Genomic DNA, 141,442 nt, shown 5'->3' on the forward strand with positions numbered 1-141,442 from the left:
GAACCCAGCGGGAGGGCAGCGAGAGGCTCCCAACTACGCTTCTCCTGGCTTTGTGAAGCTGCTCTCCCAGTCCCTGCCCTGGTTTAAATTTCACATGCCTGTCTCAGAGCTGCCTAGAGCTGCCGAGACCCAGCCTTAGCTCACAGATATGGAGGGTTTTGATGGAGCTACTACACCAGTTTACTCCATCTGAGGATTTGGCTCCAGACAACTTTTGGTATTCCTGCCACCTCTGCTGCATCCGGTGCTGCAACTGAAAAAAACCCCACACAGCTCTGCCATCTGCTCCCCCACCCTCCTTCACGCCCCACATGCCCCTGTCTGACATATGAACCAGGCACAAGTTTTGAGGTTTGTTTTTTAAGACCTGCATTGACTCCAAGATTCCTGGGCACCCAATCCTGCTTTGACTGACAGCCATTGACTGCAGCTGGAGCAGGGTTTTGATTTCACAAACAGCACTTTCCCTCAGCTTGGACACAAGGTCCCCAGACTCCTGGTTACCTGTCTTATCTATCTCAGTCTTGGGGGCTGCGACTGCATGGGGTCACAAAGACATATTGGGGGGCATGACTTCCTCCCGTTCTTTATGGCTGGATGGGACGGGATAAGGAATTTTATGGAAGGGAAGTCTTGTAACTCTTTTCTGATGTCACCTGAGTCCATGGTATAGAAACAGTTGAGAACCACTGATTCATAATCATCTCTTACTGGCATTTATCCTGTGTCCAAATTTCTGTAATCTGGGACAGCGGGTGAGGCTCCTGGTTTAGATTTCTCACTCGTGACATGAGTTTCATTTGTCTCAGGCTACAGTATCCCCTGGCATTCCTTTGGTGGAGGGATATCAAAATCCTTGGGGATGAATGAACTTCCTTGTGACTAGGGAGCTCCTTTGGCCTAATTTCAAAACCAAGCAGATACTGTGGGCATATAGGTTCGGTTTGATCACAAACTTTATCAGGCTCACATCCTACTTAAGCTAGACAATGAGAAAAGGAGAAGGGAGGAAAAAAACAGAGCAGAGAATGGGCAGAGTGAGAAACAAATATGGGGAAGGCTGGGGTGGGGTGGGGGTGTGTGTGCAGAAAAGGGCAAGAGAAAAATACCAATGACTCAATCAGTGCAGCACCTCTGTGGCAGGCATTGCTCCTATGCATTGGGTGTCAGAATGTGTCCTGAATAGATAGCACAGGTTACTCCTTAGCTAGCAAAACAAGTTGGTTGGGTTTTTAAATTGAATCATGCTTTAAAGATCCCTGGGTTTAAATTACAGGGGAAGGGTTCATGAACTCAACACAGCTATGCCAAAGCCAGCAGCACAGGTCAACAAGCACTGCCTCTGTTTGTAAAGTTTGGTTATGACCTTGAAATAGTTTCAGGTGTAAACTCCACATATATCACAATCAGCCTCTGGAAGGGGAGAGACTAGGGCCAGCTTCTGATATACTGATGTAACTGACATCAGAATCTGGCCCATAAAAGCTCAGGGGTCAGATCCTCAATTGGTGTAAATTGGCACCACACCATTGAAGTTTATGGAGCGAGGCTGAGTTGCACATGCTGTCAATCTGGCCCATGGACGGAAGGTCCTTCAGTTGATCTCCCTGCCAGCACAGGATTGTTCTCAATGTTTTGTTCAGACCTATTTTAAATTCCTCCAGAGAGGAAACTTTTCCCACTTCTCTTAGGAGACTGATGCTTAGAGGTGACGGTGAGCTGGCAGCTGGCAGGGCATTCTCCATGAGGCCCCCAGGGGCTCTGGAATTCCCTCCCATCCCTAGTCCAAAAGACTGGTCAAGGGCAAGGCCCATTTGATTCAGCTGGCCTTTGCAGAGAGGCAGGGGATCAAGGCTAGGCCATGGAGGTGTTGGTGTTTGATTGGATGCCCCTGGCTGGTGGAAGGAGTGAGCAGATGTTTGCCATCCTGGTCTCCTAGTTTCAAATGATCAGCAAGGTGCTCCGAGCTGAACTTGGGAGTTTTGTATTTGTCCTGACTGGAGACAAGATCAATCATTAGGACAATAATGCACCTCAGTTGCATGGGCCCTCCCCCCTGTGCCCAGACAGGGATGAAATTCCACCAACTCCAGGGGAGTTCGGCCTGATTTACACCCGTGGGAAAGGAGAACCAGGCCCCTCATAGCCCATTCCTCTCCCTAGTGCCATGCCCAATGCCTGTGCTGGGTCTGACTCTCAGTTCCTCAAAGGTCCCTTTACACCGTTCTGGAAAGTGGTGCTAAAGGGGGTGAAAATGTGCTACCATTCCTCCCTCAGTGCTAGTCTCTACTCCCACTCTACATGGCTTTGGCGCCCATTTTAACTGTACATGCCCCGTTGGTAGGGTGACCAGAGGGCAAGTGTGAAAATCGGGACAGGGCTGGGGGGTAATACCTGCCTATATAAGAAAAAAAAAATTGGGACTGTCCCTATAAAATGGGGACATCTGGTCACTCTACCCGTTGAGGCCCATAACCTCTGGGCAGTTCCCTGTTTGGCTGCAGGCTCATCACCGGTATCCCCGCACGGGGAGAGGATTAAGATGTAGCAAGATCCAGGCACGATTCCGGAGAGCTCCTGAAAATTAAACAAGATCCGGGCTAGGCTGGCAGAAGGATGCTCCAGGGAGAGCTGGCGGGCCTGGAGAAGCTGCGGGCGCTGGGCAGGTCTTGGTGGAGAGGGACGCAGCCTTGGCACCAGGAGAGGGGGCTCTCGGCCAGGACACAAAAGGCGAGGGCGAAGCGGCGAGCGCAGGAGAAGGCAGGGATCCGAGGAGGGCTGAACTCTGTCTTCGGCCGAGGGAGCCAGGCTGCAGGGCGGTCGAGTCAGACGGGCAGATAGACGAGGAGAGAGCGGAGCTGTGACACCCTGCGCAGGGACTGGGAGCCGCGTCTGGGCGCCGGGCTGCCAGGCAGGGGTCCCCGGCCCGGGGGAGCAACGGGAGAAGCCGAGCTGTTCCAGAGCCGCCAGCCCCTTGCGGGGTCCCGCATGGCCCGGCTGTGAGGGGCTGCCCGGGGGAGGGAGTCCAGGGCGATGCTGCGCCTGCTGGAAGCCGAGCTGCTCTTCGCTTCCCTGCTCTCCGGCCCCTTCCCGCCGCTCTCCGGGGATCGGAAGAGGTGAGATGCGGGGCGCTTGGGGCTGCGGGGCGAGGGCCGGCGGGCCGGGCGCAGAGGCAAGCCCAGGGCTGCCGCTGGGGAGCAGAGAGCCCCCTGGCTGGGGTGTGTGGGGCGGGTCGGGGGCGCAGTGCGGGAACCGCACGCCCCAGCGCAGCCGAGCCTGCTCCTTGCTCTGCCCTGCGAACACCCCCGCAGTTCTGCGCTCCGGCCCGCCTGGGGAGCTCGAACGGCTCCTTCCCGTAAGGAGCGTGACGGGCCGGGCGCAGCTTCTCGGCCACTAGCCGGCACCTCCCGCCTTGCCCCCGCGCCAGTTCCCGGCACCCCAGCGCGCCCCAGCGCCAGGAGCAGGTCACTGGCGATCCCGACGGGACTCTGCTTACACAGGTCTCTGGTGACTGGCACCTGCCACTTGTCCTCAGAGCCACTGAGCTCCTGGGGCTGAGCCAACACCTGCTATTCCAGTCCTGGGCTTCCCCACCCCAGCTCCGCCAGTGCCCCCCAGTCCTCACCTGCAGCCCCCTGCTATTCCAGTCCTGGGTTCCCCCCCAGCTCCGCCAGTGCCCCCCAGTCCTCACCTGCAGCCCCCTGCTATTCCAGTCCTGGGTTCCCCCCCAGCTCCGCCAGTGCCCCCCAGTCCTCACCTGCAGCCCCCTGCTATTCCAGTCCTGGGTTCCCCACCAGCTCCGCCAGTGCCCCCCAGTCCTCACCTGCAGCCCCCCTGCTATTCCAGTCCTGGGCTCCCCCCCAGCTCTGCCAGTGCCCCCCAGTCCTCACCTGCAGCCCCCTGCTATTCCAGTCCTGGGCTTCCCCCCAGCTCCGCCAGTGCCCCCCAGTCCTCACCTGCAGCCCCCTGCTATTCCAGTCCTGGGCTCCCCCCAGCTCTGCCAGTGCCCCCCAGTCCTCACCTGCAGCCCCCTGCTATTCCAGTCCTGGGCTCCCCCCCAGCTCTGCCAGTGCCCCCCAGTCCTCACCTGCAGCCCCCTGCTATTCCAGTCCTGGGCTTTCCCCCCCCCCAGCTCTGCCAGTGCCCCCCAGTCCTCACCTGCAGCCCCCTGCTATTCCAGTCCTGGGCTCCCGCCCAGCTCTGCCAGTGCCCCCCAGTCCTCACCTGCAGCCCCCCTGCTATTCCAGTCCTGGGCTTCCCCACCCCAGCTCCGCCAGTGCCCCCCAGTCCTCACCTGCAGCCCCCTGCTATTCCAGTCCTTGGCTCCCCCGCAGCCCTGCCAGTGCCCCCCAGTCCTCACCTGCAGCCCCCTGCTATTCCAGTCCCAGACCCCCCCCCAGCTCTGCCAGTGCCCCCCAGTCCTCACCTGCAGCCCCCTGCTATTCCAGTCCTGGGTCCTATTGCAGCTCTTTCACTGTAGGTCAATGCTTTGTGTGGTTTTGTTTAAAGGTGCATTTAGTGCTGGGCTGACAATAGCCCTGTAGATGACAGTCCTCTGTGGATTTGTCTATAGGGCAGGCAGGCACAGCATGGGCCCTGGCAGCAAGAGCTTCCCTACCTCTTGAGTGAGGAGAGAAGAAAGAGTTCAGTCTCCATTGTGCATTCAGTCCCTAGCCTCTCTTCTGGGAGGGCCACCAAGGGGTTGCCAATTAGCGTTAATTGCATTTGGCAGTTGTGCCCTAGGAACTGGACCCATTTTGCATATGCCACTGAGCAGCCCTCAGCTGGTAAATGACTTTCAGTGCTTGCAACCTGGGCCAGCGCTGAACTAATGATCTGGCAGCGAAGGGATCCAGTCCCTGTTACTAATCCCCAGAGCCCCTCTGCAGCTCAGAGCTCCGAGCCCCTATGCAGCTCAGTCTGGCCCTACAGCATCAGAGTGCAGCACGGACTGACAATTGTGCCAAGGATGAGGTGTTTGGTTGCTTTGTAATGTGGACAAATGGGGGACTGGACTAAACTGAGCTCAGCGGGGCCCCATTGCGCTAAGGGCTGTACAGAGGTGTCTGAAGACAGCCCTTGCCCCAAAGAGTTTATCATCAAAAGCTACTGCAGCCTCCAGTGTCTGGATTACCACATGCCTTTGCCCATCCCGGGGAGGAAAAACCCCGGGGCCATGTGGTTCTTGTCCCCCTGAAGGCGTGCTTGGAACAGGCTTTGCACACAAACACCTTTACTTACCTCTTCAGCATTTGTAACTGAGGTCAGGGAGCTGAATTCCAGCCTGGTTTAAGAGGGACTAACTCTAGTGACCCCACTGACACTGCATCTGCTTCCATCAGGTCTGGATCTGACCCCATGGGAATTCTGAGGGAGGAAGGACTTCAGGTTTGGGCTCTGATTCTCTTCTCACTTACAGGAGGGTAAATCAGGCATAACTCCCTTACAGTCAGTGGGGTTACACCAGTGTCAACCTGGGGATAAGAGCGAGGCCCCAAATCAGACACATCTGTTTTGTTAACATGTTCGGTGCTGCAGAACGAGAGAGAGAGAGAGAGAGAGAGAAAGATCCCACTCATCTGCAAGACACACAGACAGCCAGCCTGTCTGAGCAGAATGATTTATAGCTAAGGACATAAACACCAAAGTATTTGCTAAGGGCCAGATCCTCCCTTGGCGTAAACAGACACACTCACTCTGTCGACTTCAGTGGATCTATGCCAACATACAGCAGCTGAGGCGCCGACCCTCCATCCCTTGCGGCACGTTTTGTGGAGCCTCCAAGTAAATTGTTTTTCCTGGAGTTGCACAATGGACTAACTGGAAGCAATGACACATCTCCTTATGCCTGTCAAAAAAATATCTGCAAAAGATGTTTCAGACACGCCAGTTGTGTTGATGGGGCCAGTGCTGCCAAACCTCCTACCCGCAGCAGCACAACAACTTCCTCTCCTCCCCATGACACATGAACACTCCGCCTTACCCAGCTCCCAAACCACCGCATGGCGTGAGTCGGTGTGGTTTTCCGGGCCACTCTTAGACCCCCCTCAGGGTTGTCACTGCTGCAGCTGGCTCAGATGTTACCAAGGAGTCCAGCCAGAGGGTTTAACAGTTGCCTGGAGGGGGAACTTAGTGACTTTCATAATGGCAGGACAAAATGGGTTGGATGGAGTTTAGAGAGCGTTTCAAGGAGGTTCCTGTGAGTTGCGGAGGAAGCATCACAGCAATGGAGTGATGCCAGGATGACTTTGACCCAGTGCAGCATTGCCAACTCTCGCAATATTGGAGGTTTTGTTTAAAGCCCTAGTTCCGATGAAAATCTCAGCTTTTGTTTTAAAAAAGTAAGATTGTAGCCCAGGAAAGTTTGAAAACGTGACTTGAGGGCACCCCCCGCCCCAGGCTGATAAACCAGAAGGCAGATAGAAAGAACCCCATATTTATTACTTTAAAAAAACTCTTATGATATTTAAGCCTCTCATGAATTTTGGGGGATGGACTCCTGCTTGTTTAACATTTGGGGCTGGCAACACCACCAGTGCATCTCTCTCTCGCTCTCTCACACACACACACCCACCCACACACACACCCTTCCTTTGAAACTCATGAGCACTCTTAGTCAAAGACAAGTTACCTTTCCCGCCCTGCTCCTAGACACAATCCATATACTGGGGAATCAAAACTCCCCCCTACCCTGGGAGTTAGGTTTTATTAACCAAAAAACTAACAAGATACCATAAAGAACAGCCACCACCTTCTCCCCAGGCTTGGCAGTTCTAATAATAGCAATAATTCACTTTGATTGTTCACTAGCTAGTGTAGCAACATCTTCATGGGCTGGTGATCACTAGCTATAACCAGCATGATGTTAGCTAGAGCTCACTCACTATCAAAGGCAGGCATGTGACTAGATCACCAGACAAAGCAGGTACGATACCACCTAGGGCTAGAAGATCACTAAGCACTGAAGGGATGCCGTTAGCTAGGGCTAGAAGACTCTAGCTAGAGCGCTAGAATGTAGCTTCCCAGTCCGAGCAGCATGTTGCTAGCAGATCATGTCAGGTCACTATGGGTAAGGGTAAGATTATGTCACAAAGGTCACAGATTCTGTGTCTTTCAGAGACCTCGGTGACATTTTCCACCAGCCCTGGGGTGGAGGGCCAGAGCTGTCAGCCAGCAGGGACCCTAGAGTTCTGAGCTGCCGTGGGTGGCAATGGCACCCTGGAGCTCCCAGCCCCCCCAGGCACCGCAGCCCCCACAGCGCTGAACTGCCATGGGCTGTGGGGGGCCTCAGCAACTCCCAGCTGCCCAGGTGGCAGGTGCTGGACCACCCCCACCCTTCTGCAGTGGAGCTTGGGCTCTCATCCCCCCTGCTCCTCCACTCAGGCTTCAGTCCTCCCCCTGTCAGCTCCATTTGTCACAGTTATTTTTAGTAAAAGTCAGGGACAGGTCACAGGCTTCCATTAATTTTTGTTTATTGTTCATGACCTGTCCCTGACTTTTACTAAAAATAACCTTGACAAAACCTTAACCTTAACTATGAGCTAATAGCAAGGTAAAGGCAGGCATGCCACTGGCTAGGAGCCCTTGCCAAGAGCAGCGTATTGTTATGAACTGGGTGAAACCTTATCATGCGTTGGGTTAAAAACTCATTGAGGTTGGTAGGTGTGAACTCATCCTTCTGTTAACATAACTGTAAACATAAATGCCACCTAAGACAAAGGTGTGTGTGAACCCGCCCAGGCACTTCTGGGCTGAGTATTGCTTGGGGTAGGTTTGTATGGGTGTGCGAGAGATCACACTGATATTGAGGACACACCCAAGAACAGAGAGGAAAAAAACAAGAAAGCCTAGGTCTGGTCTGCACTACAGAGTTAAGTTGACGTAAGCTGCCCTATGATGACCTAACTCTAAGTGTCTACACTACAACGTTGCTCCCGCTGATGTAAGTCGCCCACTACACCCACCTAATCACTCCACCTCCGCAAGAGGCATAGTGCTTAGGTCGATGCAGTTAGGGCACCAAAATTTGACTAGCCTCTCAGGTCTAGGGTTACCATTCGTCCGGATTCCCCCGGACATGTCTGGCTTTTTGAGCTAAAAATAGCGTCGGGGGGAATTTGTAAATGTCCGGACTTCCCCCCCATGCAGAGCACGCGCGGCTAACAGTGCAGCTGGCCGGATGGTGCCACTTACATGGGGCTCCGACAGCCAGAGAGAGCTCCTCCTCCTCCCCCCTGCAGCAGAAATCACTCCCTCCCTCCCTCCCTGCATTCGCAGATCGGCTCCGGAAGTCTGGAGCTCCTCCCCCACTGCTGCCCAGCCTGCCGGGACGAGCGGCTCAGGCAGTTCCTGAGCAAGTTCACAGAGACGTTAGGCGAAGGCCAACAACAAGGGGGCCAGGGGATCGGAGAAGGGGAAGGGAGGTTTTGGAGGGGACAGTCAAGAGACGGGGGGGGTCGGGAGTTCGGGGGGGCTTTCTGGGGGTGTGGATAAGGTTTTGGGTAGTCAGGTTACAGGTAGGGGGTAGGGTCCTGGTGGGCATTTGGGGGGGGTCTTAGGAGGGGGCAGTTAGGGGACAAGGAACAGGGAAGCTTAGGTAGGGGGTGGGGTTCTGGAGGGCAGTTAGGAGCAGGGGTCCCAGGAGGGGGCAGTCAGGGGACAAGGAGCGGGGGGGGAGGGTTGAGGTTCTGAGGGGGGAAGTGGGAGGAGCAGGGGCGGGGCTAGGGCAGGATGGGGCGGGGCTAGGGCAGGACAGGGGCGGGGCTCCTCCCGTCCTCTTTTTTGCTTGCTGAAATATGGTAACCCTACTCAGGTCACAAGTATCCAAGGGCACTTGCTTGTGATGTGGTCTGTTTGGAGGGACAGTTAATTCTGACAAATACAACCTTAAGGCCCTCATGTCACTCCAGACCCGAGACCAGTGAGCAAAAGCCACCAAACCATGTCTACTGACTGGTGCTTATGACGCTCAGGTGGGACAGGCTGAGGTGGCTTTAGGAACCAAGGCAGCCTGTGATCCAATATGGAAGGAACAAACTAGACTTAAACTCCTCCTTCATCTTTCCTGCAGCGAATCTTGTCCCGAGAATAAAATCCTGACCGTGGAATATTCCTGCACAGGAGCAGGCGGGACACCGGCCACATGCTTACGGTAAGTCATGTGCCCATCTGGAAACTCAGGATGGGAAAGGGGAGGCATATGTAGCACCCCAAGGATTTTGAAATTGGGGGGCATCTAGAAGGCTTTGTCTTTCCTATAATGAGGATAAACAAACAGGTCACAGCTCTCAGGATAGAACGACTGTGACAGAGTGTAATCTAATGGTTAAATCCGGGGAAACAGGAGCCAGGATGCTTGGTTTCTATTTCTGGTTCTTCCACTCTCGCACCAAGGGCAAGTCCCTTCTGCTCTCTGTGCCTCAGTTCCCATAGCTGTACAATGGGGATAATAACTGCACCACAAGGGGTCTGATCCTGCATAGTCACAACGCCCAGGCAGAGCCCCAGCTGGTGTAAATCAGCGTTGCTCAAGGACTCCAGTAGAGCTATGCTGAGGGGTCCAGCCCACTGACTGTGGAGAGTGTGAATGTGTGAGGAATGCAGGATCAGGGACTTCATGAGGGCGTTCCGGGGCTTAATGAGTTAATATTTGTAAAGTGCTTTGAGACTCTCAGATAAAACACTCACAGTATTATTGTTATTACCCAGAGCTTCTCCAGTGAAACCCTCCTGGGCATGAGTCTCTCTCTTCCCCAGTCAGGGCTTCGTGCACTGAGGTGCCGTGTGTGATCTATAGCCCTATTGAGATCACTAATCCTGTACCAGAAACAGGAGGTCTGAAGTGTCCAAACCCAAACCATATGTCTCTCCGAGGCAGCTCAGCTGAGCACCAGATGTGGCCAGCTTCCCTCGGACCGGCGTCATCTCCAGTTGAAAACGGTCTGAGGAGAGCAGTGCTTGGCAGCCTTCAGTCATTGCAAAGGCATTTTTTAAGGCAGACACTCCAGCATTTTTTCTGCATCGCCAAGGGAATTCCTGAGCCTTTGGAGACTGGAGAAATAGTGCAGTGTGGAGTGTTGGGAGAGAGCTGAATACACCCAGCCACTCGCTGAAAGAGAGATTGCAGACGCACATGGCAACTCTGTGCCCATTGCACTGAATCCTTGGGTCTCTCTTTGGCTATGTCCACTCTTATGGTGGCGTGTTGAGTACCAACGTGCCGCAGTGAAAGGCAGGCTGCATCCCACTTGTCACTGCAGTGTGTGACTACACGTCACAGTGAAAGGCTCTGGAAGGGGTGGGAGGCAGCAGGACATTGCACTGCTACAAACAGCAGTGTAGACGGGAGTCACTGCTTGGGTGGGCAGAGAGCCATGTAGGGTATGTACCCTGGGGGATTCAGGCGTGTAGGGCACTCCACCCCCCTAAGTCGTGCCACACCATCTACATGCTATAGACACCCATGGGTGTGCAGTGTCCGTACTCTACACGCCACCCTAGACGTACCTTTTCATAGAATCATAGAATCATAGAATATCAGAGTTGGAAGGGACCTCAAGAGGTCATCTAGTCCAACCCCCTGCTCAAAGCAGGACCAATTCCCAGCTAAATCATCCCAGCCAGGGCTTTGTCAAGCCGGGCCTTAAAAACCTCCAAGGAAGGAGACTCCACCACCTCCCTAGGTAACGCATTCCAGTGTTTCACCACCCTCCTAGTGAAATAGTTTTTCCTGATATCCAACCTGGACCTCCCCCACTGCAACTTGAGACCATTGCTCCTTGTTCTGTCATCTGCCACCACTGAGAACAGCCGAGCTCCATCCTCTTTGGAACCCCCCTTCAGGTAGTTGAAGGCTGCTATCAAATCCCCCCTCATTCTTCTCTTCTGGAGACTAAACAATCCCAGTTCTCTCAGCCTCTCCTCATAAGTCATGTGCTCCAGACCCCTAATCATTTTTGTTGCCCTCCGCTGGACTCTTTCCAATTTTTCCACATCCTTCTTGTAGTGTGGGGACCAAAACTGGACACAGTATTCCAGATGAGGCCTCACCAATGTCGAATAAAGGGGAACGATCACGTTCCTCGATCTGCTGGCAATGCCCCTACTTATACAGCCCAAAATGCCGTTAGCCTTCTTGGCAACAAGAGCACACTGTTGACTCATATCCAGCTTCTCGTCCACTGTGACCCCTAGGTCCTTTTCAGCAGAACTGCTACCTAGCCATTCGGTCCCTAGTCTGTAGCAGTGCATGGGATTCTTCCGTCCTAAGTGCAGGACTCTGCACTTGTCCTTGTTGAGCCTCATCAGTTTTTTTTCTGCCCAATCCTCTAATTTGTCTAGGTCCCTCTGTATCCGATCCCTACCCTCTAGTGTATCTACCACGCCTCCTAGTTTAGTGTCATCTGCAAACTTGCTGAGAGTGCAGTCCACACCATCCTCCAGATCATTAATAAAGATATTAAACAAAACCGGCCCCAGGACCGACCCTTGGGGCACTCCACTTGAAACCAGCTGCCAACTAGACATGGAGCCATTGATCACTACCCGTTGAGCCCGACGATCTAGCCAGCTTTCTATCCACCTTACAGTCCATTCATCCAGCCCATACTTCTTTAACTTGGTGGCAAGAATACTGTGGGAAACAGTATCAAAAGCTTTGCTAAAGTCAAGAAATAAGACATCCACTGCTTTCCCCTCATCCACAGAGCCAGTTATCTCATCATAGAAGGCAATTAGGTTAGTCAGGCACGACTTCCCCTTCGTGAATCCATGCTGACTGTTCCTGATCACTTTCCTGTCCTCTAAATGTTTCATAATTGATTCCTTGAGGACCTGCTCCATGATTTTTCCAGGGACTGAGGTGAGGCTGACTGGCCTGTAGTTCCCCGGATCCTCCTTCTTCCCTTTTTTAAAGATGGGCACTACATTAGCCTTTTTCCAGTCATCTGGGACCTCCCCCGATCGCCATGAGTTTTCAAAAATAATGGCTAATGGCTCTGCAATCTCACCCGCCAACTCCTTTAGCACCCTCGGATGCAGCGCATCCGGCCCCATGGACTTGTGCACGTCCAGTTTTTCTAAATAGTCCCGAACCACTTCTTTCTCCACAGAGGGTTGGTCACCTTCTCCCCATGCTGTACTGCCCAGTGCAGCAATCTGGGAGCTGACCTTGTGCGTGAAGACAGAGGCAAAAAAATCATTGAGTACATTAGCTTTTTCCACATCCTCGGTCACTAGGTTGCCTCCCTCATTCAGTAAGGGGCCCACACTTTCCTTGATTTTCTTCTTGTTGCTAACATACCTGAAGAAACCCTTCTTGTTACTCTTAACATCTCTTGCTAACTGCAACTCCAAGTGTGATTTGGCCTTCCTGATTTCACTCCTGCACGCCTGAGCAATATTTTTATACTCCTCCCTGGTCATTTGTCCAATCTTCCACTCCTTATAAGCCTCTTTTTTGCGTTTAAGATCAGCAAGGATTTCACTGTTTAGCCAAGCTGGTCGCCTGCCATATTTACTATTCTTTCTACACATCGGGATGGTTTGTTCCTGCAACCTCAATAAGGATTCTTTAAAATACAGCCAGCTCTCCTGGACCCCTTTGCCCTTCATGTTATTCTCCCAGGGGATCCTGCCCATCTGTTCCCTGAGGGAGTCAAAGTCTGCTTTTCTGAAGTCCAGGGTCCGTATTCTGCTGCTCTCCTTTCTTCCTTGTGTCAGGATCCTGAACTCGACCATCTCATGGTCACTGCCTCCCAGGTTCCCATCCACTTTTGCTTCCCCTACTAGTTCTTCCCTGTTTGTGAGCAGCAGGTCAAGAAAAGCTTTGCCCCTAGTTGGTTCCTCCAGCACTTGCACCAGGAAATTGTCCCCTACACTTTCCAAAAATTTCCTGGATTGCCTGTGCACCGCTGTATTGCTCTCCCAGCAGATATCAGGGTGATTAAAGTCTCCCATGAGAACCAGGGCCTGTGATCTAGCAACTTCTGCTAGTTGCCAGAAGAAAGCCTCGTCCACCTCATCCCCCTGGTCTGGTGGTCTATAGCAGACTCCAACCACGACATCACCCTTGTTGCTCACACTTCTCAACTTTATCCAGAGACTCTCAGGTTTTTCTGCAGTATCATACCGGAGCTCTGAGCAGTCATACTCCTCTCTTACATACAACGCAACTCCCCCACCTTTTCTGCCCTGCCTGTCCTTCCTGAACAGTTTATATCCATCCATGACAGTACTCCAGTCATGTGAGTTATCCCACCAAGTCTCTGTTATTCCAATCACATCATAGTTCCCTGACTGTGCCAGGACTTCCAGTTCTCCCTGCTTGTTTCCCAGGCTTCTTGCATTTGTGTATAGGCACTTAAGATAACTCAACAATCGTCCCTCTTTCTCAGCATGAGACAGGAGTCCTCCCCTGTTGCGCTCTCCTGCTTGTGCTTCCTCCCAGGATCCCATTTCCCCACTTACCTCAGGGCTTTGGTCTCCTTCCCCCGGTGAACCTAGTTTAAAGCCCTCCTCACTAGGTTAGCCAGCCTGCTGGCGAAGATGCTCTTCCCTCTCTTCGTTAGGTGGAGCCCGTCTCTGCCTAGCACTCCTTCTTGGAACACCATCCCATGGTCGAAGAATCCAAAGCCTTCTCTCCGACACCACCTGCGTAGCCATTCGTTGACTTCCACGATTCGACGGTCTCTACCCCAGCCTTTTCCTTGCACAGGGAGGATGGACGAGAACACCACTTGAGCCTCAAACTCCTTTATCCTTCTTCCCAGAGCCACGTAGTCTGCAGTGATCCGCTCAAGGTCATTCTTGGCAGTATCATTGGTGCCCACGTGGAGAAGCAGGAAGGGGTAGCGATCCGAGGGCTTGATGAGTCTCGGCAGTCTCTCCGTCACATCGTGTATCCTAGCTCCAGGCAAGCAGCAGACCTCTCGGTTTTCCCGGTCAGGGCGGCAGATAGATGACTCAGTCCCCCTGAGGAGGGAGTCCCCGACCACCACCACCCTCCTCCTCCTCTTGGGAGTGGTGGTCGTGGAACCCCCATCCCTAGGACAGTGCATCTTTTGCGTTCCAATCGGTGGAGTCTCCTTCTGCTCCCTTCCCTCAGATGGGCCATCTAGTCCACTCTCCGCATTAGCACCTGTAGAGAGAACATGGAAACGATTGCTCACCTGTATCTCCATTGCTGGTGCATGGACGCTCCTCTTTCTTCTTCTGGAGGTCACATGCTGCCAAACCTCCTCACAATCCTTCTGTCCCTGCTGTGCCTGCTCTGAATCTTCAGAACATTGTGGCCGTAGAAGCATCTCCTGACGTCTGTCCAGGAAATCTTCATTTTCCCTTATGCAACGCAGAGTCGATACTTGTTTCTCCAGCCCTCGAACCTTCTCCTCCAATATGGAGACCAGCTTGCACTTTGTGCAGACAAAGTCGCTTCTGTCCTGCGGAAGAAAGACAAACATGGCACAACCTGTGCAGGTTACAACAGCTGATCGCTCACCTTCCATATCACCGTCCTCTTAAGAGCTTCCTCAACTGTTGCAGGAACTACTCGGAGAAACCTGCAGATGAAAGCCTCAGTGCGCTCTCCCCACGCGAACTCCCAGGCAAACTCCCGCTGTTTGATCCAGCAGATTTGTAGTCGCGCCGCCCCTGCAATACGCTAGGTGCTGTCCACACACACACATATAGAGAGTATATTCAAAGGCATCTGAGTGGTTTAGGAGCCTACGTCCCATTTCAAAAGTGACTTAGTGCCAGATTTTAAAAGGTATTTAGGTGTCTAACTCCCACTGAAATCAATGAGAGTTCAGAGCTTAAATACCCTTGAGGACCTGGGCTTTAGTACTTTGAGTTTTAATGAAAGTTAGCGACACTCTGGGCTTGTCTACGCCGCAGTAGCGGCTCAGTATAGACACAATCTACACTGATGGGAGGGGTACTGCCACCGGCATAGGTAATCCACCTCCGTGGTTGCCAGGTCGATGGAAGAATTCTTCCATTGACCTAATGCTGCCTGCACCGGAGTGAAAAAACACCCCCCTGAGCGCAGCAAGCTACAGCGCTGTAAAGCACCAGTGTAAACAGTCCCCCAGCGCTGGGAGCCGTGCTCCAAGCACTGTAAACTAATCCCCTCGGGGAGGTGGAGTACCTGCGGAGCTGGAAGAGCGCTGTGACCACACTCGCACTTCAAGGTGCTGCCGCGGGAGCGCTCCCGCAGCAGCGCTTTGGAGTTTTGAGTGAAGCCAAGCCCTTAGGCTCTTAAATCACATGTGTAAATGTGACTTGGCCACTAGGTCATGCAGAGCTGGCCGACACTGGGAACTGACATCAGCACAGCTGCATCTCTCAGGGGTGTAAAAAGCCACAATGCCGAGCAACATAGTTAAGCTGATGTAACCACTGGTGCAGACAGTGCTGGGTCAATGGAAGTTGAACTAGCTACTGCCTCTCGTGGGGTGTGTGAATTAAGCAGCGGTTCTCAAACTGTGGGTCGGGACCCCAAAGTGGGTCACGGCCCCATTTTAATGGGGTTGCCAGGGCTGGTGTTTAGACTTGCTGGGGCCCGGGGCTGAAGCCCGAGCCCTGCTGCCTGGGGCCAAAGCTGAAGCAAAGGCTTCAGCCCTGGGGAGTGGGGCTCGGTCTTTGGCTTCAGCTCCGGGCAGCAGGGCTCAGGTTACAGGCCCCCCGCCCAGGGCTTCAGCCCTTGGGCTTGGGCTTTGGACCCCCTACCCAGGGTGGCAGGGCTCCAGTGGGCTCAGGCTTGAGTCCCCCTTCCTGGGGTCGTGGAGTCATTTTTGTTGTCATAAGGGGGTTGCGGTGCAATGAAGTTTGAGAATCCCTGAACTCCAGGGACAGGAGAACCCTTCCGGTCGCTGCAGTGAGTGTCTACATGGAAACATGACTGGGGCAGCGCAGCCAGGAAGATGTTACCCCCTGCTTTAGTTAAACTGCAAGTTATTGGGCTCAGTGTAGGAATCACTAAGTCAATTGCTATACTCTGTGCCGTGTAGGTCAGAGAACATATCCAAACAGTCCCTTTCGGCCTTACAAAAACTTGTATAAAGCTGTATCCGAGGCTGCGTTAGGGAAGGGGATAGCAGATACAGTCAAAATTATTATATTTCAGATCAATAAATGAAATCAATAACTACCATCCCCAAGTAGCCCTGTGCCAACATCGCTAATGTTATCCAGAGGAAGAAGCAGCATGTTTGGGACACCCCACAATGATGGGTGGGGCAAAGGAGAGGGGGAGGAGTCAAAGAGGACCCCAAGGCCTGAGTGTCAGAGGGGTTGGGGGTGTGATCAGTAAGGATAGAGGAAACGGGGAAGGTTAGGGAGGGAAGATGGGGCGATCAGTTCAGTCTCAGCAGAGGGCGAGATGCGGATTGGATGGAGAGAGGCAGGTCAGGAGAGGGGAGGTAGAGTTATGAGTCACTGGCATAAAGACAGTGGCTGAAGCCATGTGAGTGGTTGAGATCCCCCAGAGGCAACGGGTAAAGAGAGAAGAGGAGGACAGATCCTTGTGGGACACCCAGGCTGAGGGAGGAGAAGACCCCACTCCGTGAGCCACTGAAGGAATGTGAAGTAAGAGGAGAGGAGAGAAGCACAAACACTGAGTGATTATGTGGAGAGGTTCAGATGCCTGTTGTGACTAACTAGCCCCCTTGCAGGAGGAGAGGCTGAGAAGTTACTATTGCAAAGCACAAGGGTGGAACTGGAGTGGGATAGAGTCGCCTCTCCCAATCCAGTGTTCTGATCTTGGCGGGCAGCCCCCGGAATGGACAATGTCTTGCTACCTAGTCTGTTGGGCAGACCCCTGAGGTTTCTGCATGCTGTCACCAGGGCTGGAGCGGAAATTGGAAGCAAGCAACCCCCCCCCACCGCCTTCCCTGTCACTGACTGGATGAACCTTTGCCCAAGTTGCCTGCTGAGTCAGCGATGATTACAGGGCTGGCTGGGAGCAGGGCCAAATACCTTGCAGGGCCCTGCCGAGCCGAGCTTCCCCTGAACTCTTTCATTACTGCAGCAGCTGGGCTCCAGCATTTTAATTAGTGAAATTGTGCAGAGACACAGAGGGGGAGCGAGGGTGGGGGGGTTATTCCAGTGGGCATTTGCTGCTTCTCTCAGCAGTGGCTTCAGAGTCACAGGCAGGGCTGGGCTTGGCTGGGGCTCCCCCCGAACGCTGATTCGGGGCATGCTGAATCAGCATAGCCCCCCCCCCCCCCCCCCAGTTGACATGCATCACATATTCTCGCAGTCCCCTCTTCAGCTCCAGCTTGAAGGCTGGCCTCAGCACCCTTGATGCTGCAATCTGGAAGAGCTGCTGGGCCAGGTCCTTGGCACCCACCCTGCAGTACCCGGCGTAGCTGGGAGCAAGCAGCTGGAGCAGGATTTTTCTGCCAGTCCAGTCCCCAACTCAAGACAGCCTCACAGTTGGGTAGGGTTACCATACGTCCGTTTTTTCCCGGACATGTCTGGCTTTCCGGCAATCAAACCCCCGTCCGGGGGGAATTGCCAAAAAGCCGAACATGTCCGGGAAAATGCCGGCCGGGCACTTCCCCTCCCGCGGCTGCTCTGCTCCTTCCCTGACTCTTCGGCTCTGTTTAAGAGCCGAGCTGCCCGAGCGCTATGGGCTTCAGGCAGCCCCCTTGCCTCCGGACCCCAGCCACCGGCTGGGCACTTCCCCTCCCGGGCTCCGGCGGTGCAGGGTCCGGAGGCATGGGGGCTGCCCGAAGCTGGTAGCGCTCGGGCAGCTCAGCTCTTAAACAGAGCCGAAGAGTCGGGAGGAGCAGAGCCGCCTCGGCCGGAGGCTCTGCTCCTCCCCGACTCTTCGGCTCTGTTTAAGAGCCAAGCGCTACGGGCTTTAGGCAGCTCCCATGCCTCCAGACCCTGTGCCGCCGGAGCCTGGGAAGGGAAGTGCCCGGCCAGGGGCGCAGGGTCCGGAGGCATAGGGACTGCCCGAAGCCCAAGCGCTACTGGCTTCACGGTTTGCCGGGCAGCCTCCAGACCCTGCGCCCCCAACTGGGCGCTTCCCCTCACGGGCTCCAGCTGTGCTGGGGAAGCGCTGGCCGGGGGCGCAGGGTCTGGGGGTTGCCCGGCAAACCGTGAAGCCGGTAGCGTTCGGGCAGCCCTTTTCACGTGGCTGGGAGTGGGAGGGAGGAAGGGGCGGGGTTGGGGCAGGGAAGGGGCAGAGTTGGGGCGGGGCTGAGGGTGGGAAATGGGCAGGGCCAGGGCCCTGTGGAGGATCCTCTTTTTTTATTTGTTAAATATGGTAACCCTACAGTTGGTCCAAGGTGAGCTCAGGCAGTGACTGCATTGCTGGTGCACAGCAGCTCAGGCCTTGGTCCCAGGGCCGGCTCTAGGCACCAGCAAAGCAAGCAGGTGCTTGGGGCAGCAAATTTGCAGGGGCACAAGAATCCAGCATGGGAGCTGAGAACCAACAGGGGGCCCTGGGAGCTGTAGTTCCTTGGTTAGCTCCCTGCCTATAGAGCCAGCCCTGGAGCAGGGAAAGAACTACATTTCGCAGCATTCCCTCGGCCGCAATTAACAAGAAAGGGAGTGGAAAGGAGTGAAGAACTGAAACCTCACGCTACAGCTTGCTGTAAATGGTAGGAAAAGAGCCAGCTCTAGGTTTTTTGCCACCCCCGCACCTCAGCCCTGGGCTCCCCCCGCATCCCTGTGTTGCCCCAGCCCTGGACTCTCCCCTGCCCACACCCCCTGCTGCCCTAGCCCTGGGTTCTCCCCCCACCTGCATCTTCTGCCATCCCAGCCCTTGCCCCCTCCTGCCATCCCAGCCCTGGGCTCTTCTCCCCCTCCCCCCCCCCCCCCGCACTCCCTGCTGCCCCTGCTCTGGCCCCCACCTGCACCTCCTGCTGCCCCAGCCTGGGCTCTTCCCCAAAGAAAGAATTGGGTGGACTAAATGGACATTGCACTTCTCTATCTGAAGCCTAGCAAGGCAGGTACGTGGATCCCACTAGAATTTAAAATGAAAAGTAAGGGAGGGGAGGCTCTACTAAACTGGGCAGCTTTAGATACAGTACCAGGCACGTAGGAGGATTTACACTTCTGAGCCATGGATGCAGAAATTGACTTTTCTTTTCCAGATTTAGCTAATATTCAGAAAGGGAATCCAGCACCTGCCTTCCAGATTTGAACACCCTCAAAATTAAGGAGTGCTCAAGCTCAGTTTGGGCGGCTGTTACTTCATTTCTCCCAAATCAAATATACTGATCCACTGTAACTTGCTGTAGAAAAAGTAGAATAAATTGAGCAAGAAATGCTTCCCAGTGGAATTGCTATTTTCAACAGCCATTGCCTTTTTTTTATTATTATTATTAAGTTTTAGTTTTATTTTTTTAAAAGGAAGACAGTGATATTGCATTGGCAAATTCCCCATAGAAACAAAGAGTGGAACAAAAGAATAATAAAGGCACCTCAACTTTTCCTCATTTATGTAGGACAGTCTTATAATATGCATCCAGATAGCCTTCAATCACACAAGCTGAATATTGTTCCGCTTTACTGCAGTTCTGTAACCATATGGGAACCAATCCTGTCTGTGTTCTGTGCACATCGAAAATTCCTGCTGAATGACCCACCCTGGGAGCGAGTTACCAGTGACCCAGGGCTGGGGCCGCAGGAGGGTGCAGTGGGGGGGAGAGGTGGGCAGCCAAAATTTTTTTTGCTTGCGGCAGCAAAAAACCTAGAGCCGGTCCTGCTCGGTCCTTCTACCCAGGAGCGCCGCCAGCTTTTCTGCCGCCCTAGGCAGCGGAAGGTCCTGCCCCGAAATGCCGCCCCCCACAGAGGCGGCGGAAGGTCCCGCCGCCAAAATACTGCCGCGGTTGTCGCCCCCCAAATTGTAGTGCCCTAGGCGACCGCCTAGGTCGCCTAATGGGTTGCTCCAGCCCTGCTTCTACCCCAGCCACACCCCTGTGCTGGGGTGGCAGGAGGGGTTAGCATAGAGCTGGCTATACTGACTCTTGTCCACACAGCGATTTCCCCTGTGCCAGGAAAATCTCCAGGTAAGTGGCGAAACAGGCCTGGAGCCTGCTTTGTGCCACCAGACTGGTGCCAAGCTGGCTCAGTGGGGACTAAGATCTGGTCTTAAGCTAGGGCCTGATCCTGAGAAGAGCTAAGCATCCACATCTCCCATTGGCACGTCTCCAGGTCAGACCCTTTCTTCTTAGCCTCCCAACTTTGCTCCACCAATAGCTCCCAGCCCTGCTTTAGAAAGACTATTCCTCTCCTGGAGCCAGAGGGCACTTCAGCCTCCACGTTCAAGTGAGTGATGGGAGGCCTTGGTCCAGAGGGTTTAGCCAGGAGTCTCTTCACAGCTGGATTGTGCACGTAGCTGAGAAGGGGGTCAGGTGAAGGGTGAGCTCCGCTGGCTCTAGCTGCTCCCTAACACTATCCCCAAAAGAAAGGCCTTGAGCATCCTCCCCTTCAGTTCAGGCAAAAAGTGGGGCGGGGATTGGAATCTAGCCCAAATGCAGCCAACGTCCCTTCTCAATCCCATAGCACGTCCATATGCATTACGCACCGATGCAGTAGAGCAGGGGTGGGCAAACTTTTTGGCCCGAGGGCCACATCGGGTTTCGGAAGTTATATGGCGGGCCGGTTAGGGGAGCCTGTGACTCCACAAACAGCCAGACGTAGCCCAGCCCTGGCCCTGCCCCCATCCGCCCCCCCACTTCTTGCCCCCTGATGTCCCCCCAGACTCCTGCCCCATCCAACCCCCCTGTTCCCTGACAGCCCCCCCGGGACCCCTGCCCCATCCACCCTCTCCCTGTTCCCTGTCCCCTGACAGCCCCCTGCCCCCCATCCAACCCCCCGCTCCTTCCTGACTGCCCGCCTGGAACCCGTGCCCCAACCACCACCCCAAACTCCCCTGCTCTCTATCCAACCCCCCCTGCTCCGTGCCCCCTTACCGTGCTGCCTGGAGCACCGGTGACTGGTGGAGCTACAGCTGTGGCACCCAGCTGGAGCCAGCTACGCCACCGCGCAGCACAGAGCACCAGGTCAGGCCCCGGCTCTGCAGCTGCACTGCCCAGGAGCTTGCAGTCCCGCCACCCAGAGCATTGTGCCGGCGGCACAGTGAGCTGAGGCTGTGGGGAAGGGGGAACAGCGGGGGCAAGCCTCCCAGGCCAGGAGCTCAGGGGCCGGGCAGGAGGGTCCTGTGGGCCGGATGTGGCCCACGGGCTGTAGTTTGCCCACCTCTGCTCTAGAGTTTCCATAGTCATGGTGGTCTCTGTGCCCAGCTGAAACAACTTCTTCGCTCCTCCTGGCAGAGTCAGCTGACCCCAGCCCAGATCTCAGTACAGCACCCAAAGGAGGAGGAGGAGGGGTAGGGAGGTTGTGGCAGAGGGCAACTTAGCTAGGCAGCACCGTGCAGCCTCAGCTGCAGAACAGCCTTACTGAGATCGGACCTTGCCGCGCGATTACAGAATGGGTGGAGGAGGGGAATGCAATGGATCTCCCCTCCCTAGTTTGGTGTGATGCAGTGTGATGATATCCTAGGCAAGACTGTCCCAAGCAAGACAGTGAGAACTTCCAGAGTCATCACTGGGGTAGTCACAGTGTGAGCGTCGTGTGATGCTTTCATCCCAGAGGACAATGTTTGAAAAGGACCCATCCCAATTCTAGGCAGAAAGTATAGCTCCAGCGAGGGGGAAGTACCAAATGACTGAGTCCAAAGGCAGAAAGTTATGGTTGGCTGGTGATCTGGGCTGGCCTGCACTAGCAAATTAGCTTGGTCCAGCTCCATCACTCAGGGGTGGGAAAATCCCTAAGTCCCCACGTAGACAGCACTAGGTTGACGGAAGAATTCTTCTTCCATCAGCCTAGCTACTGCCTCTTAGGGGGCGTCTACACTGAAGTGCTACAGTGGTGCTGCTGGAGCTGTAGCGTTTCAAGTGTAGATACGCCCTAGGTATGGAGCAAAGGGTGAGCTCTGGCACACATTCGTGCTGGGTGCTGTTTCATTTAGCCTTCCAATGACCAACCTGGAGAGGGCAACACGCTCTATTTGCAGCTGATTCTGAACTGGGGGTGGGGGGTAAACAATGAAGGCCAAATTCCATTCTCAGTGTGGACCCACGGTGCTGGGGGTGGAGAAAGAAGGAGCTGAGAAGGCCACTCAAAGCCCAGCTTTATGGACCTCTGTGCTTGGTAGCACACAGATGGGATCTGGAGAGAGGTCTGCTCCAGTCCTCCCTCTCACACCAGCTGGGAGGGGGCACCATGGCTGCAGCACCCATTCTTGAGGGGAGGCTCCATATTCCCCTCGCTCGGGGTGCTGGGCAGTAGATTTACACTGAAGCATTCCCAGTGACGTCAATCAGGTTGCCCCCCAGTGTGACAGCAAAATTCTTTTGCCTGGCAGAGAATGCAGAAGAATGATCCTGTAGTTAAGACACTAGATTTGGACTGAGGGTTCCTAGCTCTGCCACAAGACTCCCTGTGTGACTCTGGTTCCGTCACTTAGCCTCACTGTGCCTCAGTTTCCCCAGCTGTAAAGTGAGGCTAATCATGCTGCCCTATCTTTGAAGTGTACTGTGAGGCTAACAGCGCAAACATTCAGGAGGTGCCTAGAGATTTGGGGGATGAGGGCTGTATCCTAGACAGACAGGCAAGCAGATCAGGAGCTCACACAATGCTATCTGCGTAAATGAGACCACACTGTAATAGGGGGATGGGGTTTAGAGAGCGGAAAGGCTGTGGAAGGCCAGGGTGTATCAACAGATAAACGCTGGGTGAAGCGCCCCTCTCTGGCCTGCACAGCTGCTCTCAGGAACTTGGCCTCTGTGTGAAGAACAGAACGCCAGAGTCCAGGTCTGCCGAGAGGAGAATCTTTGGGCAGGAACTCGGGGGAGCGACTGGGCCAGTGAGGAGAGACGTTCAGGGCCCAGGCTGTGGAGGCACAAAGGGTTAAAGCCATGTGTAGGCACCAGTGCCAGACCTCGAGGTGCATTGTGAGGCTGGGGGGACTGGAAGGTCATTTTAATTAAAGTGTCTCCACAGAGGGTTTGAGAAAACAAACCACAGGCTCCTCCCTGCCCCCGACTCTGTGGGAACACGGCTTTTGCTTTTAATTGAATTATGTCACAGACATCTCCACTCTGCTGGGCTGGACCCTGCCTGGAGTGACGCACCACAGCTCGGCAGTAGCAGCCCAGGCAGGGCAAGGACCCGGCTCAGCAGGAGGCACAGAGAACTTAAAGCCAGAGCAGGGGGCGGGGCAGGGCAGGGGGTTGGTATTGGGCAGTGGATTGTTTCATCTACAGGCTGCTAGCACTAATCCAGACCGGGCTGATAAATAGCAGTGGGACCGGTCCAGAGGTCCCCAGCCAGCAGTCTCATTTTGACCCTTTCACCGGCACTCTGGTTTTCATTCCATGTTCCCCAGGAATGAGTTGATTTCTGAAATCTGTGGCCACACCCTTCCCCCAGTGGGCTCTGCACATCTGCCCAGAATTCAGATCGGCTGGCAATGCCGCCACCACCAGCATACCCCTCACCCGGACTGAGCCTGCGCAGCCCAGCAGCTAGGGTAGTGTCACTGACACGGATGCTGGATCACTGCCTCCCCAGAGATGGTCTGTCTATTTCCTGCCCCTTTCCGCATTCTGCTAGATGGGCACACGAACACACAGCTCCCGAGGGGCTGCCGGCATCGCCTCCGCCCTACCAGGCTCTCGCCCGCCCCATGGTACACCAGGGGTGGGAGAGCGGGGTGCTAAGGGGATGGGTGTATAAGAACAGGATCTCCTGCCTCTTCAGCTGGGTCCCCTCTCCAATGCAGGATGAATTTCAGCAGCATTTGCCAAGTGTCTCCCCCCAAGGACTCGGCCCTGAAGCTGCAACCCCTGCCCCACGAGCTGCTTTGCCGAGCTCTCTGCCGCTGACCCATCAGCCAGCCGTCCCTCCCCCCATTCCATCACCCCGCACAAGAGGGAAACTGTTTCCCCCAGCCCACTCCCCCTGATGGCAAGAAGGACTAGACTTGCCCCTCCCCCTGTTGACTAGTAGGGTAGGTGCGGCCAATTCAGCAAACAGACCAAGCATCAGATCCACAAGAAGTCAATGGACAGTGTCCCAGGAAGGTCCTCAAAAGGCAGTGTGGTTCTCAGCCACGGGTACACTCACCCCTGGGGGTGCGCAGAGGTCGTCCAGGGGGTACATCTAGAGATTTGCCTAGCTTTACAACAGGCTACAGAAAAAGCACTAGCAAAGTCAGTGCAAACTAAAATGTCATACAGACAATGACTTGTTTATACTGCTCTAGATACTGTACACTGAAATGTAAGTACAATATTTATATTCCAATCAATTTATTTTGTAATTATATGGTAAAAATGAGAACAGAAGCCATTTTTCAGTGATCATGTGCTGTGAGACTTGTATTTTTATGTCTGATTTTGTAAGCAAGTGGTTTTTAAGTGAGGTGAAACTTGGGGGTACGCAAGACAAATCAGACTCCTGAGAGGGGAACAGTAATCTGGAAAGGCTAAGAGCCATTGCTCAAAGGCATTTCAGCTCCTAACTTCCAATGGCACCTAAATACCTTTGAGGCCCAAGTGACTAGAGAGCAGTGCCTGTTGGGCCTTGTGACGGGGCACGCCCTGCTCCTGTTCTCTTTGCTCCGCACACGCACAGACCTTCTCTTGTGTAGATACCACGGTGCAGCTTACGCGCAGTGTTTCACCTCATCACCTTCTCCAACTTGTGCAGGCACAGGATTTACAATGGCCTCTGGTTTTACTAGCCCTCCTCCAAAGGTGGGGGGGGGCGAAGAGGTGACTCCACCAGAGAACTCCCTTTTGTCAGGCCCGGCTTGGCTCAGCTCACTGCCATCACCCTCCATGTACTTCCTTCCCCTGCGCTTTTATCCAGTTTCCTTATTAATGAGCTAATTAGCTCATTAGCTACTCCAGCCCCAATCTAAGCTGGTAATCAGCCTCCCCGCCAGGCCCAATTGGTTAACCAGTGACTGGAGGGCTCTTTCAGTTGCTGATTCCCAGCACTCTGTACTAGACAGCATCCCCAGGGTCAGAGAACGTCCCTGAGTCACAGAGTTGGAATGCGCGGTCCTTATTCACCACTCTGGCCCTGTGTGACTCGTCCTGGAGTGCTCAGGGTCTGGGGAGGGACACACTTTTAAAATGCTTGAGAGAGAAATTCAGCAGGCAGTGCAGTCTACTGGTTAGGGCGCTGGACAAAGAGACTTGGGTTCTGTTCCAGGCCCTGCCACTGGTCCGCGGGGTGACCTTGGGGAGTAGGGTGACCAGATGTCCCGATTTTATAGGGACAGTCCCAATTTTGGGGTCTTTTTCTTATATAGGCTCCTATTACCCCCACCCCCTGTCCTGATTTTTCACACTTGCTTTCTGGTCATCCTATCGGTGAGTCGCTTCCCCTCTCTGCATGTCTGTTTCTTCTCCCCTCCTTTGTCTGTCTTGTTTATTTTGACTGGCAGCTCTTTGAGGCAGTGATCTCTGGTGCTGCCTGCGTGGCCAGCACCTCTTGGCACCATTACAACAGCAATCATAATGGTGCACATGTTGACCAGTGCCGGCGCTTCCACTAGGTGACCCTAGGCGGTCGCCTAGGGCAGCAGGATTTGGGGGGCGGCATATTGCCGTTCTCAGCGGAAATTCGGCGGTGTGGGATCCTTCCGCTCCGGGTCTTCGGCAGAAATTTGGTGGCGGGTCCTTCAGTTGCTCCGGGACCCGCCGCCGAAGTGCCCCAAAGATGCGGAGTGGAAGGACCCTGGGCGCCAAATGCTCTGAGGAGGAGCGCTGTCGCCTAGGGCGGCAAAAACCCTGTCGCCGCTCCTGGTGTTGACTAGTTCTCTCCTGAAGCGCATCTCATAGACGCAGAGATTTTAAGGCCAGAAGGGACCATCATGATCATCTAGTCTGACCTTCCGTCACGTAACAGGCCACAGAGCCTCACCCACCCACTCCTGTAATAGGCCCCTAATCTCTGAGTTACTGACATCCTCAAATCATGGTTTAAAGACTTCAAGTTACAGAGAATCCACCATCTCCTCCATGCTACCAGTTGAGTGCGTCTGCTTCTGGGGTGCTACAAGGCTTCTCCCTTCCACTGAACCTTTCCCCTGCAGTTCCCCAGTGCTTGCAGCTGCCTCAGATTTCATCAGCCCCCTTTGTCCCACTGTAGTTCATGCCACTGCCGCGGAGGCAGATGCCAGGAACGTCTCTAACAGCCCCCCCCTTGCGGATTAAAGTGGCTTTACGAAACATATTTCAGCGAAATCCCCTTGCTTTTTCTGTCACGTTCCCTGTTATTGCTGTGGTTCTGCAGCCCGGATGGTTTGCATGGAGCTTATGCCCTCATAAAACTCATCTCCAACTGCTGCTGCTCCCCAGGCCTGCAGCTAGATTAGCTTCCCTATGTCCCTGAGACAAATGGCAGCCCTCACCCCTTTGCACTGACTGGCACTTCCTGCCTGGGGGCAGGGAAGACTGGGTTTGCAAGATGATTGCAGTAGGAGTTGCACTGGGAACCTTCTCAGGATCAGACCCTTAGACAGCAGACAGGCTGCTGGTACATTGGTGACTCATGATTAGCTGATTGCAGTATCAGCAGGTTTGTTTGGTGGTTTTTGGGGGTGGGGCATGGGATCCAGTGCTAACTGGTTCCAGAGCCAGCGATTTAACTGGGCACCTTGCTAGTCTAACTGGTTTCTGCACCAGCTGATGGAGCTAGGCAAGGATCATTCCCTGCTTCTCTGTTCAGCATTTTTAAAGTGCCCATCACCATAGAACAGAGGCACAAAGGGCCAAATTCATCCTGGCACTGGAGGGGCGCTCAGCACACAGACCCGGAGGGGGTGGTGGGGAAAGGTGGTAAGGTGCCTCCCCTGTACTGAAGTTGCTAGGGGGTCAGTTTGGCTCTGGCCCAGGGCAGATCAGCCCCAAGACCTGCCCTCACTTGTGTCTGGCCTCTAAGGACCATTGCAACGGCTGGGAATAGCCTGTGCACAGGAATACGCTGGCCATGACCCCTCTCTCCAACATGCCCTGGTACCAGAGACTCACGTCGGGGAATGGCCTAGACACCCTCCCCCCCACACCACCCGCTATGGACTCTGCCAGGATTTCCCCGATATAGGGGGAATTCCCCAGAGCAGCAAATCCAGCTGGTTTAAGGACCCTGGCACAGGGTGGTCTGGACTCTTATCCCCCCTGCATGGGGATTCAATTGACTTTCTTAACCAGACTCTCCCATCCTCGTTCTGTTCCCAGGGACGCATCTCCCCACTTCCCGTCTGGAGCACTAAGCTGACATTGGCTGGTGGTCTCTGCTCTACTTCCCTGCTCTCTCCCTAGAGGGCCGGGATCGCTCTGTCTCGTCTCTGAGCCCCGGCTCCACAGCAGTTCCCAGACAGTAGCAGCTGCCTCTGTGCCAATCTGTTCCCACGAGGTCACCGCTGCCCTGCTTCTAGCATCAGACAGAGGAAACTTACATACCCCTGGGCTCTCTCTCTCTCATTAGAAGCATCCACCCGCCATGCAGAGGTGGTGGTGATGGATGTACTTCCCACTTCCCCTGCCACTGATCTCCCATTCCCTTTCACCCAGCCCTGTGAAATAGACATCAGGAGAGAAATTGCATTGGGGGTGATGCTACTGCCTGTAGCAGCAAGGGAAACAAACCTCCAAGCTGGGATTTTTTCTTTCACAGGTATTAGCCAGCACATCAGCCCAAATGAATAAGGCCTACCAAAGTGGGTGGTGCAGAGGAAAGCAAAGCAAAGGAGTTATGTGGGGCAGGGGCAGGGGGGTGCGGAGTGAAGATCTAAGATACTCCAGGACAAGCCTCTGCTAGACCGGGCTAAATAAGTGGGGGGGAGTTGAAATTGTTGTTAGTCTCCAGCATCAAGGCCCCCCTCTTTCAGAGCCAGGTAGCCTAAGTCTGACCTAACTCCCGCTGGCTTTACAGCAGTGCGGTGCCATTGACTTCCCTGGAACCAAGTTTACATGCAGACGAGTGGGAGCAGAACGCAGCCCAGTGTTTGGCTAGCTGCAGACTCAGGCAGGCAGCACCACACCCCCAAAAGGTTTTCTCTGCAAGCAGAGGGGCGGGAAACTTTGTTTTAAACTAAAGCTTAAATAATGGAGGGAAGGAGCCAAGTGAGAGGGTGGCTGACTGTCCTCCCTCCTCTAAAGCGGTAAATGGGGGGTATGGAGTGGGTAGCAGAGAGATGGGAGATCTAGGCCCTCTGCTCACATATCCTGGCCAGTTCTCCCTTTGTGCAGCCCTAGAGAGTGAAGCAGGCCCAGAAGCTGGACAGCCATTGCTCCCCAGCCCCCACCTGAGGGGCAGGAAGGCAGAACATGCAGCAGGAGCTAGTGTTGTTTCAGGCTCTGGGGGTGTTGCTCCCCCTATCTCCTCCCCCTCCCATGCCTGGTTTAGTTTGCTTTAGATCTCAAAGCACTTTACCAAGATGGGAGGTGTTATCCCCCTTTTAAAGACTGGGAAACTGAGGCACAGAGAGGGGAAGGGGCTTTTGCATAAGGTTACAGAATGAGTCAGTGGCAGAGCCAGGAATAGCGGAACCCAAAAGGCCTGGCTCTCGGGCCTGTGCTCTAACCCCTGGCACAGACTGCCTCCGACTGCAATGGCCCCACTTCTGTACTCCCACATGCCCCCTCTGCCCCCTGCTCTTTCACCAGCTGCTTTACGTCCTTTGTCACTGTCAGAGTCCCACTTCAGCCCCCAGCAGTTCTGTGACCTGGCTAGGAGAGGGGATCCAGTAACTTTACCCAGCATGGGGCAGAAGATTCATGGTGAGGCTAATTAAGCTTAGAAAGGAAAATGTGACGCACGGCAACAGGGGCAGATATGGGTGTAAAACAAACAAACCAGAGATATGAGCAAAGCTGCCCTCTGATGAAAGAAAAGTGAAAGGCGTGAGACAGGGCCTCCCCAGCACCCCACTCCAGCAAGAAAACAAACTGCTCAGATACAGCCTGAGGAAGAGGTTGGCAGCTCCAAGCCAAAATGCCTTTCTCCAGGGAAATCACACCTGGGAGCAGGAAAGTGACGTCTCTCCCTGGTGGGCAGCACAGGAAGCTAAACACACTGCAGTCCCAGTCTCTCCCAGCAGGAGGTGCTGCAGAGAATGGCATAGCAGCTAACCCAGCTATTCTCTCAATGGGAAAGGCTACATAAAACAGAGGCCAATGATCATGTACATGATGCTCTGACTGGTCTGGGGAGTGCAGTGCTGAGAACCAAGCAGGAAAGGGAGGGCAGGTCGGTGGAGAGTGCTAATGCTAGAGAGCTGAATGCTGGGCAGCTCTCTGCAGCCCCTGCTCTGGTCTCCATCACCAGCTCTGGTTGGCACAGCCTGCCACCTGCCCAAATCCCAGAGCAGGACACGGCATAGAGCCCTGCAACCTGACCCAAAGGCAACAGGACCCAGCTACAAGTGTCAGGTCCGCACCAGGTGGGACAACAACCAGACTCTTTCAAGGCCAGGCTGGCTCGCGTCCTCCTGCCCATGGGGTCAGTGTGGCAGTGCCGACTGGTCAGGGTGAGATGGGTCAAAACAATACAATTGAAGCATTTTGACTTTATCAAAATGTTTCGTGTTGATAAAGGTCTAAATGAAACATTTCTACCTTATCGAAACAGCATTTCAATCATTTCCCCTTGAAAATTCACCAAAAATGAGACAGTCCCAGGAAACATTTTGATTTAGTCAAATCAGCTTTTGCCAAACAGGGACAGACGTTCCCACAGAAGCTTTTCTACTGGCTCTAGTTTTAGCGCTGGCTCCGTTCTTGGCTCCCTCTCTCCTGGGGCTGAACACTTCTTCCGGCGCAGAGAGCAGAGTTAAAAGCAGGCGGCCTCGTTCCAAACCTTGCCGGCGTGTAGTCCGTCAGGACGCCACTCCACACAGACGTGTCTCATGTTGACAGCCTGCCCCAGCTTTAATGAAAGCACCGAGGGCGGTGGACAGATTTCGCTTCTCAGCACATGGCTTCTGTAGACATCAACATTAAATTCGGCTAGAGCCTGGGGTACCATCCGCTCTTGCTTATTCTCCAGCTAACCCATTCTTCCCCTGGGGAAGCAGTGCCCCATCACTAAAAGGCCCAGTCTTCAGAGAAATTAGCTTCTTCAGAGCAGCACGCTTGTGGCAGGTCAGACTCCAGCTTCAACGCCCTGCCAGTGCTGGGAACCCATCTTTGCTCCCCATAGTGCCCTGTTACACTCAATGCCATTGTGTTCTTGTTCGCCCGTCCCTTCTAGGGCTTGAGACATGGCTTCAGGAGACTAGGGGCTCAGTCTGCAGTGGAAGGTTTTTAAACTGTCAGTGAATCCCTTATTGCTGCATAACAACCAACCGCTGAGCGCATGGGAAGGGGAGTCGGACTCCTGGGTTCTTATTCTTGACTCTGCGACTGATCGCCTGCGTGACTATAGGCAGGTCACGTCACTGCTCCAATCCTCGTTTCCTAGGGGGCTGGGGCCATGGGATCAGAGCCAGCAGAGGCCCAGACTCACAGTGGGTCAACAGCCTTTCTTGGGAGCCTCACAATGCCAGAAGTAACATGGAGGGTGGCCTCAGTGGAGACCCAGATTTGGAGAAGTGTGCCGGGCCAGTCAGAGAGGGCAGAGACACAGCAGGGGAGGGGCAGGGAGAGAGAGATGGTAGATGTCCCGCTGGCTCCTCCTCCATGCTGTTTTTATTAACTAGAGTGCAGCAGAGCTAAGGGGACAGCATACATCAGAGGTGGCTTCCAGCATGCTCCATTTCCTGGTTCCAGCACAATTGCCAGGGCAGGGTCAGCTGGGTGGCTTGAAAGAAAGGGCAGTGCTTTGGGCCCTGGCTGATCCCGCCTCTCGCACCCCTTCAACAAGGCCTCTGCTGAGGCCAGTCAGCAGATTCCACCCTCCGGGTTTTGCTTCAAACACAGAGATTGGTAGATACAAGAGACACCGTGGTGGTGCTGCCCCCTTGTGGTACAGTGTGTGACTGCCACCCTCTTTGGGGGTACAAAGGGGAGGGAACAATCAGTCCAGCTATGAATACATTTGGAAAGGTCCCGAAAAAAAAATCCTATGCACGGGCTCCTCAGAAACAGCTGTGGTGCAGGTATCCAACAAAGTGATCCGATGTCATCCTCAGGCTCCAGCGTCAGCAAAAGTCAAGGCGGGAGAAAGATGAAGGCACAGGGGACAAGTGGGCCCAATGCTTGTAAAGCACTTCAGGGCTGAAGCTGTTCTGTAACTACTAGAGAAGTAGCATGGTCCAGTGGATAATGCACTGGTTTGGGACTCAGGAGATCTGGGTTCTAATTCCAGCTCTGGCACTGACTTTGTCCCCTTTGTCTGGCTTGTCTATTTGGATTGTAAATTCTTTGTGTCTCAGTGCCTAGCACAACGGGGCCCTGATCTCAGTTGCTGGGGTACAGATAATAAGCAATGTAAGGAATTCTAGATTATAATCTCACAGAGATGTAAATGATAGAATCAGGCCCAAATCCTAGAGTCCACATTTCAGGCTTGTAAATTGCAGTGCCTGAATGAGGTCCTCAGCATTCAGCCAAGACCCTAAAACGGCTGATGCATGGCCCTGAGTCATTCCTTTCATTGGCACGTCTCCATTGATTTCAGCAATGTGACACTGGCCTCATGCCGGAGCGATGCAGTGGGGAATCTGGCCCTGCTTGTTTCTGGGAGGTCTCCCAATTGCTTGTGACAGAAGCGAACTGCTTTTGGGCTGACGTTTGTTAGTCTCACGTTGATTCTGAAGCTGGCAAGTGGCCCACAATGCGGCCTCCAGTGCTCACGTTACATTTTCAAACAAGCCCCTCTGTGTTTTCTCCCAGGCTGCCCCTCACGTGCGGGAGGAGCTCCTCGTAAACATCAGCAAAGCCACCTCAGCCTCCTTCCAGTCTCTCCTCAAACCTAGGGTTACCATATTTTGAGCCTCCAAAAGGAGGACATTCCACGGGGCCCCGCCCCCGCCCCCCCTCCCCAACTCCGCCCCCTCCCCTGCTTCCTGCGAACATTTGATTCGCAGGAAGCCTGAAGCAGGTAAGGGGAGTGTGGGGGGAGGAGGCGCGGCCCAGTCTGGCCCCCCCGGCGTCTCCAGCCTGGGTCGGCTCGGGCCCTCAGGTGCCGGCCCCGGCCGAGCACCCCCGGCCCGCCCAGCACTGCCGGTCCCCGGCCGGGCCCCCAGCCGAACACCCCCGGCCCGCTCAGCGGCCCTCGGCCCCGCCGGCGCTCGGCCCCGCCGGCCCCCGGCGCTCGGCACCGCCGGCGCTCGGCACCGCCGACCGCCAGCCCTCGGCGCCCCCGGCACCACCGACCGCCAGCCCTCGGCGCCCCCGGCCCTTGGCGCCCCCGGCACCGCCGACCGCCGGCCCGGCACCGCTGGCCCTCGGCGCTCCCGGTCCCCGGCACCGCCGACCGCCGGCCCTCGGCACCGCCGACCGCCGGCCCTCGGCGCCCCCGGCCCCCGGCACCGCCGACCCTCGGCGCCCCCGGCCCGGCACCGCCAGCCCCCAGCCCAGCCCCCGGCCCAGCACCGCCGGCCCCGCATGTCCCGATTTTCCCGGACATGTCCGGCTTTTTGGGATTTTCCCCCAGACGGGGATTTGGAGCCCAAAAAGCCGGACATGTCCGGGAAAATCCGGACGTATGGTAACCCTACTCAAACCGCTCCTCTGCCACAAGGCCTACAAAAAACTGCTGGTGTGCAGAGGCCACTGCCCGGCATGAAGGTCAAGAGCATCTCAATGTTCCCTTGTGCTCACCCATCTGTCTGTGTCCATCCGTTGTCTCTTGTCTTGTACTTAGATTGGCAGCTCCTGTCTGTTCTGTGTCTGTACAGTGCCTAGCACAACGCGGCCCTGGGCCATGACTAGAGCTCCTAGGTGGTACAATTAAATAAATAATAGTCTGATTCTCTCTCTCCCCCAGGAGGAAGTGCTGTGAGGGCTATAGGTTTGTGATGGGCCAGTGTATCCCAGAAAGTAAGTATAAGAAGGAGCTTTCTCCCATTCTGCTCACTCTGTCCACACTTATTCTCAGGTGGCACTAAAGCCAAAGATCATGTCAGACAAAAGCCAGGATGATACCATCCACCTGGAAAGACTCTGGGAGACTTTGCTGCATGATTTGGGCAGCCTTCTCCACTGCCTGCTCCAAGGGTGAAAGCTCTTAAGATGTTGGCTCATGACAGGGCTGCTTCTTGCACCACGTGATGGCAGTTCTCTGTTTTCACACATCACAACTTCAGCACCGAGCATATGGTATTTCAGCAGACGAGGTGCTCTGCATTCTGCTTTGTGTTGGATGGGAAAGGGTCCATCAGTTGCATTGTGGAGGTGGGTCCAGGTCACAAAGTTCTGATCCAGAACGTCCCAAGAGTTCAGGGATGTTTGGAACCGGGTTTGCTCCAGGCTCATCTCTAGTCTCTGTTGAACGTGGGACCCTCTCGCTAGACACCTGGGGTGCTGCTAGACAGAGGGTGGGGATGGGGCAGCTCTGACGCAGTTAGGTTGGGAGGCTTGGGAGAGGAATTGGGTCACCTGCCAGTTAGAGCTGGGGGGAGGGTTTGGCAGCTGGGAGAGGGAGGTGAGGAGGATGCCTAGTGGAAGGAAGAGATTGGGTTGAGGATGCTAGTTACTGGGGAGTGCCCAGCCATGAATTACTTACACATGCAGAGGACACATGGGACCGGATCCTCCACTGGTGTAAATCTGCATCTTTACAGGGAAGTCAGAGCTGTGCTGAAGATTTGGCCCAGGGCAAGGCACTGTCATGTGGGGCGGGGGGGGGTCACTTTTAATTGCAAGGCTGCACTGGCTGCGGTCCAACCCACCGTGCTTGACCCCCAGCACGGCTCCATCTGCCCCTCTTTGCAGGCGTGGACGTGTGCGCCGACTTCCCGTGCGAGCAGCAATGCACGGACAACTTCGGTCGCGTCCTGTGCACTTGCTTCCCTGGCTATCGGTTCGACAGAGAGCGCCACAAGACTCACCTGCACCCTTACTGCCTGGGTGAGTGCCCCCAAGGGTACCTGCCCTTAGCCTGGGTTGGTGGCAATGGCCTGGCTCCGGAATAGCTCCTGTGTGATAAATGGACTCACGCGACATCTTTCCGTGGCCTGGGGTCGGTTGGAGGACTCTGTTGCAGGAGAGGCTACACCAGACAACAGCTATCCCTAGGCTCCAGCGTTCAATGTAGGTGTCTAGGGAAAGGTTCCCAGAGACCCACCTCAGGGTTGCCATCGCCAAGGGATGTGTGTACCTCCTAGCCTGGCCTGCAGGATCATATGGATCTCCCTTCTGCTGAGCCCATTTCCCTGACGAGGCCTCTGTGGCCCCTGGTGCTCCCCTGGCTGAGCTGTGGCTGACATTTCTCTGTGTTCAACCCCAGACATCGATGAGTGTGTGGAAAGCGGAGGTGCCGTCTGCGACCAGCTGTGTACGAACACCCCGGGCAGCTACCGGTGCCATTGCCAGCGTGGCTATTACATAGCATCTGACGGGACAACCTGCCTGAAATCCAGCAACGGTGAGTCCGTGAACCAGGAAAGGGATCGTGTCCAAGCACTGTCCGACCCTGGGGCCACGCCAGCCCTGGCTCAAGCAGATGTAGCTCCATTGACCTGTGGCTGCAGGTCCACTCTCCCCATTCCTGCTGCCGACTGACACAGGTGCGTCATTCTCTTCCAGGCACCACAGTGCTCAAGTCGGAGACCCTGATGGGCACCAGGTCCTGCTCCATCACCTGCGAGGAGTTCACCAGTATGAAACAGACAGTCTCCCAGCTGAGACACAAGGTGGGACAATGACCTCTGAGCCTCTCCTGGTCAGCCACAGCTGGCAGCGCTCCGACAAACAGCTGTCTGGGGCAAACCTGCAGAAGCAGCCTTCTACGGGCCCCTGGGGCTGCCACCCCGCAACCGAATCTCACCAAGTCAGAGCTGAAAAGAAATAGGTAGTCCAGGAAGTGGTTGCCCTAATCACACAGGCGTGCTCAGTCAGTCCAGTCAGAGCCGGGGCAGAAATGGATCCAAGGGCCACATTCAGACCTGTGCGAAGTGGGCACAAGACCGTGGAAGTCAGCGCAGTTGCATCCACTTGTACCTGTTCTGAATATGGCCCACGTGGCTTTTTTTTAAAGGATGTGCTGGGGTAGGCGCCTCTCTGGCCACTCCCATTGGGGAGGGGCATGCAAGGGGCAGGACCCTCTCCCCAGAGGTCTTCCCTCTCTTGGCTAATCTGCATATCCTTTGCAGCAAGTTCCCGTTCCCTCCAAAGCCTGCTGGGCATAGGCCATGAAGCCAGGGGGACCACCCGGGCCATGGCCTGACCACTTTTTGGCTGGACCAAACCTGAGTGGCTCTGTGACCCTGTGCGCTAGGTTGCAATGCCGCTCACTCAGATTTGGAAGGGGTGGGCATTGGTGCTCATGGGCCAGGGGTCAGGCTGCTGGGGAGGTTGCGAGAGGAAGAGGAGGGTCAGGTGTGGGGGGGTGAATCTATGTCGCCCACTTTCAATGGTGCTCTCCAGCCTCTGCCACTGGGAATCACTCTGTAGACACTCTATCCCCGGGGCATGAGGCTGCAGAAGTTGCTTGACCCTCGTTCCTTACAGGGCTTGTCTGCACTTCTTTTCCTTCCCCTCCCCAGCTGCTGCTCCCTGGCTTGGATAATGAGAGTGGGAAGTCCTGGATGAGGATTAACCAAAAACCAGCAGACCGTCCTCCTGTCCTAGGGCCACCAGGTCCCCCGGGGCCTCCAGGTACATCTTGGGGTGCTGGAGATTGCTGGGGTAGGAGACCCTGGATGCCTGTGAGGGTCTGACCCAGCACTGGTTTTCATTAGACCAAGCAAGAATCCTGTTTGTCAGAGGGAAGCAATAGGGTTGGGTTGGTGCAATCAGCCTGCAGGAGTAAAACCTACAGTGAGCGAGCAATGGACATTCTACGTCCCCATGGCACCTTTGCCAAGAGCTGGGCTGGGGTTACCCTCTTGGCCTGGCTAATTTCTCAAGCCTGGATCCCCACTACCCTGGAAATACTAGGCTGCATTAACTCTCTGGGCTTGGCATGGCTTGCCCCTTTCCTGGGGAGACTAGCAGGGCCTAGGGCAGTGTGGATGGTGCAGTGGAAGACACTGACCTTAGTGCTCCAGGGATGATGGCGGAAGCCCATGCAGACCTAATCCTAGGGGGATAATTCTGCCCCCCTATCAGAGTGTTACATCCTGCTCCCCATAATTTGCCCTGTGGGTGCGGATGTTCTTTCCCCTCTTCCTAAAAATGGCAGTGTTACTTGAGCAGGAGGACTGCTACGTTCCACCCCAGAGGTGGCTGCATTTCAGCAGTAAATTATCCCCTCCTAATTCTTTGGCACATTTCAGGATGGAAGGTAGCTTAGGCTGTGTCTACACTACAGGTGCTGCAGCTGTGCTGCTGTACTGTAGATGCTTCCTACAGTGACAGAAGGGGTTTTCCCATTGGTGTAGGTCAGTGGTTCTCAACCAGGGGTAGGTGTACCCCTGGGGGTACATCAGTTCATCTAGAGATTTGCCTAGTTTTATAACAGGCTACAGAAAAAGCACTAGCGAAGTCAGTACCAACTAAAATTTAACACAGACAATGACTTGTTTATACCACTCTAGATACAATACGCTGAAATGTAAAGACAATATTTATATTCCAATTTTTAAGCGTACACCAGGCCTTAGCTGCCACCTATCATATGGCAGCATTTTCAGGTGGCCTCTCTCTAGCCAGCAGGAGCACTTCCCTGAATGCTGCCTGTTTGGCAGGTAACCTAGTGGTGGTTGGGGGCAGTGGGGGTTAGACACACTTCTCTTAACAAGCAATGGGCAAACCAGCCTAGACTGCCTCAAACCTGCAGCCTTCAGTTACCAGCCTCCTGGTCCCAGCTCCCGCCCCTGGGGAGGGCAGCAGCCCTGGCACTCTCCGTGCTGGGCTCACAGCTCTAGGGCTTCTCAGGGAAGAGGGGGGGTGCTGGGCTGACATCCAAGTTGCATACGAACCGGAGATGGACCCAAGCAGAGCTTTCTGCTCAGGATCTAGATTAGAAACGCTCCCTAACCTGGGAGCAGTGGGCTCTGGGGTTTGGGCTAGGCCCTCTGTAAAGATTGGATCCAAACCCTCTGGCCGGGGGTCCTGGGCCAGGGCCTTCTCTGGTTTTAATGCTCTCAGTTGCTCTGCTTCTTTAAGACCTCGTTCAGAAATCAAACACCTTTTTCTATGTTAAGGTGACCCGGGCGCAACAGGGGAGAAAGGGAGTCCAGGGGCAATCGGACCTCCAGGGCCTCCGGGAACCCCAGGGCCCCGCGGGGACATGGGGCCAATGGGACCGTATCCTGACTTTGCACATATCAAAATCGGACGGAGGGGACCAGTGGTGAGTAGCAAAAGCCCCATTCACTGGGTCATGCATCCTGGCCCCACCCCCAGAGCGCTGGAGTCCAGCCCACCATCCCCATCAGCCAATGGCTCTTTCCCCTGCCCAAACCTGGCAGATGGGCCCCTCCCACACACACAACCCAACCCTGCCCAGTCAGATTCAGTGACTTCTCCTTTCCTGCAGAGACCCACTGTCCCGAGCTCTTCCTGCCTCTCCCCTTCTCTCCAAGAGACCCACAGCCAGCAGGATTTCCCGTCACCAGATCCACTTGCTGGACCTCCAGCCACCAGCATCCTTCCCCTGTCCAAGCCACCGGAGCTGGCTCCCTGCCCCACAGCTAGCAGGCACTCAGCCCCACCCAATGCCACACATTCTCTCCACTCTCCGGATGCACTTGCTGCAGACCCAGAACTGCAATGATCTTGTTTACTCCTGCGCTAAGCTCTGTGTTTGTGCTTCTCCTAGGGCGCTCCTGGGGCACCGGGAAGGAATGGCCAGAAGGTACCACGGCTTCCATTATTATCTGTATTGCCTTTGAGGCCTCCAGTGGGGCTCCACAGTGCTAGGCGCTGTACACATACACACAGTGGTTCCTGCTGCAAAGAGGCTCTCCCACAGCTCTGATTCCCAGTCCCGTGTCTCAGTTCCCAGCGAAAGTAACATAATTCCTTTAGTGACCTACAGCCAAGAGAAAATGAGTCTGATTCTCCAGTGCCTTGCCTCTCTGGCCATTATCTACACCAGTGCAAACCAATTCTGATCCATCTACACTAGGAAAATTGGGACCCGGGGTTCTCTGCTGGGGTCACACACCGCAGTAGTAGCAAACATTCACTTTTCTGACTGGTCCCTTTTAGTCTCAAAACTACCTGCAGCGGGCATGACGCATGGGGGGCAAGTACATGCCCCATTCTAGCTGCAGCCCCCTCTTGGGCAGCAAAACTTTCCGCATGAGCGGTGTCATGGCCCAATTGCAACCTGAGTGTTTACATCTTGTCAACCTGCTGTTTGGAAAAGAGAAGACTGAGAGGGGACATGATAGCAGTCTTCAGGTATCTAAAAGGGTGTCATAAGGAGGAGGGAGAGAACTTGTTCACCTTAGCCTCTAAGGATAGAACCAGAAACAATGGGTTTAAACTGCAGCAAGGGAGGTCTAGGTTGGACATTAGGAAAAAGTTCCTAACTGTCAGGGTGGTTAAACACTGGAACAAATTGCCTAGGGAGGTTGTGGAATCTCCGTCTCTGGAGATATTTAAGAGTAGGTTAGATAAATGTCTATCAGGGATGGTCTAGACAGTATTTGGTCCTGCCATGCGGGCAGGGGACTGGACTCGATGACCTCTTGAGGTCCCTTCCAGTCCTATAATCTATGAGTGAGGAGCCCGTCTCTGTGCTTCCCCCTTGTGGCCCATCCAGACATTACTCACCCTGTCGCAGTGTCTCTGACAGTAAGTCACTGCCTCTCGCAGGGTCCAGTGCAATGGGCTTCAGCCCTCCAGCTTAGGCATGCTTGAGTCCCACCCCTTCTGGGTCTCGCAGTCCCAAAATATAAGCAAGTTACGAGCTCGCAACAGGGCCATCTGAGGAGTCTTCATCAGCACCCCAGGCTTCTGCTCTGGGGCTGTCTTCAAACAGCCCCCGTTTGGTCAGTCGCCCGGATCAGCCATCCCATCCACAGGGAGACTCAGCCAGGCGGCCAGCTGTCCCCGACTCCTGGCTGTAACCAGGCTCCTCTCCCCAAGAGAGCAGAACTCTGATCTTCTGCCTGCTCAGCCCTGCACTGAGCTGGGCCTTCTCCTTTGAACTCCCCTCTCCATACCTGACATTGACTGCAGATGTAGCAGGGTGGGGCTCATTGGAGCCACAGACCCTCATTAAACCCCTGCCAGCCAGAGCGGGGCCTGTATGCTGCAACACAGAGGTCGTTTTATTCTCAGTGAGTACGAAAATATCTTTGGTGCAAGTTGGTTTTGGGAGTGAACTCTAGCCAGCAACACGGCTTGTTCTGAGGACAAACAACAGGCCAGACCCTCAGCTGGAGCAATGGCGCAGGTCAGTGCACAGACTCTAGGCACCCTGACAACAGTTACATACAAAAGCACAGAATATCCCCTGCCAGCAGAATCCAGGAAAACATTAACTTCCCAGCCTGTCGCTGAGAAATCCCACAGCAGCTTTATCCCCACCTGAAAGACCCTGCCGTCAGTGCCCTGGTCAAATAGATGGGTTATGACAGTGATTTAAATCCCATCCCCTGCTCTGCAACAGAAATCATATTGCTGCTAGTCCCCGCTCTGACCTTTGCTTTCTGTTTTAGGGCGAACGAGGATACCCCGGTCCCCGAGGGCCACCGGTAAGAATGGAAAAACAATTAGCAGCACTGAGTATCAGGCAAAGCAAGGGTCAGAAACCTCATCCTGGGCCCCAAGTCCCCACTGCCTTGTTCCTTGGGCAAGTGAGTGTGAAATTCAACGGGTCTGATTCGTTAGCACTTGGTTCCCACTGTGTTTGGGTGTAAATGGCCACACAAGGTTCAAGGCAGTGGAGAATCAGGCCCCAGGGATCTGAGAAAATATCTAAGGTTAGCCTGATGCTGGGTGTGTCTCACAAGTGTGCGCACCCCCCTACACACACACCCCCTCCCCACAATTCATCTATCTTATTTTAGTAGGCATTAAACCCAGACAACATGCTCTGCCCTGGACAAGACACAAAATAAAGACATTCCCTGTCCCAGTGGCTTACAGTCCAATGAATAGACACAATGGGAGAAGATGGGAAGCCTAGAGGAAGGAGTAATTTGTACACATATGGTCAGATCCCCCTGTGGTGTAAACTGATGCAGCGCCATGGATGTCAATGGGCCCTCCCCAGCTGGTATAAATCAGTGTAGCTCCATCGACTTTAATGACTAACAAAGACTCCTCTGACCAGGGAACTTTCTGTTCATAACAAGCAAGGCCGGGCCCACACAATCTGCCTGACTTGAGCCCACCCATGTGCATCTTAGCGATGGTGCAACATTACCCCACAAGAGGGAGTTCTCAGCAAATCCATCCTGAGGTGAGAGGAGGTACCTAGCAGCATCCAGCAGGGCCGTCCTTAGGCATAAGCGCTGGGTAGGGCACCTGAAAATTTGGGGCACCCCTGGGTCTTAGTGTCCACCCGCCTGGCTTTCCTATCCCTGTTCTGACCCTTCCTGCAGGCTCCCACAGCTGGCTGCTGCAGGCTGGTGAGTCTTCCTCAGGAGGGGATCTAATAGTTAAAAGAGAAAAAGCCCTCCAGCCTGCCAGCCCTATTAGCACAACATTGAAACTGTTAAAGAGCCATTCAAGTGGTAATGAAGCCATTTAACAGGCATTTGCCAACGCCCAGGTATCTACTGTCAGTTTCTGAATGTACTGACAAAAACAGGTGTGCATGACTGTAATATTTACTCAGAACATGTCAGTCTACAGGACCTTAGTTTCAAATTTGCTTTAAAAATATTTCATTAGTGAGTTGAAGATTATAAAATCACATCTCTAAAAAATCCTTGCATAGATTTTTAGATGCACAATCATCTTTAGCCTTAAATGCTTGGATCTTCAGACATATAGTTTTTTAAATAAATCCTTCAAAAGACCACCTTTATCTAAAAAACCCATTTTAATTACTATAGTAAAAAAAACTTGCTTCCAAAGTCTTCCTGTCCTTTCTGTCCATCCCTTTCTCCCTTCAGCCCCTCTCCCCCCACCCCCGCATTGAAGAGAGCCCTTAAAGGGACAACACCCCTTTCCTTCCAGATAGCTGGACAAAGAGTTTCCCTTTCTTTACTTCTGACTATCTGATGAATTAGTTTTAAGAGAACCCTCCAGCAAAATCAGTACCTTAGTAAGATATAAAATCCTTTGTTCTGCCTAAAATCTTTGGAAACATATTTTTTAAAGTTGGTGAAATTTCATAAACAAGTGTATTGTTATGGAGATCACACACAGTAAATTAGTGTTCTTTTTCTAAAAGCAATGAACATTATGAACACACTAAACCTCTGTGACTGATGAATTTAAATTAATGGCTTTGTTTCAGTGAGTTAAATATGTAGTAATCTGGAATGATTACTTTACGAAGGCTTAAGAGTACATTTAAAATATAAAATCAGCTTAGAAATACTGAGTAAGAAAATGTAAAACAGAGAAGAGCTGCATCACATATTCCATAATATTTAATGTTGTATTCAGCAAGACAGCTGACTCACCCTTACTACAAAGTTTTTGCAAACAGATGTCTGACAAACTTCAGGGCATATCAAAAAACCTGTGAATGACATTTTTTATTCCCAAGTTTAGTGCTTTTAATTAGGTACCTTCTGCATGTCCACTCTGGGAGAGGGAGAGGGTACGGGGATCTCTGCGGGGAACTGTGACTCTCCACCACCGTGAGGCAGGCCGGGGGTCTCGTTATCCTTTGCTGTCTCGTCCCTTCCGGCAGGCTCTGAGCTCGGGCTGCCGTCGGGCATAGGGGCACCAATTTAATAATACTGTGTAGGGCCCCATAAATCCTAAGGACGGCCCTGGCACCCAGCCAAGTAGAGCCTATTCTACATGCAACCAGCCCTTTCCTGCCACTCTCCCCCCTTCCCTGAACACAACCTCCGTCAGGCTGGCATTGATCAGCTGCAACATGGCGTCATTGTTACCTCCATGAGTCAGGGTCTGGGGTATGCTGAAACAAAACCCTGGACATCTTTATGTTTGGCCAGCACAGGAGCCTGGCCAGTCCGGTCTGAGCCACTGGGACAGAGCTCTACGCTCACAGCGAGCCTCTCTTTTCTCTCCCCACAGGGCCCTCCGGGCTCCTTTGACTTCCTGCTCCTGATGATGGCCGACATCAGGAATGACATCATTGAACTACAGGAGAAAGTGTTTGGCCAGCGCCGGAGGATGGAGTTTGAGATGCCGTCTGCCAACAGCAGGGACTCTGAGGTGCACGAATGGGGATCCGGCCAGGAGGAGCTGCTGAGGGGGCCTAGACCCACGCGCTCAGCCACATGACTAGGTGGCAGACACCCGCTCCCCTGCGGCTGGACTCAGGAGTCGCCCACGCTCCAGAGACATCGCTTGGACACATGATGCTCCAGGATGTTCCGTGGTTGCCAGACACTGCAGCTGATTCGTCCCCTTGGGCCAAGCTGATCCACCCATCACAGTCGCTGTCCAGAGCAGAGAGTCTATTTATTATGAATGCTAAATGTTATATTTTTACACTAGAAAGAATGGAAAGGGGGTATTTTTATAAAGGTGCTTTTCTGTCTCTTTGGAAAAGACGGGACATTCTCCAGATGCAGTGAGGAAGCCCTGGATTTGCTTCTCCGCAGCAGCTCAGTTTCTGCCAGCAGTTTATATCCAGGGGAAATGTAGGGCAAATGAGCTGGAAGGAAGGAGTAAAACACAGAGGGCCTGATTGTCTTCTCACTCCAGTTTTACACCAGGGTCACTGTGTTGATTTCACTGAGGTTGCTCCTGGTTTACGCTAGTGTGAGTAGAAAATCAGGTGCGGATAATCTCAGATCCCTGCTGATGTGTCCAAGGGAGAATTCTTTCCTGACTTCAGATCTGACCCTCTGTGTAATCTTACTCCAGAAAGCTCGGTGTAACACCTACTCGGTATGATGCTCTGTCCCTCGCTAGCGATGGCAGGTTGATGAGGCTGCTACAGCTGGGTCTTTTAGCTCAGACAACAGAAGCTTATGGTTCCAGATCCCCACTGCCAGTAACCCACTTGGTAGAAAGAGAGAGAGGCAGAACACTAAGGGCAATTAGTAAAAGCTCACTGTACATCCAGGGCCCTCCTCGCCTGGAGAGCTGGTGTCACTCTTAGCCCTGGGATTTCATCCTAAGGAACTGCGAGCACAGGTTACGTCCATAAATACTAAGGGCGAAATGCAGCTGTGAATCAAAGCTGTTATCATTTTGCACTTTTCCTCTTGTAAATGACACGAATCTGGTCTTGCATGCCCTTACCAGAGATGGCAATGGAAATAACTGCAAACAGAGGAAAGTTATCAGGTTCCTTCTCCAGCTCGCTGGATCTGGGGAGAATGTTGTCAGAACATGAACAAGGGAATGAGCCCCTCATACTCTCTAATAAAGGCCCGCTAATGGGTTGCAGTCTAAGTGTTACTAAACCGACAAGTGAATTCCATGCGTGGAGAGCGAACTCAGGGGTTCCAGAGAACTCCATAGACAAAACTCTCCAGCAGGTGGCAGCTGGTGTTTTGAAATCCACCCTTGATTTTAGCACAGAGGCATGAACACCTGTAATTTCTGCATAAGTGAAACTCTTGTCAGGCTGCACTGGCTCCCACAGAGCCAAGGCGTGTGAAGGAAACCATAGTGCGCTCATTATGTACAAACAGAAGGCTAGGCTCTTACACAGACACACTGCCACTCTAAGGGGGATGGAGGCTGCCTTCAGATGTGTTCTGCTAAAGTTGTTATGCCTCTAACAGAGGAGTAGAGAAGCCAGTGGTGAGGCTTGGCTGGAGAGTGAGGAGTGCGGTGGAGTATGTGGCAAAAGTCCAACTCTCACCCCACACCTACACTGTTATTCTCAATAGCAACAAAAGGGCCCAAATGAGATCAGGGCTCCATCATGCCAAGTGCTGCACAATCACAGAGATGCAGCCCATCCCCTCGGGAGCTTCCCAGCTGCATAGAAATGCGACTGGGAGGGGAAGGCATGATTGGCCAACCATCACACAGCAGAGCTGGGACTGCAAACCCAGTTCTCCCGATGCCTAACGAGGTCTCCTATCTACTAGACTACGCTGCCTCCCAGTGGGATTTCATCCACTAGTACACTGCAAAACCCTACCATAGACACCATTTATACCAATGCAGTGTGGCTGCAGGAGGGGATTGCACTGAGCCAGCTACGTGGGTGTAATTACACAGGGGGCTAAAAATCCTACTGTACGCCTGGTTTTAGGGTACAGACGGAATTTCCCGGAAAGTTAAAAATAAATCCATGTAATAGTCTAGGAGTTTAAAATTGTGGGCCAGAGCCTCAGATGGTGTGAACGGAAGACAATGGAGCTCTGCTGATTTTCCACAGCTGAGCGTATGGCTCTGTCTATCCAAGGCTTAAATGATCCATATCCATCTTAATTTCTTTCCCCTGTTTTTATCTAACCTAGATACTATTATGGCCCCCATTACTTGTCAATTCACAATCTGTAATGTATTCATCCTCACAACACCCATGAGGCTGGGCAGTGCTGTCATCCCTTTTGTACAGATGGGGAAACTGAAGCAGACAGGCTAAGGATGTGTCGTCACTGGAGTGTTAACTCAGGCTCTGATTCTGGCATTTAGGAAGGAAGAGTCCCATGCACCGCTACAGGCTGGGGACCAACTGGCTAAGCAGCAGTTCTGCAGAAAAGGATCTGGGGATTACAGTGGACGAGAAGCTGGATATGAGTCAGCAGTGTGCCCTTGTTGCCAAGAAGGCCAACAGCATATTAGCCTGTATTAGTAGGAGCATTGCCAGCAGGTCAAGGGAAGTGATTATTCCCCTCTATTCGGCATTGGTGAGGCCACACCTGGAGTATTGCGTCCAGTTTTGGTCCCTCCCCCCCCCACCCCCCCACTACAGAAGGGATGTGGACAAATTGCAAAGAGTCCAGCGGAAGGCAACGAAAATGATTAGGGGGCTGGGGCACATGATTTACAAGGAGAGGCTGAGGGAACTGGGGTTATTTAGTCTGCAGAAGAGAAGAGTGAGGGGGGATTTGATAGCAGCCTTCAACTACCTGAAGGGGGGTTCTGAAGAGGATGGAGCTTGGCTGTTCTCAGTGGTGGCAGATGACAGATCAAGGAGCAATGGTCTCAAGTTGCAGTGGGGGAGGTCTAGATTGGATATTAGGAAACACTATTTCACTAGGAGGGTGGTAAAGCACTGGAATGGGTTACCTAGGGAGGTGGTGAAATCTCCATCCTTAGAGGTTTTTAAGGCCTGACTTGACAAAGCTCTGGCTGGGATGATTTAGTTGGGGTTGGTCCTGCTTTGAGCAGGGGGTTGGACTAGATGACCTCCTGAGGTCTCTTCCAACCCTAATATTCTATGATCCCCCCACCTCTCCTCGTGTCCACACACAAAACCCTCTCACCTGCATATGGTGGTGCTTTCAAGCCAGGCAAGCTGGCCCTGCTGTGAGAGCAGTCTGACATGCTGGGGGGTGGGTGAGGGACTGCTTTCATTGGGGCTGGTAACCCATACACTTTGCAGCAAGGATGCAGGCTAACTCACCTGGAAACAGACAGTCCTCCAGTGCCTTCCCACAATCCCCTGCACACATGCCCAGAAGGACCGATAAGTTCTCCCACAATTCACTGAGAAAGAATCATGGAGCCAATCAGTTCACTGCAGTGCTAAGAACCATGGGATGTGCCCCCAGAAGTCTTAGCAACCAGCAGGTTAGCAGTGTGGACACAGTAATGCATTCAGGGCTTTGCCGTGGCTGCTCACAGGAAGGCTAGGCTAACTCAGGTGGTCAGACCTGGGTGCCAGGCACCTGGACTTAATCTGCAATGAAAACCCTAAGTGACTTGCCCAAGGTCACAGAGGAAGCCTGTGGCGGGGCAGGACATCAGCTCGGAGCTAGGTCTGGGCCATCTTCCTCCCCCTAGGCCTAGTAGGGAGAGGAAGATGGTGGTGTTAGAATAAGGGGGTGGGGGGTTTTTTTGGCCCTCTTTACAAATGGCTTGTCCAACCAGGAACTCAATGCTGATGTGAGTGAATGCTCATGTTTAGGCCAAAAATTATAAAGTCCAAAGTTATGCATCACTGCTATTCTCCACTAGCACCATGGCAGCGGGTGAATTAAAATGTATTTGTCAGATCTAGACCGGGATCGTTGAAGACTATTAGACCTGGATCATTGATGTGAATGGGAGCAGGGTTGTGCCCCAGGTGCCTGGCCAGGAGTGTATGCTGAAGAGCCCACAAAAGAGGAGGCCCCGTACGGTGCGTCCCTTAAAGTGTGCAGGTGTCTTTCATCCAAGGCCAATTGAAGCACTGTCTAGTCATTCTCTGAGCCACACAACATCTTGGGAATTAGGAGAGCGCTAGTGCCCCCAGGTTACAGATGGGGAAATCAAGGCACAGACTGGCTAAGGGACTTGCCCAAGGTCACCCAGCAAGTCAGAAGCAGAGCAGAGAGCGTTCTTGCTTCCCGAGCCTCTGTTTGGTCCACTAGACCCTACCAGTTCTGCAAGGAGCTGGCGGAGACCTCTCAGCGTGTGTCTTGTGAGCAGAGGAAGATGGGAATCCAAAAACAGAAGGCTAGTTCCCAACACCACTTCCTGTCCATATATCACTGGGCCCTAATGTGCCATCTACAAGAAATGGGAAGGGGACGTGTTATTGGCAGCTGAGCCAAGAAGGGACTCCAAAACCCTCCAGCTGGCTCCAGTCCACCAGCTGAGCCAGCTGCAAACACCTGTATTGCCAGCAATCCAAGCCAGCCTATCATTCCCACCAGGAGCAGTTGGTGTGGGTGGATTATGGCCTGTGCCTGGTATTTCTAGGTGCCTCCTCTCCGGCTGCTGGACCCTGAGGGGGGGCACATCACCTGTGAAGGGTGTGCAGAGATGCCTCCTGGGAGACAGAAGGCACAGTCCACAACAAGAGGATTGTGGGCTGCGGCAGGGGCTGAAGCAGCTCTTGGGACAAGTTGGAGGAGTCTTGGGGGCCATCACAGAGGGGCCACAATCGATCCCTTGGCTTTTCTCCCCCCTCTCTCTCTCATCCCACACCCTCCCACTTTCCCCAAGGGTGTCTCCTGTGACCTGAATGTCCCGCCATTGTCCCCCTCCTCTCTTGGGTGCACTCCCTCCCAGAGGGATCCACCCAGCCCTGGGGCAAGGGGATCCGGCCATCAACTCCTCCAGTGTAATTTACACCAGTACAGGGGGACATGAAGGGACAGCTGTGCCGAGAGACTGAGAGGAAAGACAGGTTCGAGGCAGCTCCACCGAGCCTGCAGCTCGCTTGCAGGAAGCTCTTATCTTTCTATCTGCCTTTCTTTCCTTCTTAACCTCAGGACAAACTCCATCCTCACGCTCTCTCTGATTAACATGGCACTTCATTGTACCTCTAATTACTTGGTGCATCCAATCAAAGCACCGCCTCCTCTCCAGAGGGCAAAGGAAGATAACACGGAATGGAGTGTTGGCTTTGGACCATGAAGAAATGTTAATTATTGCTAGACACACACAACAGTGACCAGATGCATGAGAGGAGCTCAGTGAAACAATGGAGTTGAAATCAGTGAATGGCACCTTTCATGCCATCTACTATATCCCAGCTATGCGGCTCAGCAGTCGTTAAACTCAACGAGAAACATGTCTCAATGCAAGAAACTAGAATCACACAATTTGGATCTTGATCCAGCTTTCAAACGCTTCAAAGCTCAGGGGCACTTAGATGTAGGGTTTTGGTCTGTCACAAATACAAATAGGAGCCAATCATAACATTTGAATCTGGATTCAGGTTTAGATTCCAGTTCCCCTCTATTTCCCCTCCTCCTCCACACAGTCACAATGAACCAGATCCTTGCATGGTGTAAACTGGTGTAGCTCCATTGACGTCAGTCCTGATTGACACCAGCTGAGGATCTGGCCCAACACTGGAGTGTTGAGAACCAGGTCTCTGATTCAATCCCATCTCAGTCCACGCAGTTAGAGAAAGACAGATTTATCCAGCACCCTGGAAACACCAGAGCACCTCTGTATTAGAAAATGTAGATGGGTGAGTATCACATGGAAACATACTGGGGAATCTTCCTCCAAAAGGACGACAATGAGATACATGGGGATATTCTCCATTTGTCAGCCACTCACATGGCTGCAGTAGCCAGGGATTCTCTTTCTGTGGCTGTATCATCAGTGACCAGCTCTAAACAGATCTTGCTGGGGACTAGGCTGCTCCAGGTGGGTAGGCGGGCTGGGGGTGACTAGCGCTACATAGCTGAAATCTAGTGTGGGTTGTAATTTGTGGCAGAGGAACCTCAGGAGCTTTGGAAGTCGGATATAGGTGAGCATCCAAAAGGTCAAATTTAACTGGCCCACTCTGGTCTTGACATCAGGCTGAAATCTGTCAGAAAAATTCCAATGAAAGATTTTTTTTTCATTGAAATTTATTGATTTGTCAAAATGGAAATGTTTTGCGGAGAGGTTTGATTTTGACAACGTTCCTACTGAAGCCCACCTGCCAGACACGGCCTGGTTTCCTGTCAGTTCACCCACCTGGCAGGCTGATGGGGACCTGGGCGCCTGAAAGCCATCCTAGCTTGCCAGTTCCCAGACTCCTGGCTCCCCAGCAGCCTGGGCTCTCAGGGCTTCTGTGGCTCTGGGGAAGCTCAGCAGGTCAACTGAGCCGCAGCTGAGGCCCCATTCCCTTTCGTGGAGAATTTGAAAATGAAATGAAATCTTATTTTGAAATAAACTGCTCCACAAAACAGAATGACCTTTCTCTGCCCAGCTCTACTAAAACCCCGTGAGATCGGGTTCTCTGTGCAGAGGAGAGATCCGATGTCATGTCCTCACACTGGAAATATCATGAGCACAGACTCCCTCATGCTAGGTCAGCATTTGCTGGTCCATTCCCAGCTGGAACCCAAAAGTCAAGAGGCATGGAGGAAAAACGTGAAACGAGTTTACCAAACTTTTTACAGTCCTCAGGGTTGGGTCAAACATAGGGAGCGAAACCGTGGGCTAGTTCTTTTCTGATCTGACCGGCTCAGCCCAAGCTGTGCTTGGCTGAAAGGATACGAAACCACTCAACAGCTGTTATGTGTAATACACTCAAAGGCAGTGTCCTCAGCTCATTCAGTGCCAGCTAGACATCTCTCCCCTCAGCACACTGACCGCATTCATGGGGCAGGCCTGCTACTCACAGGTGTTTGCTGAAGAAGGATCCCCCACTTCTTTCCATGTGGAAGCTTTATTAGTATTAGGATATCTATAAAGATAGTGGAAGGCAAAAGTCAGGCATGGTGAGCGCAGAGAAATAGCACGGATTGGCCACAGCTCAGTCAGGGGTTCCCGGTCTTCGGGCACATTGCCAGTCCTAACGACGTATGCTCTACGTGTCACATGAGGATCCCGCCAGTCCAGCCAGGAGAATCAACTTCGAAATGGGGTCAGGCTATACAATTCAGATCCACCATTCAAACACCCCTGAGCTGAGAGGCATTCAGCCCATTGCAACCACTTGGATCTGGTTTCAGATCTCAAACAGCCCTGAGGTTTGGTAAGGGGCCCATCTCTAACTGGAATAAAAACATACTCCGGGAAAGACAAATCTGTGTCTGTTATTACCAGGCATTTTATATGCCGTGCATTGTGTGCATGGGTCTGCTCTGCTATTCTCTGTGTCTCAGTTTTCTGTGTGCCTGAGGGAAGTGGCATTCTCTGAAGTTGATTAGTACAGCAGTGATGGGCGGCCCCAGGGGATAGGCAAGCGGATGAGAGGATGGAGTTAGTCTGTCAGCACCTCATCACTTCTTGTTACACAGGAGCGGAACTATCAAGAGTTCTGATCGTGTATTAACATGCACTCGGGGATGGGGAGGAGATTGGAAATACCACAACCCGTCACCGAGGGCTCCCAGAGAAAGAGGAGCCAGCAGGATTAGCTCACACCTATCCAGGAGCAACAGAGGGTCCTGTGGCACCTTTAAGACTAACAGAAGTATTGGGAGCATAAGCTTTCGTGGGTAAAAACCTCACTTCTTCAGATGCAAGTAATGGAAATTTCCAGAGGCAGGTATAAATCAGTATGGAGATAACGAGGTTAGTTCAATCAGGGCGAGTGAGGTGCTCTGCTAGCAGTTGAGGTGTGAACACCAAGGGAGGAGAAACTGCTTCTGTAGTTGGCTGCCATTCACAGTCTTTGTTTAATCCTGAGCTGATGGTGTCAAATTTGCAAATAAACTGGAGCTCAGCAGTTTCTCTTTGGAGTCTGGTCCTGAAGGTGCCACAGGACCCTCTGTTGCTTTTTACAGATTCAGACTAACACGGCTACCTCTCTGATACTATCCAGGAGGATCAGCTGCTTAGACAATGTATCCCTTTGTGATGGGCAAACCTCAGAAAAGCTCGGAAGCCCACAAAGGTTTGAGCTGCACATCCAGGGCTGCCCTGGAAACGGAGCCAGATTTCTGTTTATTTACTTAACACTAACTTTCCTCTTCCGTATGTTTTATAAACATTAAGGAGTTCATCTACACGTGCCTACAGGAGGAAATGATACCTGACACTAGACACATCCAGTGGAAAGAGACAGGACAAAAATCCAAGGTTTGGAAGCTGAAGCTAAACCCCACGGTCAGGGGTTCCCACTCTCTGTGAGGCAAGAGATCAGTCTAAAGGTTCTGAAAGATCCATTCTGATCTTACAAAAAAAAAATCTATAACTTAATTCCCATGTCTGCCCTGAGCAGCAGCCAGCGTTACAGTCCCAAGGACAGGAAGACAGAGATTAAAGGCCTGGTTTTCAGAAATGTTGAGCACCCAGAATGGCCACTGAATTCAGATGGCATTTTGGCTGCTCAATACCTGTGCCGATCAGCCCATAAGTGACTGGACCAAAGTCAGAGTGCATCCCAGGGGAAGAGGCAAGATTAATAGATTCTAAGACCAGAAGGGACTGTTGTGATCACCTAGTCCCAGAGCTCTTAAATTTCATTGCACCGCAACCCCTTTCTACCAACAAAAATTACTACATGGCCCCAGGAGGGGAGACCAAAGCCTGAGCAAAGGGCTTCAGCCCCAGGTAGTGGGGCTCGGGCTTCAGCCCTGGACCTCAGAAAGTCTAAGCCAGCCCTGGTGACCACATTAAAATGGGGTTGCAACCCACTTTGGGGTCCCGACCCACAGTTTGAGAATCGCTGACCTAGTCTGACCTCCAGATGAGCACCTAGGAGGTTCTGACTCCCAGTCCCCTGCTCAGTCCACCCTTTCCTCCCAGCTCTCCTGGCCTATTTCCACTTCCCATCCGGCCAGCAGCTGAATGTGTAGAGGGAGCAGGGGAGAGACACACACACACAGTGTGGGTGAAGTTGGGGCAAATGCTGGGTCTGGTTGTTATTCAGATTGGCCATCCCTCACTTCTCTGAGCAGGCACCACAGAGCCAGGGTTATTCAGAGGTCTCGCTGCCCTCTGAACTTCGTACAGTTCTGAACTCCAGCTCTAAGCCCCTTATGGAGCAAGGCCTGAAGCTGCTCTTGGGTATTCCAACCTGTGCCTATAAAATCTCTGACATGCTGGAAGTGTGCATCCTTTCTGCTAGGGCACCCACACCTGCCCCCACACAGCATTGCAGGGGACTTTGCCTCTCTCACTCCCTCTGATGGCCACTTTGGAAACAGTGACCACTCCCAGCGAGTGAATTCCCTGATTCCTTCTCTGGGTCTTCTGTGGCTCGTATCTCCTGCCAAGCCACACAACAGTTCAGTCCCGTTCCAGGGGTCAGCTCTAAACAACAGATCCTTCGCCCCTCCTGGGCTTGACTTCAGTTCCCTTACCCTTGTAGGTCCCTAGTTCAAGACTTTTCTCCATCAGCGAGACCTGTCTCCTGCACAATTGCCCCCCTCCCAACTGAATTCCCTCAGTCTGCTTATATGGCTTAACTCTGCCTCCTCTCTCCAGGAGGCAACTAGTTACCTCCTCTCCCCTCCCCCGCCATAACTAATTGGGTCCTTTCCCTTGCCTTGCAGGTGAAGGAGTTTAAGCCTCATGCCACTTGCCCTTTCTCAGGGTAACTCTCTACTACCTGAAGAATGTGATATTCAGTCTGGTAATGAGTTTTCAGCCAAGATTCAAAATCAATATGAGCCCGGCAGAAGAAGCAGAGCTATTGGATAAACCTGTGGAACTCACTGCTGCAAGATATTTTCAAGGAAAATAGCTGACTAAAATTTAAAAGAACTAGACATTATGTTGGATAAGAGTTATAGGATCTGCAGTTATAGGATCCAAGGTTTCATTTGCAAGGGCTCTCTCCACCTTTATAGAAAGGTAGGACTAGAAGAGACCTTGAGATGTCCTCTAGTCCATCCCAACATGCTGAATATACCTAGACCAGCCCTGGCAGGTATTTGTCCAACCTGTTCTTAAAAATCTGCAGTGACAGGGATTCCAAAACTTCCCTTGGAAGCCTGTTCCAGAGCTTCACCATCCTTAAAGTTAGAAAGTTTTTCCTAACATCTAACCTAACTTTCCCTTGCTGCAGATTAAGCAGATGACATCCTGTCCTACCTTCAGTGGACATGGAGAACAATTGATCACCATCCTCTTTATAACAGCCCTGAACATATGTGAAGACTGTTACCAGGTCTTCTCTCAGTCTTCTTTACTCAGACCTGGTCTACAGTATGGGGTTAAGTCGAATTTAGCTGTGTTAGGTCAATTTAAAAATGAATGCATCCACACAACGCACCCAGTTCTGTCCATCTAAAGGGCTCTTAAAATCGACTTCTGTACTCCTCCCCGGCAAGGGGATTAGCACTAAAATTGACTTTGCTGGGTCGAATTTGGGGTAGTGCAGACACAAATCGATGGTATTGGCCTCTGGGAGCTATCCCAGAGTGCTCCATTGTGACCGCTCTGGACATAGGCATGCTCAGCACATTTCATTAGGGTGTGCACCCAGGGAGCCCCACCTTAGCCCTGCCCCCACCCACTCCCTCCTACTTTCTCCTCCCTGATTGCCCCCCTCAGAACCCCCAACCCCCCCTGCTCCTTGTCCCCTGACTACCACCTCCTGGGACCCCTGCCCCTAACTGCCCCCCAGGACCCCACCCCTTACCTGTCCCCTGACTGCCCCAACCCTTATCCGGACCCCCACCCCCAGACAGGCCCCCGGGACTCCCATGCCTATCCAACCGCTCCCCGCCCCCTGACAGGACCCCCAGAACTCCCGACCCATACAACCCCCCTGTTCCCTGCCTGCCCCAACCCCTCTCCACACCCCTGCCTACTGACAGGCCTCCCCCAGAACTCCCGACTCATCCATCCCCCTCCAGCTCCTTGTCCCCTGACCACCCCCTTCAGAGACCCCCTCACCCTAACTGCCCCCCCAGGACCCACCTTTCTCCCTGTTCCCTGACTGCCCTGACCCCTATCCACCCCCCGCCCCCTCCATGCCGCATCCAACCCCCCCCCACTCCCTGACTGCCCCCTCCAGAGACCCCCCCACCCCAACCACCCCCCTGGGATCCCACTCCCCTATCCAACCCACCCTGTCCCCGGACCCCTTACCATGAGGCTCCTAGCAGCATGTTTTGTCCACGCAGAGCCAGACACGCTGTCCCGCGCATGGGTGGCAGGTTTGTAGAAATTTTGGTGGTGCCCAGAACCCGCCCCCTCAACTCTGCCCCCCATCTGCCTAAGGCTCTGGGATGGAGTTTGGGTGGGGGAGGGAGTCTGGGGCGCAGGCTCTGGGATGGAGTTTGGGTGGGGGAGGGAGTCTGGGGCGCAGGCTCTGGGATGGAGTTTGGGTGCTGGGTGCAGACTCCGGGCTGGGGCAGGGGGTGGGTGTGCAGGAGAGGGTGCAGAAGGGGGTGAGGGGTGCAGGCTCTGGGATGGAGTTTGAGAGTGGGAGGGATTCAGAGGAAGGGGGTGCAGGCTCTGGGAGAGAGTTTGGGGGCAGGAGGGGGTGTGTGGGAAGGGGGGGGAGTGCACGCTCTGGGAGGGAGTTTAAGGATAGGAGGGGGTGCAGGGGTGAGGGCTGTGGGACTGAGGGGTTAATGATGCAGGAAGGGGCTCAGTGCTGGGGCAGAGGATTACGGTGTGGGGGGATGAGGGGTTCATGATGCAGGAGGGGGCTCAGGGCTGGGGCAGGGGATTAGGGTGCAGGGGGATGATGGCTGGGGATGAGGGGTTTGGGAGGGGCTCAGGAAGGGGATTAGGGTGCAGGGGGATGAGGGCTGGGGGCATTGGAGAGGCTCAGGGCTAGGGCAGAAGGGCAGGGTAAGGGCAGCCTGCCCTGCCATTAGGGGATGGGGGGCACTAGGACCCTGGGGCAGCAGACAGCAGTTGAGCAGGAATGTGGTGCTGCAGCAGCACAAGCAGACATGGGAGAGGCCCACGCTGTTTTTTTTCAGGCAGGGACACTCCAGGGAGGGGGGGAGGAAGAGAGGCTGGGGGCGGGGCGGGGAAAGACCCAGGAAGGGGCCGGGGCTTGCTGCACTGGGAGAGTGGAACCCTTTGCCCACCCCTGCATTAGGGTGTGCCCGTGCACACCCCATGTGCACGTCTATGGCTCAGGACAGCACTTTGAACTCCAATGCATTAGCCAGGTACACAGGAAAAGCCCCAGGGACTTTTGAATTTCATTTCCTGTTTGGTCAGCGTGACGAATTCAGCAGCACAGGTCCCCCCAGAATCATAGAGCGTAGAATGTTTCTATACTCCCTCTATCATCTCTGTCCCTGAGGTTACTGCAGATTAGAAGGAGAAAAAAAACGCACTCACGATGAAATGTTTTCCGAACTCATACAGTTCTCCTGCACTGATAGGGCATAGCTGAATGCATGGAGGCATTCAGTGGCAGAGTCCAGGAAAGCATTAAGTGAGCATGAAGAGTGGAGGCAGGACACAATGCTGAGGTTAATGGGGGAGTAAACAGACATGATGAAGCGTCTGTTGGAGCTGCAGGAAAGCCAACAAGAACATAGACCCCTGCTTCATCCACTGTATAACTGCCTACCCTCCTCCCCATGTTCCATAGCCTCTTCACTCAGATACCCAAGAACATGTGGGAGGAGACTCTGGGCACCCAGCCACTCCACTCCAGAGGATGGTCCAAGCAACAAAAGGCTGTCATTCAAACAGTTTGCTTATTGTAGCCACACTAAAAATCAATGTGGCCTTGTCCTTCCCTCCTCCCCCACCCCACCCAGGCTACCTTGTCCATTATCTCTTTTTTGTTTTAATTAATAAAGAATGCATGGTTTCAAAACAATAGTTACTTTATTTCGAAGGGGGGAGGGTGGTTGGCTTACAGGGAATTAAAATGAGCAAAGGAGGCAGCTTAGCATCAAGGAGAAACACATACAACTGTCACACTGAAGCCTGGCCAATCATGAAACTGGTTTTCAAAGCCTCTCTGATGCACAGTGCACCTAGCTGTGCTCTTCTAATTGCCCTGGTGTCTAGCTGCTCAAAATCGGACACCAGGCGATTTGTCTCAACCTCCCACCCCGCCATAAACATCTCCCCCTTACTTTCTCAGATATTATGGAGCACACAGCAAATAACAATGGGAATGTTGGTTGCACTGAGGTCTGACCTAGTCAGCAAACAGCGCTAGCGAGTTTTTAAACGTCCAAAGGCACATTCTACCACCATTCTGCACTTGCTCAGCCTATAGTTGAACTGCATGCTTGCTGTGGTATGGCATCTGCACGGGTAACCCAGGAAAAAAGGCGTGAAACGATTGTCTGCCATTGCTCTCACCGAGAAAGGGGTGACTGACAACATGTACCCAAAACCACCCGCCACAATGTTTTTGCCCCATCAAGCATTGGGAGCTTAACCCAGCATTCCAATGGGTGGCAGAGACTGTGGGAACTGTGGGATAGCTGCCCATAATGCACCACTCTAAGTCGATCTTAGCCACGATAGTGAGGACGCACTCCGCCGACTTAATGAACTTAGTGTGGACATATGCAATCGACTGTATAAAATCAATTTCTAAAAATCAACTTCTATAAAATTTACCTAATTTTGTAGTGGAGACATACCCTCAGAGTCTACACTACAAAGATATGTCAGTTTAATTATACCACTCAGAGCTGTTAAAAATTTCACCCTGTCTGATGTAGTTAAGTCAACACCTCTTCTGTCGACCTAGCTCCCACCTCTCGGAGGGGTGGATTTACCACAGTGACAGAAGAACCCCTTCCGTCCCTGTAGCGTCTATGCTACAGGGGTGCAGCTGCAGCGCTACACTGTACTGCTGTAGCATCTCTAGTATATCGAATACATCTGTAGCATATCTATGCCTGTATCTGTAATTTTCACTCCATGCATCTGCAGAAGTGGGTTTTTTACCCACAAAAGCTTATGCCCAAATAAATCTGTTAGTCTTTAAGGTGCCACCAGACTCCTCGTTGTTTTTGTAGCATCTCTACTGTAGACAAAGTCTAAATTTACCCTGTGTTTTAAATCTTCCTCACTGAAGACTTTCTAAACCAGTCATCCTTTTTGTTGCTTTTCTCTGGACTCTCCCATTTGTCCCCATCTTTCCTAACACATGGCACCCAGAATTGGACACAATACTCCAGCTGAGGGCTCCCCAGTGCTAAGCAGAGCAGGACAGTTACTGCCTGTGTCTGACATATGACACTCCTGTTCCTACACCTATGACAGGGCACTCCACTCACTGCAGGTGCAGTGCCTCCTCCTGGCCGTTCTGGGGAATAGCTCCCAGGACAATGCCCCTTCCTGCAGTTGCGTGCCATCACTCCCTCTCTCTCTGGTCTGCAGCCTCTGTCTCACTCCAGGAGTTGCTACATCCTCTTCATGACTTGGGCCTCCAGCCCCCGACCCTACCCTTCAAAGTCTCTGTCACTCCCACAGTCAGTCTTCCCATTCACTGCCCTACCAGGACCACTTTCCCAGTGGCAGATAAGGGAGCCTGGGCTTGCCTGCTACTCTGGGTTCCAGCCCAGAGACCCTACAACATGCAGCTCAGGTCAGTTCAGTCCTCAACCTTGCTGCTTCCTCCCTGGGCTATGTCCTACCCCAGCACTTCCCGCTTTCTGGGGTCTGCTGCCTTTTCTACTTTCTCTTCCCATAGAGCAACCATGGGCTACTTCTCTCTATAGCCCCCAAACACACCTTCCTTCTCCCAAGGAGTGACTGCAGACTAGCCCCCTACCACCTCACAGCTCCCTGGCTTTATAGAAGCCCCGTCCCATCTGTTCCCACACAGGTGAGCTTCCCCTAATTAGGGCTTTCCTCTCAGCCTTCAGCCTGATAGGTTAATTGGCCCATCTGGCTTCCATTAATCCCTTCAGGGAAAGCGTGGGGTGGAAACCCCCTCACAACACCCAATGATATTAACCCTTTTCGCTACTTCATCACATTGTTGGCTCATATTCAGTTTGTGACCCATTATAACCCTCAGATCCATTTCACGTAGTACAGTACTACTGCCTAGCCCTATAAGGGGCTCGGTCCTGAAAATGCTTCTCAGCTCTGCCCAGCAGACATGCGGGCAGATTTTGCACATGTAAAGTAGCATCATCCCCCTGAGGGCGGAATCATAGGTACATAACCAGCAGAATGGACTGTTGGTCCAGCTCCGGGACTGGGTGCTTGGCCCCTGTGTCTGGATTGCTACCTCCCATGGGCTGGGTTTTTCATTTGAACACCCTTCTATTGTGAGTAGCATCACACCTCGGGACCCTGTCTTAGATCAGAGCCTCCTTGTGCTAGGCGCTGTACAGACTTATAGGGACAGATAGTCCCTGCCCCAAACACCTCACAACTGGCATAGACAAGGGAAATACCATTATGCCTGGTTTACAGACAGGGAGCTGAGGTACAGAGAGATGTAGTCACTTGCCCAAGGTCACACAGGAATGTGTGGCAGAGCCATGGATTTAACCTACATCTCCTGAGTTTGTTTATATTGCAGGATTCCATCATGGACCCACTGTGCTAGGTGCTGGCCAAACCCAGCACAAAAAGGCAGTCCCTGCCCCAAAGAGTTTGCGTTGTCTGATTATCAGTGACCAGGATGTGGGCCATCTAACCTAGCGGTTAGAGCTGGAGCCTGCCCTAGTGGTTAAAACCAGGAATGGTGACCGGGAGTCAGAAGCAAAGATCAGAGCTAGAGTCAGGAACTAGGAGAAAGCCGGTGTCAGGAGCCAGGCAAGGGGCCACAGGAGACTGGAGTGTGACAGGAACAAACAGGAGCAGAGCAGGGAACAAGACAGGAGAGATTGCCACCAGGAGCATAAGCATAGAGCAGCTAGTGACCTGCTGCTGAGCTTAAATGCAGACCTGTTGGCTCCTTGCAGCCAATGGGGTGAGTCTGCCGCAGCCCAGCTGGGCTCATTGACCAGCCCATAGTACCTGACGCTGTTGAGCTTCTATCCACTTCCTTCCTCAAGCAGAAGCATCTGGGAGGGAAATGGGGAGAAGCCGGCAGGAATAAGCTAAGCCTGCTTCATTCCCACCCCTCCCAGCCAGGTGAGCAGCTCAGGTGAGGAGGGCTCCATTTCAGCACGTAGAGGAGCGTGAGAATGACATTGCGTGCCTGGGAGACAAAGGTGGCGTGCCCAGCATTCCCGCCCAGTCCCGCTGCACTTCCTCCCCAGGGGCTGGTTAGAAATCAAAGCAGGAAAAAAAAAAAGGGTGGGGAAAGATTAAGAAAGCTGCTGCTCCACTTGCAACGCCCTGGGAGTAGCATTTGCCATGCACAGCCCTCTGTGTGCAAGCGGTGAATAAACAGCCAGGCGATCAGACCGTGCAGGGGTGGAAAAGGCCTGGGCAAAGGATGACAGGAGAAGCTGCCCTTCAGGCTCTCCCACGGCCTCTGCCCTGCATGGCCCCCAGCTGCAGCTGCAGCTGCCCCCGCTGGGCCTGCTCTGTAGATGTATTGTTAAAGGCATTGGGCTGGTACTCTGAGGGCCTGTCTACACTGCACACCGACACCAGGTTCTGACTTAGGTTTGAGCCCAACCCCCCTTCTGTCCACACACAAATCAGCTGCCTCGGATCAGCAAACACTCAGGACCTGGGTCTTAGGTTTCTGCTGGTGGGGGGATCAGAACCTGAGTTGGTGACTCAGGGCCAAGCCCTGTCGCTCTGCAGCATGGATGCAGCTCAAGCCACACACCTGGGTCAGAAGTTCTGCCCAGTATGGACGTGTTAGTATGGCTGTGAGACTCAGGTTTACAGTGCAATGTGGTTGCTCAAGTGCAGGCTTGGAAAACCAAGGTCACTAACCCGGGTCCCCCAGCCCCGGGTTTATAATGTGGTGTAGACGTATCCAGAGGGGCTGGTTCTCTGCTGCCTTGTGCATTTGGACTCGTACAATGTGGGTGTCGATGGTGATCGTGATTGTTTATTTGTATTACCATAGTGTCTGGGAGCCCCAGTCATGGCCTAGGGCCCCATTGTGCCAGGCGCTGTACAAACAGTTCCTGCCCAAAGAACTTACAATTGTTACCAGTCTGACTCACTTTGCAATGCAGCAAATAACCACACCTGGTGCAGGGCAATGGAGATTCCAGCCCAAGAAATATGGGGTCAGTTCTCAGCTCTCCAACAGATTTCCTGTGTGACCTTGAGCCAGCCACTTAGTCCCTCTGGGCCTCCATTCCCCCTCTGTAAAATGCGGATAAGCATGATCCCTTTGCCTACTTAGACTCTAAGTTTGTTGGGGCAGGGACTGCCTGGTACTATGTATCTGTTCAGTGCCTAGTGCAGGGGGCTGTTTGCAGTTGGGGTCTCAACACAGCTCCTCAGAGGTATTTCGGCTCCTATTGATTTCAGTGGAAGTGAGGAGTCTACACATCTTTGAGGAGCTGGCCCTAAAGTAATACAAATCATTGATAAGACCTGCGGACTTTGCTCTTCAGGGCTGTGAAGCCAGCACCCTGCACCGACTGGATATTCACAGGAAGCATTTGTAAAGGGGTTTTTTACTTGCTGGGTGACCTTGGGCAAGCCATGTCACCTCTGTGTGCCTTAGTTCCCCCTCTGTGAGAACACAGCGACATAGGAATCACCACAGCAAATCAGACTGGTGGTCCAACTAGTCCTGCATCCTGCCGGGGACAGACCAGGCCTTGTAGATCTTCATGTGGCTCCTCTTTGGCTCAGAAGGAGACTCAGGAACTTCCCTGGCATTGTCCTCCTCCTTGAGCCTCTCGTAGGGGATGATTTAGACTTAGCAGCGGCCAGCACCAGATGCTCCACAAAACTCCCTAATTGACAACTATGGAATGACCTGCCCATAGGGGAAGTTTCTTCCTGACCCCATCACTCAATGGTTCCCTTATTCCCTGAAGCATGAGGGTTTATATCCCTTCTAATTTAAAAAAAATTGAATTACTTGTTAACCTATCTAGTTACACTTGGGATGTTCTCATTATTCATATAAACATCTAATCTTGTGGCAATGAGTTCCACAGGCTAATTACAGGTTGTGTCAAAAAGAAGGCAAGCTGAATCCTGCCTTGCTCCATGGGGGAGGTGGGTTTAGTTTGTGGGGAGGCGGGGTGTTATGAGGGTTCTGAGACATTTTCTTAGGGATCAGGGAGTGTTGCCCTGTTAAGAGAACTTGGAGACATTTCTATTGAATTGAATGATGATCCTCTATCAGCCAATTCATTTCAAAGCCAGCAGTAAAAGCAATCAGCCTTGGAGAGATAAGGGCTCCTCCTCCTTATCACAATGCCAGTTCCAGTAAAGAAATAATAGAGCTGACAATGTACACCGGGGATTATGGATTGAAAGGTTTAATGAGAAAGATCACTAGGAAAAGACAAAGCCAGAGGGAGGGCATCTCTTATCTAGGAACAGTGACTGAGGCTTTCATGAGAACAATCAATGGATTTGTTTATCTCAAGTCCCTGACTGAGAAGGTGGCAAAGGGCTAAGATCCTGGAATAGAGCAATCAGAGAGCACCCTGGGAAATGGAAATCCTCTTTCTAGCTCTGCGTACTAAGCCACTGGGCTGGTGGAAAGAGCATGGGCCTTGACTGGACCAGTATTAATTACAGTAGTGTCTAGAAACCCACTCACAGATCAAGGTCCAAGTGTACTAGGCACTGTACAGACAAGCAGCAAAGAAGACAGTCCCTGCCCAAAAACGCCAGGTGAAGGACTCCTGAGTCGGGCTTGTACAGAAAGATTCATGCTGGAAGTGAATTGTAAAGAACTGGTGCGACGCTCAGGCAGGTTCAGAACACTTACTGCTGTGATCTGGGGGAGAATTTGCTTACTTATTGGTAGCACCTGCAAGCAAAGCTGGGTGCTGCAAACAACATAGTTAGTTCTTTCCTTTATGTTTTTATCATTTACCACCCAGGCAGAGGACCAGATTCTCTAAAGTGACCAGCACCCACCCTTGGGGCAGAGTTCCAGAGCAGCTCAATTCCCATTGACACAGCAACGTAAGTATCCCTAGGCTGGCTATGGATAATAATGCTCCTTATAAAGTGCTATAGATGTTTATAGCAGAAAATGAAGCATCATTATTAACTAACAATACAAGACTCATCCTTATGCTATAGAACTAGTGGCATTTTTGAATGCAGGGCACCTGTAAGTCATCAAACTATTTTATTCTGTTCTAGATCGGTTCTTATGCCACGTTCATCACTGTAGTTTTTAAGTAGCTTCCCATGGTGCCTTAAGAAACATGACTAAGATCTGTTCTACTCACCGTTCTGTACCACTATAACTATGTCTGTTAGGGGTGTGATTATTAATTGATATAGTTATACCAGTGCAACCCCCAGAGTGGACAGTTATACAGTATACCAGTATAACGTGCCTTATAGATTTCCCCTTCCCATTCAGGAGTAGCTATACTGGCATAAATACCTTATCACCAGTATAACTGCATCCACACTAGGGAGGTTGTACGGCTTTAAGTATAGTTAAAGCAACACAACATAGACAAGGCCTAACACCACTCAGTTACCCATCTCAGCAGGCATTGGAGCCAATGTAAAACCTGGGAAGGACTCCTTAGGAAATGACTCTTTTTCAGATTTTATAAAATCCTGGGCTCAGGTATCTGGAGGGAACCTTCTTCGGGTGTTTTAAGCCAAGTCTTGAGAACTATGGTGGGCATCTGTAGCACCAAAAGCCATCAGTGCCGCACCTCTTACAATCACCACAGCAATCGCAAGGATGGCTGCATTGCCTAGGGTTACCATCCGTCCGTATTTCTCCGGACATATCTGGCTTTTGCGTCTTTAAATAGTCGTCAGGGGGAATTGGTAACAAGGTTAAAAGGTCCCAGATTTTCCCCCCTCCCCTCCCTTCCATGCAGAGTGCGGTGTGGTGATTGGGTGGCTGGGCCTGATTGAGCCGCTCCCATTGGCCTCCAGCAGCCAGAGCCCCTCCCCTGCTCCCCCCCTGCTGCCTGCAGCCTGGTCTAACCACACAAACAGCCCCACCGACAGCATGTGTTGCCTACACGTGGAGCCAGCATCTGACCAGCATGGGCATGGTAAGGGGAGTCCCGGGGGGCGATCAGGGTGAGGGTTGGATGGGCCTGTCTGGGGGTGGGGGTGTGAATATGGGGTGGGGGGCGGCGGGTTATATTATTTTGTGGTGCCCGAACTCCAGCAATATCCAGGGCCGGGGGCCCTGCTCCAGCAATATTTGGAGCTGGGTCTCTCCCCCGGCCCTGCCTGGAACGGGTCCTGGCCTCCACCTGCCACCCCCCCTCCACGCATCCTCCCCCTGCGGGTCCCCCCTCGTCCCTGGCTGAAAGAAAGCAGCGTGCCCCTCTCCCCTGCCTGCTTGTGCTGCCTGCTTCTGGCAGCAACTGCTGTCTGCTGCCCCAGGGTCCTAGTGGCCCCCATCCACAAATGGCAAGGCAGGCTGCCCTTACCCTGCCCTTCCACCCTAGCCCTGAGCCTCTCCACGCCACAAACCCCTCATCCCCAGCCCTCATCCCCCCGCACCCTAATCCTCTGCCCCAGCCCTGAGCCCCCTCCTGCATCATGAACCCCTCATCCTCAGACCCACAGCCCTCACCCCTGCACCCCCTCCTATCCCCAAACTCCATCCCAAACCCCCTCCCCCTTCCCACACACCCCCTCCTGCCCTCAAACTCCCTCCCAAAGCCTGCACCCCCTCCCTTTGCACTGCCTCCCACCCCCAAACTCCATCCCAGAGCCTGCACCCCTCACCCCCTCCTGCACACCCACCCCCTGCCCCAGCCCAGAGCCTGCACCCAGCACCCACACTCTATCCCAGAGCCTGCACCCTGCACCCCTCCTGCACCCTAATCCCCAGCCCAGGATCTGCACCCCAGACCTCCTCCTCCCACCCAACCCCCCTCCCAGAGCCTTAGGCAGGTGGGGGGGGACAGGTTCTCGGCACCACCAAATTTCTACAAATCTGCCACCCATGGGGGCAGTCAGGGGACAAGTAGGGTCCTAGGGGGCAGTTAGGGTGGGAGGTTCTCAGGAGGGGGCAGTCAGGCCACAAGAAGCAGTGGGGATTGGGGGTTCTGAGGGAGGCAGTCAGGGGGTGGGAAATGGGAGGGAGTGGATGGGGGCGGGGCTAGGGCGGGGTTCCCCCACCAGTGTCCTCTTTTTTGATTGTGGAAATATGGTAACCCTAGCATTGCCTGACCTCTGAGGACTAGCTCACGTACATAGTGATGGGAGAATTGGGCCGCTGGGATGAGGGCTGAGTTCTGATGGATCCCTTACAGCAGAAGATCCAGCCACTGGTGAGATCCCAGGGGCATGTTTGGAAAGTACAACAGCACTTCCAAGCAGAAGCCCACATACCCTCTGAAGTTACAGGCCTTTGTAGCTAGGGCTGGTCTATACATCTTGAAAAGGAGCTACCCCTCACCCCCTCCAGCAAACCAGTGAGTGTTTATAGTCTAAGGGCCAAGGGGAGTTAAGCACCATAATACCTTTAAAATACCTTTGAAATCTGGCCCTTAGTGTACCCCACACACCCATTAACAAGCTTGCTGGAAACTGTATTGAGGCAAGGGCTGTGTGATTGGATGGGTCCCAGACAGCAATGAGTCGGGGCAGAAGAGCAGAGGGGAATGCAGCATTTGCTGGACTAGCTAGGGCACCTCACTTGGGAGGAAGACCAAGGGCTTAAGAGTGAGCAGAAGACAAGAGGCCATCCAAGGTGAAAGGAGAAGAGGGAAGGGCATGGGGGGCAGTGCACTCAGCTAGAGGGAGGAGTCTTGGGCAGGGCAAGAGGTGGGTCAGAGTTTTGGTGTCTCCAGACTCCATTTAGCCTTGATCGTGGTGTTATTTGTGGTGGCCCAGAAGTACAAGCCACATGGAAATTCTATCTAATTACTTCTCTGCTTCCATCACCATAGTATCTGAGCACCTAGACACCGGGTCTGCAATGCACGGGAGAGGCCCCAGGCCCATCATGTGCATGTAAATTGCCAGTTCCACACTGCGAACTCCATAGCACAGCTGGGCTCAGGTTCAGTCACCAACCAAAGCACCCAGCTCCTAATTTCAGAGCCTGCTTCTTGTCTGGGTGGTGGGCCCAGTGGAGTTCCTGCTTGGGACGAGGTGGTCCTCACAATGGGACAGAGCAGTAGAAGGCGGGGTCTAGCTCAGGGACTGATGGGCGTAAGGGGGTTACACTGGCTCTTATGCAATCCACGTCATTGGAGACTGAGCTTGTATCTGGGTAACTGGCTCATCTCCTTGTCCCAGTGAGGCTCATTGTTCACTCGCATGCCAACCCCACCAGTGGGCAGAGAACAACCCGGGAACGAGTCTAACCAGGAGAGAGGAGTCATGGTTCAGGGCTCACGCAACACACTCCAGTCCAGAGAGAAACGCCCCATCTCACATCTCCCCAGCCATATCCGCATGCCCTAGCAGTTAGAGCCAGCGAGGGCTCCTTTCACATCCTTCCTTCCATCACTCAACATGCATTGCACAGACAGCTTCCTTGAACAAAGAGGAATGAAGCAACAGGGTGCGGGGAGGGAGTGTGGAAGCCAATAGCCTAGGACCCTAAGGAGATTCCAGACACAGGAGGAAGAATTTACACACCCCCTGCCTTCTCTGCATCACGCAAACCCAGCCTAACCCAAGACAGGGAAATGCTTCATGCTTGGCAAAATCAAAGCCCGGGTGCAGCCTCTATGGCCTTGTCTACACTACCTGGGGTAGATGATGATTGGGCAGTTAAAATAAATGCACAGCTCACACCATTGCTACCATCAGTGGAGCTACCCCATGCCGGAGCAGCGCTGGGGACGTTAATAAAGATGTCAACACAGACAAGTTGGAAAGTGGGGAACCCTAAAGAGACCCAGGATTCTTCTTCAGCCTGTGCCACCAATTGGTGGTGCAACATCGCAACACAAACTCCTCCAGCACGCTGCAGCTGAACTTGCCCATGCATGGGGTCAGCTCAGCAGGCCACGTCGCTTCACTGAGCCCATTCAGAGACTGGTCTTAACCATCCAGTGATGCAGCCTTAACCGTGCAGCATGAAAAACAAAGGACCCTCTGTAACTAAACGTAGTCTTTCAGTTCCCCTGTTAGGTCCCTATCTGGCTGCAAGGTGTTGACTGCCCCCCCAGCTCCCAGGGATCTGAGGTCACTCAATGCCTCTCAGGAGGCACTAAGGAACAGGCCTCATAAGAAACCAAATTTCCTCGGGTTGCAGTTCCCACTGAAGCTGAGACTGGATCGCAGTGCAGAAACCTCCAACTTGGGGGCAAAGAAGACTGAGGAGTGTTGGGATAAAAGGCCTTGTCCGCTGGAGCCAGTGTGCGACTTCACTTCATCTACCTGGCTTAGGTCAGATGCCTTCACTGAACCCAGTGATGGTTGCATTTGCTGATAAGGGAGCCCAGGCATTATCCCTCCTGCCTCTGGCCCCAGAGACACAACTGCAGATAAGAAAGCAGCTGTGTTCTTTGATGGGAATTTTATTGCTGCAGGCGAGATAAGCGTCGTTTTATTGCTGCAGACGAGATAAGCAAAGCAGGGCATGAATTCCTGCTGCTGAAGTGAAACTACTCCTCATTGACAGAAGACTTCTCAGACTCAGGCTTATCGGACACTGCCATTAACCCTCCATGAGATCACCACTGTTGTCCTTCACACACAGGTGCACAGAGCAGAGGCCATGAGCACAAGCTTCTCAGCAGAGGATGCATTTGGGGTTAGACACCAAAAGCTAATCTAGTGCAATAGCCAACACACCAGGGACCTCCAAAGCTAAAAGTATGAGCTGCTACATCTTGGGCTGAAACTCCACAGCTGCCTATCTGGGGGCTGTAACAGACTCATACCCTCTGTGAATCAGCACAGAGGGAAACCTGTAACCCACACTCACCTCTGGGGTACACAAGTATCGAGAAGAGAGAGAGAATGGACATGGCCTAGATGAAGGAGTTGCAAGCAGTTTTAAGATACTTCCCATCCATATTTTGCCCCACAGAAGGTCCATATCTCCCTTGGGCCCCATAGCTAATGGCAGGGGGAAATGTATGGAGCTTAAAGGGTCAGAACCTCTGCTGGTGTGAATCACCATCGCTCCTTTGACTGCAAGGAAGTTCCAGTGGGGCACAGCATGAGAGCCTGAGAACCCCGGGCCATGCATTGTGATTCTGTCCCACCTAACATGCAGGAACAGCCACCGCAGATGCTCAGCAGCTGCATTCAATTGTATCTCCTGCAGGCACCTTCAGAAATCTCCCTCCAGACAGAGCTATGGCCATAAAGCATAAATAACCAAACACCGATCAACAGGCTGGAGCTAATGCTAATACCGCAACATTGGGGCTACTAGTCCTAGACACACTTTACTTTAAGAAAACACAGTATAAACTGCTCTTGTACAATAATTGGAACCTTTCTGTGGTTCGGTGCAGAGCTCCTTCATCTATTGTAACATAATATGCCCCAAACTCTTTTAATAGCTGTTACTCTATAGCCAAAGTCTGCTCGCATTTACACCCTTGCAACCCCAATTAACTTAATGAAGAAGACAAGGAAGACTTTGGCATGGATACAATTAATTTAGGCCCCAATTCAGCAGTGCATTTAAGCATGTGCTTAAGTCTAATTGAAATCAGTGGGACTTAAACACAAGCTTAAATGTGTTGCTCAATTGGGCTTTAATGCAGCAGAACAGGGTTGGGAATACTCCTTTTCTTCTTCATTCTGTTTTGATTGAACAAGTCGAACATAATTTACATTTGAATTGCCAGCATCTAAACCCTGCTAAGCCCTGGGATACACAGTGCAGTCTGAATTGTTTTATCTTTGCAAATTTCAATTATCCCCAATAAATCCTTATGATATTCATGAGGCTGCAGTCGCTCCCTCTAGTGGTCAGATGACAATTCCCGTGTTCTGGTTTTTAAAGCTGTGTGGTAGAGAAAGTTTCTGGCGTATGACTGAAAACTCCAGGTTCAAATTAGGATGGGGGTTCATTTTCATGGAAACTGTCCTTTGTTAATATTATTTTGTCCTCCCTGTGCTGTAGATAAATAAATACTTGCTGCTCAGTTACTTTTCTAAAGAAAACAGATGTATCTGATCAAAAATATCTAATATGGGTAGAAAGCCAAGCCTGAAAAAGGAAAGGCCAGCATATTTCAGAGTTCCTTTTGTAGTAGGAATAGAGCCTGAGACATAAGCCTTTGTAGCAGAGGCCTGGTATACGGCAGGACTTGCTCACAAAATCTGTCAAGAACAGGGCTGATATTGCAGAAATACACATTCCTAAGAAGTGCTAGTTCACAGAATACTCACACAAACACATCCTGATATCAAGTGATACCAGAACATCCCGATAGCCAGGGTGGTACAAAAATATTCCCCCAGGATAACAGGAACACACTTAATCCTCCTAAAAGATATGGTCAGGATAACAGTATGTAATAGATGGAGATATCCCATCTCCTAGAACTGGAAGGGACCTTGAAAGGTCATCAAGTCCAGCCCCCTGCCTTCACTAGCAGGACCAAGTACTGATTTTGCCCCAGATCCCTAAGTGGCCCCCTCAAGGATTGAACTCATAACCCTGGGTTTAGCAGGCCAATGCTCAAACCACTGAGCTATCCCTCCCCCCTTGAACCAATATGTACAAGGTGATAACTAGCCTGGGGGCAGTGACTAACTATGTCAGAGGCAGTACATAACTTGTTTGTATCAGCGTATAAAGATGTATCTCAGAGGGAGGAGGTTTGCCCAGCCGAGGGAGGAATGGAAAGTCCCGCCATTCACTGAGCTGGTCCATTGTCACAGGCATATATGTCTTTGTATCCTTGTAGAGTCTACCAGGTGCTATTACTGTGCTTTGTCGACAATAAACCTGGCCTGGTGCCTTCATACCTCAACAGATCTTGTGGTCATTGGGCGATTCGCTCAAGGTCTTCTGTGCTGGCTGGCTGCGCAGAGCTGGGGCAGCACACATGGATAGGGTGACCAGATGTCCTGTTTTTAAAGGGACAGTCCCATTTTTTGGGACTTTTTCTTATATAGGCACCTATTACCCCCCACCCCCTGCACCGTTTTTTCACCATTGCTATATGGTCACCCTACACATGGAGAACACACACGCCCAGCCGAACATCTAACCACACCTTTCACTGCAATAGCTAAGCTAGAAGGCAGTTTTTCTGGGTAAGTGGCCACTTCAGCTAATATCAGCTAGTCCGATAAAAATACAACCTTGAGCAAAATGCTGGTCCTCCATAATTGATCTGGAACTATGAAGCCAGAGAAAGGGTGGTGGTACGGCCTAGAGCACAGGGCACCGGACTAGGAGTCAGGAGACCTGCATTTCATTCCTGGCTCTGCCACTGACCTGCTGTGTGACCTTGAGCAAGTCACTTCCCCTTGCTGTGCCTGTGTTTGTCATTTAGAGTACCAGCGCTTCAGGACAGGGACGACGAGTCAGATTTTTAGAGATGTGTAGGGACCTAAAGAAACAGATGGCTGCCTTGTAGGACTTTCAAAAGTGCATAGGTGACTAACTCCCACAGGCAGCTATGCACCTCAATGCTTTCGAAAATCCCATTCAGTGCCTATGTGCATCTGTTGGCACCAAGATGGCTTTAAAAATCTGGCCTTGTCTCTTATTATGTGTGTACAGCACCTGGCACAAAGGTGCCCCAGTCCAGGGTTTCTGAATGTAACTGGAATACAAACAGTCATAGTAATCTCTTGCACTAAAGTGCACCAGCAGAGCTGACTCTACCAGCATGCAGAGTGAGAGACGACCTGTGCCTGCAGATAGTGGGGTGGGGGAGGCAGACAACTTCAGTAGTAAAAACAACAAAGAGTCCTTGTGGCACCTTAGAGACTAACAAATTTATTTGGGCATAAGCTTTCGTGGGCTAAAACCCACTTCATCAGATGCATGGAGTGGAAAATACAGTAGCAGGCATATATACATAGTACATGAAAAGATGGGAGTTGCCTTACCAAGTGGGGGATCAGTCTAACGAGACAATTCAGTTAACAGTAGAATACCAAGGGAGGAAAAATCACTTTTATAGTGATAATGATGGTGGCCCATTTCAAACAGTTGATAGGAAGGTGTGAGTAACAGTAGGGGAAAATGAGTATGGGAAAATTAGTTTTTGTAGTGACCCATCCACTCACAGTTTTTATTCAGGCCTAATGTGATGGTGTCTAGTTTGCAAATTAATTCCAATTCTGCGGATTCACGTTGGAGTCTGGTTTTGAAGTTTTTTTGTTGAAGAATTGCCACTTTTAAGTCTGTTATTTGAGTGCCCAGGCAGGTTGAAGTGTTCTCCTACTGGTTTTTGAATGTTATAATTCCTGATGTCAGATTTGTGTCCATTTATTCTTTTGCGCAGAGACTGTCCGGTTTGGCCAATGTACATGGCAGAGGGGCATTGCTGGCACATGATGGCATATATCACATTGGTAGATGTGCAGGTGAATGAGCCCCTGATGATGTGGCTGATGTGGTTAGATCTATGATGGTGTCCCCTGAATAAATATGCGGACAGAGTTGCAAATCGGGGGCGGGGGGGCACATGACCCTGCATGAGCCCCCCTGGGGACTGAAGGCCCAATCAGGCACTCACAGGGACATCTATAAATGCAACTCCCGAGGCATTAGAGGGCCGTCCCACACTTCGTTGCTAGAAGGCCGCATTGTAGCCTGAATGTTTTTCGTTGCATTTTATATATTTATGAAAAACACTTTTGTTATAACCCATGCATGCAAAGAGCCTGATCCCATTCTCATGCCACCATTGACTGGAGTTACTCTTGACTTGTACTCAGGGCCAGCTCCAGGCACCAGCTTGGCAAGCAGGTGCTTGGGGCGGTCACTCCGGAGAGAGGCGGCAGGTCCAGCTATTCGGCGGCAATTCGGCAGACGGTCCCTCACTTCCGCTTGGAGCGAAGGACCTTCCGCCAAATTGCCGCCACAGATCGCAATCGCGGCTTTTTTTTTTTTTTTTTGGCTGCTTGGGGCGGCCAAAACCCTGGAGCTGGCCCTGCTTGTACTGGTGTGAACAAGATCTAAATCAGGCCCTGCAGCTCAAGAATGAAGTCTTGGAGAAAAATGTGCCCGCCTCGTGAAGATGATCCACCAGCTTTATTGCCAGAACAAAGAACTGAACACATATTGCATTTAACATGTCAAACAAATGTAACTGCTTTCCTAATACCAGTCATCACCGTGACCAATTGCTGCGTGTTACATGATTGCATATGGGAAGAGAGATCACCCACGCAACTCCAAAGGGCAGAGGAGGTGGTCGATGCAAAATTGGTGGGGCTAAGGGAAAAGTGTTGTCCTGGACTGTGATTAGGAAGGGAGGTGTTCAGGAGACTGTGTGCTGTCATCCCTACTTTATGGTTCAGGGACTTGGAATACATATGCTAAGCATATCATGAGACTGAACACCTTCCACATGAGATGCCTGCATAAAATTCTGAAAATGAAGTGGGAAGACAAAATACCAAACAAAGGTGCTGGAGCACATAGGACTGACATACTTAGAAACCATATCAAGAAGAGGAGGCTGCAGTGGCTTGGTCATGTCAGGAGAATGGGAGGACAGGAGACCGTATCCCCAAGAATATTTTGTACAGTGAGATTCGGCATGGCTCTAGAAAGTGGGGGTCTCCCTTTATGGCGGTACCATGACATGTGCAAAAATGATATTAAGTCATTCAACATCAATGTAGACAGCTAGGAGGAGCGTGCAGAAGCCTATTCAATCTGGAGGGAACATCTGGCACTGGGTGGAGCTCAACACGAAGTGGCTTTGAGTAAGAGGATGGAAGCAGAGCGAGAAAGAAGAAAGCAGCGTGCTGTAATCTTGGACTCCAACCCAGACAACATCTGGAGCTGTGAAATTTGTACCAAGCTATGTCGCTCTCGAATTGGGCTTGTCAGCCATAAGCGGATTCATCAGACACCTGATTAAACCTCTTACCAGTTTGGCAGGGAGGGTTGTCAATGATGTTCAGGAGACAATCTCTCGAATAAGAGGGGGCCCATGCTAAGGAAAAGTTTGAAACTCCTAGTGACAATAAAGTTTGCTGGATTCTAGCAGCTAGCGAGATGCTTACCCGGGCTCTGCTCTCAAATGCAACTTCCAGTCGGGCAGTGTTGCCTAATGGATAGGGCACTGGACTGGGCCTCAAAAGACCTGGGTTTGCTTCCTGGTTGGGTGATCTTGAGCAAGTCACTATCCAGCTCTCCTTTCCTCAGCTGTAAATTTATGCTGATCTCATTTGCAAAGTGCTTTGGGATCTATGGATGATATGAGCTAGGGCTGACTATTATTTCCTTTCACTTGTTCAAAGATGCAATATAATTTCATCCCCACTTTCTTCTCATGGCACCCATAGCATTTCAAAGGCTCTTTGGAACCTGCAGCAGGGTCATGTGACCTTTTTAGCATACGTGAGACATGGGTCTGAGCAATAGTTACTTGCTAATATCAAAAGGTTCATCTACCATGTGTTCATGGGCTGTCTTACAGCACAGAGCTCATTCGTCGAGGCAGCCTCAGTTTCTGGGGGTCTTTGGAGGAAATCAAACATGTCCAAGAAACCAGAAAGCTAATCCATGTAAACAAAGTTGTTGTATTATCTATATTCAGCTGGGAGTGAGCTGCTGAACTCCTTTTTACCCTCCTTGACAAGCCTAACCTTCTTCTACAATGTAATAGACAAGACTGAACACAAGGGTTAGTCGTCAGTTGTCAAGTCAATTGTCCTAGCTCCAATAAGGTGTTTATTTCAGATGAGGATCTGCCTCCTAAGATGTCCGTGGACCTTAATACTCTACCTGGATGAAGGTCATCATGACATTTGGGACAGGCTTAGGTTCCAGTTTAGCAAAGATCTTAAGCACATGTATAACTTTAAGCACATGGGTGGTCCCGATGCCTTCAACTTTTGGCTGTCTGTTATAAGGAAGCATTAAGGGAATACACCTTAGTAGCATTCGAAGAGGAATTCAGTAGAGAACCCCAGCTATCATGCATCACCCCCGAAAGCAGTTACACCTGTGTGAACAAGCCAGGCTACCCTGGCATGTCTGTTGTGATTCTACAGGTGAGGGTGATGGAGCTAGTTAACAGACGGGTAAGACAAATCAATACAGATTAATCAGATAGAAGCTATATTGGGTCCAATTTATCTTAGCATATGGCCCCTGAGGGTAAAAATTCAAATGGGATCTTTGCTTTCCCCCATCCAGTGTCCAGAGGTGGCTCACTCTGAACTCTGGATTGGGAAGCGCTGCTTAATCTGGAAGTGCTCACACCTCTTGTGCTTCATTGTCAGGCCGTACACAGGCGTGATGTCCGCCTTCTCTCCATCAGAGACGCTGAACTCCAGCTGCTGCAGCAGGGTGGTCAGGAAGAGGAAGACCTCCCATCTGGCAATGGTCTCGCCAATGCACTTCCTCTTCCCCAGGCCAAAGACCAGCACCTTCTCACCATCCACCTTGTTTACTTCAGTCCCTCCAGCATGGAGGAAACGCTCTGGGTCGAACTTAGATGGTTCTTTCCAAAGCTTCCTAGAATAGCAAGAGCAAAGCTCCTGAAACTTCCGTTCTACCGCTGCCTGGAGAGGGGATGCTGGAGAGCAGGGAATTCAGTTTGGATGGGTGTCAGGAACAGCTTCAGAACTGGGCCTAGGACCCACTGCTATCCATGCACCTTTATCACTCAAGAATGCCTTTTCCTTTTAAAATAGCCATCAGAAGGCACCGGGCCAAGTTAACCTCTGCTGTAAGGCCTTGATGTTACTGGTTGGCTTTTGCACTGAAGCCTGAGGGGTTAGATCCCTTATAAACATGTTTTTACTCCTCTCTGAAGTTATGGTTAATGTTCTCATTATCCACTAATGTCTAATCCTTTTCTGAATCCTGCTAAGCCCTTGACCTCACTAGCATCTTGTAGCAATGCTTTCCACAGGTCAGTTGTGTATTCCACAGATTATAAGGCCAGAAGGAACTGTTGTGGTCATCTAGTCTGATGTCCTTTATAACAAAGGCCCTAGAATTTCCCTGAATTTATTCCTGTTTGAACTACAGCAGATCTTACAGCCAAACATCCCATCTTGATTTATAAATTGCCAGTGATGGAGAATCCACCACAACCCTTGGGAAACTGTTCAAATGATTAATTACCCTGACGGTTAAAATTTGCACCTGACTTCTAGTTTCAGCTGCATCTAGTTTCAGCTTCCAGCCATTGGATCTTGTTGTACTTCTGTCTGATAGATTGGAGAGCCCTCTATTATTAAATTTCTGCTCCCCAGGTAGGTACTTGCAGGCTGTGATCAAGTCCTCTGATCAGTTTTAAATTTGCTGCTTTCTGATGCTATTGAATATCCCCTTCCTCCTTTATTATGAGAGGGTAAATAGGAGCACTCTGTACCAATCATTATTTTGTACACTCTACCATGTCCCCTTCCTATACAACTGCCCTCTCAACTAAATAGTTCCAGTTTTCTCAGTCTCTCTCCAGACACAAATCTGTCTAGCCCTCTAACCTTTTCCATTAGCTGTTTCTGGACCTTTTCCATCCCTGCTCTGCCCTTTTGGAGATGGGGTGACCAGACCTGGACACAGTATTCCAGGGGAGAGGGTGTCATTGATGTATAGGCCAATAGTTATTCCATTATGCCAGTCAATTTCCACATGTAGACAAACTTTTGGTGTTTTTCCTGACCCCATTCCTTATGCACCCTGACATACTGGTTGCCTTTTTCACCTCCGCTGCACACTGAGCAGAGGTTTCCATTGAGCTGGCTGCAGTGACTCCCAGGTCTTAGTCCTGTCTCACAAGAGATTTCTTCCTGATCCTTTCATCAGCAAGGACTAGGGTGCAAATTAGGCGTACAGCGGTTCGCCGTTCCCAGCCAATGGGCGCTGCAGGACCCAGCAGATCCAGGTAGAAGCTTGATGGGGACCAGGGCCATCTGCGTGGAGTCTGTGACCTCATCAGCCCACCCAGTGCTCCTTGGCAGCACAGGTCCAATGCTCTACACACTCATCCCTCCCCTGCCTGGCCATCTCTGTGTCTTCCCACAGCAGAAATTCCCAGTCCTGTGGAGAATGGGGAAAGCACAGAAATACAGCCAGAGCCATCTCATCTAGGTTTGGTTTTTTTGATACAATGGGGCAGGGAACATTCCTTCTCGTGTGCTTGGAAAGTGGCTAGTACATCATGGATGACACACACAAACAGCATCATCTTGATTTGTTTGTCCAAGTGCCAACCAGTCATACTCAAGGTACATGGTACAAGGTACATGGTACATGGTAGTGACTAAATGGGGGCTGGTATATTGATATGGACGGATTGCACACTACTACCCTAAGGGACTCTGCATATACTTACTCATCGTGATTGACTTGCCATTGGTTGACAAACACACAGAGGTCCTTCGGGATGTAGTAGCCATTCAGTACTGTGTCTTTCGTTGTGCTGAAGGATGAGAGTGAGATTCTTAAGTTTAAAAAGCTGCCTCTGTGTTCTCATATCAATCAATTCCTGGGCCCGGTTAAGTCAGGATTGGGCCCAGAGGAGATCATTTTCATAAGCGTTATTGTACTTTCTAAGGGCTGGGTTTTGCCTGTCTCACACTGGGAGGACCATCAATGGAGTGACATGCTGAATAAAAGTACTACTCAATGCGTTATGCCCCTACATCTCCTCTGCATCCATAGCACTTACCAGTGAGGAATGGTGAAGGGCATGAAGGAGGAATGTCTGAACATCTCTAAGATAAAGGCTTCTGTGTAAGGCAGCATGGGCCGGTCTGAGAGTCTGGGTCTCCTCTCTCTGCCAATGGTCTGATCTACAGGTTATAAAGAGGAGGAAAAGGATGGTTGGAATCCAGCCTTCTAGAGAGATGCATTTTAACTCTGTGACTGAAAACATACAGTTACCTAATTCTTCCTGAATCTTTTTCTGAATGTCTGGATATGTCACAAGATACATGAGGCTCCAGGACAAAGCTGTTGTCACAGTGTCAAAACCTAGACAGACAGAGAGGAAAGACAGATATTAACTAGCTGAAGACAACTCAAGGGAAAAATACAAGCCCCAGACTTTAGCTTGTCATCAGATTTTCCTTGCTTGCTTCCTAAGTTTTTGTCCAACTCAGAAAGCTGTGATAAGAAAGTTCCTAGTTAAGAGTTTTTACACTTGCTCCACTCTGTGCATAGTGATGCTGATTCGTCACTGTGCTATTTCAGTTTTATACTGGTGTAACTTCAATGAAATCAATGGGGTTTCCCCAGTGTAATTTAGTGATGAATCAGGACCAGTACCAGTAAATAGGGATACAAAACTGTCTTTTGGGAGCTTCATTTTCCTTGAGCGCTGACTTCCTACAAACTCTTCCTCGAACAGTAGGAAGCCTCTTGGGGTCGTTGCTGGTAGGTGTCAGGGTGAAAAAACTAATGTGATCTGTTTTCTGCTACTGAGAGCATCTGGATGGAGTGTTCTTATGGGGGGGACAAAAAAGGGCTAATATTTATCAGAATGCAAAAATAGAAAGTGGTTTCAGATTTGAAAGTCTGAATTGGAATGTTCTTACCGGCTCCAAAGAGGTCATTGACCAGGTTGACAATTTTTTCCTTCGGAAGCTGAATGTTGGCATTGGCTTCCACTTTATTCTCCTGACTTTGCTCAATCAAGGAGTCAGTGATGTCTCGAATGTTGTCCTGAAAGAGAAAAGTCCAGAGGAAGATGGCATGAAATTCCAGACCACTAGGCAGGTAAACTGAGAGGTAACAAAGAGCAATCTACTACGGAAGGGACGCTGTGCTGGAAAGTCCAGTATCCCCATGTCACAGAAGTGCAAGTAAATTCCAGGAATAGGAGGTCAGGAAAATATTTTCTTCCCCTACAGTCAGTAGGTAACATTTCACTGAGCCATAAAAATAAGGAGATGAGAATATACAGCTTGAAAATGCAGGATGTCAGAATGATCCTCTTCTTGGAAAATACAAGACAAACATGCTAAGCAAATTAATTCTCAATATGTGCCTAGGGAGAGAAACTTATTAGTATAGAAACTAGGGTAATTTGTGTCCTAAGATGGTCCTATAATAGATAAGATGAAGATTCATTTGTAAAATTCATAGAGGTAATAAAATGCCATTTTGGCTAGACAGGTTGGCTAAAAAGCAGCATAACCTTTCACCCTGCACCTTTCCAGAGTTTTATTTAGGTGGATGCTGGAACGAACAGGCTAGTGTGTCAGTGCACCATTGCCCTCTATTGATTGACATCAGTACTGCTCAACAGTGTGTCATAGGTACTAGGCTCTGTGTTGCTAACAGCTAATAGATATTCTTCTTTAGCTCAGTTGGTAGGGACCTGTGTATTTGGACAAGGGTATAAATTCTATCCCACTCTTTCTATGAAGTTTTGAATGGCCATCATAGAAACACCGGTGAATGTTTAGATTTGCTACAGGACAGCCTGATGCAAGAGGAAAAGTACTCGCAGAAGCTGAAGGGCACAGTATAGAAGCTCATCTCAGGTGTGAGCAAATTCCCCCCCTAGGCTCTTACCTTCTCAAAGCTTTCGTAGTGCTCTTTGACAATGTCCTGCAGGAGCTTGAGGAACCTCTTGTTGAATTCTATAAATTTCTTCATGGTGCTGTTGGGAAAATACTGGAGCACTGGGATGAAATCCGCTATATTGCCAGAGGCAGCCACATCCCCAAATTGATCTGTCACATTCACTATGCTGAGCAGCTCTTGGTCATCATGGTCGTAACGCTTGCCAAAGCACATGGCACAGATGACATTGGCCACAGAGACCACCACGTACCGATAGGGGTCAAACCTCTTCTTCTCCTCCATCAGTTGCAGGAACTTTCTTATTAGGTAGTCAACTTCTTTGGAGACATGCTCCTCGAGGAGGCAGGTGGACGAAGAGTTGGGGCTGGGTGAGACAGAAAAGGTCTTCAGGGCATTCTGGGCCAACTTCCTGCGAGCTCTCCACACCTCCCCTGAATCAGTGCTGAAGGTCAAGCTCTGGCCATCTCCAATATTGCGAAAGCTGTAGAGATCAGGGCGCCCCATGAAGACCTCCCCTTGCTTCACCAGGGCTTGTTTGATGGTGTCCAACCCACTCAGCACCAGCACAGGTCTGGCGCCGATCTGTATCTGCATCACATCTCCATACTTCTGGCTCATCTGAGTCAAGGTCAGGTGTGGATTGCTCCCCAGCTCCAGCACATTGCCTATCAGGGGGTAACCCCTTGGTCCTGAGAGCCTCTTCAGCCCCTTGGGGATCTGCTGCCAGAAGGATCTGATGACCATGAACGTCAGACAGAAGACAGCCAAGGCAATAAAGATCTCGGTGACTGAGATAATGCCCTGGCTTCCCACCAGTGACATTGCAGCCTTCATCTTCAAGGGCCTAAGAAGCCTGAGAAAATTAAACAAAGGGAGGATGTTGGGTGTCTCACTTCCTCAGGCTGCTAAGGAAATACTAGCCTTATGCCTCAAGTGAGCCAGACTCCACACAGAGCCATGACACACTCAGGCCTCCTTGCATTAGAACTTTGGGGGATTCCTTCTTCATAAACCCTTCCCATAGGTTGGCCATTAGCAGGGATCCAGCCCTTTGACCCTAGAGCCTCTTACCTGCTGGGACATTCCTTCTACACTAGTTCTAGTTCCAAAAGCACAGGACAAGAATCAGGAGATCTGGGTCCAAATCCTGGTTCTGCCACAAACTTCCCGGGGAACCTTGGGCAAGTCACTTCATCCCATTGTGCCTCTGCTTCCCATTGGCAAAATGGGAATAATCATATTTATAACCTCAGGGGTGTTGTGGAGATAAATTTATTAACAAAATGTTTGTGATGCTCTTGGGGATCTGCAGGTAGAAAGAGCTCAAGAACTGCAGAGACTTGAGGTGCCAATTAACATTTCACTTTCTTCTTTGTGGAGTTGATTGGTTTATTGCGGTCCTGCCGTGGAGTGAAGAGAAATTGACAGGCAGTTTGAAATACACAGGACCTGTCAGCATTATCTGAACCCTGGGAGAAGTGGGGGAGAAATCTACTGCTCCATCATTATCCTCTCTGGCCACTGATTGTTAGGAATCGGGACATAGACAATCTGGCCTAAGGGTCAGAGTCAGGAGCTGAGACAATGATCAGAGCGGAAATTAACAGGCAATGATCAGGAGCGGGACACAGGGGCAGGAAACAGAGATGAGGCAAGGAACAGGAGCAAGGCAGGAATTGGGAGCAAGGGCAGGAGCCAAGGACAAGACAGGAGTGGAGCAGGGTTGGATGCAGATTGCAGGAGAGAGGCAAGGAGCAGTGTCCAATGCAGATGCAACAAGGAGTCTGCATAGTTTCTTAGGCAATCCACCCAGCCATAGATGATTCATTCCTCCTGGGGGGGGAGGGGCACAATGTAAAGGGAGGTGTGACGTGAGGCCCTGGTGTCGCCTCCGGGAGGAACTTCCAGCCCCACCTCCCTGGGCCACGGTAGCCATTCCCACTTGCTCCTGCGGGGCTGGGGCCACAGGAGTGGGGAGCATGTGCCTCTGGGCCTGGCTGGGACCAGGGCCAGCCCCAGCCCAGAGAGACTCACAGCACCAGTGTCCCTGGAGCTCACAGCCACCTCAGCAGGGGCGGGGCGGGTCACAGGCAATGCTCCTGCCTCCAGCTGAGCAGAAGCCAGGGAACCTGCTCCCAGCGCCTTCCCCAGCAACCCCTGTGCCCAGCATGGGGACCACCGTGCTCTCCTTACCCCACCAGAGTTACCTGCAGGGGGGCGAGAGGCTCTGTCCTTCCACTGCACCTCCCACTGGCAAGTCTAGGGCTCACTCGGCCACTCTCCCTGGCAACCGGGCCTGGGTGGAGAGTAGAAGGGATGGGCCGCTGCCAAGTCCCCAGCTGGGTTCTCGCAGGCAGCCACCGCACTGGACAGAGCAGTGACCCAGAGCCACCACCTTCAGACAGTGTGATAATTGACTCCATCCCACCCCTTCCACTCCCCGTCTGGGCCCAGCTGCCAGGAACAGGGGCCGAGCATGCCAGGGGACAGGCACAGCAGGAGAAGAACAGAACCCCTCTCCCCCGGCAGGCCGAGCAGAAATCTGGGTGGGGGAAGGAGGGGACACAATTTGACCTCACATGCCCCACCACCACCCACATGTGTCGCTTATACTGCCTGGCTTAAGTAGTGGATGTGAGCCAATCAGGTGATCCAGGGTCTGTCCTGGGAGTCCCTCTAGGACTTCCTGTGGGGCCTGACTTTGCAGGAACAGTAAGGGGCTACTTTGTCTGTTTGTCTCCTGTGGTGGTAATGCAGCACTGTCTGTAAGCCAGGGCCTCCCCGGGCCTAGGTCCTAGACTCTCTACAGCAGAACACTCAGATCCTCCCATTGATTGCCCTTAAAGAGTTGGGGCCAGATCCTCAACTAGAATAAATCAGTTCAGCTTAATTGATTTAATGGAGCTAGCCCAGGATCTGCCCCTAACATTTACCCCCAGTGCTACAGGAGATACAACAGTTATTCCTTAGAGCCAGGGTGCAACTGGTGGCTTTGACATAGCGCTGCACTCCTGAAACTGGTGATCCTGGCCTGGAGTCTCACTAACTGGTCTCTTTATCCCTCTCCCAGCTGGGAGGGGGACACCTGACAGGGGGCTGCTTGCTGAATGAAAACCCAGAGCTCAGTCAGGGGCCCTTGGGTTTTATGCTGCCCCCTGTTACTGTAGTATCTGAAAGCCATAAAGTCACTAGCAGTAGCAAAGTCTCCAGTGGATTTGATGGCGTCTCTGGCACTTCTCTCTTTACAGAGTAAAAACTCTGCTTGGGGTAAGTTGTGGTGTCTATTTTTGGCAGGAGTTTGGCGGCAGAAGGGGATTTCAGAATGCGGGTCACTCCGAGGGCGGAAAGGCATTTTCAGAGAGGAAGGTTTTGCAGCATTTCCTATAGGTAAGGGCAGGCTAAGGTTTGGTCAGGGATGTTTTTAATAAAAGTCCTGGATCGGTCACTGCAATGAACAAAACACGGGAAAGCCCTGCCCTGTCCCTGACTTTACTAGAAACATCCCTGACAAAATGGGGAGGGTCTATCACCTCCCCCTCCCCCCGCAGCGGCTGAGAGCTGCAGGGGCCCCGTTGCCCAGTGGCTGGGAGTCCCCTGCTGATCTGCGGGGCTGGGCGCTGCGGGGAGCCCCCTGCCAGCGCTGAGCAGCTCCGGGGTCCCTCTGCCGCCGCAGTCGTGACTTCCAGTGACTTCCAGTGACTTCCGAGCCTGCGCGGGCGGTAGGGGACCCTCCTGCCGCTGTCCAGCAGTGGCGGGTGGCGGGACCCCCGCAACTGACCGGCCGCCGCCATCCGGGGCGACCCCTAAGCTGCCCAGCCACCATCGCTGGCAGCCCCCACCCCCCAGCTCCCAGCCTGCGGTGGCAGAGGGATCCCGGAACTGCTTAGCGGGGGGGGAGGGAGAGGGAGCCCCCCCGCCGCAGCTAGCAGCCCCCGCAGCTCCCAGCCTCCCCCGCCGGAGGCAGAGGGACCCCGGAGCTGCTCAGAGCTGGCAGGGGGCTCCTCGCAGCTCCCAGCCGTTACAGGGGGGGCTGGGAGCTGGACCCTCTTCCCTCCCCATTCTGTCAGGGATGTTCTTAGTAAAGTCAGGGACAAGGCAGGGCTTCCCTGAATTTTTGTTTATTGCAGTGACCCGTCCATGACTTTTACTAAAAACATCCCTGACAAAATCCTAGCCTTCCCTATAGGTGATCAGACTCCGATTTGCCTGCTCTTCCCTGGAAGTTTTGTTCCATAGCCAGATCCCCCTCAACCAAATGAAGCTACCTCTGAACTCAAGGGACTGCAGGTGCCGGGATCCTGGTGAAATCCACTGAGGAGCCCTTGACAGAGAAGAGGAAACTGGACCTTGGTCTTACCTGGGAAGAAGGATCCAATAAAGAGGGAGAATTGGAACCAAATCCACCTACTGCCTGCCCTGATCTCCTGATATGGCCCACAAGAGACACAGCTGAGATGAAGTATTTGCACTGACACTCATTGATATACACACTCTCTCTAGCTGGGAAAACACACCTCCCTTGATAACTAACAGTCCTCAAAGACACGGTTTTCAAACTTTTTTTCTGGCGACGTAGCTGAAGAAAATTGTTAATGTCCAGGATCCAACAGAGCTGGGGATGGGGGGTTTGGGGTGTGGGAGGGGCTCAGGGCTGGGTCAGAGGGTTGGGGTGAGGGCTGCGGGGTGGGGCTGGGAATGAGTGGTTCAGAGTGTGGGAGGGAGCTGGGGTGTGCGAGGGGGTCAGGGCTCAGGGCTGGGGGTGCAGGCTCTGGGGTGGGGCCAGGGATGAGGGTTTGGGGTGCAGGAAGGGGCCTCTGGGGCACAGTGCGGAACAGGTAGGGAATAGACTACCTTAGCCAGGCAGCACTGCCGATGGGACTTTTAATGGCCCAGTCGGCGGTGCTGACCAGAGCCGCTGCGACCCAGTGTCTTCCATTCCACGACCCAGTACTGAGTCGCAACCCGAAGTTTGAAAACCACTGTTCTAGGAAACCGAGAGCGCTTCGGATACCATCACCCTACTGAAACTGTAACTCTACCCCACCCCTTTTGCAGAGCCAATAGAACCAATATTGAAGGTGGCCACTATACTGTTGAGTTCAAAGGGATCTTAATCCAAGTGTTTCTGTGCCCAAATTGGGCGTGTATTTCACTATCAGAATTAATGCTAATGATTTATTATTTGCATTGCAGGAGCACCCAACAGCTGTCGTCAAGATCACGTTCCTATTGCTCTAGTACAGAAGGACACAGCCCCTGCCTTAAAGAGTTCACTAGTTTGAAACAAGATGTGAAAGTAACCAGATGAGGGAATTGGGGAGGAAGCATTAGTGGAGCAATGAGAAGATCACACCATTACATAGACCAGATAGTTCTTACCTGAGTTATAAACAAGGAGCGTTGGTTGAAAAATGGAGGAGGGAGGGAAATTGCAAATCAAATTAAACAAATAAATCCAAGAAAATGTTCTCCGCTTTTGGTCAACATTTTGAAGCCGTTGAAATTTTTCAGCAAGCTGATTTGTTTGAGCTCTATAATCTCAGGGCTCCATGAATGTCAATGACCCCAAGCCATCTAAAATTGGCTAGTTTCTTGAAGGTGGCCCGGGCTGAGAGGGTGAAGGAGGAAAGGATTGTGACTCAGTTCAGGGAGGATGTTTTGTGCCTGGAAGGAATTGCAATGATATTTGTGGGAAGAGTGGAGAAACGCCTGGGTGACCGATGAGCCAATCCCATGAAAAGTGATGTTTTGTTGTGCAGAGTAGTGCATTGAACCGTATTGACTGATCTAGGATTGATTTCCTGCTGTCTAACTCAGGACTAAAAGTAAAACCTATTTTACCTCGCTTATGGAAAGATCCTGTCGACTCTATTATCAAATGATCTCCTTCCCATTGGTTTTGGATCATCCTCTAGAATTTAATCCAAAATGAGATCTCTGCTAGAGAATTGTATGGGGGGCAGTCCCAAAAACCTATAGAAAAGCTCTCTCTATTAAATTCTGTTGGTTTTTACAAGGATTTTTATTGAACTCTCTTAGATTGCTATAGAATCCTATTAGTTTTTTCCCTGTTAAATTCTATAGGGATTTGCATAAAGACAAGTCTGCTGAGTTCTGAGTAAATTTTCTGTCTTGAAAGAGCCCCAGTTATTTAGGCTATTGCATAATTACAGCCTTCACATACGTTCTTTGAGCTGAACGGTTAGTGTTATTTGGACTCTTGTTATCAGAATACTGGCTAAGCTTTTCCAAAGTGACTAGTGGTTTTGGTGGACTCTGGTTTTGGGTGCCCTGGAGGGCTGGTTTTCAGAGCGTGGGTGCTCAGCACTTTCTGAACATCAGACCCCCTTTTAAGAAGTCTCAAATTGGGCTCCTGTAAAATGGAAGACCCCAAAATTGCTTTGGAATACCTGGGCCAGCGATGCACACATACAACACATCTGAGAGAGACCCACCCTGGACAGCCACTTCCCACCGTCCCCCACAAGCATTTAAACTAACCCTTGTTTTTTAATATATTGCGAAGATAAGGAGCTGTGTGAAGCAGCCTACAGTACCTGTGTGTCCCAAAGGAGGGATGGTGCTTAGGTTGGAATTCCCACCTGTGGCTAGAAGTTCTTTGGTGATGGCGTGAGGAGTCTCTCCCCAATGTGTCTGGAACTCGCTCTTTTGGACAGTGAACTAGGTCTCCTTCCCAGGCAGCTTGATGGATCACTTTCAGACAGCTTTTTATGCACCTCCTCTGAAACCTGGTTGGTCAACCCTCCTCCTGTTGCACTGCAAAAGTATCCTCCAAGCCACTTGCCTTGGAACTCCAGAATGATTAGCTACAAAATAATTAACAGTCTCCTCCTTGTGCTGGACCTGATCCAGAGCCCATCAGAGAAGTCAGCTGGGCATCTTTCCATTGACTTCAGTGAGCTGTGGGACAGACCCTTAGTCTGCATGGGCAGGGGCCACGGCCAGCCTCCAGCTGACCAATGCATATTTCACCCTCAGCAGCAAAGGCTGGATGGCAGAGACTAGGGTGCACGTGGCACTGTGGTCGAGAGGACCAGAACATGCTTCTTTGCCCTGGCAGGATGTCCCCTGTCTCAGGCATATGGCCACCTGCCCATTGCCCAGCCAGGCAGTTCTTTTCAGTAAAGAACTTCATTAAAAGACCATCTTCTTTGGATATGGTTTTTTGAACTGATTCATGAAGAGTTTGCTCTCTCCCAACACAACTCTAGTGGCTGTGGTGCTGGAGGGCAGAGTGAGCATGGTGGGGGCAGCAGCGAGGGGGGGGGTGAGGTCAGGATGGCAGAGACAGAGGACAGGACGGTGCAGAGGGGTTTGTGGTCTACAATCAGGACTGGAGAGTGTAGCGTATCAGGAGCCCATTCAGAGGCAGCCCGTCCCTGCCCCCGGCTCAGTATCAGGTTAAAGATTGCCCAGGTTCGCGTGAGAAGCCATTTGGCTGAATTTCACCACTGTTTCCCCTGCAGCCAAACAGGGTGAGTTTGGGAACAGAGGGGGGGAGAGTTCAAGGGTGACTGGGAGGTGGGGGAGAGAGCAGAGGCATTCATTCCTCTGCAAGCACCTTTGACATATGGCAGGATGTGATATTGCGTGAGAAGGCAGCAGGGGCAGATAAGCAAGAACTGCACTTTGGGAAAGTCCAGGGCAATGTGCAACCAGCAGAAAGACCCTGACTCGTCCATGCCTCTCACGCATGGAGTGAAAACCCACTGCAGACACAGAAGCAGAAGACGCCTACCTGACACATTCCTTATAGGAGAAGAAATTCCCCCAGAGCACAGGGGAGGTGACTTTGCAGCCTCCAGCTCCATAGAGGGGCAGGTTTTCAGCCCCAGTCTCTGGGCTGACTCGCCCACTTTGTCTGATATGGCTACACGGATACAGCCCCCATGTAAATGGGTAGATGTAATGTGGGGACAGAGAGGGGAGATTTCCCTTGCCTGTTAGATATAAGATACTTGTAAACCCTGTGGATAGGTCTCCAAAAACTAGCTTCCACTCCTGGGCTTCTAAAAATTGATTGGGCCATGTGCTGTTTTGGGACCTGGAATCAGCTGGGGAAAGGCCAGCAGAGGGGAGAACGAATATTGATTTTATTTGATGGAGAACTTAGAGGAAACACAGATGTGAGAACTGCAGCCTGTGAGTCAAATTTCTCGGAAGCAGCCTCTGGCTTTGAACATCTCCATATTTTGGGTGCTCAGCTTGAGCCATCTTGCGATTGATTTGTTCAGAGGTAGAGTGTAAGGCAATGGTCCCCAAACTGTAGGAGGAACATTAATGGAGGCACGGTGGTGCCCAGACCAGCCCCCACAGGGGGTGGGGAGGGAATGCCCCCCAGCCCTGCTCTGCCCCCAGCTCTGCTCCTGGCCCCGACCATGGCCCCGCTCCTATCCGTGGCTCCTGGCTTCTGGTTCCCAGACGCGGCTCCCAGTTCCCAGCTCCTGGTTCCTGGCCATGGCCCCGCTCCCAGTTCCTGTCTCCTGACCACACTCTAGCCCTGGCCCCAACTCCTTACCGTGGCTTTGGCCCCACATCCAGCCCTGGCTCCCGACCGCAGTTCCGAGGGACCAGGTAAGGGGGGTGCATGAGCAAAAATGTTTGGGGACCACTGGTGTAAGTGGTTTGGGGCAGGGACTGTCTGTGTTTGTACAGCGCCTAGCACGGGGGCGGAGGGGTCAAAGTCTAGATTGGGACTCCTAGGTGCTACCGCAATACAATGCCGATCCCTGGCAGCTCAAATGACTCCAATTCAGCTCTTTTGGGGGGAAATCTGACCCAAGATGTCTTACAAAATCAGATGGTTGTTTAAGGTTTCTGCTTGGTTATATCTCACTGAGTGAGTTTTTCCAAGTGGTACAGATCAGGCCCCACTCAAGTGCTCCCCATAGCAGACATATGTCCCGCAGGCACCCTGCCACAGTCCTTTCTCCCACACACACACTCCCAAGGGTCCTGCCAAACACTCCTCCCATACTCTCTCAGGCTGAGAATCTCACAGGTGAAAGTCCCCCATTGCAACTCAGAACACTGCTGGCTCTGCCACCGTCCGTCACTTTAGACTCTTCTCCAGACCCCAATGTTCTTTCAAATGAAGGGCTCCTGTGTGTACCCCTATATCCCCTTCAAGAACTCAAAGGCAGCAGTAATGCAAACCACATCCACCCACCACGAGCCTAATTCAAGTCTCATATCCCTCCTGGGTTCATCTCCCGACTCCTGGGACAATGGCCACATGGCCGCTCTCCTGGGCCTTCACCCAGGCACTCCTAGAGATTGGCAGGAAATGCCCTCACTACCACTGTGCAGCCCCTTAGCTGCCTTCAGCCTCTGTTCTCTCCCAGTTCTCTGCTCCTTATACAGGATAGCCGCACCCCCTGGCCCTTTCACTGGCCTGAGTCTCCAACACCCAGGCCTCCCTGTTCCTGGCCTGACTCTCCTTCTCCCTGGCTTCCAAGCCTCCTTATATATCTCCTGACCACAGGCACTGCCCAGCCCCCTAGTCAGGTCTAGCCAGGGCACCCCTGTGCAGTCAGGAACCCAAGTTGATGTTCTGACGTTTGCGCTTAGCCCCAGGGAGGAAAGGAGGCTGAGTAACATGGAGATCGAGGCTCCAACAGATGATCTTCTACAGAGATCACAGGACTATAGTCAAGTATCAGAGGGGTAGCCGTGTTAGACTGGATCTGTAAAAAGCAACAGAGAGTCCTGTGGCACCTTTAAGACTAACAGATGTATTGGAGCATAAGCTTTCATGGGTGAACACCTACTTCGTCAGACACATGTAATAGAAATTTCCAGAGGCAGGTATAAATATGCAGGCAAGAATCAGACTGGAGATAATGAGGTTAGTTCAATCAGGGAGAGTGAGGTCCTCTGCTAGCAGTTGAGGTGTGAACACCAAGGGAGGAGAAACTGCTTTTGTAGTTGGCTAGCCATTCCCAGTCTTTGTTTAATCCTGATCTGATGGTGTCAAATTTGCAGATGAACTGAAGCTCAGCAGTTTCTCTTTGGATCTGGTCCTGAAGTTTTTTTGCTGTAAGATGGCTACCTTTACATCTGCTATTGTGTGGCCAGGGAGGTTGAAGTGTTCTCCTACAGGTTTTTGTATATTGCCATTCCTGATATCTGACTTGTGTCCATTTATCCTTTTATGTAGTGACTGTCCAGATTGGCCAATGTACATAGCAGAGGGGCATTGCTGGCACATGATGGCATATATAACATTGGTGGACGTGCAGGTGAATGAGCCGGTGATGTTGTAGCTGATCTGGTTAGGTCCTGTGATGGTGTTGCTGGTGTAGATATGTGGGCAGAGTGGGCATTGAGGTTTGTTGCTTGGATTGGTTTCTAAGTTAGAGTTGTTATGGTGTGGTGTGTGGTTGCTGGTGAGAATATGCTTAAGGTTGGCAGGTTGTCTGTGGGCGAGGACTGGCCTGCCCCCCAAGGTCTGTGAAAGCAAGGGATCATTGTCCAGGATGGGTTGTAGATCTCCGATAATGCGTTGGAGAGGTTTAAGGTGAGGACTGTAGGTGATGGCCAGTGGAGTTCTGTTGGTTTCTTTCTTGGGGCTGTCTTGTAGAAGGAGGCTTCTGGGTACACATCTGGCTCTGTTGATTTGTTTCCTTATTTCCTTGTGTGGATATTGTAGTTTTGAGCATGCTTAGTGAAGATCTTGTAGGTGTTGGTCTCTGTTTGAAGGGTTAGAGCAGATGCGGTTGTATCTCAGCGCTTGGCTGTAGACAATGGATCGTGTTGTGTGTCCGGAGTGGAAGCTGGAGGCATGAAGGTAGGCATAGCGGTCGGTGGATTTTTAGTATAGGGTGGTGTTAACATGACCATCACTTATTTGTACTGTGGTGTCTAGGAAGTGGACCTCCCATGTAGATTGGTCCAGGCTGAGGTTGATGGTGGGGTGGAAGCTGTTGAAATCGTGGTGGAATTCTTCCAGAGTCTCCTTCCCATGGGTCCAGATGATGAAGATGTCATCAACGTAGCATAGATAGAGAAGGGGCGTGAGTGGACGAGAGCTGAGGAAGCGTTGTTCCAGGTCAGCCATAAAAATGTTGGTATATTGTGGAGCCATGCGGGTGCCCATGGTGGTGCCACTGGTCTGGAGGTATATATTGTCACCAAATTTGAAATAATTGTGCGTGAAGATAAAGTCACAGAGCTCAGCAACAAGTTGTGCTGTGTCATCATCAGGGATACTGATGTTCCTGACAGCTTGTATTCCATCTTTGTGTGGGATGTTTGTGTAGAGAGCCTCCACATCCATGGTGGCTAGGATGGTGTTTTCTGGGAGATCACAAATGTATTGTAGTTTTCTCAGGAAATCAGTGGTGTCACGGAGATAGCTGGGAGTGCTGGTGGCATAGGGTCTGAGCAGAGAGTCTACATATCCAGATAGTCCTTCAGTGAGTGTGCCAATTCCAGAGATGATGGGGCATCCAGGATTTCCAGGTTTGTGGATCTTGGGTAGTAGATAGAATAACCCCGGTCGGGGCTCTAAGGGTATGTTGATTTGTTCCTATGTTAGTGTAGGGAGTGTCCTGAGTAGATGGTGCAGTGGGATCTGAGGAAAGTGGCCTGTACAATTTGATATTGGAGAGTTGTCTGGCAGCCTCCTTCTGGTAGTCAGATCTGTTCATGATAACAACAGCACCTCCTTTATCAGCCTCTTTGATTATAATGTCAGGGTTGTTTCTGAGGCTGTGGATGGCATTGTGTTCTGCATGACTTAGGTTATGAGGCAAGCGATGTTGTTTTTCCACAATTTCTGCCTGTGCACGTCGGCGGAAGCATTCTATGTATAGGTCCAGACTGTCATTTCGACCCTCAGGAGGAGTCCATGTGGAGTTCTTCTTCCTGTGTTGTTGGAGGGGGGGTATCTGTGTATCAGTGCACTGTTCAGTGTTATCTTGAAAGTATTCTTTGAGTCGGAGGCAGCGAAAGTAGGCTTCCAGATCACCGCAGAACTGTATCATGTTTGTGGGGTGCTGGGACAAAAAGAGAGTCCCCAAGATAGGACAGATTCTTCTGCTGGGTTGAGTGTGTAGCTGGATAAATTGACGATATTGCTGGGTGAGTTAGGGGTACCACTGTTGTGGCTCCATGTGGCAGGTAGGATTTTAGACAGCTTACGGTCCTTTTTCCTTTGTAGAGAGGTGAAGTGTGTAATGTAGATCTCCTGTCTTATTTTAGTAAAGTCCATTTGTGTGGCGGGTTGGTTGTTTATGAAAGTCTCCAGGTTGGAGAGCTCTTTTTGGATGTGAAGGAAACAGAGCCCAAGGGCGAAGAATGATTTGGTGCCCATAGGGGCTTAAGGGGTTGCTGCTCAAATGTGTGATGTTCATGCCAGGCCTCAGCAGCAGCACCTAAGGTAACAGGTAACCAGGTCTGCAATGGGAATCAGAGCAGAATTGCCTGAGCAGCCAGTGCGAGGGAAACTTTCACATGGCCCCTCTCTTGTCCATGTCAAGGGCAGAGATGTGTGTGTGTGATGGGGTTTCCCGATTCCACACAGCGACTGAGGGAGGGAAGAAGCAGTGCTGGGCCCCTCAGCTGCTCCAAAGGGGGGCTCTCTGACAATCAAGCAGGGAAGGAGGGTGGAGAGGCTGGTCGAAGAGAGGAAGCCAGTTTGCAGCTTCTGGGGACAAAGCAATCCCCAGGAGAGGGTCTGGACCATGGGTAAGACCCAACCAGGAGAGTAGGTGTCTGCCCCTTTTCCCGTCCCCCACTCCCTGCTGAGGGAGGATGTCAGGGCATAGGAAGAGAGCTGGGGAATGCTTGTTTGATGGACTGAGCTGCTGGAAAGTCTAGGTGTGGGGATAGCAGGCTCTGACCACTCCCCAGACTGAAGAGAGAGCAGGGAGGTAGGAAATGGCCCAGGCTGGTGATCAGCTGCAGTGACCAAGGCACTCCAGGCCTCTCCTGCTTGGGCCCTGGGCTGAGACCCAGTGGAGAGAGAAGGGAGAGGGACCTACCTCCCTTTCCGTACAGGAGAACTCTGGAGCACTGGGAATTGATGGGCCAGAGCCTGCCCCCCAGGCCAGCTGGCCTCTGAGTGAAACCTGCCACAGGGGGTCAAAGCTTCTCAGAGACCTCAGTTCACTTTCTGCCCAGGCCCCAGCTCAGACTCAGGTTAACGATTGCCCTGGTTTGCGTGAGAAGCTGTTTGGCGGAGTTTCCCGACCTGTTCCCTGGCAAAGGGTGTGTGTGGAGGGGCGGAGGAGCAGCAGGAGGTGAGCTGGAGAGATAGGGGAGGTGAAAGGGGCAGTACAGGGAGAGGGCAGAAGAGTTCATTCCTCCAACAACCCTGCCTGAAATGTGGTAGGGCTGGCCAGTGGGTGAGAAGGGAGCAGGGACAGATTAGCAGCAGCTACCCAGAGGGGAAGCCCAGGACAATGTACAGCCTGTAGAAAGCCCTTGACCATCCCCCACCGTCGCTCTTGGTTAGCACTATTAATCTCTCCATGTCTTCAGTGGGCTTCCACCAGGGCTGGATTTCCCTTGCTCAAGCACAGTGAAATTCTGGCCCTCCTGAAGTCAACGGCAAAACTCTAAGGCCTGGATTTCCCATCCCATGCACAGAACAGCAGACGAACATTCTGTCGTTTTCATTTCCCTTAGTGAAGGAATTACAGGAGGCAGGTGGGGCTTGGACTTTTCAGATTCTAATCACATTTTTAAAATCCCATTTGTTCCAAACACCCTCTTGTTTCCATGCAGCTCTGTGTGCCTGGGATCCGCTTCCATCTGTGGGGCCTGCTCCTCCAGTCCCTGCCCCAGATACGAGGGGCTCATGACACATCCAGTGAAATAAGTGAGAATTTGCCTGAGTGAGGGCCGACTAAAAACTGCCTACAGATCTGGCCTAATAATGATAATTAATACCAATGAATACATGAGTTGGCACCTGTGATTTCATGAAGACAAAGGAAGAATTGAAAGGAGAGAAAAGCCAGAGAGAAATTCAATGCACTATTTCAATAGAAATATTTTCATTTGATCTAGCTGCAAAATGTGGCCCTGATCCTGCATTGGGATTTACTAGCACAGCCTGCTGGGATTCCACACAGCAGATCCCCAGGCAGGGGGTGTATTTTTAAGCAAGGTAGATAGATGGCACCAGGCCCACAGGAAGAATGAAAGCAATAAAACAAGGAGAGAGGTGGGAGAATGACAGCCTAGGGGCTGTTACTTCCCAAGAGAGAAAAAGTGAATAACTAGTTAACTGGAGAGTCTGGAAGGGGCACAAGCAAGGAGCTGGAAAGAGGTGTGTATCCCAGTGCCTTTGCCTCTCATGGCCCTAGGGGATTTGCAGGGCCAGCTGTCAGCTCCTTGGGAGGTGAAAGGGCAGCTTCTTAGTGTACCTACCTGGCATTAGAGGAGAGTGTGAGAAATGGCGGAGATGATTTAACTCTCCGGACAAACCTGCAATATCCTCCCGATTATTTATGCTGTTGGAGAGATCTTAAAGGGCCAATGAGCTCTTACGGGCAAACCAAACTAACTGAAAAGCCAAAAATGATCCAAAAATCAGAGACAGAAACTTCAAAAGAGGAGGCAAGGGACAATGGGCCCAGATCTGCAGCCTTTACTCACCGAAGAAGTCCCACGAAGTCCATTGAACTACTCAGATGAGTAAGGACTTCAGGATCAGGGAGAGGGACAGACAGGTAACACTGTATTATGATCAGACTTAGGACAATTCTTGGATTAATTCTTTGTGCATTACACAATAGTGACCTGCTGATGGGAACAATCACAAGGCCTAAAGAGTTAATTAACATATGTACAGTTATATAACCTCATGGCACATGTCACTCTGTAACACCAGACTATGACTTCTTGTCTAGAATAGGAGTTAAAGTCGAGTGCAAACAAGGCAGTGTACAGCTTAATATACGCTAAGATGGTTGAGTTAAACCCTAAGCTTTGACTTGGCCATGGTAGCACATGTTTAAAGCAGTGTCCCTTGTCTACATGAGACTTTTCAAACATGTTAGCTAGCATGTGTTAGCTAGCATATTCTAACAACACAGCTTTTATCCTCATCTAGACAAAAGACATAGGGCCACAGAATTATGCCACATTACACCTGCTGAATAGCTGGCACAGAGTCTGCAGTGCAAAAGTAAAACAATAACAACAACACAAACAAGAAGTAACCATAACATTAAAGTTTGCACAGTTAGAGCCCAATCCTGATCCCACTGAAGTCAATGCAAGTTTGCTCATTTACTTAACTGGGATCAGGATCTTGCCCTTAAAGCAGACAGAGCCAGCAACTATTTTGTTAAGTGTTAATGGTTAACTAAACAACGTTGTGCCTATAAATTACAAATGTACAGTCTTTCATTTTAAAGGCACATGGGACTAGAGTTTGATCTCAGTTAAACCAATCTCAGTCCAGAATATGTTCATTGACTCAAACAAACCTACACCTACGTAAGTGACAGGAGAAACTGGGTCCACAATGTTTTGCAAATCATACTTTATCACAAGAGGTTTTTTCCTATAATCTTAGTCATACATAGATTGATTTACATAAAAAGAAATAATTTATCTTATAGTGATATTGATCTTATTGTGACAAACTCTCTTTCACATTAGTGTGCTGTAATGGAATGTCTCTCAACTTTTCCTGACTACTGTTCCCCTTTCAGGAGTCTGATTTGTCTTGTGTACCCGCAAGTTACACTTCACCAAAAATCTACTTGCTTACAAAATCAGACATAAAAATTCAAAAATGTCACAGCACACTGTTACTGAAAAATTGTTGACTTTCTCATTTTTACCATATAATTACAAAATAAATCAATTGCAATATAAATATTGTACTTACATTTCAGTGGACAGTATCTAGAGCAGTATAAACAAGTCATTGTCTGTATGACATTTTAGTTTGTACTGACTTCGCTAGTGCTTTTTCTGTAGCCTGTTGTAAAACTAGGCAAATCTCTAGATAAGTTGATGTACCCCCTGCAAGACTTCTGCCTACCCCCAGGGGTACTCAAACCTCTGGCTGAGAACCACTGCTGTAGTGCACTCTAAGTGCATTTTACCATCATCTTTTTATAAAAATTATGTGCATTTTCTTTTTTGGTCATAATGCACGCACAGTATTGCACAGAAAGACAAATACAGCACATCTGTATATCTAACACTGTAGGGGGAAATGTATTTTTCATTAATTGAGCAAGGGATGTGTTCACACAATTAGAGATTGTATTGTAATGCACAGGACCAAGGGGACCAAGCTGAAGCTGCATTTCCACATTAACTGCATTTCGAGGAGTTTGTGTGAATAATTGTGCAGCCATTACTTAACATTAACATAGATTTCTTGGCCTGGAATTTCCTTGGTTGATTTGTTTATTCTAAAGGTAGAGAGAAAAGTAAAACGAAAGGAAACAAATGGTCAGATACTAGGGCTGTCAAGGGCTGAAAATACAGCTGAGGCCTCTTAATCATGTCCAAGTGGAGTCCAAGGGGGGAGAGAGGTCTGAAGGGGGGGGCTTCAGGTTGGTGCAGATGGGTATGTATGGAATTGTGTCTGCAGGCAGGCTGTGTGAGACAGGATGTGGGGGGGTATAAACCTCTCTCTCCAGTGAATGTGGATGCATGATTGTAAAGGATCACCAGGCATATGCCCTGCTCTGCCCACCCCATCACAGTCACCCCAACAGCTGTACTCTTCGCTCCTTTGTGTCAGCTGCTGCAGGGAATCTCTGCCAAGCCCAGATAGGCCAGGCTGCTGAGGTTTATGGGGGGAGAGACAAGGATCAGACCTGCATGCCCTGAGCCTTGGTTGAGTGACTATCTCCTCCCCTTGAGGCAGACTTCAAATGGAAACACCGCCCCTTGAAGAGACACTTTTGTTGCACAGCACATTCCATCCTTCTCTGAGGTTCTCCTTTCTTCTGCGGGTCCCCTCTCCCAGGTTATATCACAAAGCTGGGATGGTCTGCTAAGGGTAGTGTGTATGTGCGGGACGGATTGTTCTGTCTGTGAGTGTGTGTGTGTGTGTGTGTGTGTGTGTGTGAGACCAAGCGCAGTGCGTGTTTTACTCCTGGGGGAATTCTGCACCACTGCACATGTGCAGAGTTTATGTCCCCCACAGATTTCTTTGCTTCCCTGCAGAAAAATGACCTTCTGATGGGGAAACAAAGGGAAGCCACAAGAGAGGTCACGCGACCCTCCCCAGCAGTATGTTTTGGGTGCCCAGGGCAGCTGGCAGGGAGATAAATCACTGTGGGGAAGGAGGTGGGACTGGGGAAGACCTGGCTGGTGGCTCCTACCCAGAACCAGGCTCAGCTGCTAGTCCAGGCTGAGCTGGGGAGGACAGGACTTCCTCTTCCCCTGCACGGCATCTGGGGCTGGGTCAGGCCCACCCCCATATTTCTCCCTTGGCTGCAGGAAGTTCTGCAAACTCCCCCGTTCCCACTTCCTGCACCCATCACTCCTCAGCTGTGGGGGGAGGGATCCCTGTACAGGGAGCTGCTCCCCCATCCACTCAATCCCTGTGCATCCAGACCCACTCATACCTAGACCCTCCCATTGAGATCCCCCCCCCGCACCCAGAACCCCCCCTGATGAGCCCCACTCCCGATGCACCTAGACCACCCTGATGAGTTACCCACACCCGGATCCCCATCCCACTGAGTCCCATTCCCCCATCACCTGGATCCCCTACTGAGCTCCCCACACCCAGACCTCCCTGCCAAGCTGTATTTCCCCCACACACACTTTCAGACCCCGCCTCCTCCCCCGCTGAGCCCCAACCACTTTCACCTGGACCCCCCTGCAGAGTCCCATTACCATTGCATCCAAAAACACCCAAGAAGTCCCTTTACATCCAGATCCCCTCCACACCCGGATCCCCCACTGAGCTGCCCGCACCCAGATTGCCCCACACAGAACCCTCTCAGCCCACACCTGGTTCCCCCCACACTAAGCCCCTCCACACTTGGATCCTGCCTTGCTGAGCCTGCCTGCCCACACAGAGGGGCAGGGCTCTGGGGTGTTTCTGGGGCAGGCCTGGTCTTGCACTGTGTCAGGGTTGGATGCAGCCTCACTGCTCAGTTCATGTCTGGGGGTGGGGGAGCTGCACAGTGATCTCCCACCTCTGTGCAGCCAGTGGCCTATGCACCCCAATGCCATGTTGGAGCCTTCATATTTATTTGACAAATACAATTTGCAGATTTTTTTAAATATTGTGCACAGAATTTTAATTTTTTTGATGCAGAATGCTCTCAGGAGTAGTGTGTGTGTGAGGGACCACTCACAGTGTGTGTGTGTCACTGTGTGTGTGTGCGTGTTGGTGTGTGGGGGTGATCGCAGTGTGTGTGTCTGTGTATCACTGTGTATGTGTGTGTGTCAGTGTGATTGTACTGTGTGTGTGTGTATGTTAGTGTGTGTGTCAGCGTGGGGGGAGATTGCAGTGTGTGTGTGTGTGTATCACTGTGTACGTATGTGTCAGTGTGATTGCAATGTGTGTGTGTTACTGTGTGTGTGGGAGATCGCAGTGTGTGTATGTATCACTGTGTACGTGTGTGTGTCAGTGTGATCGCATTGTGTGTGTGTGTGTGTTACTGTGTGTGTATCGGTGTGTGTGGGGGTGACCGCTGTGTGTGTGTTGGTGCAAGGGACCGATCGCAGTGTGTGTGTGTGTGTGTATGTGTTTCCTTCTTCGTCTAACGGCAGGTTTTATTTTAACATCTCTTCCCCCTCCACTACCCAATCTGCCCCGTTTCGTTGCATTGATTATCCGCCTCTTTGATTCAAACCCTCAACGAAACCCACTTCCCTCCCCAGCAGAAACGCGCGGGGAAGGGTTTACTCGTGGAAGACCCGCCCCACGAAACGAAATGTGAAGGTGCTGTTACCAAACTTCCCAACTAGCGACGCCCCAGTTCCCTAGGGGACACGGGACACCTGTGCGCGCTGCACCTGGGCCGGGCATTGCCCCTCTGCTCTGCTCTGGGCTGGCAGCACTTTCTCCTCGCGTTCAGTTACACTCGGGCGGACTCTGGGTGAAGAAACAGGATCAAAAGTGGCCTCGTGCTGGTGACTTTCCAAGCCAAAACATCGTCTCCAGCACACCCGCGGTACCAGCCCTAAAGCCTGCCCGTGGTTCGCCCAACCCCTTGGTGGCTGTTCATTCCGCGGAGACCCCCGCGTGTCCGGGGCTGCTGAGCCCGATCCTGCTGACTGTGCTGAGCCCCCGAGAAGTCAGGGGAAGTGGCGCTCAGCCCCGCACGGGATCGGGCCCTGACGGGCTTTTCCGAAACAGCTCAGAGGACTCTGCTCAGGGATCCAGCGGTCCTTCTCTGGAGCAGGGGGCCGGCTAGTAACCAGGGGGCTAGGGGTCTTTCCCAGCATTAGCGGGTTAATTCCAGAAGAGCAACCAGAGGCAAAATAATGTACAACAACCAGGAGAAATCGTTTCTCCTAACAGATCTGAATTCTTTCCTCTAGACACAGTAGGAACAGGCTTCCCAGGGACTGTTCAAAGCCCATTGAAATCAGCGGCGACTCCCCGTGCAATGGATCAGGGCCCCGGGCCCTAGCCAAACTCCCTCATCGCATCCTTGCCGTTTCCTCAGATGCCTACTCCAGGCTGCTCCACCGCAGAGACAGCTGCATTTCGGTTGGAGGCTACATGTACTTTGTCAATCCGCTTGCGATGAAAGGCACCTTATACATTAAAATATGACCCCTGCTGTATGCAGGAGAGATCTCAGCCTCCTGTGATCCCCTAACACGCAGGGAGCTGAGAGCCTCCAGAACAAAAAGCCATCTGAGCTCAAAAGGACAGTGAGAGAACAATTACTCCTGGTGTACATCTCCTCCACACACAGCGCCCCAAGAAGGGGTGCCAGCAGGAAAGCCAGGGTAACAACAGATGTTAAAATTATTAGTTCCCACTCGGCGCACGTGTACCGTCACTGAACTCAAAGCAAATTGAATGTAATCTGCTATTGTGTCAATATAGAGCAAATTACCCAACTCTAGATTTTTTTTTCTGGACATTTCAGTATAGGTAGATAGGTTTTTTAAAAAAATTCTAAATTCCCCACTGTGGTTGCCAAGACATAGGTTTTGCTGCAGGTGTGTAACTACAAACTCCGCCCCCCACACACACTTCTTTTTGCAAAGGATAAGACTGAGGGAGATTTCGAATGTTACGCTAGACCCGTCTGCCACGTTATTTGGAGAGGTCAGGTAACCGGTGAATTTCAGGAGAAAGAGGGAATCAGTAATATTAGCTACAGCCTGCCAAGAATGATTAAAGTCCTGACACACAGAGCTCTACTCATGCAGCTGAATTTTGAGCGGCAGCACACCCTGCTCTTCCAGTGTCAAGCCACTGCTGAGCACAGACTGGAAACTGGTTAGTGCCAAGTGGATATAGACGTTTCCTTCTTTCAGACAGATCTGCCAATGTAACCGCCCTGAACATGATTCCAATCCTGGTTACCTGAAAAAAGGCGGAGGAAAGGCATTAGGAATCAGACTTTGTTCCACTGTCAGGTACTCTTAGGTAAATTTCATACTCCAGAGCAGCAGTTGTTAAAGCAGCGGTGGGCAAACTTTTTGGCCCAAGGGCCACATCTGGGTATGGAATTTGAATGGTGGCCATACATGCTCACGAAATTGGGTGCTGGGGGTGAGGGTGAGGGCTCCGGCTGGGGGTGAGGGCTCTGGGGTAGAGCCAGAAATGAGTTCAGGGCAGGGTCAGCTCCAGGCTCCAGCGTAGCAAGCAGGTGCCTGGGGTGGCCAATGAAGAGAGGGGCGGCACATCTGGCCGTTTGGCGGCAATTCAGCGGCAGGGCCGTCACTCCCTCTCGGAGCGAAGGACCTGCCGCCAAATTGCCACCGATCGCGAACGCTTTTGTGTGTGTGTGTGCTTGGGGCGACAAAAACGCTAGAGCCGGCCCTGGTTCAGGGTGTGGGAGGGGGCCCCAGGCTGGGTCAGGGGTAGGGGTGGGGGGATGAGGGCTCAGGCTGGGGATGCGGGCTGTGGGGTGTAGGAGGGTGGGACTGAGGAGTTTGGAAGCAATGGCACATCTCCCCCTGGCTCCTATGTGGAGGCATGGCCAGGTGGCTTTGTGCACTGTGCCATCTTCAGGTGCTATCCCTGCAGCTCCCATTGGCCCTGTTTGCTGGCCAATGGGAGCTGCAGGGGTAGTGCTTGGGGCTGGGGCAGCGTGCGAAACCCCCTGGCTGCCCCTACATGTAGGATCCAGAGGGGGGAGGTGTCGCTGCTTCTGGGAGCCGCACGGAGCAAGCCCCCGAACCCACTCCCTGTCAGGAGCTTGAGGGCTGGATTAAAATGTTTGAAGGGCTGGATGTGGCCCCTGGGCCATATTTTGCCCACCCCTGTGTTAAAGGCATATCACCAGAAGTCATTCTCCATTCTGGGACCTGGCTCAGATGACAGAACACCTGTTTTCCAAAAGCCCCTTTACTGATCTCACTGCATACAGTGAAGTGACTGCTATAAGAGACAATCAGCTGAAGGACACTTTAAAGGTCCTCACCTTTATTATATGTTTGATAAGTACAGACACAGCACAGGCAATACTGGTGTAAATCCATATGTACTTCAGTGAAGTGGAGATTTTCACCAAAGTTCAGGATCTGGCCCACAAAGAGGTTAGGGCCAGAATTTTCAACAGCTGGGTCTCGATTTTAGTTGCCTCTGTATTTAGATGCCCAATTCAAGACACCATGGATCTGATTTTCAGAAAAGTGCTGAGTACTCACAACTCCATCAGAAGGCAAAAGGAATGGCAAGAGATCAAAGCCTCTGAGATTCTGAGCCAAAGTGTCTCAGATTGGCAAGGGCAATGCTGAAACAACCAGACAAGTGATCATTTTTTGAAAGGATGTGAGCAGCCCAAGACCAAATAAGAAATTTATCAGAGCCAGGATTCAGCAGTTCCTGATTCCCAGCCTCCTGATCTGACCTCTAGAACATGGTTCTCAACCCATTGAGCACCATCCAAATTGGTGACATCAGAATTATATTTAAAAAATCACATAGGAGGCCTGGGGGGAAGTGTTGTTCTTGGGGTATCCAGGAGTGGGAGTCATCTTGTTACCCCTCCTCCCTCCCCGCCTCCAGTGTGAGGGATGCTTGCTTGTGCTTAACTGGGTATCAAGTCTCTGACATCATCAGCACATTAGCCGTTCAAGAACTCTCCTCTGGGCTATGTCTTGCAGGTTACAATAGGTGCATGCCAGTCCCCAAGTTCCTTTTGAAGCGTCCCCTGTAGTGCTCAGCCCATTATCCACTGAACGCTCACAGGAATACCAGGTCTGCTGACCCAAAAGAACAGTGTTCACACCAGCTTGAATGATTCAATTCAGGATTAGTACCTTGTTTATTATCACAGCACTGAGATATATTTATAATTACAACAACAATACGTTTATTATTAAAGATTCAACATTCAGGTGATCGTGAGTAAGGAAATGGGAAACAAAAGGTTACATACAAAACAAAATCATAACAGCTTTCTAGAGACTAAACTTAATTTACAACATACTCTGCTGTCTAAAGAAGCTTATCTCACCCAAAGTTTTCCACAGCTTCTTCAACCAAGGTTGGTGATGACCCTGTTTACATGAATGTAAATGCACTGCCTGTTTACATCTTAGAGGCAGGATAAGGGGGTGGCTTCTTTGCCTCCTACTATATCTCCCAAATGCATTGTCTGTAGTCAGAGGCTACATGAACCCCCACATGGGTTATTTTTCCTGAGTGCTGCTTTCCTGTTGACTTCACAACTTTTGGTAATTTCCTATGGAAATGGGCATCCATTGTGCTAGCTTATAATGCTTACTTCACATCCAGTGGAGAGACAACTGAATAAACATCTCTTGTCTGACAGAAAACCTGTTTCTCCACCTCTGCTGTGTGTTAGACAATTTAAGACCATATTTTCAGTAGACATACACAACTCCTTACATAGCATCTGTGCATACATTTCACAATGATCAGTGTGACCTGGCTTTCATTTAAGACCTCACCTGACATTCCTTAATGAATCAGAATGTACATACCAGAATCAGAATAGTCTTGTAACCCCTTTACCAGTTGGCATTAAGTGGTTCTTAGTTCAAGGGAAGGGGGCAAGTCCTGCCCCTGGGGTGGGTGTGTGGGGGAGGTTACAGAGCTTGCCCCAAACTCTATCCTGCAGCTGCAGCAGCTTCTGCAGCTCCGGTGCCATGAGGCTGGCTAGGTTTGGCTCCCCACTCCAGGCACTGTGACCTGGTGCACAGGTTTATAGTAAAACTGAGTTTTGGCCCAGATGCCCCTCCATTGGGATGACAGGGATCAGGCCAAATTTGAGTGAGTGGCACTGCAACCCCATACACAAGACTGCAACGCCACTCATACACATTTGGCCATCAAGGGGTCCAGGACAAACCCAAGAGGTGCTGCAACACTGGAGGAAGCAACACCTGGAGTGGGGAGCTGAGCCCAGCCAGCCCTGTAAAACAGGAGCTGCCACTATGGGACATACCGTGTCCTTATTTGGTGCTTATTATGTTAATATGTATAGCATATATCCTGGGGAAGCAATAGTCAGTAAGCCAGATAGTTTTGCACTAAAGCTATTTACTGGGTAGCAACCGGCCTTGGCAGTTTACAAACGGCTCCTGAGCCCCCAAAAGGCTGAGAACTACTGCTCATGGCCATGCTGCCCCTTTTCTTTTCCATTATTTTAACAAAGCCTCTCAAGACCAATACTTTGAGCTTTTATTTCCCCTTCTATATGAAGATTTAAAAGCTCTTCAACAGACCTTAATTAAATACAATTCCCTGCTCCCCCATCCCAGACTATAATCTCCATTTTACAGTGGGGGAAACTAAGGCACAGAGAGATTAGAAGAAGTGGCCAGGGTCACAAAGGAAATATGTGGCAGAGTAGAGAACAGATGCCAGATCTCTTGAATCCCACTGGTTTGCTCTAAGTTCTAGAGTTAACATGGTTCCTCCAAGAGGGGATATCTCAGAGGGGGACTCCTCAGGCAGACGGCCTTTCTAGTATTAAAGAAATAGGCCCCAACCAACCGCGGTCCCTAAACAGAAGAGAAGGAATGGGTCTGTCAGGGCAGGGAGACCTTTGCGTGACTGTTGGAAACAGCAGAAGATTACAGAGCATGCCAATCAGCTGCCTGAGCCTTATAAAATTGCTCCCACCCCCTGCTATAAACAACCTGGCCTTTAATTTGTGGCTGTGGTGCAGCTGAGCTCTACCCAAGAGGTGCCCACAGAAGGTGTTTGGACTGGAGCAAGGGCTTGTAAATAGCCCTTCCCTTGCCCCAACATGTTGTAACTCGCCCTCTGCCTTTGTTAGCTCTGTCCTGGGCCGCTCCCTCTATAACCCAGGCTCGATGGGCTGCGAGATCAGTAGTCCAGCCGCCAAAGTGTAGGTGCTGGCCTCCTTTGGGGGCGTCTGGGCCTCGGCCTGAGTTCTGGACGTGCCTGAGAGGCCACTGCAAAGTGCGCTGTCCCTTTAAGAGCGCTCAGCGCCTGACTGAGTGACCAGGGCGTGAATTACAGGTTTGCCCGGGGAGTGCGGGCATCCCGGCCCCTTCTCACGCGATCCCTCGGAGCCAAGTGGCTGCAGCCAAAGCTGCCGCGGCACCTCCCCCGGAGCCGGCCCGGTGCCCTCTCCTGTCTCCCCTGCTCGGCTCCCACGTGTCTAGCGCTGCTAACTGGATACATTTCAGACACGCGTGGCGCGTGTCCCCATTCACGTTGGGAGAACACGGATCGCACAGCTAGGGGGTCAGCGCTCGCCCCTTGCCTGCCGAGCTCAGCTGAACCCCCCAGGGTGTGAGCGGAGCCCCGGGAGTGTCAGGGTCCGGTGTGTGTGTGGGGGGGAGGTGGAGGGTTCTCGGGGGGGGGAGGGAGGGAGCCAGGGCTTCCCAGCAGGTTGCACATTGGCATCGCCCTTCCTGCAGCGCGGCCTTCTGCCGCTGCCCATCTCCCTTCTCACGCCATGCCCCGTCCTGCCAACGTTTCAGAAAGTGCCTCCAAGTCTGGAGCAGTGACCTCCCTTGTCCTCTGCCCCTCAGCTGCCTTTGGCTTGTCTCCCCCACACGCAGCGCCCCGGTCCTGTTTGTGTCTGCACGGGAAAAGCGGGGAAACGCAGCCAAACGACTTCGCACGCGAACCTGGGCAATCGTTAACCCGAGCGAGGGCAGGGGCAGAAAGCGCTGCTACCTGATAAGCTTTAACCTGCTGCTGTGGTACCTGCGCATCCCTCTGCTTTCCCCTCCACTCCATCCCTCTGCCCTTCAATCCTGTCCCTCTGTCCTTCCGGGCCTCCCCCGCACCCCCTAGCCTCTGGCACCGGAGTCACGGGGGGGCGGGGGTGAGAAAGGGACACAAGCCAGGGGAGGAAGGGCAGCCCCTGGGACTATGCCCGGGGATCTCCCTCACCATTTCCAACTGCTTCTTTTGAGTGCGGTTTCTCTGCGGACGTTATAGACAGAGGGGGTGAAAAAACCCTGGCCCCGCTGAAATCAATGGGGAGTTTTGAAATGGTCTTCAATGGGACGAGCGTTTCACAAGCGGAGATTAGTGCTTTAGAGAGAGTTTTGCTGCCCTGGTTATTTTTGTTTCACAAACACTCGCCTATAGTCCGTAGAAACCAGTGCATATTTAGCCATGGGGGTCTCTTGTCAGTTTCACTCAGTCCTGCAGGCAGGGGGACCCCGAGTTTATGCTATCTGGAGTTACATGTGACAGGGGACATTCCCTTTTCCTGAGGTGCCTGCTCCCACCCCAAATCTAGCAGGGTGAAATGCTGTAAGAAAGATTCCACCAGTGGTACATGTGTGCAGGGCCAGTGCTACCATTAAGGCAAACTAGGCGGTTGCCTAGGGCGCCAAGATTTGGGGGCGCCAAAAAGCGGTGCCCCCATTTTTTTTTACAGCATTCCTGGGCTGGGCTGTGATCCACTGACACATACTCAGACTTCCTCTCTCAGCAGAGCAGCTGCTCCATGCAATTATTGTCATTGCCGGCGGGGGGGCAGCGTGCTCTGGGAGGGGGCGTAGCAGAGGTGAGCTGGAGTGTGGAGTCCTGTGCCAGCTCCCATCCCCCGCCCTGAGGCACACACACCCCCTCCAGCTCAGGGAGCCGTGCCACAGCTCCCCACCCCAGCTCACCTCTGCTCCGCCCCCTCCCCAAGCACGCTGCCCCTGCTCTAATTCTCCTCCCCTCCCAGGCTTGTAGTGCCAAACAGCTGATTGGCCCGCAAGCCTGGGAGGTGGGAAAATTAGAGCGGGGGCCACGTGCTCGGGGAGGGGGCGGAGCAGAGGTGAGCTGGGGTGGGGAGCTGCCGCATGGCTGGGGGGGGAGCTGCCGCGGGGTGGAGCTCCCATGGGGGGGTGCCTCAGGGCAGGGGGGGTGGGGGCGCAAGGTGGAAGTTTCGCCTAGGGCACGAAACTTCCTTGCACCGGCCCTGCACGTGTGTGTGGTTTCTATGACAATGCTGCTGCAGATGTTGTCTGACACTGCCCCAGAATTCTGGATAGGTAACACGATAAACTCTTCCCCCCCCAACCTGACTGAATTCCACCTCTCCCTGTGATAATGTAGTTCTCATGCTGCTCTCCTGTTCTTTTACCCACAGTGCAACTTGAGCAGTAATCTGGCTGTAAATTCGCCACAGCTGCAAATGTGATTTGGCCATTTCCAAGCAAGGGCACATTCTAACACTCCCTGCTAGCAGCAGTATCTCCCCTTGGCAGCAGAGAGGCCTGTCCTGATAAAAACTTTGGGAAGGGATATTTGAAAGGGGGGGGGGGGGAAGTGGGGAGAGAGTAAACAGAGGAACTGTAGGGTCCTGATTCATTCCCCATTGAAGGAGAATTTCTGCCTGAAACCACCCCTCATCCTCAGTCAGATGTCAGCCTGGGCCTCCACCACATTAAGAAACAGAGTTGCCACAGCTCCTTTGCTGCTGGAGAGGTCAATGTCTGTGCATGGAATCCTGGAAGAGCTAACGGCCTAGTTCAGTGGTTCTCAAACTTTTTTTCTGCAGACCACTTGAAAATTGTTGAGGGTCTCGGCAGACCACTTAATGATCTTTCCAAATGTTGTTTGTACCATTAGCTAAGTATTGTAAAGCACTTTGGATAAAAGTGCTATATAAACAAAATTAATAATAATTAACATTTTCTGTTCTACAGCTAAAAGCACACTACTCATATTTTAATATCAGTAGTCTTACCTTTCTAATGCGATGGATGTGCCCTCTCTCCCCTGCTGTGGCAGCCCCCAAGCTGGGGCTGGGAAGGAGGGCTGTCTCTCCCTGGCAGCCATAGCCCTGGAGCTGGGGAAAGTCGCCTCTTTATCTCTGGCTGCTGCAGCCCTACACATCCCAAATTCTCCCCACCCTCTACGCAGCTCCAATAATTAGGTGGGTGGCCCTTTATTGTCTCATGTGCAGCCACCCAGGCACGCACCTTAGAGAGAACTATCCATGGACCACCTGAATGGCGCTCATGGACCACTGGTGGTCCACGGACCACAGTTTGAGAACCTCTGGTCTAGTTCATCTTTTGAGAGTTGGATCCCCCACTTGTTTATTTCCAGGTCTTTCAGAAGAATGCATCACAATAGAGTTAGGAGTCAGCAGTTCTTAATCAACCGGTTAAGTGTTGTGATAGTCATTCGTTGGAACCCCCAGCACTGTAGTAAATAGGTGCAATATGGAATGTTTTTTAAATCCAGGAATGCGCACAATATATGAAAACATTTCTGCACATCAAGTACAATCCCATTGGCCTGGATGATTTGGCCTGTGGAAGATGAGGATGAGATAATAACATAGTTCATGGATGTGGGATCTAATAATATAGTTTCTGGGATGAGGTACAGAGAAACCAGGGCCGGCTCCAGGGTTTTTGCCAAAAGCCGCGATCGCGATCTGCGGCGGTAATTCGGCGGGAGGTCCTTTGCTCCGAGCGGGAGTGAGGGACCGTCCGCCAAATTGCCACCGAATAGCTGGACGTGCCGCCCCTCTCCAGAGAGGCCACCCCAAGCACTTGCTTGCCAAGCTGGTGCCTGGAGCCAGCCCTGAGAGAAACCCAGCACATACATATAATCAGTTCTTCTGTTACTAATTGCTTGTGTGACTTTACAAATGAATGACATAAGAGAAACAGACAAAACCAAACTCAGCTCCAGAAGCCAGTGAACCAGAATGGAAATGGAGCAAAGCAGCTTCTTCTACCTGTTTTACCAGCCTTTATGTTCACTTGCTGGTTTCTTTTCAGGAATGAAGTTAATTTTAAGTCAAAAGGGGGAAAAGACTGAAGAGACCCTGTGCACATTAGAGCTTGCACTGTAACTACCCGAGGTTTGCAACCATGTGCACACAAGATTTTAGGGCCTTCACATTCAATAGGGTTACAATGTGTTCATACATTTTAAGGCCAGAAGGGACAATTATGACCTCCTGTTTGATACAGACCATAGAACATCCTCTAGTGGTTCCTGCTTCTAGGCCAACAACTTGTGGTTGAAGTAAATCATACCAAATTGAGTTAGAACCATGTTAAGACTTGTTAAGACCATGTTTGGGTCCAATGTGTTTGTTTAAAATAATTCCCTGGCCACAATAGATACTTAAATCACCCCAGCTATAACCATGTTTGAAAACCAGATTTAGTACTTTCAGCTGTATTATAACAAATAGATCAGTCTGTTTGGGAAAAATATGAGCCACTTCCGAATCCTGCTTGGATTAACTGACCCAAAAATGCATCCATTTGCTCAGCCAATGCTTACATGGTTTTTAAAGACAGATCTAGGCCTTAGCCCTCAAGTCAATTGCAGCTGTAACTTCTAAATGCTCAATTTGATATGCATCGTACATGTAACAAAAGAATGGATTGTAGATTGCATTTTAGAAAGTACATCTCTCTCCTTTTTTGTTTTGGGGCATTCGTTGTCTTTTACTGTATTCTGCCTCCTGGGATCAAGGTGATCAGATAAGGTTACATGGCTGTGTTCTGCCTGACGTGTGTGTTTGAAACTCAAATTCTACTATGCACTTACTTCCTGCATTTAGTAGTAATATGTCTGTATAGTTACATAAATTGTTGTGTGTCAGTATTCTAAATGTAATGTTATTCAAATATGGGATTCATGGCCAATATATAAGATAGTTATTACACTCCATGGTAGTCATAGTAACCGATGGCAGATGAAGTCACTTGTACAGGCACAAATATCTGTGCGTCTTGTTAGCTAAAAAGATTTGTTGGGGTTGCTGCATTTAGACAGTAAAGCTCTTTGAATCGGAGATCTTGTTTCCATACCTGTTCCAAACTGTTGTCCCTGTACAAATAAATTGTGATTCATGCAGGTGTGAAATGGCTGAGATGAACACACTGGCGCTGAACAAAGATAGGCATCAGTGTGAGAGTTTTCAGGTGGTGATGTCTGCACGTGTAACTTTGTGTAGTTTTTAACTACTCACAAGGCCAGTCAGAGCTATGCTTTGAATTAATGACACTTATTCTGCAGAACGAACCTTCTGCAGGAGGTAAAGTGTTGGAGGACAGGGATTCTCAATCTTTTTCTTTCTGAGGTCCTCCCCCCACCATCAAAACTCCATGGCCCACCTGTGCCACAACTGTTTTTCTGCATATAAAAGCCAGGGCTGGGGTGTGGGGGAGTAGCAAGCAGGACAATTGCCTGGGGTCCCATGCCACAGAGGCCCTATGAAGCTAAGTTGCTTAGGCTTCAGCTTCAGCCCAGGGTGGCAGTGGTGGGGCCCCAGGCTTCAGCACCAGGGCTTAGGCTTTCTGCCTTGGGCCCTAGCAAGTCTAACACCCGCCGTGCTTGGCGGATGCCCTGAAACCTGCTTGCTGCCCCCACCCCACAGGGGCCCCGACTCCTGGTTGAGAACTGCTGCTGGAGGAGACACGGTTTCTGAAGGCCACAGACTGATTAGCCAGGACTGTCAGCTCTCCAGGGTGGGAGAGCACTAGTTTATATGGGTCTTGGGGGGAATGAGATAAACTGCCCCCACACGGCCCTAATTCCACTCCAAAGAAGTATCAGCAGCTCCCTCCTGCTAGCTGCAACTCACAGCTTCTGCCAAGCCCAGACAGAGCTGAGTGGCTCCTGGCTGCCGGGGTTAATGAGGACAAGTTCAAAGAATCAGCCTTGCGTGCCAGGCACCTTCAGCAGAGCCTCACGCACCTGAACACACCCTCACCCTGAGCCAGTCTTCAGCCTGAGACCCTGCGCCTGTCTCTTCAAGAAACAAACGCTTCTGCTGGGCCTTTCTGCCTTACCGACTCTGCAGCCCTGGAGGGCTCCTGCAGTGCCCGGAGAGGGTGCCCGAGCTCGTTCTGCTGCAGCCTGCCTATGTCTCAGCCCTCGCACAGCCAGCGAGCCCCCAGGGGGTGGCGTGGCGGCTATCAGCACTGGCATCAGGTTATATGCTCCTTGCATGCTAAGCGGCAGTTTGGGCGTTGGGTAATTGTTCCCCATCAAGGGTCGAGGCTGGAGTGTGATTTGGCAGGTGCCTGCGTGCGGGAAATTAGCTCAAGGGGTGTTGACAGGATATTGATACACAGGGACTGTAAACACCCCCCCCCCCCTCCGCCGCTGTTTTCTTGTGAGCACCTGGCTCTGCATGCGAACATGCGTTAGCTGTTTACAACCCTCCCCCTTCCCGCCCCCTCCAGCATCCTGCCCCAAAGCCATCCATGGACAAACAGCTGGGGAGAATAAAGAACACACTGTAACAGGGCGCTGTCCCTTTAAGAGTCCTCCCATAGCGTGACTGAGTGACCAGGGCGTTACAGGTTTGTCCGGAGAGTTTAATTATTCGAGGCCCCTTCTCACGCGATCCCCCGGAGCTCAGTGGCTGCATCAGAAGGCTGCCCCCTTGTCCCCTCCCCAGCACAACCCGGGGGGGATAGGGAGCGAGGCAAGGCAGCTCCTCCCTCCCTGCAGGCTACCCGCACCCGTCAGGGGGGCAGGACTCCAGCCCTGCTGCCCAGGGGCCCGATCCTGCTCCCAAGGAAAGTCAAGGGAGTTTTGCAATCGACTTAAAAGGGAGCAGGACTAGGTTCTCAAGGGAGCCAGCCAGGTTACTTTCCATTAGCGCAGCGCATCCGCCACCCTCCAGCCTCTCCCCCTCTGTAACCGGTTTGGTGCCGGGACTTCGGCTGAACCTATTGGAGTGAATACTCCGTGGGCCCGATCCTGCCTCCCGCGGGGTGTTTTTACCCAATGACTTCAGGGGGACCCGGATCGGACCCTGCATTAGCTGACGATATTGCAGACGCGCCTACTGTACGTTGTCTCTCTTTCATTGCCCACTCGATTTAACTGCAAATTAAGAGAGACCTGGCTACTGTGGAAGCAGCACCTGGCTGTGCTGTCATCTCCTCTCCCCCCCCCCACGCGTGATCAGAGCTGCTGTGGCTGCTGGGAGCTTTCCGTGAGGATCGGGGGCTTCCCACAGGTTGCCCATTCGTGCAGTCCCCTGCTCCTGCTAATCTGCCCTTGCTCCCTCCTGCCACGTTGCAAAAGGTGCCTTTGGAACAGTGACCTCCCCTCCCCCTGCTCCACCGCCTCATCCCCCTGCAGCTCCCCCTCCCCTAATGCTCCCCAATCTCTCCCGGCTTGTTTGCCCGGGGAAAGTGGTGAAACGGAGCCAAAGCGCTTCTCACGCGAACCTCACCAATCTTTAACTTCGCCCGGCTCAGGGGCAGAAAGCTGCTGCCTGAACAACGTTAACCCCCTGCGTTGGGCGCACAATCCGGCCCCTCTTTCCCCGGCCCCCAACTCCCCGGAACCCTCGCTCCAGGGCCAGGAAAACTTTGCTCCCCAGTGATCAGGGATGACACCCCTACTCCGCAGCCCTGGGATGAAATGGAGCAGTGCCTGGGGCAAACGAAAGAGGAACAGAGCAGCGGGTCCCCTCCAGGGTGAGATGGAGGGGTGGGGGAAGGTGTGTAAATGGGACTTTCCTTCCATACCCCCGCTATGAAACTTTCCAAGTACGAACCCTACTTCCCAAGGTTACTGTCTTCGCCTGGGCATGTTACAGACGCTATAGAAACACACGGGATGTGGCTCTGCCTCTGCCCCTAATCGGCTCAGTGGCTAATTAGTGGGTATGCCCCAGCCCTCGGGATTTTAGGAATCCTTTGGCCTGGCTATCAGGCCCCCGCTTTTCTAATAATAAAAGGCATTTTCACGTCGGCTTTCTGCTCAACACCCTCCGCGCTCCGCAAAGGCAACGCGGGTCAATTCTCTTTACAGTTGCAATGGTATGAATATTTGGCCCCTTCCGAGAGAAATCAAAGAACAATGAGGTTTCTCCTATTCACTGGGGGCCAATGCCCTGTCGGGAGAATGTCCCTTGGAGCAGAGCAGACGGTCAGTAACTTCAGGAGAGGAGGACACTTCTGGGGCCACTGGCGGGGGAGGACGAGAAGCGAAGCGCTAAGCTGTTTGCGCTAAGGGGAAGGGTGTCTGCACAGAGATCGCCCGAAGAAGAGCTCTGTGTAAACTCCAAAGCTTGTCTCTTTCACCAGAAGTTGATCACAGTGACAGCCGCTGGAATGGCACCCCCGCGCCATGGGGGGCTGGGGGGTTAGGCTAGTGACTCCCCCCCATCCCCCAGGACTGCGCCGGGCAATAGAAGCTGTCGGGCACCGCTGGCGCCAGCCTCTGCCCTGGATACTGATGTGTTGCTGTACAGGGTTGTTGGGGTGGAGGGGTAGGACTGGTTGGGTATTTTGCGCACCAAAGCCACCAGGCGCATTCAGCATTCTCGGAAACACTCTGAGCGGAGCTCCTGAAGCCCTCACGACTCCGGGCACAGAGATGCCCACCTGACCCGACCTCCTCCCCCTCTGCCAATAAAGACTCCCCAGCGCTAATGAGCTCAAGGACGAGCAACAGCCGAGACCCGGGGATTCGGGTTTCCAGAAGCAGGATGGAGGAGTCGCGCTCTTGCATGGACTGAGCCAACCTCCCCTTCTCCCGCGCTTCCTCCAGCAGGCGCAGCGGCCTCAGCGCTGGAGAGCCCCTGCTTCTGGCACTGCACTGACATCTGTCTGTGCTGCTGCTCAGAGCGAATCCCTGGCGCTCTCCAGGGATCCTGTCCATTGCAAACCGCAGCGGTTGTTATGATGGGGATGGAGCTGCTAGTCATTACTTTGCAGTTGGAAGATTTGTGCACACTTTTGTCACGTGACGGGAGGATGCTCGGCCAATCAGGGTGCAAGGAGGCGCATATAAAGCTGGCAGAAAGTGTCACTTCAGTCAAGTTGCTGGGGAGGAGCACCTTGTATCTCCCCACACACACACAAGCCGCAGACCACGGGCATCTCCAAGCTGCACCCAGGAGCACCCGACTCCTTAGAAGAGGTCTCCACGGCAAGCTGGGACGCACAGGTACCGCAGGCTGCTTTCCCCCGTTCCCCGTCTCTGCAGTGCTTCTCTGCAGATCCAGCCGCAGTGTAAACGCGGGGGGGTGGGGGGTGGGCTGATAAATGTGTCTGTCTGGTGGCTTTGCACATATAATGTAGAAAAGTCTTCCCCGCTCCCCCACTAGTGATAGAACTTCTTAGGCGCTCAAATTACCTGGAGTCCTGAGCTATCGTGTGATGCATTATCAGGTCAAGCTAAAAACTGTTTGCAGAAAATCAGAGTGGAACCTAATAGCTGGAATGATACCCTATCCCCCTGAGCATGTAGCTTGCAGATGAAATACCATGGGGTCAGTTATAACTCTGTCTCCCACATTCACAAGCAAGAAGTCATGCAAACAGTCATCTCCAACATCCTGCACGGATATATCTTTGGCAATAATTAAGGGCCAGGTCTTGCTCCTGTCAAAATTATTAGCAAAACTTCCATTCAACAGCAAAAGGATGGAGCCCTAAATCTTCTGCCACTGACTTATTTGTCTGGATGGGAATCTCATCAGTTAAGAGCACTCTAGCCAAGCTGGGTTTGTATGTGTGGGTGTACAATAGGAGTTTTCCAAAGGGTTCCCATATTAAGGCTCTGACCTCTCTTCCTTAAGATTTGGATGAGTAGGCAATATAGGATGCTTGTTGGGGGGGATGACTCAAAACCTAGACATCTTCTATAGAAGGAACAAGAAATGTAGACAAAGGGAAGTAAATAGTGTCTGGCAAAACTGTTCTAAACCCCACAAATTTGCTTTAGATCAATTCAGATGGTCTGATTTAAGTGTCCCCAAAGATAGGACATTTAGAAAGGAGGACATCTTATGAGATACCCTTATTTTCAGATCCACCTCTGCCCACTGTGCCTCGCTTCTGCAGGGAAGCGGTGTCTTCCTTGGGAATTGTCTGGCTTCCTTGTAAGGGTGAAAATCCACCGCTTAATGTTTTCCTAGTCTCTAATAATTTCCTTTCACTAAATAATTAGGAAGACTGTTCCTGTTTTTGCATGAAATAAGCAAATGTCCATTCAGTGATGGGCACAAAAGTCCAGTCTGGGTTTCCTGGTGACTTAAAAAAAGCACCCCCCACCCAGGAGAACTGACCCCTTTTAAAGAGTCTACACATCATCTCCTTGTTCTCAGTGAATGAGCAGACTCTCTTCCTTCAGTGTCAACTAGGAGATGGAAAAATCTGGACTGATTTCCTCACTCACTAGCTTATATCTCTCCCTTCGTGGAAATGAGAGGCACTCCCTCCCCTATGTCAATCTTTAATGGGTGAATAGTGACACTAACAACCATACTGTGCTCTTTGGAACTGATAAGATCTAGTGTGTCAGAAACAAACACATGAAAGGAATCGGTGTCTAATCTGTGCGCTACTATGTACTGGTGCTGTAAATAGAGAGACTGCTGCTCATTCAATAGACCCTTCTGGAGAGAGGCACACACTAGTTATAACGGAGACTCTTGACTAAAGCTGAACTAGGCTTTGCCTTTAGATTGCACTCCCCCCCACACCTCCCGGCATAAAGAAATGTGGTGTGGTCATACTAAGAATTTTACAGAGATCTTGATAGCCCCATCTCTCCCTTCTACATGTGCATATTCCTGGTGATCTTAAACTGAGATCAAACACTAAAGTCCTGCATCCTGTGATACTCTCAGCAAGACTAGAGCCAGCAGACCCAGTGTTAGGGCCAAATTTTAACTTGGGTAACTACCTTCTATACCCCAGAATTTCCCCTTGGTAGCTCCAAGTCATTAAGGCACCTTCTCTTCATTCCCCTAGTAAATGCTGGTATAATGCTGCCACAGCCTTTTAGGGAACCATGATGTTCCACTCCAGAAATGGCAACATTTCAGCAATGAAGTTCTTCTTGGCTATTCTAAGGAAAACCCTGCATGCATTCTTTAGATGAGCTGGGGTGGAATGCTACAGGGCTGGTGACCCCTAGAAAATCAATAGGACTCACTAACCATATGAATAAGATGAGGAGAATTTGGCCCTGTAAGCAGGTCCCCATTCAGTTCCTGGAAACCCTGCCAGGGTGAATTAAACAGCATACATAATCCATCAGAGCATCTGTATTTCTCCCTTGTGTGCCAAGTGTAACACCAACTGAATATAGCAGCAGCTAGGATTCCCCCTCCTGCGCCCTGGTTCAGTCTTGTATACGGCTTGCCTTCTTCTCCCGGCTATCCAGCTGATGATAACTCATCAACTCATCAGGTTCTCTACAGATCCAAGCGATCTCTTCTAACCTTCCAAACCTGCTCAAACTACCTAACTCCCTCCTACTCTACAGCCCGTACGCTGGGTGCTCTATCTAAGGGTTTGTCTACATAGGGATAGAAAACCCACAGGTGGCCTGGCTCAGCTGACTCAGGTTCTCAGGGCTCTGGTTCCAGAGCTAGAAACTTGCTGTGTAGATGTTTGGGTTCAGGCTGGAGTCTGAGCTCTGGGACCCTTCAAGGGTGGATGATCCCAAAGGTCAGTCTCTAGCCCGAGTCTGAATGTCTACACAGCATGTTTTAGCCCCACAAGCCTGAGTCCAAGTCAGCTGACCTGGACCAGCTGCAGCTTTTAGCCCTGTGTAGACATAACCTAGCGACCAGGGAGCTAGCTTACAACAAGCTCTGTTTATAACTGTTTAATGGCACACTGTCATAGGCATGTAGTATGTAAAATGTTTTAGGATCCTTTTAAAGGCTTCTATATAAATGTAAGGTATTATAACTCTTGGGATGAAAGGAGCAAGATCTCTGGTCCTGGGATCATTTAGGAATAAAATCAGTGGCAAGTTTTTTCACTATGGTCATTTAAAGTAATGTGGTTCAAGTAGAAATAGTCTCTGGGAAATAGATGTTGCAATGAAATTTGCAACTGCATCTTGATAAGAACACTGTGTAAATTAGAGTTAAGGCAATGAATATTGTCACTTAGTGCAGAGGTGCTGGAACTTGGGGGGGGGGCAGCAGAACCCTTTGGCTTGAAGTAATTTCCATCATATACAGGGCTTACCGTTTTGTTCAGTGGCTTTCAGCACCCCCCCCACTATAAAAATTGTTTCAATGCCACTGACTTGGTGAAGCTACAAAAGCACTGTCTCTGGGAACCTGACTGTACAACATGTAGCACATAATGTTTAGAAAGCAACACTTACATGTCCTATCCTATCTCCTCTTTGGTAAAGATCAAGGGGATTATTTTGCTGCACGTACATTTATATATCTTGTGGGGGTGTTTAAAAGGCAGTGATGTCCACAAACTCAGTGACTGAATAAACCCCACAACTGCAAAGTGGGAAAATCAATGGGACAACTCACAGAAAAGTATTACTCAGTCTGAGTACAGGGCATCATAATGTAACCCCAAGTAACTTGCGTAAGGTCATAAAGCAAGTGCCCCAACCAAGATTAGAATGAAGGTTTCCTGACTGCTAGCTTTATGAAGTAACCATCAGATAACACTGCCTTATAACCTGAGATGCCTTCTGGACTTTATCTCATACCTTTCTTTTGTTTAATTTTAGGGTTCTTAGGCCCTTGAAGATGAAGGCTGCAATGTCACTGGTGGGAAGCCAGGGCATTATCTCAGTCACCGAGATCCTTATTGCCTTGGCTGTCTTCTGTCTGACGTTCATGGTCATCAGATCCTTCCGGCAGCAGATCCCCAAGGGTCTGAAGAGGCTCTCAGGACCAAGGGGTTACCCCTTGATTGGCAATGTGCTGGAGCTGGGGAGCAATCCACACCTGACCTTGACTCAGATGAGCCAGAAGTATGGAGATGTGATGCAGATACAGATCGGCACCAGACCTGTGCTGGTGCTGAGTGGGTTGGACACCATCAAACAAGCCCTGGTGAAGCAAGGGGAGGTCTTCATGGGGCGCCCTGATCTCTACAGCTTTCGCAATATTGGAGATGGCCAGAGCTTGACCTTCAGCACTGATTCAGGGGAGGTGTGGAGAGCTCGCAGGAAGTTGGCCCAGAATGCCCTGAAGACCTTTTCTGTCTCGCCCAGCCCCAACTCTTCGTCCACCTGCCTCCTCGAGGAGCATGTCTCCAAAGAAGCTGACTACCTAGTAAGAAAGTTTCTGCAACTGATGGAGGAAGAGAAGAGGTTTGACCCCTATCGGTACATGGTGGTCTCTGTGACCAATGTAATCTGTGCCATGTGCTTTGGCAAGCGTTACAACCATGATGACCAGGAGCTGCTCAGTATGGTAAACCTGAGCAATGAATTTGGGGAGGTGGCTGCCTCTGGCAACCCTGCAGATTTCATTCCAGTGCTCCAGTATCTCCCTAGCCGCGCCATGAAAATTTTCAAGGATCTCAATAAGAAGTTTGACTCCTTTGTGCAGAAGATTGTTAAGGAGCACTACAGCAGCTTTGATAAGGTAACAGGCTTGAAGGTGATTCATTTGCATCCGTTTTCCTGCTCTGTCCTTCATTATCTGCTCGTTGTCTTTTCTCTTTTGATTTCTGGCTCACAAACAAATATCAGTTGAAGCAGAGGTTAGAGAAGAGGTAGTGGAGATCATGCAACATCTTCTTCTCTCTAGCCAAATAGCATTTCTCCCACCGAAACCTTACAAATTAAAACCCAATTACTTCTTACAAACAGACTATTTAGAGGCATTGATTGCTATATTTTGCTATTAAATGTTTTCAATTGATTATAACTCTTTTTTTAATCTAAGTTTCATAGCTGCTGTAGGAAGCAATATAGTCCTCTCTATTATCATAACTTGGGACAAATAGCATTATCTGTTAGCTAATAACTGCAGGGGAGAAAAGATTATTTGCATGTCTGAACCTGCAGTGTAATCATGCTTTGGAGTTCACACACCTGTGGCAACGAGGCACTAGACTTTCCTCCCTCCAGCAGTGGACTGTTCTTGTTTAACTGCCTTAGTGTTTTGGAATTTGGTGCCCTTTACAAGCTATGGACTTTCCTATTTCAGGACAATATTCGAGACATCACCGACTCCCTGATTGAGCATTGTCAGGAGAAGAAAGTGGATGAATCTGCCAACATTCAACTCTCTGATCAGAAGATTGTCAACATTGTCAATGACCTTTTTGGAGCTGGTAAAAATACTTGCATTCAAATCCAAAGCAATCCCAGACTTTTCTGTTCCAATTTATCTCCAGGCCTTTGATTCATGCGACTCTCATTCTGAGGCATAAAGGATACTTCCGTTGGCTACTGTTAGGAGCAGAGCAGTTAAATTTTTACAAACTGAAAGCTTAGAAGTTCTTGAATCAAGAGTCTTTGGCAATTCAGTCCCCTGAAGAACTTTGTAGGAACTGTAACCATGAAACAAGTTCTCAAGAGACAGTTGTGTACTGCTGTTTAGTGTTGACAATCCAGAGTTCGGATGATAAAGCTACTAGAGATGGATCTGAACTAAAATTTTGGGTTCAAATACCCTTGAGTTTAAGTTGTGGCACATCCACATTTTTGATTAATCTTACAGAGCTGACCCAAAAAAGTGCACTGATACTAACATTAACAACTTGCAAAATTGGCCAAGAAATGATGAAAATCTAAAGTCATGGGGGTGTAAATTTCCTTTGACTTGTCTTCACAAGATGACTAAATGCTTTTCCTTTGTGTCTGTCCAGGTTTTGACACTGTGACAACTGCGTTGTCCTGGAGTCTCATGTATCTTGTGACATATCCAGAAATTCAGAAGAAGATTCATGAAGAATTAGGTAGGTTCATGTTTTGTTATATACAGTTTCAAGGTCCGTGTCTCAAAGGCTGGGTTCCAAACAACTTCTTCCTCCACTCTAATCTGTAGATCAGACGATTGGCAGAGAGAGGAGACCCAGACTGTCAGACCGGCCCATGCTGCTTTATACAGAAGCTTTTATCTTAGAGATGTTCAGACATTCCTCTTTCCTGCCCTTCACCATTCCTCACTGGTAAGTCCTGTAACTGTCAAGGCTGGTTTGTGCCCTTTTTTTGGTGCTGCTCGGTGAGACTGGTCTTCTGACTCAGCCCCCTTCCTGTGCAGACTAACACCAAATTCTTTACCCTGTTATCACCTTAACCACCTCCCGATATGAAGCCAAGTAAACCATACTCCTCTGTGGGAACAGTGCAAAAGGCACCCTCCCTCCTTAAGATGAATGGGGGGGAAATACTTGGCAGCACATTTGAATTAATTATTCAAACCCTTCCTGTGACTGTACCTATACATGGGAATAACTCCAATCCAGCAACTGATGTGGCTGTATTGATGCAAAGGGTGGCTTTAGTTGGGGTTTGTATCTTTGTAGCTGCACTGGTTGTTGATTGCAAGCTACTGAATCCCAAGTAGAGTTAGTTTCACTTCAAACCCTGCAATTCACCTGATGCAGGGCCATTAAGAGCTATCGCATAGTGTCTTAATGTTTTCTTCTCTTCCTTGGGAGAAACCATGTGACCTGATCACTTCAACAGGCATTTAATTCCTGTGACAGGAACTTTCTTTGCTAGTAACATGAGTTTGGAAGTTCTCCTCCATTTTCCAGAAATGTTCACAATTAACTCTGCAAGTACAAACAAGGATGGGCTATCAACTAACACAAGTCCGAGGAATGCAAATAAGATGTACAAAACAGGACACTTCTCTAGAACTGTCACCTCACTTTGATTCACCTGAAAGGGGCCTTGCAGCTTTTTAAACTTAAGACAACCCCTGTTTCTTTCAGCACAACGAGAGACACAGTACTGAATGGCTACTTCATCCCGAAGGACCTCTGTGTGTTTGTCAACCAGTGGCAAGTCAATCACGATGAGTAAGTTCAGTCAGACCAAATAAGATGGGTTGGTGCTAAAATTGTTCCAATGCCTCTATATCAATAAGCCAAATCTAGATGAGTCCTAAATGACTGTTCTGGATTATTGGGAATATGCTGCAGAAATTATTTCAATAGAAACCCTGTAAACAGGTTGAAGTTTCTGGTTGGGGTGGGGGGGAGAGGAGCGATCTCACTGAGGATTTACTGTATGACTGGTAAACAATGGGTCTTATTCTTTTCACTTACACTAGTAGAATTCCATGGATTCGAATAGAGTTCTGACTTTCAACCTTGTGAGAGGAGAACTGGGACCAATGTGGCTTTTAGATACTAATGTTTGAGCCTTTCCCCATACCCATATGCCACAGTAACTAATATTGTTCATACTGGGCCTGCTAGACTAACCTAGTTTAAGGAAAGCCATGCCTCACCAATCTTACAGTTCTTTCAGGGACTCAACAAACATTTGGATAAGGGTGATCCAGTCGATATTGTAACCTTGGATTTTCAGAGCTTTTGAGAAGGTTCCTCATCAAAGGCACTTAGGGCTACTTAGTTTCCTTGGGATAAGAGGGAAGGTCCTCTCAAGGATCAGAAACTGGTGAAAGGGTAGGAATAATTGGTCAGTTTTCACAGTGGAGAGGTGAACAGCAGGTCACCCAAGAATTTTTACTGGGATTTGTGCTATTCAACATATTATTCTGGAAAAGGGGGCAAAGTGGCAATTTTGCAGACAATACAAAATTATTCAAGATATAGCCAAAGCTGAATGCAAAGAGTTAGAGGTATCTCACAAAACTGGATGAGTGGGCAACAAAATGGCAAATAAAATCCAACGTTGATAAGTGCACAGTAATGCATATGGGAAAATCTCCCCTCCCCCCCAAATTAGATGTTACCACCAAACAAAGATCTAGGTGCCACCACAGATAGTTCTCTGAAAACTTCCATTCAATGCACAGCAATGATCAAAAAGACTAACAGTATGTTAGAGACTATTCAGGAAGGGATAAAAAATAAGATGGAAAATATCATAATGCTGCTGTATAAATCCATGGTGCACTCACTCCTTGAATACTGTGTCCATTTGTGGTTGCCCCATCTCAAAAAGGCTATAGTAGAACTGGAAAAGCTTCAGAGAGGAGCAATAAAGATGACAAAAGGGTATGGAATGACTTCCATACCAGAAAAGACTAAAAAGATTAAGGCAGTTCTGCTTAGAAAAGAGATGGTTAATGGGGGAGGATATGACAGGTCTATAAAATCATGAATGGTGTGGAGAAACTGAATAGGGAAATGTTGTTTATCCTTTTACGCAACACAAAAACAAAGGGTCTCCCAATGAAATGAATAGACAGCAGGTTTAACACCAACAAGTGGATGTACATTTTCACACAACGTACAACTAACCTGTGGAACTCATTCCCATTGGATGTTGTGATGGCCAAAAGTATAACTGAGTTTAAAAAAAAAAACTGGATAGGTTTGTGATGGATAGGTCCATTATGGATGGTCTGATATTCAATTGGTTTTCCCAGGAAAATTTCAAATTATGAAACCTCAAATCATTTAAAAAAAAAATTTTGAGCCCATTAATGACTTGTTTTCCCCTCAGCTGAAACTATATTGCCTTTGGTCACTAACATAATGGGTTAAATTCATCCCTGGTGTAACTACATAAACTTTCAAGTAAGCAACACCAGAGCTGAATTTGGCACAGAGGATTTTGTTGTTGCAGTGCTAAAAGTAAGAGCACGAATGAATAGTAAAAGTGGTGGGATGTGAGGTTGAAAACTATTGCCATGTTTCACACGAGTCTGTTCTGATGCTATTCATGCTGAAATGCCTGCTTTGCTAGTAATCCTTCAGATGATGGTACAACTACCGTCTTCTCTTTCCATTTCAGGAAGCTTTGGAAAGATCCATCTACCTTCAACCCAGAGCGTTTCCTCAATGCTGAAGGGACTGAAGTAAACAGGGCAGAGAGTGAGAAAGTGATGATGTTTGGCTTGGGGAAGAGGAAGTGCATTGGTGAGTCCATTGGCAGGTGGGAGGTCTTCCTCTTCTTGACCACCCTGCTCCAGCAACTGGAGTTCAGCGTATGTGATGGTGAGAAGGCAGACATAACACCTCAGTATGGACTGACCATGAAGCACAAGAGGTGTGAGCACTTCCAGATTAAACAGCGCTTTGAAATGAAGAAATCTGGGTGAGCTGCAGATTCTCATTGCTAGGACACGGAGGGGAAATACAACATCACAATATTTTGGCTTTTGGAAACTACCACCCAGACTGCTTTGAAGGCTGACATGCTCTAGAGCATAAGATAATACAAGCCATGTTGACTTTGCATCTGTACTGACATAGTGGAGGTTCTGACGTAAATGTACTCTATCTGCTGCTGTCTATTGGCATTCAAAGACTGTATTACAAATGACTCAAAAATTGGCAAAGCCTGCCAAGTATACCCTGAGGAGCATGCCCTGTAGTGACATCTGACACTTCAATTAGCCAACTCCATCATTCTTACCTGTAGAAACAACAGAATCGGGCAACATGCTTTGATCATGCAGCTGATCTTGAGAGGTTTTACACTGAGTATCTTGAGTTCTCTGCTGAACTTCCCTTAACATCCCTGAGGTGTAGTCTTTTTATGACAGGCACCCAGGTTTTTTTGTGTGTCTTAGTTTAGAATAAGCGACTTTAGCCTAAGATTATCTCTGATATGTAACCAGCTGGCTATGGCTGTGAAATATATTGAATATAGAATCAGATGTATAACCTGTAAACAAAACACATTTTTGCAGCCATTATTTCTAATCTCATTGGCTCATCTCAGTTGTCTAAAGGTTTTGAGGAGAAACATAACCAGCCTTCTCTTAAATGGCTGGGATGAATAATTTTCAGATTAAGAGTCATTTGTGAAATTTCCAATCTATTTGTGCTGGCTGAAATGCATCTTTTGGCAGAGAGCTAGCTCAATACCCATGCACTACTTAAGTCTTATTTTGAAAGCTTGTGTGAACTTAAGTGTTGCAGAGAGGAATGTCACCTGCTGTGTGGCTGGTCAGCTAAATCACATGGTATCCTTCTCCCTGAAATATTTTAAAGAGGAGAATAGTGAAACATGCTTATCTTGTAAGAAAATTCATAAAACTGTTGGGATTTGTGAGCATTTCCTTTAATACTTGGCAATTGTCTGGATACTTGTAAATAACTCCTAGCAAACAACTTGATACTGTTGAACACAAAAATAATATTAATTCAGCGGTCTTACTAGACCAGATCTATTCATCTAACAAATACCTTTTCAAAGTCACAAGTTAAAATGGGTGAAAACAAAGGACAGACAGTGCGAGGGGAAACCAAAGACATTATTTGCCTTCAAACTGTGTATTGCTGCTCTTAAAACTAGTTTTTAGAGAGAATTGGTAATAGAGTTATATGTTCAGTCTAGTAAAAGGGGAGGAGGGACAGTAAGTGGGACTCTATCTTATACTGACAATCTCTGCTGCATTCCATATGTCCATCCAGAGTAGATGTCTTCATTACAAATAAAGGAAGCTTATGTCCATGCCCACAGCTTGCTTATTTTGTACCTGGCTGAAATGTGATCTGTATGTAATAGTTTCATTTAACTGATAAAATATCTAAGAATTACATGTAGAAAATCTCTGAAATAATCATTAACATGAGATGCTCTTGATTGTTGCCTGAAAGTCTGTGTGCCATAGGTAACTTCAACAAACTCAATCGCATGTTACTGATCTCTTCCTCATTTTCAGGGGCCTGATTTAGGCACTTTTGCATCCAGCTTCTCTGTTCTGATATCAACCAGCTGTTACCTCACTGTAGGAACAGTCCTGCCAATAAAGACAATGAGAATTTTGCAGTCCTCACTGAGACTAGATCAGGCCTTTTCTCTGCATACAGAGAATGTAGCTATATCAGGCCTAATCCAATACTTATTGAGGTCAGTGGGGAATTTTTGACTCTATGTACCATGAGCTATAAAGCCAGTTCAGCTCCTGCTTTCACTGAAAGTCAGGCCTAACCCTACTGAGATCAATACTGTTCCACTCGTATAAAATGGAACAAAGACCATAGTTTATGAATGATTGACTTTCACAGAATGCTTCATCCTTGTGTGTGTTCCCTCTTAGATACTTGTCTACGCTGTCCCAGCCGGTGATGCGTAACAATCCAAGGGATACATCTGCATGGTTCAGGGGATAGAATCTGGTTTGCAACTACTGCTCTGCACTTCCCTTTCTCTATGTATTACTTCCTACTCCCTGCATAGCTTCCTTCTCAAAACAGGCAACTCACAAGAGTGACTGAAACTTGGCCATAAATATAGACTGCACCAGGCCCTAAGGAGTCATAGTATATGAGAGATTTCTCAGAAAACTGCACATACACAGTGGCATCTAACTTGTACATGGACATCCTACTAGAAATGTGTGTACACATACTTTTTGTGGCTATAATTACATATGCCACCTTCTCAAAACCTAGCCCTTGATGCTATGAAAATGTCCATACAGATTGTACTTGTTCAGAGCCATGTGGGTTCTAGGATAACTCAAAGCCACTCAGTTGTTACATGAGACCCTGCTTTAATGAAGCTACCTGTTCCTTAAACAGGTAATACAACACCTTCAGTGTAAATAATGGATGTTACTTGTATTAACCCAAGGAAGAATGGGGACCCTGTGTATACTCAAACACATCCAAGCAGTGACACCAAAAACCACTACTGGACACCCTCAAGCACACTTACTATGCTTTAGTCTATCAACTCCAGAGCAAGTTGAATAGTAAAAAATAGTTGAACACTGTAGTGAAGAAAAGTGCTAAACTGGCCTCTCTTGCTGAAGAGGCAAGCCCTTTTTAGTCAGCAATATTCAAATGACCCCCAGCTAGTCCCAAAACTGTGTACAAACCCCAAAAATCCATGAATTTCAGCACAGTTGATTCCTCAACTGAAAATTCATTCCAAAAGTACATTATTCCAATAAGGTGAAGTTTTCTTCTGGATAGATGGTCTGTTCAAAGTCTATGTATCACCTGAGGTCCCAAATAAGCCCTACTTTGAGAACTGAGGTGGTGCATAAGCCTTGTGCTGGTGCCCTCTGTCCAGGGTGAATTGCACCGCTGTTGAAAATTTTTCCTTTGACTTCCATGGCTGTATGCAGTGTAGTTTTAGTTGGATATTAGAGAGGCAAGGTGGGGGAGGCGATAGCTTTTATTGGACCAACTTAATAAAATGCTTAAGAGTTGAATAAACTATCATGACTGTTACAGTTCCGAGCAACTTCACCTGTATTTCCCTGCAGTGGTCCAGCAAGGGTCTCCACTCTTAGGCCCCTGGTTCCTTAGATATTACCTCTCTTGGGTGGAGACTTGCGACTCTCTCCCTTCTGACCAGGGTATGTCAAGCTGAACAGTTCCCTGCCTTCACTGTATATTTCCCAGCAAAGACAGGCTGCCTAAAACAGGCCTGCTTACTTTCTCTTCAGAGACAGAAACAGCGCGACTGCTGCAAATATAAGTTGCCATCCAACTCTTTCTCAGCAAGCCTACTTTATTCTTAAAGTAAAAAGCATTACAGAGAGCACACTAAAAACAATAAAAGAACTCACATATGTACTAATAAGTAGGGCCCTACCAAATTCACGGCCATGAAAAACATGTAATAGACTGAAATCTGTTTTTTTGTGTGCTTTTACCCTATACTATTTCACAGGGGAGACCAGTATTTCTCATATTGGGGGTCTTGATCCAAAAGGGAGTTGCAGGGCGGTCACAAGGTTATTTTAGGCGTGGTTGCAGTATTACCACTTCTGGTAGCAGCACAGAAATAAGGATGGCAGTATGGTATTGCCACCCTTACTTCTCTGCATGGTACGGTATTGCCACCCTTACTTCTATGCTGCCTTCTGATCTAGGTGGCTGGAGAGTGGCGGCTGTTAGCCGGGCACCCGACTCTAAAGACAGTGCCCCGCTAGTAGCAGTACGGGTGGCAATACCCTACCATGCCCCCCTTATTTCTGCGCTGCTGCCTTCAGAGCTGGGCAGCTGGAGAGTGGCAGCTGCTGACTGAGAGCCCAGCTCTGCAGGCAGCAGCACAGAAGTAAGGGTGGCAATACCATACCCTACCATCCTTATTTCTGTGCTGCTGCTGCCAGCAGCACTGCCTTCAGAGCTAGGCTCTGACCAGCAGTCACCACTCTCCAGCTGCCCTGCTCTGAAGGCAGTGCCGCCACCAGCAGCTGCGTAGAAGTAAGGGTAGCAATACCGCAATCCCCCCTACAATAACCTTTCGACCCCATTCCCAACTTCTGGCAAACAGAGGCTAGGGACACCATCCCTGCCCATCCTGGCTAGTAGCCATTGATGGACCTACCCTCCATGAACTTATCTAGATCTTTTTTGAACCCTGTTATAGTCTTGGCCTTCACAACATCCTCTGGCAAAGAATTCCACAGGTTGACTTTGAGTTGTGTGAAAAAATATTTCCTTTTGTTTGTTTTAAACCTGTTGCCTATTAATTTAATTTGGTGACCCCCTATTTCTTATGTTATGAAAAGGGGTAAATAACACTTCCTTATTTACTTTCTTGAATTACTATGTGCATATTTCTCCAATGGGTGGAGGGGTAGGGTGGTGGCCTCAAAGGCTGATAACAGGGCAAGTTCATTACTTCTCCTCTCCCCAACAAGAAAAGGTACATGCAGTGCCACAACAACACATACACAATAGCCTTTTCAATACAATGTACCCAAAGGTATTAACCCTAATTCAATGAGGTTTAACTTAATTCAGTAAAGCTTATCTTAATTCCATAAGACTTGTTCAGAACTTACAAGATATTGTCAGTCTGTCAAAAAGCCAACATGACATAAAGAATATTTAATCCTGCTTCTTACCTCTGGAGGAACTTTGCTTGAAACTGAAGCTCTGAACAAAGGACTGAACGACCAATCCAAGCTGTGGATGTACTCCAGAGACTTGACTTAAGCCAGCAGTTTATTCCACCACTGCTACAAACCTGAACCAAGAACTTTGCCATTACTGTATGTAATTGATTCCTTTAACCAATTTTAACTTTCACCTTTCTTTTTCTTTCTTTCTTTCTTTCTTTCTTTCTTTCTTTAAATAAACCTTTAGATTTTAGATACTACAGGACTGGCATCAGTGTGATTTTTGGGTAAGATCTAAATTATATATTGACCTGGGTGTGTGGCTGGTCTTTTGGGATCAGAGGAACCTATTATTTGATGAGACTGGTTGTAAAGAACCACTCATCTCTGAATCCAGTGTTTTTGGTGGTGATATAAGAACTGGAATGCCTGAGGAAACTGCCTTTATGTTTTCTTGTTAGTCAGTGTGGTGAAACAGGAGTTTACTTTTGTGGCTGGTTTGGTATATCTTATAAAAGAAAAACCACCAGATCTGGGTTGTGTTTGCCCTATTTCTCAGCAGTTCATCCTGAATTTGGCATCCTCAGTTGTGATCCACTAAGACATGGTTACACCAGCCAACCAGAGGAAAGTTTAGAAGCAGCCAGTCAGGGCCAGGCTGAGCCCTATAAGACGGGCTGCAAGGCAGAGAGGAGCTGAGTCTGTCTCTGGAGCTTGAGGGAGAACGACTGGTTGCCTGTAGAGAGAAGTACCTGGGATAGAGCAGTGCTGGGCAGGGTCAGGCTGGCTCTCAGACTGTGGCCTTGATACAGGGTCCGAGTAGGTGCTGGGACTACGGAGAAGTGGCCCAGGGAAAGCAAGTAGCAGCAGAGGGGAAGGAGAGGCAGTGAGCGCTGCCAGCTATAGGATCCCTGGGTCGGGGCCTAGAGTAGCAGGTGGGCCTGGACCCTCTCCTTGCCCCACTGGCTGCCGAAGGAAGTGGCCAGCCAAAGGACTGCAGTTTGCCGCGAGCGAGGGGCTGGACTAGGGGCCTGTGACATTCCCCTCTGGTGTTATCCGGACTAGTGATCTGCTGGGTCACTCCAATCCTTGACTGTGGGAGCCAGCCTTACCCTACTATGCTGTGAAAACCCCCACTCCTGGGCTGTTCACACACAGCCTCTGGCATGTAAGCTAGGGTAATCAGATGTCCCAATTTTATCGGGACTGCCCCGATATTTGCTTGTTTGTCTCGCGTCCTGACCAATGTTAGGTCGGGACACTGGACAAACAAGCAAACGCTCCGGAGCCCAGAAGAGCTTGCGTCCCCCCTCCCGCCCCAACTCCGCCCCTTCCTCCCCCCATTGGCTCCCTCCCCAAATCCCCGCCTCGCCATTCCTCCTCCCTCCGCAAGCGCTGGAGGGAGGCCCCGGAGATGCAGGGAGCACGGGGCCGGGGTGAGTGAGAGTCCGGCCTGGTCCCAAGTACAGGCAGGACTCAGTCGGGCGGTAGGGAGAGTAGGGGGGCGGCCCGCGGGGCCAGGCGGCGGCTGTTCTCCCCCCTGGGCAGCGGGAATCGGGAGCAGCCATTGCTGCAGCTCCCACTGCCGTGGGCGGAGGAAGCAGCCGATGGCCAAGCTCGGCAGCTGCAGCTCTGGCGCCCGGGCCGGAACCCCCCAAGCCTGGGCCTGTTGCGGGGACCCAGCAGCGCGCACGCTGCGCCCATCCCCTGGCCAGTCGCGTCTGGGCTGCAGCCCAGCTGGTGCAATCCCACAGCGGCCCCGGAGTGGGGGCAGCAGGCCCCAGCCCGCCCGTCCTGCTCGGGTCCCGCAGGCCGCCCCCCTACTCTCCCTACCGCCCGACTGAGTCCTCCCTGCACTCGGGGCCAGGCCGGACTCTCACTCACGGCACCCCGCTCCCCCTGCGTCTCCGGGGCCTCCCTCCAGCACTTGTGGAGGAAGGTGGGGGAGGGGGTTGGGTTTTTGTTTTGTTTTTTGCTGCCACCTTTTTTTTTTTTTTACCCCCCTTCCCCCCCGCGTCCCAATATTTGACCTGGGTGATCTGGTCACCCTAATGTAAGCTACTCCTTGGATTGTGCAACCAAATGGCACTAGCCAATATCTCTGGTCCCAGACACAACCCTAGGAACCTCCATCTTGCAATGTCCAATTATACCTGCTGGACGCTGCAAGCTTATATTAGTTCATCAATTTAACAAAGAAATTGATATGTACCGGGCTTGTTATCCAAAGGGGAGACTCTGACATGCTTCAAACAAAACACACTGCTTCAGGTAGAATAAACAAACAAATTTATTAAATATGAAAGATAGATTTTAAGTGATTATAAGTCAAAGCATAACAGGTTGGATTTGGTCAAATGAAATAAAAGCAAAATGCATTCTAAGCTGATTTTAACACTTCCAGTGCCCTTACAAACTTAGTTGCTTCTCACCACAGGCTGGCTGGTTGCCCTTCAGCCAGGTTCTCCCCTTTGATCAGTGCTTCAGTCGCTTGGTGGTGATGTCTGTAGATGGAGGTGGAAGGGAGAGGAAGAGCATGGCAAATGTCTCTCACTTTTATCATGTTCTTTCTTCCCTCTTGGCTTTGCCCCCCCTTCAGAGTTAGGTAAGCATCACCTCATCGTAGTCCCAAACTGACCAAAGAAATGGGGGTGACTCATTTGAGAGTCCAACAGATCATTTGTTGTTGCCTAGGCCTGTGTCCTTTGTTCCTGTGAGGCTGGGCTGGGTTTGTTTCATACATGCCCTGATGAGGTGTGAACTGCCTCTCTGCTCTTGGAGAGTTTTTGCCTGGGTTTGCTTTAAGCCAAGAGGACACATTCTCAGCTTCATAACTATATACATGAAATTACAACCTACAACATTATTATAACAATGATTACTATAATATTACCATAACAACAATGCTCAGTACATCATGAGCCTTCCGAAGACACCCGACATGACAAACTTTGCATTGAATACCACACAATCATATTATAAGGATGGACATGGGGGTGTAGGGTTTTCCCACAAGGTACAGAATGTCACAGGGCCAAAGTTCGCCCAGCGAGAGGCTGGGTGAAGGACTGCCAGTTCCCCTGGAAGGGGGAGACAATGGAGTTGGGGCACAGCCAGAGACGTTCCCTGAAGAGGACACCGCGGTTCAGGAGTGATGCAGGTCCCCACAGACAACAGAGACAGTGGAGAAGCAGCGACCGAGAACGAGACACCACAAGAGGAGGGCACCCTGCTGATGGACAGAGTTAATTCCAGGCACAACCAGCAGGAGGTGCCATGGTGGTGAGCACAACCCGTTACACAGGGCCAGCATTAGGGGGTGGCAAGCAGAGGCCCAGCAAAGCTAAGATACATGCAGAAGCTGAAGCCCGAGCCCTGCCACCCTGGGCCGAAATCAGATTCATGAAAGGGGTATGGTAGTTTGGAAAGATTGAGAACCACTGTACTACATCATATGCATCATGTGGTCACTTCACCAGATCAGTTGGTGGCTCTGTGGTCATCTCCTTAAGGTGGTAAGTGAAATGACTTGTCTCTTCAAAGAAGCTTTCCTTTCACAATGACCTTTATTGTTCCCACTGTCACCTTCAGCTACTGTAATTATTTTGTTTTTTATATTGTCATAAGCACAGCCTGCAGTTTAAGTTGGCAAGATCAGCAAGATCACAGATGAAACACAGTCTGTTCCCGCCACTGAGTTAGTAGTGAAACAAAATACGGCCATTTTCTTGAGTCATCCTGGGCTTCTGGTGGAAAACAGCTGGGTTCAATAGAGATGGAGGGAAAGTGGGAAACATCATGGTATCTTGAAAGTGGGAATCTGATATAAAGAAGAGATACAGATGCCCAGGTTAGATGTGGGCAAAAGCTAGAGTTGATTTTGCAAGTTCATCAGTTGGATTTTGGCTTTCCAAATCAAAATCCAGACATGATTAAAGTCTGGATCCCATTTAGCCCGAACCCCCAAAATGTGAGATGGGGAAGGAAGTTAAATCCTTCTGATTTTAGCCCATCTTTAGTATTGTTATGAGTGGAATGAGTCCTGTGACCCCAAGCATGGTTGCTGGGCACACTTCGGCATTCTAAGAAGTCACTTTCTGTTTCTTACTGTTGAATGAGAAATGACTGTAATGTACTTTCTCATTTTGCTCTTCTGTCAGTGACTCAGAAACGGCAGCCAGATGAGCTGAAATAATTAGACCCAACCTATGCGTGACAGCTGGCAGATCTGCCCTGTACCGATTCTTACACGGAATTCTGCTACACCTACTTATTACATAAGGTGGGAGGTGCCAGCCATATGTTCTTATTGCCATATTGTTCATAAAGGAAACATCGGGTGGAAGAGAATCCCCTGTAAAGATGAACTGAGAAAAGTCATTGAGTTCATCTTTGACATTAACATTAATGACACTACAGGGCTGGGACAATATAGCAGGTCTTGTGCTCATCAGGACAATAAATACAGCTGGGAAATCAGAATCTATAATCATAGGCAATGATGTAAGCTGTTATAAAAGATGAATCTTTGGACCTATTTGGACCATATGAAAGTAAAGAAAATATGTATTGATCACCTTTCATCATGTTCAAGAAACTGAATTACAATAATAAACATGATGTTCTTGACTCAAAAGCTCAGGGCCCCACGTAGGCACACATCTTTTGCTTAAGGACATCCCAGTCCAGCCAAAGAGAATTCCGAAGGTGGTGAATATGTATTGTATTTCTAATGCATGAGGCACTGAAATTCCCCTAACTGGTAATAGGCCAAGTTACCAAGGAAGATAAATATGTCCTCTTGCTTCATCTAAGCTCCCTAGATCACACCAGTTTGAATGTCACTATGAAGCGATCTATGTCAAATGACAAAGACATGACTAGAGAATGATTCCCTTTAATTGCAAGATGTGGCAATGATAGTAACCCAAAAAGTAATGGTGAGATTCATGAGCTCTAAGGAGCATAAGGGGTAGAGGGCAGTCATTTGTTGAGTGAATAATGGAATATTTGAATTATATATATCTGAGCTCCCTGCTTGAAACATGGTGGCTCTCTAGTACTGCTAATAGTAGTGCGCTATGTAATCCCTAGTTTCAGAGTAGCAGCCGTGTTAGTCTGTATCTGCAAAAAGAACAGGAGTACTTGTAGCACCTTAGAGACTAACACATTTATTAGAGCATAAGCTTTCGTGGACTACAGCCCACTATGCATCCGAAGAAGTGGGCTGTAGTCCACAAAAGCTTATGCTCTAATAAATTTGTTAGTCTCTAAGGTGCCACAAGTACTCCTGTTCTTTTTATGTAATCCCTAGGCCTTGTTCAGCCCTCCAGCTTTCCAAAGTACAGAAGCATTGACCTTGTGCAATTTATCCTGTTGTGGCTCTTTTGATAAGACCAGAAAATGCAATGTCTTGACTGTTCTGCAGGGACATTGCCCTCTCCCGTCCCTCCCTCCCGCCATGACATTTAAGTAAGAGAAGAGGCTTGCTTGTATTCCTTTGCCAGAAACTCTGACTGACCCTCAGAAGAAGCTATGATGCCACTCCCTTTCCCCTTGGTGGATGGCCTGGAAGGCCTCGTCCTCCCTCTGTGCGTGTCAGGCCTGTCTTTCCTCAGTGGAATTTGTATCAATGGGGCCTCCTCCTCTCCCCTCAATGGATGTTGTGGGTAGGGATGAGGAGGAAGCCCCATTGATATGCACCCACCTCCCAGTAGCAGGTGTCGTGAGTGGGGCTGTGTGACTCAGGGACCTCTTGGTGCCAACTGGCAGAGGGAACAGGAGTACATAAGGTTACAGGGATCATCTGGGTCTGGTATCTACGTACTAGTTCATCAAAGGATGTCCCGTACGGTTTCTACAGAAAGCCTGTGTCACACTGATCGTCATAATCATTGAAAAATTTATGTACAGATAATATGTAAGGAGTTAGGTACATATGCTAAAGATTATGCTCTTAAGGTCTGTGAGCTAGGCCTGGTCACCAAAAGGCAATAACATTTCTTTCAGGCAGGAAACACTTGTCTACCTGTCTGCCTATATATAAATTGAATATTGCATACTTCACAATGTATGCCTATTTACAGACTGAGCAAAATGCTAGTTCAAAGATTGCAAAGTCTCCAGGGAAAATTCTCTACAGGGGAAAACAAGCAGCAAGGGCTCCCTTGTTTACAAGTAAAGTCAATGGAACGTTGGAACTATATCCAGAGGTACAGAGGTAAACCGAAAAAAAACAAGGAGTCCAGTGGCACCTTAAAGACTAACAGATTTATTTGGGCATAAGCTTTTGTGGGTAAAAAACCTCACTTCTTCAGATGCATGGAGTGAAAATTACAGATACAGGCATTATATAATGACACATGAAGGGAAGGTAGTTACCTCACAAGTGGAGAACCAGTGTTGACAGGGCCAATTCGATCAGGGTGGATGTAGTTCACTCCCAATAATAGATAAGGAGGTGTCAATTCCAGAAGAGGCAAATCTGCTTTTGTAATGAACCAGTCACTCCCAGTCCCTATTCAAGCCCAAATTAATGGTGTTAAATTTGCAAATGAATTTTAGTTCTGCTGTTTCTCTTTGAAGTCTGTTTCTGAAGGTTTTTGTTCAAGAATAGTTACTTTTAAATCTGTTATAGAATGTCCAGGGAGGTTGAAGTGTTCACCTACTAGCTTTTGTATGTTACCATTGCTGATGTCTGATTTGTATCCATTTATTCTTTTACGTAGGGACTGTCCAGTTTGGCCAATGTACATGGCAGAGGGGCATTGCTGGCACATGATGGCATATAAAACATTAGTAGACGTGCAGGTGAATGAGCCCTTGATGGTGTGGCTGATGTTGTGGGGTCCTCTGATGGTATCACTAGAGTAGATATGGGGACAGAGTAGGCAACAAGGTTTGCTACAGGGATTGGTTCCTGGGTTGGTGTTTCAGTGGTGTGGTGTGTAGTTGCTGGTGAGTATTTGCTTCAGGTTGGGAGGTTGTCTGTAAGCGAGGACTGGCCTGTCTCCCAAGGTCTGCGAGAGTGAGGGATCGTTTTCCAGGATAGGTTGTAGATCATTGATAATGCTCTGGAGAGGTTTTAGCTGGCGGCTGTACGTGATGGCCAGTGGTGTTCTGTTATTTTCCTTGTTGGGCCTGTCCTGTAGTAGGTGATTTTTGGGTACCCATCTCGCTCTGTCAATCTGTTTCCTCACTTCCCCAGGTGAGTATTGTAGTTTTAAGAATGCTCGATAAAGATCTTGTAGGTGTTTGTCTCTGTCTGAGGGATTGGAGCAAATTTGGTTGTATCTTAGGGCTTGGCTGTAGACAATGGATCGTGTGATGTGTCCTGGATGGAAGCTGGAGGCATGTAGTAAGTATAGCGGAGAGTAGGTTTCCGGTATAGGGTGGTGTTTATGTGACCATCACTTATTTGCATTGTAGTGTCCAGGAAGTGGATCTCTTGTGTGGACTGGTCCAGGCTGAGGTTGATGGTGGGGAGGAAATTGTTGAAATTCAGGTGGAATTCTTCGAGGGCCTCCTTTCCGTGGGTCCATATGATGAAGATGTCATCAATGTAGCGCAAGTAGAGGAGGGGCGATAGGGAATGAGAGCTGAGGAAGCGGTGTTCTAAGTCAGCCATAAAAATGTTGGCATACGGTGGGGCCATGCGGGTACCAATAGCAGTGCCACTGACTTGAAGGTATACATTTTCCCCAGATCTGAAATGGTTGTGGGTGAGGACCAAGTCACAAAGCTCAGCAACCAGGCGTGCTGTGGCCTCATCAGGGATACTGTTCCTGACAGCTTGTAGTCCATCCTCAGGTGGAATATTGGTGTAAAGCGCTTCTACATCCATGGTGGCCAGGATGGTGTTTTCAGAGAGATCACCAATGCATTGTAGTTTCCTCAGGAAGTCGGTGGTGTCTCGAAGATAGCTGGGAGTGCTGGTGGCGTAGAGTCTGAGGAGAGAGTCCAAATAGCCAGATAATCCTGCTGTAAGAGTTCCGATGCCTGAGATGATGGGGCGTCCAGGGTTTCCAGGTTTATGGATCTTGGGTAGCAGACACAATACCCCTGGTCGGGGCTCTGGGGATGTGTTTGTGTAGATTTGTTCCTGTGCTGTAGCCGGGAGTTTCTTGAGCAGATGGTGTAGTTTCTTTTGGTATTCCTTAGTGGGATCAGAGGATAGTGGCCTGTAGAATGTGGTGTTGGAGAGTTGCCTGGCAGCCTCTTGTTCATAATCCGACCTGTTCATTATGACTACAGAACCTCCTTTGTCAGCCCCTTTAATTATAATGTCAGAGTTGTTTCTGAGGCTGTGGATGGCGTTGCGTTCTGTATGGCTGAGGTTATGGGGCAAGTGATGCTGTTTGTTCACAATTTCAGCCTGTGCACACCTGCGGAAGCACTCTATGTAGAGGTCCACTCTGTCATTTCGATCGTCAGGAGGAGTCCACGCAGAGTTCTTCTTCTTGTAGTGTCAGTAGGTGGGTTCTTGTGGGTAAGTGCACTATTCAGTGGTGTGTTGAAAATATTCCTTGAGTCGAAGACAACGAAAGTAGGCTTCCAGATCACCGCAGAACTGTATCATGTTCGTGGGGATGGTGGGGCAGAAAGAGAGTCCCCGAGATAGGACAGACTCTTCCACCAGGCTATGTGTGTGGTTGGATAGATTAACAATATTGTTAGGTGAGTTAAGGGTACCACTGTTGTAGCCCCCTGTAGCATGTAGGAGTTTAGATAGTTTATTGTCCTTTTTCCTCTGTAGAGAAGTGAAGCGTGCGAGACGTCCTTCACCTACAGGACAAGCAGCCAGCGTGTTCATCACAGTCAACCTGGTTGTTGAACGCTATCAGAGAAGCTTTGGATAAACTAAATGTCATTATGAAAATGTCATCTTAGTTAAGTTTAGGCTCTAGAAAGTGTGTTATTTTATTTGCTATTTAACCATTTGTTTCCATTCTCCTTGTTTCTTCTTGACTCGCCATTCTTTGTTAAATAAGTGCATGTCTGATTTCACCCTCACCCTAAGTGCTGCGAGTGGAGCCTGAGGTGTAACCGCCAAGCTGGTGTGCGCTGCTCCTGCAGCAGGAGTTGAGCTGTGAATTTGGTGCATTGAGAGTGCAGCGGCCCGTCGCTGTCCTGCAGAAGGGACAGTGGTGCCCACATGCCGGGAGGGGGTCAGGCAGTGCTTAATTTATAATGAAAGTAGTGCCAGGGTTCAAGCAATTAGGTGCTGAGGTGCAAGGAATTTTTTTACATTCATAACTGATGCAGCAAGCCCAGAAGTGCCGGGGCTATGAACTGCCAAGCCCAGAAGTGAGAGGGGCTATGAACTGCCAACCAGAGATGGACCTGGCACAAATTAAGCATGGGGGGAGGGGTTGTGCTGCCTGTGGCCGGGGTGGGGGGCAGGGAGCTGGCTGGCAGGCTCCCTCTGGCTGGGGGCAGGACATGGACAGGGTGGAGAAGGTGGCCCTGCCGAGCCCCATGGAACGCTGTGCCCACACAGGCGTGTTCCAGGCTGCCCGGGGGCAGTGTTTTCCCCAGGAATTGAAATTAGGGGGAGTGTTCGAATTTACAGGCAGGGTCAGGGCTGATGAGGTGTGAGATTGTAAAGGTGAAGGTAGGCTGTATGGCACCACAGTAAAAACTGATAAATGTTTCATGACCATTTTATTAGATTTAACTCATGTTTTAAAATCTTCACACAAATTAAAGTGGGCTACTCAAGCCTTCTATGAAGCACTACATCTACAGCCTTCTTGGTTTCTTGTTATAATTTTGCACAACTCTGTTAATGAACTTCTTGAATGCAATGCGTTCATCTTTGGTGGCTTCTTGTGTGTTCAGTACTTCCATTCCTTCAATTGATATGCTCATTAGTTCATTCACATGATCAGGCAGAAGGCGACTTCTTTCAGATCACAAAATTCTATTCAATGATGAAAAAGAACGCTCAACTGTAGCTGTTGTGACTGGGAGTAGCAAGAGATGAATTCCTACTTCTTTCATCCCAGGAAACAGAACACAAAGATCGGGTCGAGCCACTAGTGATGACAAAAAGGTTGAAGTCAAATCTTCATTCATTTGTCATATGACATTCCACTCTGTGTACAAATTCTCTATTCTGTCCTGAGTGCATGGCAGCCCCATTGCTGGTAGTGCCTCACTCCACTCAACTGTCAGTGTTTTATAGGACAGGGATCTGTAAAAGCTATGTAGAGGTTGAGTACATAAGAACATAAGAATGGCCATAGTGGGTCAGACCAAAAGTCCATCCAGCCCAGTATCCTGTCTACCAACAGTGACAAATGCCAGGTGTCCCAGAGGGAGTGAACCTAACAGGTAATGATCAAGTGATCTCTCTCCTGACATCCATCTCCACCCACTGACAAACAGAGGCTAGGCACACCATTCCTTACCCATCCTGGCTAATAGCCATTAACGGACTTAACCACCATAAATGTATCTAGTTCTCTTTTAAACCCTGTTATAGTCCTAGCCTTCACAACTTCCTCAGGCAAGGAGTTCCATAGGTTGACTGTGTGCTGTGTGAAGAAGAACTTCCTTTTATTTGTTTTAAACCTGTTGCCCATTAATTTCATTTGGTGGCCCCTAGTTCCTATATTATGGTAACAAGTAAATAATTTTTCCTTATTCACTTTCTCCACACCACTCATGATTTTATATACCTCTATCATATCCCCCCTTAGTCTCCTCTTTTCCAAGCTGAAAAGTCCTAGCCTCTTTAATCTCTCCTCATATGGGACCCGTTCCAAATCCCTAATAATTTTAATTGCCCTTCTCTGAACCTTTTCTATTGCCAGTATATCTTTTTTGAGATAAAAACAACAATGAGTCTGGCGGCACCTTAAAGACTAACAGATTTATTTGGGCATAAGCTTTCGTGGGTAAAAACCTCACTTCTTCAGATGCATAGAGTGAAAGTTACAGATGCAGGCATTATATACTGACACATGGAGAGCAGGGAGTTACATTGGCCAAACTGGACAGTCACTACGCAAGAGGATAAATGGACACAAGTCAGATATCAGGAATGGCAATATACAAAAACCTGTAAGAGAACACTTCAGCCTCTGTGGCCACAATATAGCAGATGTAAAAGTAGCCATCTTTCAGCAAAAAAACTTCAGGACCAGACTCCAAAGAGAAACTGCTGAGCTCCAGTTCATTTGCAAATTTGACACCATCAGATCAGGATTAAACAAAGACTGTGAATGGCTATCCAACTACAGAAGCAGTTTCTCCTCCCTTGGTGTTCACACCCCAACTGCTAGCAGAGCACCTCACCCTCCCTGACTGAACTAACCTCGTTATCTCCACACTGATTTATATCTGCCTCTGGAAATTTCCATTACTTGCATCTGAAGAAGTGAGGTTCTTACCCACGAAAGCTTATGCTCCCAATACTTCTGTTAGTCTTAGGGTATGTCTACACTACGGGATTAATCCGAATTTATATAATTCGAATTTGGAAAACAGATTGTATAAAGTCGAATGTATGCAACCACACTAAGCACATTAATTCGGCGGTGTGCGTCCATGTACCGGGGCTAGCGTCGATTTCCGGAGCATTGCACTGTGGGTAGCTATCCCATAGCTATCCCATAGTTCCCGCAGTCTCCTCCGCCCATTGGAATTCTGGGTTGAGATCCCAATGCCTGATGGGGCCAAAAACACTGTCGCGGGTGGTTCTGGGTATATCCTCCCCCCTCTCCAGGAAGCAACAGCAGACAACCGTTTCGCGCCTTTTTCCTGGGTGAACAGTGCAGATGCCATACCACGGCAAGCATGGAGCCCACTCAGCTCAAGACAGCAGTCATGAACATTGTAAATACCTTGCGCCTTATCGTGCAGTTTATGCTGAACAAGAACCTGGAAAACCAGGTGGCGAGGAGCAGGCTACGGCAGCGCGGCGGCGAGAGTGATGAGGATATGGACATGGAATTCTATCGAACCGCGGGACCCGGTCCTTTGGAGATCATGCTGTTAATGGGGCAGGTTATAGCCGTGGAACGCCGATTCTGGGCCCGGGAAACAAGCACAGACTGGTGGGACCGCATAGTGTTGCAGGTGTGGGATGATTCCCAGTGGCTGCGAAACTTTCGCATGCGTAAGGGCACTTTCTTGGAACTTTGTGACTTGCTTTCCCCTGCCCTGAAGCGCCAGAATACCAAGATGAGAGCAGCCCTCACAGTTGAGAAGCGAGTGGCAATAGCCCTGTGGAAGCTTGCAACGCCAGACAGCTACCGGTCAGTCGGGAATCAATTTGGAGTGGGCAAATCTACTGTGGGGGCTGCTGTGATGCAAGTAGCCAAAGAAATCACTGAGGTGCTGCTACGAAAGCTAGTGACTCTGGGAGATGTGCAGGTCATAGTAGATGGCTTTGCTGCAATGGGATTCCCTAACTGTGGTGGGGCGATAGATGGAACCCACATCCCTATCTTGGCACCGGAGCACCAGGGTACCCAGTACATAAACCGCAAGGGGTTCTTTTCAATGGTGCTGCAAGCACTTGTGGATCACAAGGGACGTTTCACCAACATCAACGTGGGCTGGCCGGGAAGGGTTCATGATGCTCGCGTCTTCAGGAACACCACTCTGTTTAAAGGGCTGCAGCAAGGGACTTACTTCCCGGACCAGAAAATAACTGTTGGGGATGTTGAAATGCCAATAGTTATTCTTGGGGACCCAGCCTACCCCTTAATGCCATGGCTCATGAAGCCATACACAGGCAGCCTGGACAGGAGTCAGGAGCTGTTTAACTAAAGGCTGAGCAAGTGCAGAATGGTGGTAGAATGTGCATTTGGCCATTTAAAAGGTCGCTGGCAATCGCTACTGACTCGCTCTGACCTCAGCCAAAGAAATCTCCCCATTGTTATTTCTGCTTGCTGTGTGCTCCACAATCTCTGTGAAAGTAAGGGGGAGACCTTTATGGCAGGGTGGGAGGCTGAGGCAAATCGCCTGGCTGCTGATTACGCGCAGCCAGACACCAGGGCGATTAGAAGAGCACACCAGGAAGCGCTGTGCATCAGAGAAGCTTTGAAAACCAGTTTCATGACTGGCCAGGCTACAGTGTGAAATTTCTGTTTGTTTCTCCTTCATGAAAACCCGCCCCCTTTATTGACTCATTCATTCTCTGTAAGGAACCCACCCTCCCCGTTCCCCCAGCTTTCTTTCAAAGGAAATAAAGTCGCTATCGTTTAAAAATCATGTATTCTTTATTAAGTGATTATAAACATAGGGAGAGAACCAACAAGGTAATCTGGGTGAGGTTTGGGAGGAGGATAGGAGGGAAGTAAAGGACACTGAACAAATTCAATATAATGACAGCCTTTTGGTTGGGCTGTCCACTGGGGTAGAGTGGGAGGGTGCACGGAGCCTCCCCCCCCGCCCACGTTCTTACACGTCTGGGTGAGGAGGATATGGAACATGGTGAGGGGGAAGGGAGGTTATACAGCGGCTGCAGCGGCACTCTGTCATCCTGCTGCAGTTCCTGAAGCTCCACCAGACGCTGGAGCATGTCCGTTTGCTCACGTAGCAGCCCCGGCATTGCAGCCTGCCACCTCTCATCTCGAGCGTCCCTCATGACCTCACGTTCACTGGCATCTTTCCTAAATTTAGATACAGTGTCCTTCCACTCATTCAAATGAGCTCTTTCATTGCAGGTGCATTCCATTATTTCCGTGAACATGTCGTATCGTGTCCTCTTTCTACGCTGCCTTATCTGAGATAGCCTTCGGGACGGAGGAGGGAGGCTTGAAAAATTTGTAGCTGCTGGAGGGAAGGTTGAAAAAAAGGAGAGAAGTTTTTAAAATGATACATTTTACAGAACAATGCTTATATTCTTTCATGGTGAAAAACACTATTCACATTACATAGTACATGTGATTTCAGAACAAGGCCGCATTTTCCATCTTAATATTGAGTGCCTGTGGCTTTGGTGTTAGAGATCACAGACGCAGGTCCGGGCAACAGAATTCAGCTTGCATGCAGCCATGGTAAGCCATTGTCTTTCGGCTTCTGCGCCCTCCTTTCCCACATACCAAGCAAAGCCCATTGACTGCTGCGGTTTTCCTGTTAACCTTCAGCAGCAGAAAACAAATTAACCCCCCCACATCCAATTCTCTGGGATGATCGCTGTACCCCTCCCCCCACCGCGTGGCTGGTAACAGGGAAGATCCCTGCTAGCCAAACGCGAAAAGCTCAGGGCCAACTCCCCCCCGCGCTTGGCTAACTGCAGGGAAGGATTTCTTTTCAGCCACAGGCAAACAGCCCAGTAGGAACAGCCACCTCTGTCCCCTTAATTAAGTTCCCATATTTCAACCAGATTACCATGAGCGATATCACTCTCCTGAGGATTACACAGCAAGATAAAGAACGGATGTTGCTTGAATGCCAGCAAACACCGGGACCATACGCTGCCAGGCTTTGTCAGGCAATGATACCAGATTACTTGCTGCAAGCATGGCATGGTCAAGTGTCCTACCATGGAGGACTGAATAAGGCTGCACTGCCCAGAAACCTTGTGGCAAGGCTTTTGGAGTACCTCCAGGAGAGCTTCATGGAGATGTCCCTGGAGGATTTCCGCTCCATCCTCAGATACGTTAACAGACTTTTCCAGTAGCTGTACTGGCCGCGAATGCATCCCAAGTCCTCAGGGCAAAGTAATCATTAAAAAACGCTTGCTTTTAAAACAAGTTTTATATTTTAAAAGGTAAACTCACCTGAGGTCCCTTCCATGGGGTCATGGTCTTGGATACTGGCTTGGGAGGGTTGGGAGGGTACTTCAGTCAGGCTGAGAAAAAGATCCTGACTGTTGGGGAGAACGGAGTGCTGGGTGCTCTCTGCAAGCTCGTCCTCCTCCTCCTCCTCTTCCCCATCCGCAGAATCCTTAGGTGTAGGTGATGAGACTATCCCCGACCCAGAATCCACGGTCACAGGTGGGGTAGTGGTGGCGGCCCCCCCCAGAATTGCATGCAGCTCGGCGTAGAAGCGGCATGTCCGCAGCTCTGACCCGGAGCAACCGTTTGCCTCCTTTGTTTTTTGATAGGCTTGTCTGAGCTCCTTGACTTTCACGCGGCACTGATCTGAGTCCCTATTTTGGCCTCTCTCCATCATGCCCTTGGAGATTTTTTCAAAAGTTTTGGCATTTCGTCTTTTAGAACCAAGTTCTGCTAGCACTGAATCCTCTCCCCATATAGCGATCAGATCCAGTACCTCCCGTATGGTCCATGCTGGTGCTCTTTTTCGATTATCGGCCTGCATGGTTACCTGTGCTGATGAGCTATCTGTGGTCACCTGTGCTCTCCACGCTGGGCAAACAGGAAATGAAATTCAAATGTTCGCGGGGCTTTTCCTGTCTACCTGGCCAGTGCATCCGAGTTCAGATTGCTGTCCAGAGCGGTCACAATGGTACACTGTGGGATACCATCCCGGAGGCCAATACCATCGAACTGCGGCCACACTAACCCTAATTCAAAATGATAAAATCGATTTTGGCGCTACTCCGCTCGTCGGGGTGGAGTACAGAAATTGATTTAAAGAGCCCTTTATTTCGAATTAAATGGCGTCGTTGTGTGGACGGGTGCAGGGTTAATTCGAATTAACGCTGCTAAATCTGAATTAAAGTCGTAGTATAGACCAGGTCTTTAAGGTGCCACAGGACCCTCTGTTGCTTTTTACAGATTCAGACTAACACGGCTACCCCCTGATACTTTTTTGAGATGAGGAGAACACATCTGTACGCAGTATTCAAGATGTGGGCGTACCATGGATTTATATAAGGGCAATAAGATATTCTCCGTCTTATTTGCTATCCCTTTTTGAATGATTCCTAACATCCTGTTTGCTTTTTTGACCGCCTCTGCACACTATGTGAACATCTTCAGAGAACTATCCATGATGACTCCAAGATCTCTTTCCTGATTAGTTGTAGCTAAATTAGCCCCCAACATATTGTATATATAGTTGGGGTTATTTTTTCCAATGTGCATTACAGTTACTCCTCACTTAAAGTCGTCCTGGTTAACGTTATTTCATTGTTACACTGCTGATCAATTATGGAACATGCTCGTTTAAAGTTGTGCAATGCTCCCTTCTAACGATTAGGGTTACACTTTTCTCTGAGCAAAGCTTGTACTCCACCATGTCTTCCAGAGAAGTTTGCAGCTCCATCAAATGCACAAGCAGCCATCTCTTTGGGGCTCAATTTACAAGCATTTAACTCTTCTAAGATGTGGGTTATCACAGATGCAGCCAATGCGTTTTCTATAACTTGAACATCTAGAAATGCATCTACTGGCCTACCAGTGACATCAAGATAACGTACACAATGACTTAATACTTGATGCCCATTTGCAGTGGTGCATTCATCAGCCATGTATGCAAATTTTCTGAATGCGGTGAGCAAGTTCTTCACTTTTTCAGCTGCTGAGTCTTTCACTGTTGCACTGCATGCTTCTAGCCAGTCAGTTGAGTTTCTTGCAGAAAGATAGTGAGCATTTGCTGGTCTTGTTCGGAACCAGTGTTCAACTTCAGGATGAACAAGTGACAATGCACTTAACGTTGGCCTCCAGTTTGTAGTGTGTGGTATCTCTTGCTTAAATAGAAAGTATGATGCCACAGCCATGTTTGTTCGCATGAACTGTGTTGTGTCTCCAGCATTCTTAACAGCCTCATTAACACTCACCGGTGTTGGCCTTGGTCAGTGGAGACTCAGAGTTCAGAGGTGCTTTCACATGAGTTCACCTCCCAGGTGGGGGCAACAAGGCACCTTGCTCGTTCCTCCAGCTGCTCACGGTTTGCTCTGGCCACTGTTGTTCATTGTGCCACCATTCACTGCATTGCTCTGTTGCCAATGACCCTGCGCCATCACTTTCTGCTGTCACCTGCCATTGTGACCTCTGCGAGTTGGTCTCTTGAGGTTCCACCCA

The 141,442-nt window shown here is 50.5% G+C and overlaps 4 protein-coding genes across 7 annotated transcripts; 2 read left to right on the plus strand and 2 right to left on the minus strand.

Annotated features, from left to right (window-relative positions):
- The first annotated feature begins 2,767 nt into the window (after nt 1–2,767).
- Nucleotides 2,768–43,584, plus strand: LOC128844459 (collagen and calcium-binding EGF domain-containing protein 1-like). The gene is made up of 11 exons (XM_054042212.1): nt 2,768–3,116; nt 9,071–9,151; nt 32,968–33,020; nt 33,915–34,049; nt 34,429–34,566; nt 34,728–34,834; nt 35,687–35,798; nt 37,289–37,437; nt 37,906–37,941; nt 39,758–39,793; nt 42,264–43,584. Exons 1-11 carry the CDS (start codon nt 3,034–3,036, stop codon nt 42,471–42,473), a joined length of 1,140 nt encoding a protein of 379 aa, XP_053898187.1. The 5' UTR covers nt 2,768–3,033; the 3' UTR covers nt 42,474–43,584.
- Nucleotides 43,585–69,540: 25,956 nt separating this feature from the next.
- LOC128843959 (cytochrome P450 1A5-like) lies at nt 69,541–83,952 on the minus strand. 3 transcript variants are annotated; one of them, XM_054041124.1, is made up of 7 exons: nt 83,820–83,952; nt 77,251–78,115; nt 76,269–76,395; nt 75,616–75,705; nt 75,401–75,524; nt 75,065–75,151; nt 69,541–73,233 (listed from the first exon to the last, which is right to left on the minus strand). In XM_054041124.1, the coding sequence occupies exons 2-7, from the start codon at nt 78,094–78,096 to the stop codon at nt 72,927–72,929; spliced, it is 1,581 nt and encodes a 526-aa protein (XP_053897099.1). In that variant the 5' UTR covers nt 78,097–78,115; nt 83,820–83,952; the 3' UTR covers nt 69,541–72,926. The 3 variants fall into 3 exon arrangements, with proteins under 3 accessions (XP_053897099.1, XP_053897097.1, XP_053897098.1); XM_054041122.1 differs by lacking the exon at nt 83,820–83,952 and adding an exon at nt 82,114–82,171; XM_054041123.1 differs by lacking the exon at nt 69,541–73,233 and adding an exon at nt 74,642–74,769 and having other exon boundaries at nt 83,820–83,898.
- A 26,535-nt stretch (nt 83,953–110,487) lies between these two features.
- On the plus strand, nt 110,488–120,471 carry LOC128844593 (cytochrome P450 1A5-like). Of its 2 annotated transcripts, XM_054042468.1 has the most exons (8): nt 110,488–110,760; nt 113,131–113,141; nt 114,311–115,175; nt 115,743–115,869; nt 116,407–116,496; nt 116,586–116,709; nt 117,481–117,567; nt 119,477–120,471. In XM_054042468.1, the coding sequence occupies exons 1-8, from the start codon at nt 110,488–110,490 to the stop codon at nt 119,781–119,783; spliced, it is 1,884 nt and encodes a 627-aa protein (XP_053898443.1). In that variant the 3' UTR covers nt 119,784–120,471. The 2 variants fall into 2 exon arrangements, with proteins under 2 accessions (XP_053898443.1, XP_053898444.1); XM_054042469.1 differs by lacking the exon at nt 113,131–113,141 and having other exon boundaries at nt 110,672–110,755.
- A 12,805-nt stretch (nt 120,472–133,276) lies between these two features.
- LOC128844477 (uncharacterized) lies at nt 133,277–140,186 on the minus strand. The gene is made up of 3 exons (XM_054042239.1): nt 139,235–140,186; nt 137,855–138,284; nt 133,277–133,280 (listed from the first exon to the last, which is right to left on the minus strand). The coding sequence occupies exons 1-3, from the start codon at nt 139,773–139,775 to the stop codon at nt 133,277–133,279; spliced, it is 975 nt and encodes a 324-aa protein (XP_053898214.1). The 5' UTR covers nt 139,776–140,186.
- Nucleotides 140,187–141,442: the final 1,256 nt, after the last annotated feature.

The sequence above is a fragment of the Malaclemys terrapin genome, chromosome 10 (assembly GCF_027887155.1).
Source record: "Malaclemys terrapin pileata isolate rMalTer1 chromosome 10, rMalTer1.hap1, whole genome shotgun sequence".
In the NCBI taxonomy this organism is placed as follows: domain Eukaryota; kingdom Metazoa; phylum Chordata; order Testudines; family Emydidae; genus Malaclemys; species Malaclemys terrapin.

Excerpts from the sequence above, each read along its gene's own strand:
- LOC128844459 (XM_054042212.1), top strand. The coding sequence starts at position 3,034 with ATGCTGCGCCTGCTGGAAGCCGAGCTGCTCTTCGCTTCCCTGCTCTCC. Across the intron at positions 33,021-33,914 it reads GGGCCAGTGTATCCCAGAAA|GCGTGGACGTGTGCGCCGAC; the intron begins GTAAGTATAAGA and ends CCCTCTTTGCAG. Across the intron at positions 34,567-34,727 it reads CTGCCTGAAATCCAGCAACG|GCACCACAGTGCTCAAGTCG; the intron begins GTGAGTCCGTGA and ends ATTCTCTTCCAG.
- LOC128844477 (XM_054042239.1), bottom strand. The coding sequence starts at position 139,775 with ATGCAGGCCGATAATCGAAAAAGAGCACCAGCATGGACCATACGGGAG. Across the intron at positions 138,285-139,234 it reads CCCCATGGAAGGGACCTCAG|CAGCTACAAATTTTTCAAGC; the intron begins GTGAGTTTACCT and ends CCTTCCCTCCAG.
- LOC128843959 (XM_054041124.1), bottom strand. The coding sequence starts at position 78,096 with ATGAAGGCTGCAATGTCACTGGTGGGAAGCCAGGGCATTATCTCAGTC. Across the intron at positions 75,706-76,268 it reads CAATGACCTCTTTGGAGCCG|GTTTTGACACTGTGACAACA; the intron begins GTAAGAACATTC and ends CTGTCTGTCTAG. Across the intron at positions 73,234-75,064 it reads TGGCAAGTCAATCACGATGA|GAAGCTTTGGAAAGAACCAT; the intron begins GTAAGTATATGC and ends TTGCTATTCTAG.
- LOC128844593 (XM_054042468.1), top strand. The coding sequence starts at position 110,488 with ATGATGGGGATGGAGCTGCTAGTCATTACTTTGCAGTTGGAAGATTTG. Across the intron at positions 116,497-116,585 it reads GAAGATTCATGAAGAATTAG|ATCAGACGATTGGCAGAGAG; the intron begins GTAGGTTCATGT and ends TCTAATCTGTAG. Across the intron at positions 117,568-119,476 it reads TGGCAAGTCAATCACGATGA|GAAGCTTTGGAAAGATCCAT; the intron begins GTAAGTTCAGTC and ends TTTCCATTTCAG.